Below are 124094 nucleotides of genomic sequence, written 5' to 3'. Positions count from 1 at the left end.
TATTCTTGTATCGAAGAATATAACGTAGGTGGGTGATTCTGCAACTATGTGCACTTCTATGTCCTCTGGGTTAATTTGAGGGATTAAAAAAAAAAAACTTTTATTCTTTATATGTTAAGTTCAAACTGCAATCACCAAGGATTTTTTTAACACCTCTCTATCAAGTATTTTAGCTACTTTCAGATGCATTTTATACCTCAATTGCCCTTGTCCCTGACTCAGACTTTTGAGCTTCTACTATGTTTTTCTATGAGAAAAAATGAATTAAACCTTATACAATGTATCCACTAGAGAGAGTCAATTAAATAAAAGCTATATCAATTTTTATTGTGAGTACGCCCATAATTCTTTTTAAACAAAATATACCTGTCCTTTGGTAGTGGTGTCATTTTCACCACTGAGGGCAAATTCCTCATTAATAATGGTTTTCAAGTATTTTACTTGTTTTTAGAATATGCCACATAAAACAGCACAGAGGTCACAGACATAGAAATAAATACAATACCAGGAACATCTGCAAAAATAATGGGAGAGATACTGGAAGAAAAAAGAGAAGGGGAGAAGTGAAATCTATCTCTGAGCTTACAAAGCGAGAAAAAAGAGGCAAGAGAAGGCAATGGAAATACAACCAATGGAATAGAAGACAGACTTTAAAGACCACAGTTGCAATGGAGACCTACCTATCAGGCAACACACCACCTCAGTCACCAGATGACTTGCAGCCAGAACATGAGGCCAACATACCTGCCCCTAACTTACCTACCCCTGATGCAAGTCCTGATACCACTTCCTCATCGTCTGCAACAAGAATGAGAAGTCGAATACTTACTGGAAGGAAAAAGGTTGGAAGAGGTCGCTCAAAAACATACAGAGATCTTTGCATGAAAAATGACAAACTTGATAAAGCTTTACGGAAAGCTGAGAAATTGTAATTTGCCGTTGTTTACCCGTGCGCTGTTCCTGTTTTGTTACCTGTCTGTTCCTGAATAAATGTTGACTCCCTGTACCTGCTTCTCATCTCCAACGTCGGTCATTACAAGATTCCCCAAAGACAAAACAGGAAATAAAGGGAACTCCGAAGAACTTGAGAAGTATTTTATTGTATCAAAATGCCATCATTGCTGAAAAGTTTTTTTAAAATGTGCAGTGCCAAGGACAAACAAGTGACTTCAAAATTGTTCAGAGGCAACATCCTGAGAAAGTATGGCCTGGTCAAAGCCGCAAACAGAGAATTTGGATTTTCAGCAAAAGCAATGAGGGCAAATCAATACAGGCCAACAAGTCTTCAATACTCCAGGAAAAAGCAGTGTAACCGAATTAGCATAGCCACAGAAGAGAATATCACTAGATGATATGAACGTGATGACAACAATCGAGCAATAAAAGGGAAAAAGGATACACTAATGAGGAACGAGAAAAAAAAGCAGAAGCGCATCTTGAATGGCACAATTCAGAACCTTTTATCAGAAGTTTAGGAGGGAATATTCAGAGATTGAAATGTCTACTATGAATTCTGCAAAACACGGCCTTTTTTGTTTTGTCAAGCCAGCAGTCCAGGATAGGGACACACCCTTTTGCAAATCCAACGCCAACCTCCAGATCATAGAGGACAAACTAAAATACCACAAACCTTATTGAGTCTTTGTGCTGTGAGAAAAACCAGAAGAGAGAGAGAAGAAAAACAAAGAGGGAAACATGGTGAAGTTCACTGTACAGTAAAATAAAATGTGTGTGTGTGTGGCACACTGCATATTCTACTGGAGGACTTCTCCAAAGGATTGAAAGAGAACTTGGGTCAACACGTGTACACCATTCGACACAAATACTCCAAACTGAGAGAATTAAAAGATAATCTGCGGAAAGAGATCATTGTGCATATTGCTTTGCAAGAGAACTACCTATGTAAATTCACCAGAGAAATCCTGGCAGTTCACTTTGGTGATTCTCATAAGCAGGTGACCCTCCACACCTGTGTTGGATATACCACAAAGGATACAGTTTCACTTTGCTCACTGAGCTCTTCTATGCAGATGACCCCTCTACTACAGTATCTGGGCCCATCTCTCAAAAACACTGGCCTACTTCCTTGAGCGCTCTGCCCATCGGCTACTTTTGGAATCTTACTTTGTCTTATGTTAATTACATGTTTAAAAATGGTTGTTGTTCAAAATGTAAGTAATAAAATATTTTTTTCATATTTTTTAACATAGATGTAATTTCCACCAAACCTGGTCATTTCCGTCACACCAATATTTTTGAGGTAAATTAGTATATAATTTACATTGATTGATTTGTTTTAGATAAGGAAATTATATGGTTGTTATTATAATCTCACAAAAAAGTTGGGTGGAAATATCTTATTTCTCATGATAAATGTTTTCAGTCGTCATGAAGGCAAGTTTATACATTCAGGCGTCGTGTTGAGTTATTAATATAAGGAAAACCTTAAAAATCACTTAAATTAATATTCAATGCACATTCATGTACACATGTATAAGAAATGTGTTATAAATGAATTGTACGATGATGTTTAATGCCTTGACAGAAATGACATTTGTCTATGGCTGTCTGAGAACAATTTGCAAAAATATATACACATACCTGAATAGTACGATCGCAGCCATTATCAGATATTGCTTCTAGACAAATCAAAGACAATTATAATACTTGTAAAATTGTGTTTCAATAAATTTAATTTATGAAAGCCTGCAACGCCAAAGTGCCCGAAGTTGCAGTTACCCAGGTAGGCCGTGAATGGCCTCACACGCCAGTACATTAGGTGGCAGTGTATGCACCTAAAAGTTGGGTGCGATCCACCAACCAAATCCCAAAGAAGAAGGAGGGCCGGTGTTACAAAACGTGAAGATTTAATTGAAAAACAATCTTTTTCCTGCTTCTTGGTTTCAATACGTAGGTTAAATATTGTAACTTTTGGCGGAGTCATGTATCGGCGACCATTGCAGTCCGCTGTGAGGAACATAATAAATACGTCAGCATCCAGAGTCACCTTCGGCAAGGTAATTTAAGGCTTGCTCACATGAAGGCTATAGCTAGCTAGCTTAGCTAACTGTCAAGTCGCAACATTTTCTGTATTGGTTGCCAAATAAGGTAACACCCGGGGTCAACCAAATTGTGCGCCCTTGTCGGGTTGGAACATGAATAATAGATCGTAGCCTTACTCTATTGAATGTTCTAAAAACATGAGCTAACGTTAGCCAATGTCAGCTAACATTACCGCCAACCCAGGTGAATTTGGGTGTCACTAACTTATTTCAATATTCTTCCTAAATTGTCCTCTATCTCCTTGCCTTTCTGTGTAAAACTTCTAGAAATGTACTTGATTACACACTATGACGTGTTAGGCTGCTTCATCTTTTTGCTGCAGTTGAGAACAGTCCGCAGTAACTAACTCTTATACCCTTCACAAAACCAGAGGCCAAGTCGGGGTTCTAAGATCACAACGACAGCAATACAAAATGTTATTGGTATACATGTAGCTTAGCTCTCGAGAATCAAATGTGTTGGAGTCAGAAAGGCAATCAGGTAGCCAGGGACGTCACTAGAGATTCATGTATTGGTGTCTGGGCATACTCCCCCAGGATTTATTTTAAAGCCCCCAAAACGTATTTTCATCATGTATTTTTAGAGTAACAACGGGTGTAAAATTGATCAAAATAAGGTTATTTTTCGTCAAGGTTGGCTAAAAGTATACCTGTCTCATAGTTTGTGTTAGACACTGATCTAATATGACTTAAATTCTATCCAAATAAGGAAATTAAAGTCCACTCTGTCCCCATCCATCCAACACCAACAAAAGGCACAAAAATGGCTGTACTATCTAGCCAAAATACTTTTTGGATGTTATTTTGAGGGAGAAATGTGAAGACATGCAGGTCATATTATACCATTAGAAAAAATCTTTATTTAAATTTGTTGCTCAAAATTAACCCAATAATTCAGACACGCATTTGATGGAGTATTGTACCTTTGCAGGAAATGGTCAAACTCCTTCATAACCTCCATACATTCAAGAAAGTTCCCTCTATTTGTGCTCTCACTAGATTCATCATTGGCACGGAAAGAGTCCTTGTATTCCTAACATTGAGGTGACTGCAACAACTCTCCTCAAATACTCCCTTCTCTCTGCAATATCACTAGCTTGGGCAGATATTAAAATCTGAGCAATGTTCCCATGACTGCTAGTTGCCTGGTAGCTTTGCCATGCCACAACACTGTCTCTGTGTGTTTGTGCCATTTCATGTTTACCGAAGATAAACAAAGCTTTTTTCCAATTTTTGCAGCCATTACTGACAAAATAATCAAATTTAATGTTTTTGCCAAAAACTCTACATGGAAAGCAGAAAGCTACGTTTTTGTGGACAGAGTACTTTACCCAATTTGTATTTCTCAAACCAGCAGTGCTGAAATGCCCTTTTCTGTGTACCAAAACTTTAGTGTGGGTAGCTATTCAGCTTCACTTGTCTGGGCCCAGTGTCTTTGTCACCTCAATTGCTCTCATTTCTGGAAGGAGTTGCTGCAGCGGCTTGATTACTTTCTTTCTCTGGATCTGTTTGTTGTCCCTGCCTCGCTGGATCTGTTTGTTGTTCCTCTTTCTCTGGGCATGCTTGCTCTCTCTCACTTATTGATCTCTGCCTTGCATAGAAGCCTCTCTTTCTGCATGACCCTTTAAGTAAGACATATGCTGTACAAATTTAACTGAAAGCTTAAACATCTACTTGCTTCTTTTTTTATCACTAACCTTCATCAGACATGCTCCCTCAGCCCTGTCAGCCTCCAGCTTCTTTCTCTCATTCTTGTCTGCTGTGTTTTGACATGTATTGTTATTAAACGTATATTTACAATAACTGAAGGCTTAATAGATGATTAATCAGTTTAAGTTTTAATTTGTTTGTTTGAACTGGTAAAATCTTAATTTCTCACCAGATTGGCCTTCGGCAGAGCTGGTGGCACTGCCTCTCGAAGAATTTCCGTATATCCATCTAACGTTAGTCGTTAGCTAGCCTACAGTTGAGAAATTGAGGATAATACAATCACATTGTGATCAACACTGTCACCTTTTCTACACATGACCTACTGATAATTGTTTTGCAATGGCCTACTGAATGAAAGCAATTGAGTATGAAAAGATATGTGCATGATGTTACGTCATTTGTCTCATTTATAGCCTGGCACAGATGGCAAAACTACATTAAATACAACGTTAACTAGATATCATCGCCACATAACTTATGTCGAATTTAAAAGACACCGTTAGCTAGCTCGCAGCGTCTGTTACACTAACTTACAGGCAGCCCCACATAAAAACATATTGGTTAACAAAGCTTTGATTATGACAAGTTTATAGTAGTGAATACTCTCTCTGGTCTAACTTACCACAAATTCGCATCGTAGCCTATCTGCATGAATCTGTCCTGTCAGAGCCTTTTCCTGTCAGTTTACTGTTAGCTAGCAGTCTCAAGCCACAGCAGTAGCTAACGTTAACCAAAATGTTAGATACAAGTAGACCTAACTGTCACTAGCGCATGCAGCAGCCTCTGCAGCAGCAGCCTCCCCTGAAGCCCCCCTAAAATAGGCCTAGCGACGTCCCTGCAGGTAGCTATGATAGTTAAGCAAAACTTAAAAGCTTTGTGAGAACAGTTAGCCTACCATGGACACATTTTTCTTTATAAAATGTATATAATTGCATGGTACATCCACTCCCAATATGTTGGTCAGAAGGCCTAACTGCATCCGACAGTACCTTTTTATTGGATTTTACCTAATGCCATATTTATTCTGTCATTCTTTTAGGCATTAGAGCAAGAGGCCTGTCTTGGAAGAGCTTTAATTGCTTGCCGGTTGTTAGCCGCAACCTCTCCGTCCCAGACACAATGCCGGACCCTTCACAGCACTTCACAGGTATGTGCTAACCACCATGACTCGCATCAAGGCTGGAACAACAACAAATGTGCCTTCACTGATCGTATTTTCAGTCTAGCCAAAGCCTAAGTTAGCCCAATATTGAACTAAAGGAGCCCAATGTAAGGTCCTTGGAATAAGGAGTAAGTCCCGTGTGGCTCAGTTGGTAGAGCATGGTGTTTGCAACGCCAGGGTTGTGGGTTTGATTCCCACGGGGGACCAGTACGGAAAAATGTTATGAAATGTTCACTACTGTAAGTCGCTCTGGATAAGAGCATCTGCTAAATGAGTAACATGTTCTGTTTTAAAAGACGAATTGGCTCTGGGAGGCAAAACGGCCAATACTCCATTAAAAACGTGAATCGATTCTCAATTGCGTTACTGTTCAAGAAACATAAATCCCTCTACTTGCATATCATAATCAATTATTTTGCAAAATACACACTACCTGTACACTGTTTTAACCAGGGATTGGAACTGGTTCGGGGAACCGAACTAATAAATACCTTTTTGAAAGAACAGAAACGGAACTAGGAACAAAAGTGATCCATACTATACTAAAACAGATGTTATTTTAAAAGCATGGGATCCGGTTAATGTTATTTTACGTTCCAGGCATTTTTGTTCTAGTCCCACAAAAAAAACGCAGTAAAGCACCTATGCAAAGCCCTCTCTGCCACTCAGAAACTTATTCTAGTGTCTGGCTGCAAGCTGAAATCTTTGCCAGTGTGTGTACGTGTTTAGTCTACCTGCCCCTCCTCCCTCCGAAGCATAGGCTACTGTACTGACATTACAAGTGTGATTCAGAAGATAGATTTTTTTTTTTATTAGCTAGAGAAGAATGGATGAACTTTTTCAATGCTAAACTCAGCAAAAAATGAAACGTCCCTTTTTCAGGACCCTGTCTTTCAAAGATAATTCGTAGAAATCCATAACTTCACAGATCTTCATTGTAAAGGGTTTAAACACTTTCCCATGCTTTATGGTTCAATGAACCATAAACAATTAATGAACATGCACCTGTGGAACGGACGCTAAGACACTAACAGCTTGCAGACGGTAGGAAATTAAGGTCACAGTTATGAAAACTTAGGACACTAAAGAGGCCTTTCTACTGACTCTGAAAAACACCAAAAGAAAGATGCCCAGGGTCCCTGCTCATCTGCCTGAACGTGCCTTAGACATGCTGCAAGGAGGCATGAGGACTGCAGATGTGGCCAGGGAAATAAATTCCAATGTCCTTATTGTGAGACGCCTAAGACAGCGCTACAGGGAGACAGGACGGACAGCTGATTGTCCTTGCAGTGGCAGACCACGGGTAACATCTGCGCAGGATCGGTACATCCGAACATCACACCTGCAGGACAGGTACAGGATGGCAACAACAACTGCCTGAGTTACACCAGGAACGCACAATCCCTCCATCAGTTCTGACTGTCCGCAATAGGCTGAGAGAGGCTGGACTGAGGGCTTGTAGGCCTGTTGTAAGGCAGGTCCTCACCAGACATCACCGGCAACAACGTTGCCTATATGCACAAACCCACCGTCGCTGGACCAGACAGGACTGGCAAAAAGTGCTCTTCACTGACGAGTCGCGGTTTTGTCTCTCACCAGGAGTGATGGTCGGATTCACGTTTATTGTCAAAGGAATGAGGGTTACACCGAGGCCTGTAATCTGGAGCGGGATCGATTTGGAGGTGGAGGGTTTGTCATGGTCTGGGGCGGTGTGTCACAGCATCATTGGACTGAGCTTGTTGTCATTGCAGGCAATCTCAACGCTGTGCATTACAGGGAAGACATCCTCCTCCCTCATGTGGTACCCATCCTGCAGGTTCATCCTGACATGACCCTCCAGCATGACAATGCCACCAATCATACTGCTCGTTCTGTGCGTGATTTCCTGCAAGACAGGAATGTCAGTGTTCTGCCATGGCCAGCGACGAGCCCAGATCTCAATCCCATTGAGCACATCTGGGACTTGTTGGATTGGAGGGTGAGGGCTAGAGCCATTCCCCCCAGAAATGTCCGGAAACTTGCAGGTGCCTTGGTGGAAGAGTGGGGTAACACATCTTACAGCAAGAACTGGCAAATCTGGTCCATGAGGAGGAGATGCACTGCAGTGCTTAGTATCTGGTGTGGCGGAAGGCATTGATGCTATGGACTGGCCCGCCCGTTCCCCAGACCTGAATCCAATTGAGCACATCTGGGACATCATGTCTCGCTCCATCCACCAACGCCACGTTGCACCACAGACTGTCCAGGAGTTGGTGGATGCTTTAGTCCAGGTCTGGGAGGAGATCCCTCAGGAGACCATCCGCCACCTCATCAGGAGCATGCCCAGGCGTTGTAGGGAAGTCATACAGGCACGTGGAGGCCACACACACTACTGAGCCTCATTTTGACTTGTTTTAAGGACATTACATCAAAGTTGGATCAGCCTGTAGTGTGGTTTTCCACTTTAATTTTGAGTGTGACTCCAAATCCAGACCTCCATGGGTTGATATATTGGATTTCCATTGATTATTTTTGTGTGATTTTGTTGTCAGCACATTCAACTATGTAAAGAAAAAAGTATTTAATAAGATTATTTCATTCATTCAGATCTAGGATGTGTTATTTTAGTGTTCCCTTTATTTTTTTGAGCAGTATTTACATATGTTACATTTGCTGAAAATAAATGCATTTGACAGTGAGGACTTTCTTTTTTTGCTGAGTTTATTAGCAGGTTGGAAAAAGTAGCCTATCACTGGTTAGCTGTTAATGCTTAGCCTACATGCTAAAATAACAAGCCATTATTGTTGCATGTTTGAAATTTTAAATGTGTTTCTGAGAAATATTTAATCGGATGCATTTTGAATTTACATGTTGCGGGTCCGTTACTGTATCACATTAAGACGGGCAGGTGCCGGATCAGTTCTTTTGATATTGCAGATTGTTGTGGTTTTGAAAACCGCTGATCCGCGCATCACTAGTCAGTGTCTGTAGTAGGCTTACTGGGCTACCTTTCAAGCTGATATCATGCGTCAAGGCTCTTCCCTCTCCATTCCCAGCTTTTTAATGTGAAAGAAACCCCACAGACGGCCATGGAAGAGGAGGTGGGGGCCTTCACCAAGCTCATCGAGGCCATGGGCTTCACAGGACCTCTCAAATACAACAAATGGGTAAGTGCCTCTAGCATTCACCAAACCACTCAAATGTCCATCCACTGCAGTTCTTCATACAGCATTACTGTAAGTCTCTCGCAAGTAACGTCTATGATTTATCAGCTCACGCTTTAATCTATATGTAGGATGTCATGTTCAATGATGTATTGAGGTTCAGTTGTGAAGGACAGCGTTTCAACCGACATCTACACACAAGATGCATCCAAAAGTATGTGTCCCGAAATGGGAGTTGTTGCAACTCTCTCGTTGTTTTAGACCTATCGTTAATTTAGTTCTGATTTTAAAAACAGTGATGTTTAACAAATGCCGGTGTCACATTGAATGCACACATTCCCATCTCTAAAGACAGGTCTTGCACTTAAATGTCCATCCTGGTTACAGGGGGATGAGGCTTATGAACCCCAGCAGGGGAGCATTAACGCTGTGGTGAACCAGGAATCTTCCCTGTGGACGAGCCAAGTACCTCCATGGGTTAGGGGTGACAATGCATTCTAAAACCACCCTCTCATGGGTTGGGCCCAGACCTGGGTTCAAATAGCCTACCATTTGAAATCATTATAAATACTTTAGCTGTGCTTGATTGAGCTTCCCTATTGCAATGGAACCGATAGAAAACGGCAAACCCCGCCCATCTGGGACTAAAGAAAACACTCAAAATATGTGAAAGGTTTCAAATAAAGCTAGGTCTGGTTCCTAATGTTGTTAACTCTGGGCTGGGCCCTAGATTTTAAATGGGTCCCTGAGATGTTTTTCTGGCCAGGTTACAAGGACAGAAAAGCGTATCTGACTAGGTATAGCCTAAGCAATTAGAGGTCGACCGATTATGATTTTTCAACGCTGATACCGATTTTATTGGAGGACCAAAAAATGGCGATACCGATTAATCGGCCGTTTTAAAAAAATATTTTTTATTATTTATTTATTTGTAATAATGACAATTACAACAATACTGAATGAACACTTATTTTAACTTAATATAATACATAAATACTATCAATTTAGCCTCAAATAAATAATGAAACATGTTCAATTTGGTTTAAATAATGCAAAAACAAAGTGTTGGAGAAGAAAGTAAAAGTGCAATATGTGCCATGTAAAAAAGCTAACGTTTAAGTTCCTTGCTCAGAACATATGAAAGCTGGTGTTTCCTTTTAACATGAGTCTTCAATATTCCCAGGTAAGAAGTTTTAGGTTGTAGTTATTATAGGACTATTTCTCTCTCTACGATTTGTATTTCATATACCTTTTGACTATTGGATGTTCTTACAGGCACTTTAGTATTGCCAGTGTAACAGTATAGCTTCCGTCCCTCTCCTAGCTCCTACCTGGGCTCGAACCAGGGACACATCGACAACAGCCACCCTCGAAGCAGCGTTACCCATGTAGAGCAAGGGAAACAACCACTCCCAAGTCTCGGAGCAAGTGACATTTGAAACGCTATTAGCGCGCACCCGGCTAACTAGCTAGCCTTTTCACATCGGTTACACAAGCCTAATCTCGGGGGTTGATAGGTTTGAAGTCATAAACAGCGCAAAGAATTGCGAAGAGCTGTTGGAAAACGCACGAAGGTGCTGTTTGAATGAATGCTTACGAGCCTGCTGCTGCTCAGTCGGACTGCTTTATCAAATATCAAATCATAGACTTAATTATAATATAATAACACACAGAAATACGAGCCTTTGGTCATTACTATGGTTGAATCCGGAAACTAGCATTTCGAAAACTAAACGTTTATTGTTTCAGTGAAATACAGAACCGTTCCGTATTTTATCTAACGGGTGGCATCCCTAAGTCTCTAAATATTCCTGTTACATTACACAACCTTCAATGTTATGTCATAATTATGTACAATTCTGGCAAATTATTTACAGCCTTTGTTAGGAATAAATGGAGTTCGCAGTGAGCCAGGCGGCCCAAACTGCTGTGTATATACCCTGACTGCTTGCACGGAACGCAAGAGAAGTGACACAACTCCCGTAGTTATAAGAAATTCATGTTAGCAGGCAATATTAACTAAACATGCAGGTTTAAAAATATATACTTGTGTATTGATTTTAAAGAAAGGCATTGATGTTTATGGTTAGGTACATTGGTGCAACGACAGTGCTTTTTTCGCAAATGCGCTTGTTAAATCATCACCCGTTTGTCGAAGTAGGCTGTGATTCGATGAGAAATTAACAGGCACCGCATCGATTATATGCAACGCAGGACACGTTAGATAAACTAGTAATATCATCAACCAAGTGTAGTTTGATCGTTTTTTATAAGGTAAGTTTAATGCTAGCTAGCAACTCACCTTGGCTTCTTGCTGCCCTCGCGTAACAGGTAGTCAGCCTGCCACGCAGGCTCCTCGTGGAGTGCAATGTAAGGCAGGTGGTTAGAGCGTTGGACTAGTAACCGGAAGGTTGCAAAAATGAATCCCCGAGGTGACGAGGTAAAAATCTGTTGTTCTGCCCCTGAACAAGGCAGTTAACCCCCGTTCCTAGCCGTCATTGAAAATAAGAATGTGTTCTTAATCTGACTTGCCTAGTTAAATAAAGGTGTGTTAAAAAAAAATATATTTTTTAAAAAGTCTTCAAATCGGTGGCCAGAAATACCGATTACCGATTGTTATGAACACTTGAAATCGACCCTAATTAATCGGCCATTCCGATTAATCGGTCGACCTCTGTTAGCAATATGGTAATAGCCCCACCTTGCCCTCTGAAGGTTTGTCATATTACACCTATCCAATCCACTCAGATTTCTACAAGTGTGTAGGGAGTATCAGAGGATGGTGTTTTAAAGTGGTAATCAACAGTTGAAACAAGAAGAAAGTGCCCTCCCCTCCCCTGTTCGGGGTGAAACACTGAGGGATGGGGCTGGAGAAATGTAAATTCATAGAACTATGGATACAGACTGACCTGCCATGATATGAACATTTATATTTTTAACCAGGGGCTGGAACCCAAGTTTATTTTTCAATCGTTTCATTCTGAACAGAAACACTTTTTTTGTGTGTTCCACTGTTCCGACCAGTGGAACAGCATCAACTCAACTCGCCGTGTTTGGAGGAGGAGGAATGCTGCCTATGACCCCAAGAACACCATCCCCACCGTCAAACATGGAGGTGGAAACATTATGCTTGCGGGTGTTTTTTTGCTAAGGGGACAGGACAACTTCACCGCATCAAAGGGACGATGGACGGGGCCATGTACCATCAAATCTTGGGTGAGAACCTCCTTCCCTCAGCCAGGGCATTGGGTCGTGGATGGGTATTCCAGCATGACAATGACCCAAATCACACGGCCAAGGCAACAAAGGAGTGGCTCAAGAAGAAGCACATTAAGGTCCTGGATTGGCCTAGCCAGTCTCCAGACCTTAATCCCATAGAAAATCTGTGGAGGGAGCTGAAGGTTCGAGTTGCCAAACGTCAGCCTCGAAACCTTAATGACTTGGAGAAGATCTGCAAAGAGGAGTGGGACAAAATCCCTCCTGAGATGTGTGCAAACCTGGTGGCCAACTACAAGAAACATCTGACCTCTGTGATTGCCAACAAGGGTTTTGCCACCAAGTACTAAGTCATGTTTTGCAGATGGGTCAAATACTTATTTCCCTCATTAAAATGCAAATAAATGTATACATTTTTTGACATGTGTTTTTCTGGATTTTTTTGTTGTTGTTATTCTGCCTCACTGTTCAAATAAACCTACCATTAAAATTATAGACCGATCATTTCTTTGTCAGTGGGCAAACGTACAAAATCAGCAGGGGATCAAATACTTTTTTCCCTCACTGTAGCTAACAAGCTTATTTGTTTAGAGCGGTACCAGAATTAAAAACACATCTTACCTTTTTGTAGTTAATAAATCCAACGTGAAATGTGATAACTAGGCCTATAGTATCGTTAACTAGCATTGAAAAAGTTAAACCGTTCCTCTCTAGCTAATAAAAAATCTCTCTCCCCATCTTCTGAATCATGATTGTAACGTCAGTTTAGTAGCCTAGGCTTAGGAGGGGCAGGTAGCCTATATATGCATACACGCTGGCAAAGATTTTCAGCTTGCAGGCAGACACTGAAATAAGTTTCTGATTGACAGTTATGCCTTTGCATAGACACATTGTTGCGTTTTTTTGTGGGTCTAGATAAAAATACAAGTGTTATACATCGGTTTAAAGACTAACTTCTTGTTAATCCAACCACGGTGTCAGATTTAAAAAATACTTTACGGCGAAAGCAAACCATGCGATTATCTGAGAACAGCGCCCAGCAGACAAATCATTACAAACAGTAACCAGCCAAGTAGACGAGTAACAAAAGTCAGAAATAGCGATAAAATTAATCACTTACCTTTGATCTTCATATGGTTGCACTCCGAAGACTCCATGTTACACAATAAATGTTCGTTTTGTTCGATAATGTCCCTCTTTATGTCCAAAAACCTCAGTTTTGTTGGTGCGTTTTGTTCAATAATCCATTAGAACAAAGCGCGGTCACAACAGACAGATGGAAAAATCTGTTCATAGAAACATGTCAAACGATGTTTAAAATCAGTCCTCAGGTTGTTTTTGTCATAAATAATCAATAATATTTCAACCGGACAAAAGCTTCGTCAATAGAAAACGAGAAACAAGAAAGGTACGCTCCCAGTCACGCGCTGGACTTATGTCTGGAAATTTCCACTGGTCTCTCATTGAAAGTGCTGTTTCTCCCTCATTTTTCAGAGTAAAAGCCTGAAAAAATGCCTAAAGACTGGCCACATGTAGAAGAAGCCAAGAGATCGTGAACTGGGTCTTAAGTCTTTGTATGGTGGATAGGCTTTCAATGGAAAAACAGGCATTTCAAAATAAAAGCACTTCCTGGATGGATTTTCCTCAGGTTTTCGCCTGCCATATCAGTTCTGTTATACTCACAGACATTATATTAACAGTTTTGGAAACTTTAGTGTTTTCTATCCAAATCTACCAATAATATGCATCTCCTAACTTCTGGGCCTGAGTAGCAGGCAGTTTACTTTGGGCATGCTTTTCATCCAAAATTCCAAATGCTGCCCCCTACCCTAGTGAGGTTAACTGGTACTCATACTTTTAAAATAACGGGTCTGTTCCAGAACAGTATGGCTCTTCGGTTCCAACCCTCGGTTTTAACAATGTTTTGAGGCTATATAGTGTTTATTTACATTGACTTTGTTTACAAACATTGGAGTAAAACAAGCTTATATTTTGGGTTCTCATGGAGTGTGACAGTTGAACTAAGCTCATGAGGCATTTATAACTTATATTCTTCAAGAATCAATGGGTATATATTATTCATTTATAAGTCTGAAAATGGATGTAGCAACTGCAGATTGCCCCTTTTAAGTCAGAGCTGTCATTTACCTCTTGTCTGCACTACTGCTCAATTTGCACATGGACTTTGTCACCACTGCTACAAGGTCTTAGAACAGCAGAAGGTAGCTTAATTTAGATCAGCTTGAAAAGCCTTCCTCTGAACCGTGTCTTACGGTTTAAGTTGGTATGCCTTTTGCATTTGACACCAAACCAACTCCAAACCATAGCCTGTGCTGTGAATGGGTAGCAGCAGAGTTCCTAAATGAACGTTGACTCGCGTGCACAGCAGCGGAGGCTGCGCTCAAAGAGGGCCTCCCATGCCAGCACCAAGCTTACCCAGAATGCCCGGACGGAGAGAGATTTACCCATGATTCACAATCCACTCTTCTTATGCCACCACCCACCTTGGGCCAAAGCCCTCTGCTTTTATTATGTGTGAACTTTGGTTTATATTTTGGAGAAGTTAAAAGGAAAGTGGAAAGTGTTAAGGTGTGGGATACTCTTTAGGTCTTTGTTGTCTTATCAACTTATTGCTACGGTCTGTTTTTGCAGAAAATCAAGATTGCTGCCTTGCGCATGTACACATGCTGTGTGGAGAGAATCAACTATGACGAATTTTTTGAAAGTAAGTATTTACCTGTATAGATTCAGATTCCTTCTATGTAGTTAATTCCTTCTATAGAGTTCATCACCTGAGGTAGCCTATTAGTCCAGCCAGATGCCAACAGGTCTTTTGTTGATAATTAATTGAACATAAGCAATTGATTTAATAAGTCATTGACAGGTTAGAAATCTATGACTGAGATGTAGTTGTGCTAGTCTTTGAGTACATTTCCATAGCTTTGAGAACAATGGCCGCGTGGACCTTACCAGTCCTATGGATGGAGGGAAGGGCTGCTTGGGCTTATCGACCCAAACTCCCAGAGTAACTTCACATCAACACGACACCCCAAGTGCCTAAAGGGACCCTTTCATCGGCATCCTGAAAGATTAATGTGACACTTTACAGGCTGGTTGGGCTGTTTTCTTTAGCGGGTGGGGGGATGGAATGTAAGCCGGTCTTGGCTGACACGCCCCTCTGATCTTTCCGTCCACAGAATGCTCCCTCCCCGACACGCTCAACTCCTGGTTCCTGGTGGCACAGCTCCATGTCTGGTGAGTACCTCTGTTACACCCCCTCTACAGGCCCTCCCAGGCCAGGTTTACTTAGCTTTTGCCACCCTCTGTTAAATTTGAAACACTTTTGGGAACTTCAAGTTCCCATGACGAATCTGTGACTGTGCCTTTATTTTCTACTTCGACCTCAATTCTGTGTTCTTTCAGTTTGGCTGTTTGTCTCCCATCTGCTATTCCTTTGAAGTCAAATCTAGACTTTCAATTGGTATTAAGATTTTGTATTTTCTGATAAAAGGATTTGACATAGGAGACATTCTAGGCATGAGCGCCAATGACGTCTAAATCAAATTGTATTGGTCACATACACGTATTTGGCAGATGTTATTGCAAGTGTAGCAAAATGCTTGTGTTCCTAGCTCCAACAGTGGAGTAGTATCTAACAATACACACATCTAAAAGAATGGAATTAAGAACTATATAAATATTAGGACGAGCAATGTTGCCGTGGCTTTGACTAAAATACAGTGAAATGAGTAAAGCAGTATATAAACATTATTAAAGAGACTAGTGTTCCATTATTTAAGTGGCCAGTGATTCCATGTATATGTATACGATCTACTACTGCAGTACATAGAAATGAAAGAACAAAAGTAATGGCAGGGGTTGTAACGGTAAATAGGATGGGGGGGGCAGGTCCCAATTCAAATCCCTTTAAGGTGCAGGGTGGTAGCCGGCTAGTGATGACTATTTTAACATTCTGATGGCCTTGAGATGGAAGCTGTTTTTCAGTCTTTCGGTCCCAGCTTTGATGCACCTGTACTGACCTCGCCTTCTGCATGATAGCGGGGTGAACAGGCCGTGGCTCAGGTGGTTGATCTTTTTGGCCTTCCTGTGACATCGGGTGCTGTAGGTGTCCTGCAGGGCAGGCAGTGTGCCCCCTGTGATGCATTGGGAGACCGCACCACCTCTGGAGAGCCCTGTGGTTGCGGGTGGTGCAGTTGCCGTGCCAGGCGGTAATACAGCACAACCGGGTGCTCTCAATTGTGCATCTGTAAATGTTTGTGAGGGTCTTAGGGGCCAAGCCAAATTTCTTCAGCCATCTGATGTTGAAGAGACGCTGTTGCGCCTTCTTCACCACACTGTCAGTGTGGACAATTTCAGATTGTCAGTGATGTGTACACTGAAGAACTTGAAGCTTTCCACCTACTCCACTGGGCAGACCGCACCACCGATGCGGATAGGGGCGTGCTCCCTCTGCTGTTTCCTGAAGTCCACGATCAGCACCTTCATTTTGTTGAGGGAGAGGTTCTTTTCCTGGTACCACTCCACCAGGGCCCTGACCAGCTCCCTGTCTATGTATAGAGTGCAGTGGTAAGGGCTTAATTGTTTAGGTATGTTTCTATTTGGATAAGAATTGTTTAGAGGTAAATCTTGCCATCTTGATTTTCCAAGAGAAAAATCTAACTGGGTGTCATCCATATACTCTTATTTTAGAATAACCTAACCTCACCACCCTTTTTGCATCTGTACTCTCAAGCCCCAGGTAGTTCAGGTTACATGCCTTGAGTTAACACATGCCTTGGTATTTGATCCAGGCCTGGGAAAGAAAGGTATGCATGCATGAGCTCATCAGAGTTGGGTGATAAATTGCGCTGCCATGAACCTCTTCATCAAACATGCCCACCACTCCTCTGACTTCCTGTCAAAGCTACTTTCCTGCCACTAATTCTGTTGACTTTGGCATGCGGGATGACATAAGCTCCAAAAGCCAGGCCTGGACTCAATCAAAACTGCTGTGCGCATATGAGGCTAAACAATCTTCACGCTATTAAAATGGTGTCATGATGTGGGAATAATGCACACGAATACAGATTCATACTCACACTGGTTTAGGTTATTTGCATTTGGATCCAAGAACCAGTGAGTGAAAATGTAGAACAACCACAGATTCAGTTCTATTGACTTAATCAGCTACCCGTTTCAGAAATTGCACAGTACTAGTCAGAATAAAGCCCATTAAGAAAAGGGTTGTGTGTGTGTGACCCCAACACAGCAGAATCAACATGAACCACTTAAAAGTAGCATTGTTACAATGACAAATTGTAACTTGATGCAAGCATGTGTGACTTGAACATAAATAAATCATGCGTTGATGTCAGAGGATTTCCTAGGTATGGTCATGACCAAAAAGTATGTGGACACCTGCTCATTCAAAAATCATGGGTATTAATATGGAGTTTGCTATAACAGCCTCCACTCTTCTTGGAAGGCTTTCCGCTAGGTGTTGGAACATTGCTGCGGGGACTTGCTTCCATTCAGCCACAAGCATTAGTGAGGTTGTGCGATTAGGCCTGGATCGCAGTCTGTTCCATTTCATCCAAAAGATGTTTGATTGAGGTCAGGGCTCTGTGCAGGCCAGTCAAGTTCTTCCATGCCAATCTCAACAAACCATTTCTGTATGGACCTCGCTTTGTGCAGGAAAGGGCCTTCCCCAAACTGTTGCAACCACAGAATCGTCTAGAATGTTATTATATGCTGTCGTGTTAAGATTTCCCTTCACTGGAACGAAGGGGCCTAGCCCGAACCATGAAAAACAGCCCAAGACCATTATTTCTCCTCCACCAAACTTTACAGTTGACACTATGCGTTGGGGGCAGGTAGCTTTCTCCTGGCATCCGCCAAACTCATTTGTCCGTCCGACTGCCAGATCGGGAAGTATGATTCATCACTCCAGAGAACACGTTCCAGTGTCCAATGGTGGCAAGCTTTACACCACCAGCCAACGCTTGGTATTGTGATCTTAGGCTTGTCAGCCATGGAAACCCATCTCATGAAGCTCCCGACTAATAGTTCTTATGCTGACTTTGCTTCTAGAAGCAGTTTGGAGCTCGGTAGTGAGTGTTGCAACTGAGGACAGACGATCTTTATGCGCTACGCACTTCGGCACTTGGCGGTCCCGTTCTGTGAGCTTGTGTGGCCTACCACTTCACGGCTGAGTTGACCGGGGCATTACTAGCAAGGGAGAAATTAATAGGGGAGACATTTGAGGAAGTGAGGTGGCATCCTATGATGGTGCCACGTTGAAAATCACTGAGCTCTTCTGTAAGGCCAATGTTTGTCTATGCCGATTGCATGGATGTGTGCTCAAGTTTTATACCCCTGTCAGCGACAGGTGTGGCTGAATTATCCAAATCCACTAATTTGAAGGGGGGTCCACATACTTTTGTGTATTTACAGTGCACTCAAAGTATTCAGACCCCTTGACTTTTTCCACATTTTGTTACGTTACAGCCTTATTCTAAAATGGATGAAATGTTGTTTTTTTTCCCCTCATCAATCTACACATAATACCCCGTAGTGACAAAGCAATAACAGGTTTTTAGACATTTTTGCAAAAGTATATAACATGTAACTGAAATATATCATACATGTGTATTCAGACCCTTTACTCAGTACTTTGTTGAAGCACCTTTGGCAGCGATTACAGCCTTGGGTATGACGCTACAAGCTTGGCACTCCTGTATTTGGGGACTTTCTCCCGTTCTTCTCTGCAGATCCACACAAGCTCTGTCATGTTGGATGGGGAACGTTGCTGCACAGCTATTTTCAGGTCTCTCCAGAGACGTTCGACCGGGTTCAAGTCCGGGCTCTGGCTGGGCTACTCAAGGACATGGGCTACTAAAATTTCCAAGAAACTGTCTTCGCTTTGTCATTATGTGATTGTTTGTAGATTGAGGAGGAATAAAATTGATTTAATACATTTTAGAATATGGCTGTAATGTAACAAAATGTGGAAAAGGGGAAGTTGTCTGAATACTTTCCGAATGCACTGTATAGTGTATCTCAAGTTGGGTATTGGCCCTTTAGGGTAAGAGGCTGTCCTTCCCTGTCAGATAAGGTGTTAACTCTGTTCTCCCCTGTAGGATGTGTCTGGTGAGGATTAGGCAAGAAGGCCGTGAGGGGAAGTACATGTGCCGCTACATCGTCCACTCAATGTGGGAGGACGTGGAGCAGAGGAGCAAGATCATGGGGGTAAGTCCCTCAAACTTCAACCTCATGTCTTTTCCAGTCTAAAACCTGGGACCGCATCTATCAAGCATCTGAAAGAAGTAGTGCTGGTCTAGGATTAGATTCCCTCTGCCAGTGTAATCTTTTTCATAATGACTTAAAAGCCAAAACTGATCCTATGATCAGACAGCTGATAATGGCTCAACTTAACCTTCTGATAGGATGGATGGAGTTTCTACCATTTTGCTTTCTCAATACCCATTCAGTAATTTCAGGTCAAGATTACATGACGTTTTTAGTAGCAGAGAAAAAAATCGGGATTTATTACATACTGAAAATCTCCATTGAATCAGTGTGCCCAAAAGGTACCACTGGGAGGACAGAGGGAAACTTCTGCGTATTGCTTTTAATATGTGCATCATGCATCTTGTAGAATACACTGACATCTGTTGCAATCACAAAGCATCCTGTATTATCTTTAGGCAGAGACAGGGAACTGCCAAAATAATGGGAACACTTGAGTAAATTAGGGATACTAAGTATATTAAAAGCAGGTGCTTCCACGCAGGTTGTGGTTCCTGAGGTAATCAACTTCCCATCATGCTTAGGTTAAAGTATAAAAATGCTGGGCAGGCCAAAATTATTTTGGCTACCATGGCTGTACCCCCATAGGATGACAACGCCCCCTTCCACAGGGGAATGAGTGGTCACTGAATGGTTTGATGAGCATGAAAACAATATGCAATGGCCTTCTGTCACCAGATCTCAACTCAATTATTGAACACTTATGAGTTTCTGTAGTGGCCCCTGAATGGTGTTGCATCCCTCCAATAGAGTTCCAGACACTTGTAGAATCTACATTGTGTTCGGAAAGTATTCAGACCCCTTGCCTTTTTCCACATTTTGTTACTTTACAGCCTTATTCTAAAAAAAAAAATTTTTCCCCTCATCAATCTAGACACTACCCCATAATGACAAAGTAAAAACAGGTTTTTAGACATTTTTGCAGAGTTATTAAAAGTAGAAACCTGAGATCACATTTACATAAGTATTCGGATCCTTTACGCAGTACTTAGTTGAAACGCCTTTGGCAGCGATTATAGCTTCGAGTCTTCTTGGGTATGATGCTACAAGCTTGGCACACCTGTATTGGGGGGAGTTTCTCCCATTCTTCTCTGCAGATCCTCTCAATCGCTGTCACGTTGGAAAGGGAGCTAGCTATTTTCAGGTCTCGAGGTGTACGATCGGGTTCAAGTCCGGCCTTTGGCTGGGCCACTGAAGGACATTGAGACTTGTCCCGAAGCCACTCCTGCGTTGTCTTGGCTGTGTGCTGAGGGTCGTTGTCCTGTTGGAAGGTGAACCTTCACCCCAGTCTGAGGTCCTGAGTGCTCTGGAGCAGGTTTTCATCAAGGATCTCTCTGTTCTTTGCGCCGTTCATCTTTCCCTCGATACTGACTAGTCTCCCAGTCCCTGTCGCTGAAAAACATCCCACAGCATGATGCTACCTCCACCATGCTTCAACTAAGGAGTGGTGCCAGGTTTCCTCAAGATGTGACGCTTGGCATTCAGGCTGAAGAGTTCAATCTTGGTTTCATCAGACCAGAGAATCTTGTTTCTCATAGTCTGAGAGTCCTTTAGGTGCCTTTTACTGAGGAGTGAGTTCTGTCTGGCCACTCTACCATGAAGGCCTGATTTGGTGGAGTGCTGCGGAGATGGTTGTCCTTCTGGAAGATTCTCCCATCTCCACAGAGGAACTCGGCAGCTCTGTCAGAGTGACCATCGGGTTATTGGTCACCTCCCTAATCAAGGCCGTTTTCCATCGATTGCTCAGTTTGACTGGGTGGTTCCAAACTTCTTCCATTTAAGAATGATGGAGGCCACTGTGTTCTTGGACCTTCAATGCTGCAGAATTGTTTTGGTGTCCTGCCCCAGATCTGTGCCTTGACACAATCCTGTCTCGGAGCTCTACGGATAATTCCTTCCTCCTCAAGGCTTGGTTTTTGCACTGTCATGCACTGTGGGACCTTACACAGACAGGTGTGTGTGCCTTTTCTAAATCATGTCCAATCCATTGAATTTCACCACAGGTTCACTCCAAGTTGTAGAAACATCTCAAGGACGATCAATGGAAACCAGATGTACCTGAACTCAATTTCGAGTCTCATAGCAAAGGGTCTGAATACTTATGTAAATAAGGTATTTCTGTTTTTTAACTGTTTTTGCTTTGTCATCCAATTGGTGAGATATTGTGTAGATTGATTAAATATTTTTCCTTCTTAATCTTAGAACAAGGCTGTAACTTAACAAAATGTGGAAAAAGTGAAAGTGTCTGAATACTTTCCAAATGCACTGTATGCCTAGGTGCATCAACTGTTCTGGCTCTATACCTTTTCTTCCTCTTTCTGCTGGTCCAGCCACTTTCTTTCACTCTAAATGTCAAGCTTCTGCCTCTAACCCTAGGAAACTACTTTCCACCTCCTCCCTCCCTCTCTGTGGATGACTTTGTGAACCACTTTGAAAAGGTTGAAATCTGCTCCTCATTCACTGCCTATTGAGGCCACTGGTCCCACTCACACAGAAAGACCCTACGCCTTGACCTCTTTCTCCCCTCTCTCTCCAGATTAAATCCTGCAACTAGTGAGGTCCGGCTGCCCGAGAATCTGCCCGCTCGATCCCATTCCCTTTTCCAGATCATCTCTGGAGACCTCTCATTCCTTATCAACTCATTACTGGCTGCATCCCCTCAAGAATCCAACACTCGACCCTTCTGAAGTCATAACTACAGACCCACTGCTGAGTGGCTTAGCAGTCTAAGGCACTGCATTGCAGTGCTTGAGGCTTAACTACAGACCTGGGTTCAATCCTGGCCGTGACCAGGAGACCCATGAAGCCGCACACAATTTGCCCAGTGTCGTCCAGGTTAGGGGAGGATTTGGCTGGACGAAATGTCCTTGTCCCATCGCACACTAGCGACTCATTGTGGCGGGCCCGGTGCCTGCAAGCTGACTTCGGTCGCCAGTTGGACGGTGTTTCCTCCGACACATTGGTGCGGCTGGCTTCCGGGTTAAGTGAGCAGTGTCTCAAGAAGCAGTGCAGCTTGGCAGGATCGTGTTTCTGAGGATGCATGGCTCTCAACATTCGCCTTTCCGAGTCCGTAGGGGAGTTGCAGCGATTAGACAAGACTAACTACCATTTGGATATCACGAAATTTGGGAGAAATGGCGCCGGAGATGGCACACCGTTTTACGGTCTCCTAACCAATTGTGCTATTATGTGTATTTTTTTTTAGAGGTATTTGAACATTATTTTGTACATAATGTTACTGCAACTGTATCTTACGGCAGAAAAGAGCTTCTATATATCAGGACAGCGATCACTCACCTCGGATTAGACGAAGATTGTTTCAACAACAACAACAGCAGCAAGCAGGACTCACACGATATTCTCCAAACTCCCCACAGGGCAGACATCCCAATTATTCGCAAAAGAAAGCGACGCAGAGGAAGAAGAGCCGGTTGCCTCGTCCGGACCCGCAGAAGGCAACTAGGAAAGCTGCCGTTACCGTCAATATTACTCGCCAACGTGCATTCATTGGACAATAAACTAGACGAGGTTCGATCACGAATATCCTACCAACGGGACATCAAAAACTGTAATATCCTGTGTTTCACGGAATCGTGGCTGAATGACGACATGGATATTCAGCTAGCGGGATACACGCTGCACCGGCAGGATAGAACGGCACATTCCGGTAAAACGAGGGGGGGGGGTGGTCTGTGCATATTTGTAAACAACAGCTGGTGCACGAAATCTAAGGAAGTCTCTAGATTTTGCTCGCCTGAAATAGAGTATATTGTGATAAATTGCAGACCACACTACTTGCCAAGAGTTCTCAGCTATACTTTTCGTGGCTGTTTATTTACCACCACAGACAGATGCCAGCACTAAGACCGCACTCAGTCAGCTGTATAAGGAAATAAGCAAACAGGAAACCACTCACCCAGAGGCAGCGCTCTTAGTGGCCGGAGACTTTAATGCAGGGAAACTTAAACCAGTTTTACCAAATCTCTATCAACATGTTAAATGTGCAACCAGAGGGAAAAAATTCTAGATCACCTGTACTCCACACACAGAGGCGTGTACAAAGCTCTCCCTTGCCCTCCATTTGGTAAATCCGACCACAACTCTATCCTCCTGATTCCTGCTTACAAGCAAAAATTAAAGCAGGAAGCACCAGTGAATCGGTCTTTAAAAAAATGGTCAGATGCTAAACTACAGGACTGTTTTGCTATCACAGACTGGAACATGTTCTGGGATTCTTCCAATGACATTGAGGAATACACCACATCAGTAACTGGCTTTATCAATAAGTGCATTGAGGACGTCGTCCCCACAGTGACTGTACATACATACCCCAACCAGAAGCCATGGATTACAGGCAACATTCGCACTGAGCTAAAGGGTAGAGCTGCAGCTTTCAAGGTGCGGGACTCTAACCCGGAAGCTTACAAGAAATCCCGCTATGCCCTGCAACGAACCATCAAACAGGCAAAGCGTCAATACAGGGATAAGATTGAATCATACTACACCGGCTCATCGGATGTGGCAGGGCTTGAAAACTATTACAGACTACAAAGGGAAGCACAGCCGCGAGCTGCCCAGTGACACGAGCCTACCAGATGAGCTAAATTACTTCTATGCTCGCTTCGAGGCAAGCAACACTGAGGCATGCATGAGAGCATCAGCTGTTCCGGACGACTGTGTGATCACGCTCTCCATAGCCGACGTGAGTAAGACCTTTAAACAGTTCAACGTTCACAAGGCTGCGGAGCCAAATGGATTACCATGACGTGTGCTCCGGGCATGTGCTGACCAACTGGCAGGTGTCTTCACTGACATTTTCAACATGTCCCTGATTGAGTCTGAAATACCAACATGTTTCAAGCAGACCACCATAGTCCCTGTGCCCAAGAACACAAAGGAAACCTTCCTAAATGACTACAGACCCGTAGCACTCATGTCCGTAGCCATGAAGTGCTTTGAAAGGCTGGTAATGGATCACATCAACACCATTATCCTAGAAACCCTAGACCCACTCCAATTTGCATACCGCCCAAACGGATCCACAGATGATGCAATCTCTATTGCACTCCACACTGCCCTTTCCCACCTGGACAAAAGGAACACCTATGTGAGAATGCTATTCATTGACTACAGCTCAGCATTCAATGCCATAGTACCCTCAAAGCTCATCACTAAGCTAAGGAACCTGGGACTAAACGCCTCTCTCTGCAACTGGATCCTGGACTTCCTGACGGGTCGCCCCCAGGTGGTGAGGGTAGGTAGTAACACATCTGCCACGCTGATCCTCAACACTGGAGCTCCCCAGGGGTGCGTGCTCAGTCCCCTCCTGTACTCCTTGTTCACCCACGACTGCATGGCCAGGCACGACTCCAACACCATCATTAAGTTTGCTGACGACACAACAGTGGTAGACCTGATCACCGACAACGAGACAGCCTATAGGGAGGAGGTCAGAGAACTGGCCGGGTGGTGCCAGAATAACAACCTATCCCTCAACGTAACCAAGACTAAGGAGATGATTGTGGACTACAGGAAAAGGAGCACCGAGCACGTCCGCATTCTCATCGACGGGGCTGTAGTGGAGCAGGTTGAGAGCTTCAAATTCCTTGGTGTCCACATCAACAACAAACTAAAATGGTCCAAACACACCAAGACAGTTGTGAAGAGGGCACGACAATGCCTATTCCCCCTCAGGATACTAAAAATATTTGGCATGGGTGCTGAGATCCTCAAAAGGTTCTATATCTGCAACATCGAGAGCATCCTGACCGGTTGCATCACTGCCTGGTATGGCAATTGCTCGGCCTTTGACCACAAGGCACTTCAAAGGGTAGTGCGTACGGCCCAGTACAAGGCAAGCGCATAGCAAGCAGTACCGGAGTGCCATGTCTAGGACAAAAAGGCTTCCCAACAGTTTTTACCCCTAAGCCATAAGACTCCTGAACAGGTAACCAAATGGTTACATGGACTATTTGCATTGTGTGAGGTAGTATGTACATGAATGTATAGTTAAAGTGACTATGCATATAAGATAAACAAGAGAGTAGCAGCAGCGTAAAAGAGGGGTTTTGCGCTGCTGCTACTCTCTGTTTATCTTATATGCATAGTCACTTTAACTATACATTCATGTACATACTACCTCAATTGGCCCGACCAACCAGTGCTCCCGCACATTGGCTAACCGGGCTATCTGCATTGTGGTCCACCACCCGCCAACCACTCTTTTTACGCTACTACTACTCTCTGTTCATCATATATGCATAGTCACTTTAACCATACCCATACATGTACATGTACCTCAATAAGCCTGACTAACCGGTGTCTGTATATAGCCTTGCTACTCTTATTTTCCAAATGTCTTTTTACTGTTTTATTTCTTTACTTAACTACACACACACACCTTTTTTCGCACTATTGGTTAGAGCCTATAAGTAAGCATTTCACTGAAAGGTCTACACCTGTTGTATTTGGCGCACGTGACAAACTTTGATTTGAAAGGTAATGCAAAAAAAACTACAGACCCTTTTTTTTCTTTACGAAATACTAGGGTGTGCTGACTTTTACCAACTCTCTCTCAGAATGATTTTCAACCGAACCGGTCAGGCTTCAAGACGGGTCACTCAACCGAGACTGCTGTCCTCTGTGTCACGGAGGCACTCTGTACTGCCAAAGCTGACTCTCTCTCTATCTCTGTTCTCATCCTCCTAGATGTATCCGCTGCCAATTAGATCCTTTTCTCCACCCTCTCAGGGCTGGGCGTCTCAAGCTTTGCACACTCTTGGATTGCATCCTACCTTGCAGGCTGCTCCTACCAGATGACGTGGAGAGGATCTGTGTCTGCAGCATGTACCCTCACTACTGGTGTCCCTCCGGGCTCAGTTCTAGGCCCTCTTCTCTCTCTCTACGCCAAGTCACTCGGCTCTGTCATGTCCTCACATGGTCTCTCCTATCATTGCTATGCGGATGACTCTCAACTACTTTTCTACTCCCCTCCCCCCCCTTTCTGACACCCAGGTGGCGACTCGCATCGCTCCGTCGTGCCTGCAGATATCTCGGCCCACCACCTCAAGCTCAACCTTGACAAGACTGAGCTGCTCTTCTTCCCAGAGAAAGCCTGCCCTCTCCATGACCTCTCCATCATGGTGACTACTCCAGTGTCCACTTCCCAGAGTGCAAAGAACATTGGCGTGACCCTGGACAACATCCTGGCATTCTCTGCAAACATCAAAGCAGTGACTTGCTCCTGAAGTTTCATACTCTACAACTGCTCCTATCGCACATAGGAAGCGGTGCAGGTCCTAATCCAGGCATTTGTCATCTCCTGCCTGGACTACTGCAACTTGCTGTTGACTGGGCTCCCCGCTTGTGTCATCAAACCCCTGCAACTTACCCAAAATGCTGCAGCCCGACTGGTGTTCAACCTTCCCAAATTCTCCCATGTCACCCCGCTCCTCCGCATACTCCACTGGCTTCCAGTTGAAGCTTGCATCCACTACAACACCATGGTACTTGCCTAAGGAGCAGTGAGAGGAACGTCCCCTCCCTACCTTCAGGCTATGCTCAAACCCTACACTCCAACCCGAGTACTGTTCTGTAATTTCTGGTCTCTCTTACCCATACAGGAGGGCAGCTCTTACTCAGCCCAGTCAAAGCCCCAATGGTGGAACCAGCTTCCTCCTGAAGCTATCTTCTGAAAACATCTAACCCCCCCCGGACTGACTTTACTGATAGCTAATTTAAAGCCAGCAGCACGCCACCCTGCATCCCACTGCTGGCTTACTTCAAGCTAAGCAGGGTTGGTCCTGGTCAGTCCCTGGATGGGAGACCAGATGCTGCTGGAAGTGGTGTTGGAGGGCCAGTAGGAGGCACCCTTTTCTTCTGGTCTAAAAACATACCCCAATGCCCCAGGGCAGTGATTGGGGACATTGCCCTGTGTAGGATGGGACGTTAAACGGGTGTTCTGACTCTCTGTGGTCACTAAAGATCTCATGTCACTTATCGTAAGAGTAGGGGTGTTAATCCCGGTGTCCTGGCTAAATTCCCAATCTGGCCTTCATACCATCTTGGCCACCTAATCATCCCCAGTTTACAGAAAAATATAAACGCAACATGTAAAGTGTTAGTCCCAAGTTTGACGAGCAAAACTAAAAGATCCCAGAAATGTTCCATAAGCAAAAGCGTTCTCTCATTGTGTGCACAAATTTGTTTACATCCCTGTTAGTGAGCATTTCTCGCTTGCCAAGATAATCCAGCCACCTGACAGGTGTGGTATATCAAGAAGCTGATTAAACAGCATTTTCATCCCCCCTCTCCCCTGTAACTATTCCCCAGGTTGTTGCTGTAAATGTGTTCTCAGTCAATTTACCTGGTAAAATAAGGCTTAAATAAAATAATTTGAGGAAAAATGTACTTACTATCTTAAGATGAATGCACTGTAAATTGCTCTGGATAAGATTGTCTGCTAAATTACTAAAATGTAATGTGGTGGCCCAATGCCATATTCAAGCACTTTGTGTTTCCTTTATTTTGGCAGTTACCTATACATGTGGCTGTCAGTCATGTCAACATGTACAGAGTTGGATGCTGGCCAACAATTTCACCAGCTATATGCACAGTAGGAAAGTCAAATGTCCTGTCCCCCACCGTCTATTCGTTGTAAGGAATGATTTGCCTGGTTATCAAGTCAAGATTCCCCCTTGGAGCTTTAAGTAATACTTTTCTATAACTTTCATGTTGAAGTCTTCAAAATTGATTTATGGTTGACTTGTAATAGAGAAAGATGTCTGACAAATGAAGACCTTCCTTGTAAAACAAATGTCAATGTCTCCATTTTCAAAGGCCATGCCCTCGTATATTTTTTACTGCGCTCACACTAATGTCTGAGGCCGCCTCGATCTTCGCCCATTTTCATGTTTTACTTGCCCATCCAGACAGCTTTTCCATGCGGTAACACCGCTCCTTCTGAGCAGACTGTAAATCAAGAAGGAAAGGTTTCAGCATTGGATTTTTATACGAAAAGCCTCACATTTTCAGGTGTCTGTCTAGGGAAAATGTATTCGGTCATTATCAGTATTATTTAGCCCAACTGAGGCGGCCTAGCTGCTGCCAGCTATTTGGAGTAATCCTCTGTGTGGGCCAGCTTTTACAGGGCGCTGATCCACTACTAAATAGTTGGAATCAGCTGATAGAGCCATCCCGAAACATGAAGCATCTTTGTGTGTCCTGTGTATAGGCCAACAATATTGTACATTGTAGTTCCATACCACGCCAGGAACACCTGAAGTCAAAGGTCGCTGCTCTCCATGCTCCGGTCACCCAAACATGCCTCGTTAAAGCCTGTTTTCCATGGAGGATTTGGGCATCCGTTGGCGTGACTTCATTCTCGACAGTGGTGGGGGAATGAGAACCCGAGCTGTAAAGATTGATAATGACTGCAGTAGCGGGGCCCTCGCTGTAAGCTCAGTCGTATACCTTCTCCCAAAGCTTAACCACTCCTGTGCCCTGGCAGCTCAAGCCTCACTTGGCACTGCCTCAACCTGGCCTCATTTTCCTGCTCCTCTACCCAACTGGCCTGAGGGCACCACCGGGGCAAGCCCATGTAACTCCAGAGGAGAGGGTTACTAAAATGAAGGGACCCCTTGTTCCCCACAGTGTTAACGTGGCACTGAGCAGATGGCTTTGCGAGTGCATATTCTGTCTTTACCTGGACAATGGAGCTACAGACCAGTACAAGGCTGACATATACGGGCTGTTTCATTAAATAGTACCCGCAAAACACCAGTCTCAACGTCAACAATGAAGAAGCGACTCCAGGATGCTGGCCTTCTAGGCAGAGTTTCTCTGTCCAGTGTCCTTTTGCCCATCTTAATCTTTTATTTTTATTGGCCAGTCTGAGGATATGGCTTTTTTTTGCAACTCTGCCTAGAAGGCCAGCATCCCGGAGTCGTCTCTTCACTGTTGACATTGAGACTGGTGTTTTGCGGGTACTATTTAATGAAGCTGCCAGTTGAGGACTTGTGAGGCGTCTGGTTCTCAAACTAGACATTCTAATGTACTTGTCCTCTTGCTCAGTTGTGCGCCAGGGCCTCCCACTCTTTCTATTCTGGCTAGTACCAGTTTGCACTATTCTGTGAAGGGAGTAGTACACAGCATTGTACGAGATCTTCAGTTTCTTGGCAATTTCTCGCATGGAATAGCCTTCATTTCTCAGAACAAGAATAGACGAGTTTCAGAAGAAGGTTAGATACGCAACTAGTCTAACGAAGGCCAGTTTTATTGCTTCTTTAATCAGGACAACAGTTTTCAGCTGTGCTAACATAATTGCAAAAGGGTTTTCTAATGATCAATTAGCCTTTTTAAAAGGATAAACTTGGATTGGCTAACACAACGTGCCATTGAAACACACGAGTGACGGTTGCTGATAATGGGCCTATGTAGCTATTTCATAGACAGTCTGCCGTTTCCAGCTACAATGGTCATTTACAACATTAACAAAGTCTACACTGTGTTTCTGATCAATTTGATGTTATTTTAATGGACAAAAAATGTCCATTAATGTCATTTTCTTTCAAAAACAAGGACATTTCTAAGTGACCCCAAACTTTTGAACGGGTGTGTGTGTTTAAGCTCCCGTCCCCGCAGGAGGCCTTTTGGTAGGCCGTCATTGTAAATAAGAATTTGTTCTTAACTGACTTGCCTAGTTAAATAAAAAAATCTGCAAATATAGTAGCTTAAGTTTCAGATTAGGCATAAGGAAGGTCGTTGGTGTATATAAACTCAGCAAAAAAAGAAACGTCCCTTTTTCAGGACCCTGTCTTTCAAAGATAATTCATAAAAATCAAATTCACTTCACAGATCTTCATTCTAAAGGGTTTAAACACTGTTTCCCATGCTTGTTCAATGAACCATAAACAATGAATGAACATGCACCTGTGGAACAGTCGCTAACACACTAACAGCTTAAAGACGGTAGGCAATTAAGGTCACAGTTATGAAAACTTAGGACACTAAAGAGGCCTTTCTACTGACTCTGGAAAAACACCAAAAGAAAGATGCCCAGGGTCCCTCATCAGTGTGAACGTGCCTTAGGCATGCTGCAAGGAGGCATGAGGACGGCAGATAGATAAATTACAATGTCCGTACTGGGAGATGCCTAAGACAGCGCTACAGGGAGACAGGACGGACAGATGATCGTCCTCGCAGTGGCAGACCACATCTAACAACACCTGCACAGGATTGGTACATCTGAACATCACACCTGCAGGACAGGTACAGGATGGCAACGACAACTGCCCGAGTTACACCAGGAACGCACAATCCCTCTGTCAGTGCTCAGACTGTCCGCGAGAGGCTGGACTGAGGGCTTGTAGGCCTGTTGTAAGGCAGGTCCTCACCAGACCGGCAACAATGTCGCCTATGGGCACAAACCCACTGTCGCTGGACCAGACAGTACTGGCAAAAAGTGCTCTTCACTGACGAGTCACAGTTTTGTCTCACGAGGGGGGATGGTCGGATTTTAGTTTATCGTCAAAGGAATGAGCGTTGCACCAAGGCCTGTACTCTGGCGCGTGATCGATTTGGAAGTGGAGGGTCCGTCATGGTCTGGGGCGGTGTGTCACAGCATCATCGGACTGAACTTGTTGTCATTGCAGGCAATCTCAACGCTGTGCGTTACAGGGAAGACATCCTCCTCCCTCATGTGGTACCCTTCCTGCAGGCTCATCCTGACATGACCCTCTAGCATGACAATGCCACCACGCACAAAACAAGCAGTATGGCTGATTTCCTGAAAGACAGGAATGTCAATGTTCTGCCATGGCCAGCAAAGAGCCCGGATCTCAATCCCATTGAGCACGTCTGGGACCTGTTGGATTGGAGGGTGAGGGCTAGGACCATTCCCCCCTGAAATGTCCGGGAACTTACAGGTTCCTTGGTGGAAGAGTGGGGTAACATCTCACAGCAAGAACTGGCAAATCTGGTGCAGTCCATGAGGAGGAGATGCACTGCAGTTCTTAATGCAGCTGGTGACCACACCAGATACTGACTGCTACTTTTGATTTTGACCCCCCCCCCCTTGTTCAGTGACACATTATTCCATTTCTGTTAGTCACATGTCTGTGGAACTTGTTCAGTTTATGTATCAGTTGTTGAGTCTTATGTTCATACAAATATTTAGGAACAAGTTTGCTGAAAATAAACGCAGTTGGCAGTGAGAGGACGTTTCTTTTTTTTGCTGAGTTTATTAAGTGAAGAAGTGGCCCAAGGCCGCTGCCCTGCAGTATTCCACAGTTTAAAGCATGAGGGGAAGAAAATGTGTAAACCCTTAAACTGATTTTTAATAAATGAGATCACTTTTTTTAAATGAATCCAAAAACACCAGAGATTGCAGCATGTATGTTACTGTGGAGAATTGCACAGAGCAGAGGTTAAGGGACTCATACTTGTCTTTTAGGCCTTGTAATTGTTCTAAGTAAGAGTTCTACTCCTGTCTTATCACACCTGCTCCAAATTGACCTATTTTCAATGCGTGTCTCATCACACCTGAAATGTGAAATTGGGCATGTTGAACCGGTAAAACTAGGTCCTCATCTATTGAGTTCTCAAACCGCTTCCAGGTTACCGTTTTTCAAGCTGCTGAGTTTGTATGGAAGATTCCTCGAGGCGACCTCTGATTTCATTCTTGTCATAGCCTACTGAGTTCTGTTTTACTCCCCTAGTCTATTACAATACATTCATTATCTAAACTCCCTGAGTATTATTAGTGTCCTTGGTGTACCTAATACAGTACTGTATGTAAGTATGAGTGCTGTACCTGTGTATTTATGTAAGGATAGTTTACTCCACCTGCTGGACACACTCAGTGAGTGGCCACAAAGATCCCCTACTCTCAACCTAGTCCAGCACTATAAACTGGCTCCAACAGCTCAAGGAAAAGGTTATTTATATTTCAGGAGGGGAAAGTGTGTGTGCGTGCGCTTGATGTGGAAAATGTGACCAAATTTGAGGAACTCAAGCAAAGCAGTAGCATTGGGACTGTTTACCCAAAATAGTGTTAATACCAACGTAGGTCCTTGCTCTGCAGCTGGCTAACCCATATCCCTCCTTCCCCTCCTCTCTTTCACCCATCTAGATTGATGCCATTCACCGGAAGGAAAGCATGAGGGCTATGACAGAGACTTTCTATGCTGCTATTTTTGGATATGATGAGGTAAGACCTGGCTTTGACCATTAGGGTTATCTTTGCCTCAGCTGTGGCAGATAGTATAAAACACAACACACACTGGAAATGATGACTGGGAATGGAAGGGCCCCAGAGACCAAGCCTGCTTGGGAACAGATCAGCAGCTAGCATGTCGTGGTGCTGTTCTAGGCCTGACTGGTGGAACGGTCCTGCAGGAGCCACTGTGTTCGGTCTGGTCCAGTCCTCAGTGCTATTTGACAACACAGTGAAGACGACAACCATGATTCACCTCTGTGTTGTTGCATTTGAAGGGAATCCTTTCGGACGATGGGGTGCTGGCAGCCGCCCTGTGGAGGAACATTTTCAACCGCCAGTGCGAGGACCCCAGGCAGCTGGAGCTCATGGTGGAGTACGTCCGTAAACAGGTGAGAAAGGAAGATGACCCTCCATATCACCACAGATGGGATACGAGGACCCTAGTCCTCAGTGGTTCCCCAAATAAAGAAAACCAATGTTTTTGGCCTCAGTTTTCAGCCTGCACCCAAAAAGAATCTGCCCTGACTTCAGGTTTTGAAAGACCTGAGGGACGTGGGGACCCCCAGACATTTCACAATTTTGTTGTAGCCCTGAACTAGCTCACCTAATTCACCTATTCAAGGGTTTGATGATTAGTTGACAAGTTAAATCAGGTGTGCTAGTTCTGGAATAGTTCAAATACATGGAATGGCTGGGATTCCTGAGGAAATATTTGAAAAGGGCACTCTAGAGAGCCTAGTTTATATTCATTTTAGTTATTTAAACTGAATGTTTAAATAACAAAAAATAAAGAAAACTAGGCTCTCCAGAGTGGAATTTGAAGACAATTGTTCACAAAAAAAGATTAACATTTCGTCATGTTAAAACTGACACTGGCATGTTCCACAGCTTATGCCAGGTTCGGCAATTTACCTGTCTAACGTCAGCTCGCTTGTGCTGAGGTGGGAGGGATGTAAATATAGGTGTGTCCTTAAAAACATGCACCAATATGCACAACTAAGGATATTTAAGACTGACCAAAAGCAGGTTTATGGGGAACGCGATTGGTTATGGCATTTTATTTTGACAGCAGAGAGGCACACAGTACTGTAGGCTTACATCACTAATGTCAACAGATATCCCAAATCTTTTTATTTACATTTGATATTATTTTGCACAGCTTCTGTGAAAAGTTTGGATTTATGTGCAATGCACATTTCATGAAGTGTGTCAGTGACTGTAGGAAGCCTGTTTCGGAACATCAAGTTATTTTAATATAAATGTTTTCTTTTTAATTTTGTCCGAAAATGCATCTTCCACTTTCCTCTGTTGGACCTAACTGTTAAATATCAGGAATTCCGTAACAAAATCACTACTGGCTATATCAACAGAGATTGTGAGATATTTTATTTATTTATTTATTTGGGAGCTGTTATGGTGAGTGGACATTCCCCCTTCAGCTCCTGTGAAAAGTTTGGATGTCCGTAAGCCACTCCATAGTCTACATTGTCTTAGGCCTAATATTATATGCTCACGGGCAGCAATTATTGTGGCTGTAACTGTATTTTGACACAGCCTATTTTAAAACAAGTTGTTTTATTAGAATTTACAGTAGGCTTATATCAGTGCAAAATTGTGAATGCTATGTTTCCATATTAAAGCCATGCAATGTTCAACATATTTAGTAAATATGGGATAGGCCTACATTTTATTTTGTTTCTGTAGGCTATTTAACAAACTAGTCTATAACGGACTAAGATTCTAATTGGAGCTGACGACAACGCAATCAGGGTTGGGTAGGTTACTTTCGAAATGTAATCCGTGACAGTTGCCATGGAAAAATATTGCGATACTGATATCTTCCCAGCCCTAGTTACTATACAAAAATATAAATGCAACATGTTGTGTTGGTCCCATGTTTCATCAACTGAAATAAAAGATCCCAGAAATTTTCCATACACACAAAAAACTTATTTCTGTCAGATTTTGTGCCGAAATTTGTTTACATCCCTGTTTGTGAGCATTTTTCCTTTGCCAAGATAATCCATCCACCTGACAGGTGTGGCATAGAAGAAGCTGATTAAACAGTGTGATCTTTACACAGGTGCACCTTGTGTTGGGGACAGTAAAAGGCCACTCTAAAATGTACAGTTTTGTCACACAACATCATTCCACAGATGTTTTGAGGGAGCATGCAATTGGAATGCTGACTGCAGGAATGTCCACCAGAGCTGTTGCCAGATAATTTGATGTTAATTTCTCTACCACAAGTCACCTCCAACCTCATTTTAGAGAATTTGGAAGTATGTCCAACTGGCCTCAACTGCAGATCATGTGTAACCACGCCAGCCCAGGACCTCCACACCCGGCTTCTTCACCTGCGGGATGGTCTGAGATGAGCCACCTGGACAGCTGATAACTGTGGGTTTGCACAACCAAAGAAGAACTGCTCAAACTGTCAGAAACCATCTCAGGGAACCTAATCTGCGTGCTCATCATCCTCACCAGGGTCTTGACCTGACTGCAGTTTGGCGTCGTAACCAGCTTCAGTGGGAAAATTCTCACCTTGGATGGCCATTGGCATGTTGGAGAAGTGTGCACTTCATGGATGAATCCTGGTTTCAACTGTACCGGCAGATGGCAGACAGCCATGGTGTCGTGTGGGCGAGCAGTTTGGTGTGCCCCATGGTGGTGGGGTTATGGTATGGGCAGGCATAAGCTACAGACAACGAACACAATTGCAATTTAATCAATGGCAAATTGAATGCACAGATACCGTGTTGAGATCCTGAGGCTCATTGTCATGCCATTCATCCACCACCATCATCACCTCCTGTTTCAGCATGATAATGCATGGCCCAAGGATCTGTACACAATTCCTGGAAGCTGAAAATGTCCCAGTTCTTCCATGACCTGCATTGATTATGTTTTGGATGCTCTGAATCAGCGTGTACAACAGCGTGTTCCAGTTCCCGCCAGTACCCAGAAACTTCGCACAGCCATTAGTGAGACAATATTCCACAGGCCACAATCAACCGCCTGATCAACTCTATGAGAAGGAGATGTATCGAGCTGCATGAGGCAAATAGTGGTCACACCCGACACTGGTTATTTTTTTATTTTTTTAAGGTGTCTGTGACCAACAGTCGTGAAATCCATAGATTAGGGCCTAATGAATTTATTTAAATTGACTGATTTTCCTTATTAACTGTAACTCAATAAAATCTTTGAAATTGTTGCATTTGTTTTTGTTCAGTGTCATTTATTTAACTATTATGGTAATGTCATTATCATTAGTAGGCTTAGTGTACAGTGGTTCCTCCTTTAAAAGTTGCAAGCTTATGCCATGGGATTTAGAGGTAATTTGTGGTTTAGTACGGTACCCTGTATCACCACTTCATTGCTCCAGACCAGCGCAAGGGGGAGTTAGTAGGACCCAAAAGCATAATCGGTGCTCTAACAATGAATGGGCTACATAAACCTAAATAGAAACTGATAATTGTGCACGACTTCAGTATTACTTACTAAAACTGTTACACTCAGGTTTTTATTTTGTTAGGATTATTATTATTTTGCTCTTACTGTAGGCCACTCTGACTGGTCACGTTGTACAGCGCCTGAGTGGCACAAAGGTCTAAGACACCATAGCAGTGCAAGATGTGTTGCTACAGATGCTGGTTCAATACCCATGCTGGCCTCGACTGGGAGACCCACGAGATGACAAGGTTTTTTTCCCTCTAAAAACAAATTAGTAACAATGTCTCACCCCATGTTCAAGAATGGGCTTTTTCTCGCTCATTTTACATTATTTGAAAACAAAATAATCTCAAATATTTAAGGGCATTGCACTAATAATGGCATTGACTAGGGAAATGTTCCCGCTGTTCTGTTCTTAGTGTCAGTCTGCAGGTTCAAACTAAAACAATGTAACAAATAATGGCATCTTTATGCTTTCATTAATAAAGTAATGATAAATAAACTATTTTGAAAGGCAGATGTTGATTTGGTAATGGATCCATAATGAATTACTATGGGAATAAATATCACTGAATTACAGAAATATCCTCCAATCCTCTATGTAATTATTGGCGGAGAGTCACGTCATATTTTTCGAAATACTGTAGGTCTACCGTAGGCGACATGAGTCTCACTGGTGTTGAGTAATGTGCTGTTACAAGTGGTGTAGGTCTTATTTAATTATAGAGCATATTGAAGTTAGAAGCAATAGGATTTGAAGCAAAAGCCTACAACTATTTTAGCACAGTTTTGCACTGCTCTGAGACAAGCATGGAGGCTGGTCTTGATAAATCAATGAGATTTTTATTTTCACTTAATCTCCGTTTGGGTATTGGTTAGACTAGAATAAAAAAATGTGGGTTCAGAAATGTTATGCTCTTTGTGTAATCTTTTATTTAACTAGGCAAGTCAGTTAAAAACAAATTCTAATTTACAAGGACAGCCTACTACTTCCTTCCCGTCGGGGAATTGAACACCGGTCTCCCGCGTGCCCTGCCCGCACGACATGGGGATTCTTTGGCTAAATAGCCCAGTGCTGTACTGCCGACCGTCATGTTGTACAGCGCCATATATTTTGTGTGTGTATATATATATATACATACATACATACATACACACACACACACACACACACACACACACACACACACACACACACACACACACACACACACACTCAGCAAAAAAAGAAACGTCCTCTCACTGTCAACTGCGTTTATTTTCAGCAAACTTAACATGTGTAAATATTTGTATGAACATGACAATACTCAACAACTGAGACATAAACTGAACAAGTTCCACAGACATTTGACTAATAGAAGTGGAATAATGTGTCACTGAACAAAGGGGGGGGGGGGTCAAAAGTAACAGTCAGTATCTGGTGTGGCCACCAACTGCATTAAGTACTGCAGTGCATCTCCTCCTCATGGACTGCACCAGATTTGCCAGTTCTTGCTGTGAGATGTTACCCCACTCATCCACCAAGGCACCTGCAAGTTCCCGGACATTTCTGGGGGGAATGGTCATAGCCCTCACCCTCCGATCCAACAGGTCTCAGACGTGCTCAATGGGATTGAGATCCGGGCTCTTCGCTGGCCATGGCAGAACATGGACATTCCTGTCTTTCAGGAAATCACACATAGAATGAGCAGTATGGCTGGTGGCATTGTCATGCTGGAGGGTCATGTCAGGATGAGCCTACAGGAAGGGTACCACATGAGGGAGGAGGATGTCTTCCCTGTAATGTACAGCGTTGAGATTGCCTGCACTGACAACAAGCTCAGTCCGATGATGCTGTGACACACTGCCCCAGACCATGACGGACCCTCCACCTCTAAAATCGATCTCGCTCCAGAGTACAGGCCAAGTCTATATTATGGCAAGAACAGCTCAAATAGTTTCTATCATTACTTTTAGACATGGTCAGTCAATCTGGAAAAAATGTAAAATGCAGTCGCAAAAACTATCAAGCGCTATGATGAAACTGGCTCTCATGAGGACTGCCACAGGAAAGAAAGACCCAGAGTCACATCTGCTGCAGAGGATAAGTTCAGTTACCAGCCTCAGAAATTGCAGCCCAAATAAATGCTTCACGGAGTTCAAGTAACGGACACATCTCAACATCAACTGTTAAGAGGAGATTGCGTGAATCAGGCCTTCATGGTCGAATTGCTGCAAAGAAACCACTACTAAAAGGACACCAATATGAAGAAGAGACTTGCTTGCGCTAGAAGAAACATGAGCAATGGACATTAGACCGGTGGAAATCTGTCCTTTGGTCTCATGAGTCCAAATTTGAGATTTTTGGTTCCAACCGCTGTTTCTTTATGAGACGCAGAGTAGGTGAACGGATAATCTCCGCATGTGTGGTTCCCACCATGAAGCATGGAGGACGGGGTGCTTTGCTGGTGACACTGTCTGATTTTATTTAGAATTCAAGGCACACTTAACCAGCATGGCTACCACAGCATTCTGCAGCGATACGCCATCCCATCTGGTTTGTGCTTAGTCCCACTATATAATTTGTTTCTCAACAGGACAATGACCCAAAACACACCTCCATGCTGTGTAAGGGCTATTTGACCAAGAAGGAGAGTGATGGAGTACTGCATCAGACGACCTGGCCTCAAATCACCCGACCTCAACCCAATTGAGATGGTTTGGGATGAGTTGGACCGTAGAGTGACGGAAAATCAGCCAACAAGTACTCAGCATATGTGGGAACTCCTTCAAGACTGTTGGGAAAGCATTCTAGGTGAAGCTGGTTGAGAGAATGCCAAGTGTGTGCAAAGGGTGGCTACTTTGAAGAATCTCAAATTTCTTGTTATTTCATAGTTTTGAAGTATTCAATATTATTCTACAATGTAGAAAATAGTAAAAATGAAGAAAAACCCTTGACTGGTACTATAGCTGATTTGGTTAAAACATATAGCATGTCTCTATATATGGAGAAAAAACATAATTAAAATGTTCAATCGATTGGTCGAGAGAACAGACAAGTCTCTGTCGACCAAGATGTATTTTTTTTGGTCAGGGGCATCCCTAGTGGCAACTTGGAGACACCATGTTAGACCTCGCTCAAACCTTTTTTCCTATCTTGCACCTACTCCAAAATGTCCAGTGTATTTTCAGATTTCGTTATTGACAAATGCTGTGGAAACTACAGTAAATATAAAATACAGTGGTGTAACATAAGTTAAAAAAAATACTTTGAAGTACTACTTAAATTGTGTTTTGGGGTATCTACAGTACTATTTATATTTTTGACAACTTTTAGCCCTCTACGTTCCTAAAGAAAATGAACTTTTTAATTCCCATACATTTTCCCTGGCACCCATTTTCCCTGACACATTTCGAATGCTGAAGGAGGACAGGGAAAATGTCCAATTCACGCACTTATCAAAGAACGCAGTCATCACTACTGCCTTTGATGCTTCATGATGTCTAAGTGTTGGAGTGTGCCCCTAGCTACCTGTGAATAAAACAAATCAGTGTTGCTTAAGATAAGGAATTTGTAATTATTTCTAGCATTTTTGATGCTTAAGTATATTTAAAATCCAATACTTTTACTCAAGTAGTATTTTACTGGGTGACTTTTACTTGTCATTTTCTTTTAAGATATCTTTATTTTACTTGGGTACTTTTTCCACCACTGGTAAAATGCACAAAATCAAGTCTGTTTGGATTCAAGTCTTGTCAGGTGAGCTTTTGTCCTCACCTTTTGATCTAACAATCTCCTAAATGTTCTCTTTCAATTGCTACTATGGTCATACATAATGCTTTTTATAGTTATTCTGTTAGAAACATTACATTTGACCATATCCATATAGGCCTATTTCTACGAGTGTAAAGGGTTAAAGGTGTCATATTTACAGTCAAACTAAATCAAGCATTTGACTGTTTCCTCAACCCAAGCCGGCATGGCGACAGTGAAACTGATGTTAGTACGAAAACATGTGAAAGTGGCGTTGGGAACATGTGACTGCGGTGACGGCCACTCCACTGGCACCCCCCCTTGGTCCTGTAGTCCTGAGTTATTGGTGTGTACGTTGTCTAGGGCCTGACCTACTCCTGCCTGCTTGCATTAAAGGTGTCCTCGCATCACTGCACACAGAGACAGGGCCCTGCCCTAGGGCCATGCCACAGGTTGCAGTTAGCTAGCTTACATTACAGGCACTGCCAGGAATTTATGAGACAAGGGGTGACTTTTCAAGAGGGGGAAAAAAAAGATACTGTTTCTCTGAGCTCGCAGGGATTTCAAGAGCGTAGTCGAGCTCTTGAAAGGTAGAGGAAATGAGAGACTGGGAGAAAAGGCATTGCAAAGAAAACAGGTTTGTTAATCAAGTGGGCCAGAGCTGTTAAATCACAGGTGCAGCACATAAAACCTGGCCATGCCTGATGACACACAAGAGGAGAGGTAATCGCAGGCCGTCGGCCCCTTCCCCAGCGACGAAGTCACGTACAGTGGTGGCTCACTGCACTGGCATTGCCACTGCATCGTTAGATACACTAGTTACTTTCATCAAATGCTCCTTCCATGAGCTCAAGACACTTAATTAAAGATGCAATATGTAACTTTTTGGGTGTAAGTTCTGTGTGTGTGCGATTTCTATACTTCCCATTTAAGTTTTATTTTTGCGTCTTTTACTTTCAGTTTGAAAATAAAATATTTCTGGTTATTGAAAAGGTATTTCATAGCGGTTTGGATGGGGGAAATTAGGTAAAATCATGAAGTCAGTGATCTTCAGGTCAGAAAGTCAGACCTCTAGAAAGAGGCCAGTGATTCCGAGTTGGATGACCCTACAAATGTACTTTTCCCAGTCAGAGCTCGTTAATGGCACGCTAATTACAGGAAATAGCTTACGGTTGTGAGTGTGACGAAATAAAAGCAGGGCATTCTACCTGAGAATGGTTGTACTTGGACTGTCTCGTTTGCCTATAGTTATCATCATTTGACTTTGGTGCAGGTCATGTTGTTCTTCACATTACCATCTCTGGTAAACACACACTATATCAAATAAAATCAAAGTTTATTTGTCACATGCACAGGATACAGAAGGTGTAAACGGTTCAGTGAAATGGTTACTTGCATAGTGGAGTCATTTTTTAGACATGTTGCTAGCTAGCTAAACAATTAGCCATAATACCAACTCATAACATTAGTACCATGCATGAATCTGTAGGTAGCTAAAGCTAACCAACTAGGTTCAATGTTAGCTAGCAATGCAAATGTATTCCTGAGATAGAAATAATATTACTACACAGATCATACACAACATTAGCTAGCTAGCTAACAGTATGCTTTAACTGGCACTGAAAACAATTTCTGACAAAATTCGAAACATATATCTGAAAATGTAGCTTGCTAAACTCTTACCCGTATACATGGATGAACGCTTCTCCCTCTGTCATATATGCCATAGTTGCCGTTAGTTTGAAGATGTAATCCGGAGACAGGTGTTTTATACAACAGCCTTCTGACTCTTTTCAACTCCCTCGGTTAAAAAATTATTCCGTGACAACATGCCGTTTCTTCCCCATCACTGTCATCAGAAGACTCTACAATGTCTGGTTCAGTTAAAATGTCAGGGATTTCCTCATCTGATTCATTTGCAGTGTCCGAGAGAGTCAGCATGGCACGATTGTCCTACAGAAAGTCATCATCACAACCTTTTTTCCCTCTGATCTTGACTTTGTCGATAACACGTAAAATTCAGGGCAGCAACATTGAGAGCAGTAGCAACACTTTTGCAGTTCTTCAAATCTTTCTAAAGCTGTGGTAGAAAGGATTATCGACATACTGAGCAGCTCATGTTATAGACTGACGCGTGGTACACCAATCTGAACTCATCTCTCTCAGCATGTCCAGCCCATCCATTATCTCAGCCAATCATGTCCAGCGGGAAGATTCATGCCATTTTTCGTGGCTAAAAGAACTAGGCTTGTAATTTAACAATTGTATTTACAGATGGCATACTAGTTTGTTATTAAGGCACATGAAAGTTCACATGTTCCGGAAGACATTTCTGCAAAAAAAAACATATTTTTGATTTAAATAATAAAATGCCTCTCCTGTGAAGTAGTGACGTGCGACATATGCCTAGCTTCTTGAAACGGGTCACAATTTACAGCACTTGAGTTTTCGTCCAACACAAAATACTATGTTGAGAAAAATACTTGTTTTGGTTCACCATTTCAACGTTCCACAAACTATCATTGACTATTCAGTACATAATAAAAATATGAAGCATCAGTTTGCCTCTGTAATGATGTCCTTGTGCCAGTCTTAATGGTGCTTTCTTTGTCTTGATCTGTGCTTGTTCCACACAGATGCAGTTTATCGATGCTCTGGACGGGGAGGACCTCCTGCTGACTGGGGAGGTCAATTGGCGCCCCCTTCTGGAGGATAATGCACAGAGCATCCTGAAGGTCCCCACGCCCACCTACAACGACGCTGGGCTCTAAGACGCCCACCCCCATCACCCTGCTCCACCTCCTTCTCTACCCATACTCCTCTGTGTCCAGAAACACTGTACTCTAGGCAGGATAGCCATGCAGGGACTCACACCTGATCTACACAACATACACCCTCTCTCTCCCTTCACCTCCCCTACCCACCCTCCAAAACAACCCCCTAACCAGTGTCCCATCAACCAACCAACTGACTGGCAGGGAATACCATCCACCGCCATTTCCTATAAGTTTTGAGAGTAAGAAGATGCCGGCTTGTTGCACTTCATTTAAAAAATGATACAGAAATCCTTTCTAGTTAACTATTTTTTTTTTCTGATGCCATAATATTTATAAGCGTTCTTTTATAGCCTTTGCGGTTACATGCCCCGCTGTCTAAGTTTTTCTGGTGCAGCGGTTCCGTCTTCCAGTGCTCTCAGAACGTTATGGGAAACATATACATGTTGCCTGGCGAGTCATCAATGTATAAAATGGGACTTTTGCCCTAATTGAAATAAGTCTCAAAGGAATCTTTGTTTTTCTTTTTGTTTGTATGAATCCTCCTTCAAAATAAATCTGTAAACCAGTAATGAAATGCCTGATGAATGTAGCCCAGTTTTGCATAACAGGTGTGCTAGTTGATACATGTTTGTCAGTTGCTCTCAGCCAATTGCTTTAGGTCTTTGACAATGAATGGAGCCTTCTCCATGGAAACGGTGGTGTTGGGTTTCCCTCTGACTGACAGATCGCTGTCTCGTTGGTCCACAAGGGGCTCTGGGAGAGGGAAAGAGTCTACTGGGGGCTGTGTGTGTGAGAACAGGTCTAAAAGGTGTTTAAGAAAGGGATGTTTTGTGCTCTGGTCTGGAGAAGAGACATAGATACAGACTCCTCTCAGGAATAACAGTTGTCCAATTGCAAATGAATTACAGAGGCCCCACCATGTGGCCCTTTTTTGTTAAATTCATCTGAAAGAATTTGAAATGGTACATATTTTCTGGGGCTGTATGTTTCCTTTTTTACACCTTTGGTTTGGAATGTGTGAGAGTGTCTGGCCATCCGTGTGGCTGTTCAGCTGACTGTCTGTGACTGTGAGGGAGGGAGTGGGCCCTTTTAGGTCCCACCTCCTGCATTTGTTTTAGGGCTTCTCTCAGTTCTCTCATTCAGTGAAATCACCCCATCCATTCAGTCTTTCACCTATGCTTTGAACACTCATATGGGAGATGTATGTCACATTTCCCATGAAAGTTTAGAAAACGCATTTAATGAAAGACAACAATCCAAAACTAGCGATGGGGGAATGAATAAACATGCTATTGGTCATTTTATGATGCTTGAAAGTGATATAAACAAAGATGGAGTCACCATTGTTCACTTAAGCCACAGGTCTATATAAAAAGGACTTTATATACGGTTGTTAGTGGTTAGTACTACATAGTCATATGATCCTGTTTGGTGTACCTTTCTAGGCCATGTCTACTTGCTCTGCGGGCAGCCAGGCGCTGACCTATGCTGCTAACAGAGAGAGATCATGTGCAGGTTTACAGCACGGTGGTTTTAGAGCAGTCATCAGGACAGCAGTAAAACTAACGCAGTCTTCCTGTGTGAAATTATCCTTCAGGTCTGTCACCTGGTGTTTACTTACTACACCATGACCCACACAGCCTGCTCACATGACCAGGCAGGCTTCAGTGTGCCACTTCTGTTGTTACGTCTTCCAGTACTGTGACCCTTTTGCGTTCAGATCATTGTCACCCCATTTCCTCTACTTATTTGTGTTCAGATCAGTCACCCCATTTCCTCTACTTGTTTGCGTTCAGATCACTGTCACCCCATTTCCTCTACTTGTTTGTGTTCAGATCGGTGCTCCACCTTTGGTACAAAGATTATTTTGTGATCTGAATAGTGCTGCGGTAATCTTATCAAAGATGACCTTTGAGTTTTCTTGACCTTGTGATTTCAACCAGGAAAAATTCAGGGCTCTAACCAACACCACTATATTTCCAGTTTGGGTGAAAGTTGAGGGAAGCCTTAGTGAATATTCCCAGTGAATTGTTGGATGAGAAAGTTATTCTCCTGTTGTGAAACAAACGTGGTATTTGCCCGTAGTTTAAGTAAAGTAGTCTCATCTATGTCTCAGAGATATACAGTGTAACGCCCAACCTTCCCCCAAACTATATTTAACAACCTACCCAAAATATTAAATCTCAAACAGACTTTAAACAGGAAATGGCAAACTCAAGTCGGCTTAGTCAGTGTTCCCATGGTACTAAACTGTAAATGTCCCGAGGCCCAGACCAGAGAGTGACAAACAGCGTCTTGGAAAAGGTTGACGTTAAGCTGTTGAGAGCAATGTTGTCAGGCTGCAATTTATTACCATGAGCTGGATGGAGGCCCTGGCACCGCAGCAGGGAGTCAACTGGTTCAAACACTGCACAGTTTTTTTCCTATTTGTTTTCTTCATGAGTGTCCTGGAGGAGCACTCACCCTCCTGCTGTGTTAAGGGAGTGTTTAGTGCATGCCTATGGGTGGAGGAGGTTTGACGTCACAAACCCAGTAGTATCACGGCTAAGCTCGCTTCAGGTGATATGCATAATCTCTAGGTGTAAGCAGTACTGTCAGTAACTTGAATGCAGAACTTGTTTCCTCCCTAAGGAGATAATGTGGTATGTTGATTTAGCTTAGCTCAGAAAACATGAGGGTTGTGGCCCACGTTGATTTCAGAGAAATTGTTTTAATTGGGATGTCATATAATCAATCAAAAATGACACTCCAAATTGCTCAGTGAAAATCTGAGATGGCCCTTCCAATTTGAATTTACTTATGCTCTCAATTTTGCAGGGATAAACATCTGTATGGCATTTCCATTGTATTAATAAAATTAGGTCATTTTAAGCATTTGTACTCTTAAGTCTCTACCCGGTACAGCCAGAAGAGGACTGGCCACCCATCGGAGCCTGGTTCCTCTAGGTTTTTTCCTAGGTTCCTGCCTTCTTGGGAGTTTTCCCCTACAGCAACCTTTCGGTTACTGGCTACCCCTTGGCTACCGGCCGCCCCTCTTTGTGACGACTGCTAATGAAAAAAAAGCTTTATAAAATGCGTTGGATTGATTTGCCGTAAATATATCATCGAGATATGTTAGGTTTGTACGGTGAGAGAGTTTGTACAGTGAGAGACAGAATAACAACAAAAAAATCCAGAAAAACGCATGTCAAAAAATGTTTAAATTATTAGCATTTTAATGAGGGAAATAAGTATTTGACCCCCTCTCAATCAGAAAGATTTCTGGCTCCCAGGTGTCTTTTTTATACAGGTAACGAGCTGAGATTAGGAGCACACTCTTAAAGGGAGTGCTCCTAATCTCAGCTTGTTACCTGTATAAAAGACACCTGTCCACAGAAGCAAGAAATCAGATTCCAAACTCTCCACCATGGCCAAGACCAAAGACCTCTCCAAGGATGTCAGGGACAAGATAGACCTACACAAGGCTGGAATGGGCTACAAGACCATCGCCAAGCAGCTTGGTGAGAAGGTGACAACAGTTGGTGCGATTATTCGCAAATGGAAGAAACACAAAAGAACTGTGAATCTCCCTCGGCCTGGGGCTCTATGCAAGATCTCACCTCGTGGAGTTGCAATGATCATGAGAACGGTGAGGAATCAGCCCAGCACTACGCGGGAGGATCTTGTCAATGATCTCAAGGCAGCTGGGACCATAGTCACCAAGAAAACAATTGGTAACACACTACGCCGTGAAGGACTGAAATCCTGCAGCGCCCGCAAGGTCCCCCTGCTCAAGAAAGCACATATACATGCCCGTCTGAAGTTTGCCAATGAACATCTGATTCTAAGGACAACTGGGTGAAAGTGTTGTGGTCAGATGAGACCAAAATGGAGCTCTTTGGCATCAACTCAACTCGCCGTGTTTGGAGGAGGAGGAATGCTGCCTATGACCCCAAGAACACCATCCCCACCGTCAAACATGGAGGTGGAAAGATTACGCTTTGGGGGTGTTTTTCTGCTAAGGGGAAAGGACAACTTCACCGCATCAAAGGGACGATGGACGGGGCCATGTACCGTCAAATCTTTGGTGAGAACCTCCTTCCCTCAGCCAGGGCATTGAAAATGGGCCGTGGATGGGTATTCCAGCATGACAATGACCCAAAACACACGGCCAAGGCAACAAAGGAGTGGCTCAAGAAGAAGCACATTAAGGTCCTGGAGTGGCCTAGCTAGTCTCCAGACCTTAATTCCATAGAGCATCTGTGGAGGGAGCTGAAGGTTCGAGTTGCTAAACGTCAGCCTCGAAACCTTAATGACTTGGAGAAGATCTGCAAAGAGGAGTGGGACAAAATCCCTCCTGAGATGTGTGCAAACCTGGTGGCCAACTACAAGAAACGTCTGACCTCTGTGATTGACAACAAGGGTTTTGCCACCAAGTACAAAGTCATGTTTTGCAGAGGGGTCAAATACTTATATTCCTCATTAAAATGCAAATCATTTTATAACATTTTTGACATGCGTTTTTCTGGATTTTTTTGTTATTCTGTCTCTCACTGTTCAAATAAACCTACCATTAAAATTATAGACTGATCATTTCTTTGTCAGTGGGCAAACGTACAAAATCAGCAGGGGATCAAATACTTTTTTCCCTCACTGTAACTTTGTACGTGAGGCTATCATGAAAAGGACTACAGAGTAAGCCAAGCACTTCTTAATTGTTGTGCTATATCCTTTCATTTAAGAACCCGAACCTCTATCTGCTACTGTCAATCTAACTACAATTTATTCAGCCAGTCTTTACAGGCAATTCCCAGGAGGTTAAACATGATCTAGGAGAACTGGATTAGCAGTGTGAGAGCAGCTAGCTTAGAAGGTTATCTGATGAAACGTTCCATGTTAGAGTACATTTTTTTTAGATCCAATACTTAGTCAAGACTACAGTAGGATTGTAGCATAACCTAGACCTGTCTTGTGAGCCCTAAACGCATGCACGTGGATGCAGCTTGGTTTGATAAATAGACAGGGAAATAAGTGCTACGTTTTTTTTTCGGACTGAATCAAGTTGGAATGTTTTCCCTAGCTGAGAGAAGAAGAAAAAATAAGAAAAAATGCTTAGGACTGACACATCTTACCGAATATGTATAGTATGCAAACCCTACAGCATGTGCTACAGTACCCTTATATGTTTGATGGTTTTATTAGCAAAAGTATTTCTCCACAGAGAATGAATTCATTAGGAGAGTGTAGGCCTTGTGTCATATGGGGCATCCTTGACTTGTATCAACTTTTGCTGAGCGGTTGCTGGGACAAGTTCATTTTAATCAAATCGAATTTTGCAAATTTGTACTTGCCCTCCCTGCAGGGCTGTGGCTGTCATTTCCATTTAGAATGTAACTCCTGTTATTTAAGCATTACTTCAGCACCTCTTAGCACCACCCTTCACAAACAATCAGATCAAAACCATTATTTGAGTTCTCCATCCTGAAACATCAGAAAAGCTAAGGAAGAAGGTGCCAAAGATGCCAGATGTCTGGGTAGTTCAACAATTCAATGGTAGTGCGCCGTCTTCCATTTTTTTGTATTTACTGGAATAATGGGTGGTGGCATATTACTATTGGTGGGATGTCAATGTATTATTATGATTACCATTTCACCTATTTGAAAGGTCCAATTGGTATTTCTGAGAATATATGTCCACTCAAACTCAGCAAGATAATCCTGCTGTGTATTATTGATTGTGATTTCAAAATGATCCGTTGAAAAGAAGTTGAGGTCCCATATCTAAAAAGGGAATATCTGTTTACTATTTTGCTGGTCCCAAAAGTGATTGGAGCAGCAAAGCAGTGAGCGAACATGATATTTTTCTGTTTATTGGACCTTCTTTTTGTCCAGCTCCTGTTATTATTGTGGATGTGCGTAAAACCCCCTCCATTCATTATTTCTATATCTGTTAAAATAATGTGCTATTCACAACACATGTGTTTGCTGTTGTATCACGATGAGCTGTGCCACCACTATGGGCAGCGGTGTAGCTTCCTCATTGTCTAAATATATTTTATATAACACCATTGATGAACACTATAGACACTGAAATTACAGCCTGAAGCTATTACATAAGTCAGTCAGGAACTCCTGTATCATTGCTTTTTGCACATTATGGAATACTTTATGTAGCTGTTTTCCTGGAGAATAATGTTAAGGTTCTCAACATGTTTCCCTTTGCTCCACCTGAGTTGAAAGAACCTGGTTAAACCTGATTTGTTAGTTTTGTAAAGAACAGACTGTAGTTGCAGTGGTAATAGTAGTGCAAACTGATGGCAAATCCTGTCTCGTGATAATGGGTGGCTAGAGAAAGAACACATCTAAGCTGTTTTGACAGCTTTAAGATTAGCAGATATGAATGTGATCAACAAGAATAACCCAACTTGTACTGTTAACACTTCAGTGACTGACGATTAGTTGATTCGGAGATAAGTTATTGTAGATAAGGGCTTGATGTCAGGCATTGCATGTATGATATCAACCAGGTATAATATTGCTTAACATGAAATAGTAACTACAACCATGGGTATTGATTACCTCTACACCCTGCGCATCACTTCATAATGGAGTACCCCATCCTGTGCCTTCAGTTACTAGTTTTGAGCTTTTGTGGGAAGAAAGTTTCCACCATGGGTGGGCCTACATCTGTCTTACCCCAGTAAGGATCTCTTCAGTGAATGTGATCAAAAGTATTAAACGCTGATCAGTTTAATTTTTAAATATCCTTCTTTTGAAATGGAACCTTACATTATGGAAAGTTCAATCATTATTTTTTTATTAATCAATTTGACCTGAAAGATAAAGGAAATACAAAGCAAAAGACAAAAATAAAATATCTGAGCCTTAGATGTGAAGATGTAGGCTACTTATTTCCTTCCTGTTGAGGACTTTTAATTCGAGTGTGGATGCTTTTTTTAAATATAATTTGCCTTGTGGCCTTTTATATGCAAGATGACATGTAAATTAAATTCTACAATGTCATGCACTCTTCCCTAGTTCGTATATTTACTATTCAGTCAGTGGCAGTGCAGCCATAGCCAAACTGGTATGATATGAGTGCCTGATCAAGCAAGCCTATTAGATCTAAATGCTTACATTGCTAGAAGGCCAAATACTAGATGTAACATAGTAAAGGTAAATCCGAGGCACTCAAATTAGTATGATATGTTATATTTGGTATGGTAATATAAGTCAAAAGTAGGGTGGGTGGAGCTCATCTTGGTCAACTTTAGCATTTTAGATAATTAGCATATTTTCAACTACTTAATACTTTTTACCTACTTTGCAACTACTTAGCATGTTGCCTAATCCTTCTCCTAACCTTAACCCTGTTAGCTAACCCTTCCCCTAACCTAACTTTAACCCTTTTAGCTAAAACATCCCCTAACCATAACCCTTTAACCTTACTCCTAACCGTAACCCTAACCCCTAGCCTAGCTAATGTTAGCCAGCTATCTAACGTTAGCCACCTAACTAGAATTCGTAATGTATCATACGTTTTGCAAATTTGTAACATATAATACGAATTGTAAATAGTAACATATCATACGAAATGAGTGATGGCATCCACAAATGAATACATCCAGAATAATATGAAATGCTCTGAGACCAGGTTGAAAATAGAGGTAAATTACTACCAGATAGGCTTGCCTTGTGGACCTGTTTGTCAAATTTAGGTGGACACACAACTCAGAAGCCATATCTTTGACACTGCTTGAGACCCATTTGCCTATTACATACAAAATTGGGTAGGCCTATAAACAATGTATAATAGGCCTACATTGCCTACTTATAACCTATGTAATAAAATAAAGGTGACATCAGGTATAGGTTTGTAACAGCGTACTAGGAGAAGTTGCAGCCATGCATTCGTTTGTTCTATGCAGACTACAAAAAAAACTAAAACAATGGAGTGCTAATCCTACATTGTCACTTAATAACTTTATCCCACTCACGGGGAGGGGTGGAATTGAGAGAGCTCTCAGCCGAATTGAGGTGGAACATTAGACTGTGTAGAGCCCTTAATCTAACGTAGCAGGCATAAAGGCCTCCCTGAAACGCAATACCACCAATGTTACATATATATACACTACCGTTCAAAAGTTTGGGGTCACTTAGAAATGTCCTTGTTTTTGAAAGAAAAGCAATTTTTTTGTCCGTGTAAAATAGCGTTTAAATTGATCAGAAATACAGTGTAGACATTGTTAATGTTGTAAAGGACTATTGTAGCTGGAAACAGCAGATTATTATTTTTTTTTTTTAATGGAATATCTACATAGGCGTACAGAGGCCCATTATCAGCAACCATCACTCGTGTTCCAATGGCACGTTGTGTTAGCTAATCCAAGTTTATCATTTTAAAAGGCTAATTGATCATTAGAAAACCCTTTTGCAAAAAAATAGTACCCGCAAAACACCAGTCTCAACGTCAACAGTGAAGAGGCGACTCTGAAAAAGCCATATCTCAGACTGGCCAATAAAAAGAAAAGATTAAGATGGGCAAAAGAACACAGACACTGGACAGAGGAATTCTGCCTAGAAGGCCAGCATCCCGGAGTCGCCTCTTCACTGTTGACATTGAGACTGGTGTTTTGCGGGTACTATTTTTTGCAAAAGGGTTTTCTAAAAGGGTCCCCCCCCCCCATCATCATCAATCTACACACAATACCCCATAATGACAAAGAAAAAACAGGTTTTCAGAATTTTGGGAGAAAGTATTAAAAATAATAAACTGACATCACATTTACATATGTGTTCAGACCCTGTACTCAGTACTTTCTTGAAGCACCTTTGGCAGCAATTACAGCCTCGAGTCTTCTTGGGTATGACCCTACAGAGCAGCTCACAGATCACTGCACCTGTACATAGCCCATCTATAAATAGCCCAAACTACCACCTCATCCCCTACTGTATTTATTTATTTTATTTATTTATCTTGCTCCTTTGCACCCCAGTATTTCTACTTTGCACATTCATCTACTGCAAATCGACCATTCCAGTGTTTTAATTGCTATATTGTATTTACTTTGCCACCATGGCCTATTTATTGCCCTACCTCCCTTCTCACCTCATTTGCTCACATTGTATATAGACTTGTTTTTCTACTGTATTATTGACTGTATGTAACTCTGTGTTGTTGTATGTGTCGAACTGCTTTGCTTTATCTTGGCCAGGTCGCAGTTGTAAATGAGAACTTGTTCTCAACTTGCCTACCTGGTTAAATAAAGGTGAAATTAAAATAAAATAAAATAAAAAGCTTGGCACACCTGTATTTGGGGAGTGTCTCACATTCTCCTCTGCAGATCCTCTCAAGCTCTGTCAGGTTGCTGCAGAGCTATTTTCAGGTCTCTCTAAAGATGTTAGATCGGGTTCAGGTCCGGGCTCTGGCTGGGCCACTCAAGGACATTGAGAGACTTGTCCCGAAGCCACTCCTGCATTGACTTGGCTGTGTGCTTAGGGTCATTGTCCTGTTGGAAGGTGAACCTTTGCCCTCAGTCTGAGGTCCTGACTGCTCTGGAGCAGGTTTTCATCAAGGACCTCTCTGTACTTGCTCCATTCATCTTTTCCTCGATCCTGACTAGTCTCCCAGTCCCTGCCGCTGAAAAACATCCCACAGCATGATGCTGCCACCACCATACTTCACTATAGGGATGGTGCCAGGTTCCCTACAGACGTGATGCTCAGCATTCAGGCTGAATAGTTCAATCTTGGTTTCATCAGACCAGATAATCTTGTTTCTCATGGTCTGAGAGTCTTTAGGTGCCTTTTGGCAAACTCCAAGTGGGCTGTCATGTGCCTTTTTACTGAGGAGTGGCTTCCGTCTGGTCACTCTACCATAAAGGCCTGATTGGTGGAGTGCTGCAGAAATGTTTTGATACCCTTCCCCAGATCTGTGCCTCGACACAATCCTGTCTACACACAATTCCTTCAAACTCATGGCTTGGTTTTTGCACTGACATGCACTGTCAACTGTGGGACCTGATATAGACAGTTGTGTGCCTTTCCAAATCATGTCCAATCAATTGAATTTACCACAGGTCGACTCCAAGTTGTAGAAACATCTCAAGGATGATCAATGGAAACAGGATGCACCTGAGCTCAATTTTGAGTCTCATAGTGTCTGAATAGTTATGTAAATAAGGTATTTTGTTTATATATATTTTTAAATAATTTTGCAAAAATGTCTGTAGATTGCTAAGGAATTATTATTATTTATTATTTAACAAAATGTGGAAAAAGTCCAGGGGTCTGAATACTTTCCAAATGCACTGTATGAAGGCTACCATAAAGAGACGCTGGGGATAGGTTTTCAATTTCATATCATGTGAGCGAGAGGTGGAGCCAGATGACGTTGGGGTGTATTCATTACACTGATTCTGTTGCAAAACTTTTCGTAAACGGAAGAAAACGGAAAAAGGACGAGACCTACCTGTATGTGTCCAATAGAAACTCTTGTTTTCGTTGCAAAACGCAACTTTTTGGACTAATGATTACACCCCGGTGAGCAAGAGGCGGTGTGCTTCTGAACAGACTATTAGACCAACAATACCAAAGCCCCCGCGGGAATAGCCTACAGTCGCTGTCATGATCGGCAACTAGAGAAGTCCAGTCCATTTCAGCGCAGGCCGTTTTCATAAAGAGACTACTAGTTTTTAGAGATTACATTTGCTATATGCCTGTAAGAGTACTGTAGTGCACGAGAGTACACCGCCATCTGTTACCTTAGTGCTGCGTAGGCACAATGATGAGCTCCGACGCGCTCCGGCCGACACAGAACTCCGGGCGCAAAGCGCTTGGTAAACTCGCCAACAGGTTAGAAGAAGTGAAGAACCCATGGCGACAAGGCTCGACGCTCGAACTCAGCCACAACGAGGCAGCCAGGTTGGCAACAGACGCTCTGTTGGAGTCTGGGGAGAAGGAATACAGACGAGTTCTGACAGAGGAAAGGGAATTAAATTTTCTCTCGCCGCTTGAGATTCATTATATTACGGAGAATGCAGCCAAGAACTGTAGCTCCGACAACAGCTCAAATGGCACTGAGGGGGACATTGGGGAGGGGGATACGGTGTCGGAGCTTACCTCGGGGACCTATTTCCCAATGATGTCCGACGAAGAGCCACCTATTCTGGAACTAGGGTGGCCAGAAAACCCCCAACGATACGGACCCTCAGAAACACAGATCTATTTCCAAAGGGACAAGACTCACAATGTGAAAGACCTCATTCGGTCATTAATTAATAAAGCAAAAAGGGTAAGTCATTGAATTTGTGTGTGTGTGTGTGTGTGTGTGTGTGTATATATATATATTTAAACACACACACAGTAACGGCCAATGGCTAATGTCCCCTAAAAGGCACTTGGGTTATTTTCCTACCTCTGTCCACTCCTGTGGCATGGCTATAGGCTTATTTTGCTTTAATACAAACAATTGAACTATTTGACATGTCTAAACATGCCCACGTACTGTATGTTTTACAATCTTATCTGGAAAAGCTGTGTGTTGTCGCTAAAACACACCTTAATTTACCTCCATTTATTTTAAAGGAAATGGGGGGACATACAAGCCTTTAAGGTTTCGTTTTGGAGCAAGAGGCCTCCCCATACAGTAGCCCATAGGCCTAGGCTATAATTTTCTTAGGGTCCTCAATGTTTCATACATTCATTTCAGCCTGTAATGTGTGTGTCATATTCATTTGAAGAAAAGGTAGCCTATTGCGATAGCAATACTTTTAACTACAGTATGTACCGAGGCATTCAGGCCTTCAACTCATGCCTAGTTATCTTGTGTTAGATAAAATTGTTAACACTTCCTTAGAATACCCTCTGCATAATGCATTATAATGCACATCATATGTGTCTTAATCATATATTACTACATTCATATAGCATTATGACCAATACTATATAATGCCTTACAAAGCAAAGCGTTATAATGCCATATATGTAAACCTCATTAAGAGAGCATTATATTGTGCTCATCAAGGGGTATATTCCTCTTTTTTCAATAGGCTAAAAAAGGGTATATTCCCATTCTCCTGCACACCCTCTAATACAGTGTTTCTCAAACCTCTCCTCAGGGACCCCCAGACGTTTCACAATTTTGTTGTAGCCCTGAACTAGCTCGCCTGTTTGACTTAGTCAAAGGCTTGATGATCAGTTGACAAGATGAATCAGGTGTGCTAGCTCTGGAATATATCAAATACATAGAACCGCTGGGGGTCCCCGGTGAGAGGTTTGAGAACCACTGCTTTAATACACCTAGCTGTCTTGCACACCAAACATGATTGCAGAATCACTCTTGACAAAATTTCCCAATGAGCATTTCATATAGGCATTATAACACTTAGCTTAACACTTAGCCTGCTTATAATGCTTTATGTAGATGTTAATGAGCAGCTAGAAGCACCTTTTGTTGTGCATTATGCATTGCTCATAAGGCTTATAAATGTGCTTAGACTGCATTATGGGAGTACATTCATAGGAAGTGTTAGCAAATTATTTCACCAGGTCAAATTCCTGGTACATGTAAATGTACTCGGTGATTCTGATTCTAAAATTGTATGATCGTTTTAATTATCGTTCATACTTGGCTGGTACAAAATACAGATGTGATAAACATAATTATTATTATAGGCCTATAGATAAAATTACCAAATAGAAAATAACAGAATTGCACCCTGTTGTCCGTCCATAAAATTACATTTTTGCATTTATCAACTTTTCCCTGTGTGTGCAGGTCATAGCTTTGGTCATGGACCTCTTCACAGACGTTGATCTGCTGTGTGACTTGATGGAGGCCTCGAACAAACGCAAGGTCCCTGTGTACATTCTCCTGGATGAGAAGAATCTCAACTACTTTGTTGACATGTGTGCAGCACTGGACATCCAGAACTCTCACCTGGGTGTAAGTATGGGATGTGGTGGGTGCATGGGTTGATGGATTGCTGAATAGAATGTACTATTTATACTCTGTGTATTTCGCTCCCTCTTTTCTCCCCCCCCTCTCTCTCGCTGTATTTCTGCTTCTGTCTTTCCCTCTTATTCTATGTGTGTGTGCACGCATGTGCATGCATTCATTATACAATGTGCAGTGGTACACTTTTTCAGTGTGAAAACGGAAGATGGGTTGATACCATTTATTACCTTCAAACATACATCATGATTAATTAGACATTGTTAATCTTATTGGTGTTATTATTTCCACAAAATTTGACATTTTCATTACCTTTCCAGAACATGAGAATCCGCAGTGTGTGTGGAGATACGTACTGCACTAAAAGTGGGAAGAAATTCACCGGGCAGGTCCAGGAAAAGTTTATGATTATAGACTGTGAGGAAGTCATTGCTGGGTCATACAGGTAAGGATTGTACTCATGTGTCTTGGGAAAATACATATCAATTATTTATCTATTCATTTGCAGTAAATCTAAAGCATAATAAGCGTGAACTGAGAATTCCTATATTGCACGGTATGCTGCTTCAGCTAAACTCTAGCCTTGCTCTGGACATTGTCTACCAACATTGGGTGGCACTCTGAATTATCTAGTAAGGTGACTCAGGCAAACATAGCTGTAATTTTAGTCATTAGGTAAACATCCCATTCCTAAGTGCTTTGTGCTCTCCCTCAGTTGAGCCTTGGTACCTTGTACCGGGATCCAGAAGCCAATTGGTCAAACTCTTTGGAGAGTGGATGGGATAGGTCCTCTAGGAGGAAGGTCACCTTGTGCAGCAAGTGTTTGTCGTGTCAGGCAAGGCTGGGTAGCTGTGATCCCATTAGATGGAGAGCAGACTTTGATGGTTGTCTATAAGCAGTTTTTACAGATAAATGGTTTAATAACGAAAACGTTATCACAACGGATTCAGGGGGACTCTATAGGCAAAAAAAGAATATGTTCCGCTATGTAATAGTTATAACAGCTAAATAACCACTGCATTAAGCTCTATCTTTGATGTCGATTAAATGTCTCCCAAAGCTAGTGGCCTACGGTGCTTTTATTTAAATGTTTGTATTTTTTTTTGGGGGGGGGGAGATCAGCTTTAATATTGCAGATAGATTGTAGCTTCCATTAATGTAATTGTCTGCATCATTTCCAGTCATATACTCATTCAAGGGTTTTTCTTTATTTGTATTATTTTCTACATTGTAGAATAATAGTGAAGACATCAAAAGTATGAAATAACACATATGGAATTATGTTGTAACCAAAAAAGTGTTAAACAAATCAAGATATATTTTATTTTAGATTCTTCAACGTAGCCACCCTTTGCCTTGATGACAGCTTTGCACACTCTTGGCATTCTCTCAAAAACAATTTGGTAACTACATGATTCCATATGTGTTATTTCGTACTTTTGATGTCTTTGCTATTATTCTACAATGTAGAAAATAATGAAAAATAAAGAAAAACCCTTGAATGAGTATGTGTGTCCAAACTTTTGACTGGTACTGTATATATTTAAAAATGTACATATATTTTTTTTATTTTCTCCTAACCATACCACCCCTCCCCTAATTGGAGTAAACAGTGCTTTTCTTGTACCATTGATAGAAGTGGAAGCATTTGAAACAAGCAAATAATACTTGACCATGATAGGAGTGGTTATAAAATTAGTCCCAGTAAGTGTGTCTTAACAATTGAAGAAGTGCATACATGTACTTATTAACTACACTGTATTGCTCTTGTCACTTAATCTCATGCAAAACATTCGTACACCCTCCATTTTGAAAAGCACTTGTATCAGTTGAACAAACGTGTTCTTGAGAGCCCTCGGGCGTTTTATGGGCTTGATGAAGACTAGAGGAAGGTGTGTAGAGGAAGTTGAGAAGAATGTGTACTTTTCTTCCTTGGCCTTACTTCCTTGTCTCACTTCACTTTATGGGGAATATGTAGCTTGTATGTTTAGATTTTGCCTTCATGTTCAGACAGGAAGATAGAAGTGTCAGCTGATGATGATTCATTACTGGGTAGGGAGCAGGTAGGACGGTCTACAAGGGTTTAACTTGTGGGTGAGTGTGCAAACAATGAGGTTTGTACGCATGTGCCAAGCCCTCAGTCAATGCAAAAGCATTTACCTGTAGAGTTTACTGGAAATATATCTGTAGTTCCATTTTATGTTTATCTTGAAATTCAAACAAAACACCTTATATTTGGAGGTGGTAGCTATTTTGACTATCAAGCACATCCGTATGACAGGCTTTACAACAATGAAAGGGAAATCAGTAGTACTTCAAACAAAAACAATTGCTCACATACAGAGGAACACTGAGATGCTATGTACCCAAGTTCTTCTTCTGGTTCAGTATTCAAATTTAATTCAAAGTTAGCCTGTTCATATTTGTTTGGTCTTGAAAACGTGCTTCCCCTATGAAACTGTTCATAACACAGGTATTATTATACAGGCATTACGTATTATGTGGTCATAGTGCATTCTAAGTAGGGACCTCACAATATATTATCACAATACTTAAGTGCCAATACGATATGTATTGCAATTCTCATGGTTCTCACGATTCTATATTTATCGCAATTCATTACTGAGATGTTATTGTGATTTGTCCCAAACATATTGCTCACTATATGTCTGCTGCGGAGAGACGCAATTTTTTTTTTGATCAGTCATGGAAATAAAACTATAACTTTAAGTATCAGCTGTCAGAGTAGCTTACAGATCATTGCACCTGTATATAGCCCATCTGTAAATAGCCCACCCAACTACCCCATCCCCATATTGTTATTTATTTATTTTTGCTCCTTTGCACCCCAGTATTTCTACTTGTACATTCATCTTCTGCACATCTATCACTCCAGTGTTTAATTACTAAATTGAAATTATTTTGCAACTCTGGCCTATTTATTTTCATACTTCATTTAAAGCACTGTATATAGACTTTTCTGTTGTGTTATTGACTGTATGTTTGTTTATTCCATGTGTAACTCTGTTGTTTGTGTCGTACTGCTTTGCTTTATCTTGGCCAGGTCGCAGTTGTAAATGAGAACTTGTTCTCTACTGGCCTACCTGGTTAAATAAAGGTGAAATAAAAAGAAAAAAGTGCAAAAAACATGTTAGCTCACTATTTAAAAAGAAGATGGAGAACAAGCTATAGGATGAAAAACACCAGAGTTTTGGTGCAGGTACAGCCGACTAACGCAAGCTAACCCTACCTAGCAAATAAATAAATACATATATTTTTTAAATCGATACTTGGAGTCAAAGTATCAATATAATATCATCCAAAATAATATTGCGATATGTAACCATCTCTTTTTTTCCCCATCACTAATTATAAGACTTGTCATAAGTATCTTTGAACTACTTATAATGTGTAAGTGTCATGTTATAATGAATCGGACCTGTCAGTCATTTTTGCCTGTTGGAAATTGCCACATAGAAAGACGACATTAAGTTGATTTATAAAACTTTATAAGGCCTCATACATGCTTAAAACAAATGTTTTATAACTATAAGCCCTAATTAAAGTGTTACCTAACTGTCATATTGCTTGCTGCATGTCGTCTAAAGCTGTTAAAAAGATATGTCTCACCAGAATTAGTTACCATTTGCACAGGATGTACTTATCTTTTTTTGAAGGTTTATAAATAGTGTGCAAACCATTTGTGAGTTTAAAAAGCTATGCACTACAGGTAATTTGTTTTTAAGTAGAACATTACTGGGTAGGGATGTATTTGCTGTATGGCATATTTAGCCCATTAAGTACTGTGTACATTTGTGTGTACATACTGTACAACTACTTGTTGTTGAAGATGTCATTGTTTTCGATCATGTTTCCTTTCCTGTAGTTTCAGCTGGCTCTCAGCGCAGGTCCACAGCAACATGGTGATGCACTTCTCTGGGCAGATCACTGACAGCTTCGACCGAGAATTCCGCTGCCTGTACGCTGACTCGCAGATCATTGACTGTTTCCATAACCCAGATGAGGAGGGTCTCCCTTACTACCCCTACCCTGTTACTGCGCCCAACATGGGGCTAGACTTCTTCCCCGAGAGGTCACGGGATAGGGTTCTGAGTTCAGAGAACTCCAGCAGCCAATCCAGTTGCAGCATGTCCAGCATCAAGGCAGCACCCGGCATGACCAATACGGTTTACAAGGTCACTCAAGGTCAAGACAAGAAAAAGACCAGCAACTCTCACCTGAGCCCTGAGAGGAGAGGAGGGGCACTAACTCCCTCCCTTCATAATCAGACTGCCGAAGACAGGAGAGGCTCCCCCAATGGGACCAATCACAGCCCAGTTACAGAGCACCCTTCCTCTGGGATCGGCCAATCGGTCGGGATAGAGTGGTCCAAGTCCATCCCCACAGAGTTCCGCCAACCAAACGTTGGCGGAACAACGTCCAAGTTTCAGGCTCTTGGTTTATACGATCAGAAGTCGAGCCTCTTCAACAGTAGCCCCAAGACACAGTCTCCAATGCCGGACAGCAAACTCTCTGCCAAGCAGAGGATTACCTCCAACTCCGTCATCAACAAGCTCACCGACCTCTTCCTCCCCCCAACTGAGAAGGACTTCCTCCCCCCAACTGAGAAGGACACCTACATCTTCAGGAGGTCTCCTCCTCACAGCACAGCCTTTGGGGGGCCAGACCTCTCCCAGACAGAGCCGGAGAGCGAGCAGACTCCCCCGCCACCGCCCGCCATGATAAACCGGAAGGACCACAAACGCATGACCTTAGGCCACAGCAAACTAGACCTGGTCAACCACTACAACAAGATGAAGTCCAAACAGGTGTACAGCAGGTTTGAGTTAAAGAATAACAACTGAGGCTCTGCTGAGAAAGTACTTTACCTCCCTTACCCCCATCGCACTGGACCTCCAGGAAGCAGAGCACACTCTTTTGCCTTTTGTAGAGAACATTATAGTGGAGTGGCATTTTGTACCTTAATGCCACTATAGGAGTTTAGAGGAGGGTACAGTACAGCCTCAATTAGCCTGTTTACACTGAGTTGTAGTGATAGCTTTTTAGCATTTGCATGTAGACATTGAAGCTGTGGCGGCCCTGCCAATAAGTGACATGACAAATCTTGCTTAGGGCCCTCCAAAAGGCTTGGGCCGGCCCTTCATTCAATGACTGTGTATTGTGTTCTTATTTCTGTGAGTGTCTTTCACTAGCCAGTATGGTTTTAATGATTAATACTGTATGAAATGAGTTGTAAATGGAGTTTTACTGTTTTTTAAGATGTGTTTTTACTTTTTATCACACCTACTCATTCCAGGGTTGTTCTTTATTTTTACTATTTTCTACATTGTAGAATAAAAATGAAGACATCGCTACAAGAGCATTGCAGATTTTGTGCGAATAAAATTAAACGTTTGAAAATACCGGGATGGCTCAAAGACGGGACCGGTATCAGTAGCCCTCAGATTTTGGTAGCCCTCAGACGGCCGTGCTCCCCGAGTCAGCAACGACATGGGGATTTTGTCTCCGATCTCAAAAACGTGTCTTGGATATCTAAATCGCACCACAATAATGTAGTGTACGCCCAGCTTTAAAGGTGCAATATGCAAAAATCTCTGCAATTTTCTGACTGTTAAACTGAAATTAGGCAAACTATTAGAATTGTATGTGACAAAACAAGCAATCCATAGTGTAGAGAATCACTGTACCATCTAAACCACTGTGAAATATATTTTCCATAACCAAATATATTGTATTTTCAGCACTTTGAAGCTGGTGAACTGGAAGTGTAGAAATGGCGCACATAGAGCAGATCTGCCGCTTCTTAGACTTGCTTTCAATGAGAATGACAGATCTATAACGCACCTTTCTATGTGAATTTGGTCGGGTCGCCCAAAAAGTTATATATTGCAGCTTAAAGAGATGAGTTTGCAAATGAAATGTGTGAACTATAGTTATAACTGTTACAAGGGCTAAGATTAACTGATTACAGTGTTACTAAAAATAACAATTTGCAATAAAGATGTTTTTGATTGGGGTTCTAATCTAATTCTGTGTATGCCACCAAATATAAATACTGACGATGTAGGGTGGTCCCAGCCCACAAAGTGACCCTTATCAACTGTATGCAAGGATTCCTCTATGTTGTCTTAGAAATCCTGCATTATTTCGCCAATCTCCATTCTGTCACACCTCAGGGTAGCAGAGGTTCTATTGTGATAACATCCTGTAGGTCTGATGTCTGAGTGGAAGTTAACTCAACAGTAATGCAATTGGTCAACCACTCAGATTTTGAATCCAACTAACTCAGATGCTTATAAAACAGTCTTAGATTCATTGTCTCTCTCTCTTCTTTGCTCCTGACCTGCGCTGTTGAGATACTCTCTCACTCCCATGAGCTATGGTCCATGGCTCCTTTGTTTTTCTCTCCCTATCTGATCGTCCCTAGAATAATGCCTTGCAATGCTTGTTAATGCTTTCTAACTTAAGCATAATGTAATCATTCATTTCACAATGTAATTAAATCTATTTGCCTTTGGCAGACAATTCTTATTCCTGTACATTTTTACATTTTAGTCAGTTAGCAGACACTCTTATCCAGAGCGACTTACATTGAGTGAATACATTTTTGTACTTTTTCATACTGATCCCACATGGGAATCAAACCCACAACTCTAGCATTGCAAGCGCCATGCTCCACCAACTGTGCCACACCAGAGGATCTGTAACTCAACTAGACTATCTTGCATATTGCTGAATCATCTTTATGGAGTCAGATAAACATTTTAACAGGCTTTGTTAATATATAAATTGCATAGTCTTATCACGGGTCACATGTGAGGTGTATATATAATATATACTTAGGCTATATGATAAATATTACCCCACTATGATGGTAATGACGATGACAGGATACTCTCAGGAAAACATTTATTGCTCACATATAGATTGTGCCCCACTTCTCTGCCCTTTTCTTAAAGTGTGCACTTGTACATTTCCCATCATCGATTTAACAATGTGCCACATAAAGGTCCACAATGGCCCTGGAGTTGGATAGGGTACCCTCTGATGCACCATTGACATGAGCCAGAAATAGAATTTGACCAAGCCGTGTGCCCTGACATATAATTACAGTATGTCCTTGTTACCCATGAATTTGCTGGCTTGCATACCAATTGGCGAGCTGTCCAGGAGTTACCCCATCACTACCAGTCAGGGGATTACTCTAGTTTTGGGGGAAGATGTGAAATCTTTGACCTGGTTCAGTGGTCCTTTGTAGGGCAGAATGGGTAACTATCTCTACTGGTCGTGTTTCAGACCTGACTGTCGTTCTTTAAGGTTTCACAACATCAATTAAATAAGTGGACCACTGTGACTGTACACCAACAGGTGTACATTTTGACCCCAAGGAGTAAAAATAAATCATATTTAAAAAAAAATATATACAGTTGAAGTCGGAAGTTTACATACACTTAGGTTGGCGTCATTAAAACTCGTTTTTCAACCACTCCACAAATTTCTTTCTTTCTACTTTAGTTTTGGCAAGTCGGTTAGGACATCTACTTTGTGCATGTGTAACCGATGTGAAATGGCTAGTTAGTTAGCGGTGGTGCGCACTAATAGCATTTCAATCGGTGACGTCGCTCGCTCTGAGACCTGAAGTGGTTGTTCCCCTTGCGTTGCAAGCGCGATGGGTAACGATGCTTCGTGGGTGTCAGTTGTTGATGTGTGCAGAGGGTCCCTGGTTTGAGCCCAGGTTGGGGCGAAGAGAGGGACGGAACCTACACTGTTACACATGACACAAGTACATTTTCCAGTTAGGATCACCACTTTATTTGAAGAATGTGAAATGTCAGAATAATAGTTGAGTGATTTATTTCAGCTTTTATCTCTGTCATCACATTCCCAGCGGGTCAGAAGTTTACATACACTCAATTAGTATTTGGTAGCATTGCCTTTACATTGTTTAACTTGGGTTAAACGTTTCGGGTAGCCTTCCACAAGCGTCCCACAATAAGTTGGGTGAATTTGGCCCATTCCTCCTGGCAGAGCTGGTGTAACGGAGTCAGGATTGTAGGCCTCCTTGCTCGCACACGTTTTTTTTCAGTTCTGCCCACAAATTTTCTATGGGATTGAGATCAGGCTTTGTGATGGCCAATCCAATACCTTGACTTTGTTGTCCTTAAGCCATTTTGCCACAACTTTGGAAGTTTGGCATTTGGAAATTGCTCCCAAGGATGAACCAGACTTGTGGAGGTCTCCAATTTTTTCTGAGGTCTTGGCTGATTTCTTTTGATTTTCCCATGATGTCAAGTAAAGAGGCACTGAGTTTGAAGGTAGGCCTTGAAATACATCCACATGTACACCTCCAATTGACTCAGATTATGTCTATTAGCCTATCAGAAGCTTCTAAAGCCATGACATAATTTTCTGGAATTTTCCAAGCTGTTTAAAGGCACAGTCAACTTAGCGTATGTAAACTTCTGACGCACTGGAATTGTGATACAGTGAATTATAAGTGAAATAATCTGTCTATACACAATTGTTGGAAAAATTACTTGTGTCATGCACAAAGTAGATGTCCTAACTGACTTGCCAAAACTACAGTTTGTTAACAAGAAATTTGTGGAGTGGTTGAAAACGAGTTTTAATGACTCCAAGCTAAGTGTATGTGAACTTCTGACTTCAACTGTATATGTATGTATGTATGTACATACATACATACATACATACATACATATATATACATATATATATACATACATACATACTATACATATATATACATATATATATGTATACATATATATATATATATATATATGTATACATATGTATATATATGTATGTATGTATGTATGTATGTATGTATGTATGTATATATATATATATATATATATATATATATATATATATATATATATATATATATATATATATATATATATATATACATATATATACATATACATATATATACATATAATATACATATGTATACATATACATATATATATATATATGTATATGTATACATATGTATATGTATATATGTATATATATATATGTATATATATATATATATATATATACTGCTCAAAAAAATAAAGGGAACACTTAAACAACACAATGTAACTCCAAGTCAATCACACTTCTGTGAAATCAAACTGTCCACTTAGGAAGCAACACTGATTGACAATAAATTTCACATGCTGTTGTGCAAATGGAATAGACAACAGGTGGAAATTATAGGCAATTAGCAAGACACCCCCAATAAAGGAGTGGTTCTGCAGGTGGGGACCACAGACCACTTCTCAGTTCCTATGCTTCCTGGCTGATGTTTTGGTCACTTTTGAATGCTGGCGGTGCTTTCACTCTAGTGGTAGCATGAGACGGAGTCTACAACCCACACAAGTGGCTCAGGTAGTGCAGCTCATCCAGGATGGCACATCAATGCGAGCTGTGGCAAGAAGGTTTGCTGTGTCTGTCAGCGTAGTGTCCAGAGCATGGAGGCGCTACCAGGAGACAGGCCAATACATCAGGAGACGTGGAGGAGGCCGTAGGAGGGCAACAACCCAGCAGCAGGACCGCTACCTCCGCCTTTGTGCAAGGAGGAGCAGGAGAAGCACTGCCAGAGCCCTGCAAAATGACCTCCAGCAGGCCACAAATGTGCATGTGTCTGCTCAAACGGTCAGAAACAGACTCCATGAGGGTGGTATGAGGGCCCGACGTCCACAGGTGGGGATTGTGCTTACAGCCCAACACCGTGCAGGACGTTTGGCATTTGCCAGAGAACACCAAGATTGGCAAATTCGCCACTGGCGCCCTGTGCTCTTCACAGATGAAAGCAGGTTCACACTGAGCACGTGACAGACGTGACAGAGTCTGGAGACGCCGTGGAGAACGTTCTGCTGCCTGCAACATCCTCCAGCATGACCGGTTTGGCGGTGGGTCAGTCATGGTGTGGGGTGGCATTTCTTTGGGGGGCCGCACAGCCCTCCATGTGCTCGCCAGAGGTAGCCTGACTGCCATTAGGTACCGAGATGAGATCCTCAGACCCCTTGTGAGACCATATGCTGGTGTGGTTGGCCCTGGGTTCCTCCTAATGCAAGACAATGCTAGACCTCATGTGGCTGGAGTGTGTCAGTAGTTCCTGCAAGAGGAAGGCTTTGATGCTATGGACTGGCCCGCCCGTTCCCCAGACCTGAATCCAATTGAGCACATCTGGGACATCATGTCTCGCTCCATCCACCAACGCATCGTTGCACCACAGACTGTCCAGGAGTTGGCGGATGCTTTAGTCCAGGTCTGGGAGGAGATCCCTCAGGAGACCATCTGCCACCTCATCAGGAGCATGCCCAGGCGTTGTAGGGAGGTCATACAGGGACGTGGAGGCCACACACACTACTGAGCCTCATTTTGACTTGTTTTAAGGACATTACATCAAAGTTGGATCAGCCTGTAGTGTGGTTTTCCACTTTAATTTTGAGTGTGACTCCAAATCCAGACCTCCATGGGTTGATAAATTGGATTTCCATTGATTATTTTTGTGTGATTTTGTTGTCAGCACATTCAACTATGTAAAGAAAAAAGTATTTAATAAGATTATTTCTTTCATTCAGATCTAGGATGTGTTGTTTAAGTGTTCCCTTTATTTTTTTGAGCTGTATATATGGACCCACCCCAGATTTGGCCCCTGGGGGCATTGCATCAACTATAACTCAAAAATGTAAATACATTTAGCTTCTAGTCAATGTTTCTTCACCAAGTCAAGAGTATCATCATTCAGATGCAATTTGAACATTGCGTTCAAAAGTTAGAGAAAAAACAAATCGGATGGCACTGGTGCCCATATCTACTAAATCATACCGGTAAGTCAGATTAGCTTAATCGCCAATTTCTCAGCCTCTGAGTGTCACAGAAACACAAAACTTTGAATAACAGACAAATGTTCATAAGTGGCTATGGTTGAAATTCATCTGTTCAAAACATAAAATATAACTATAAATGTCTGAACATTTTAAAATATATGCTTATTTTGGGGAATGTAAACCCTTGTGTAAAAAAGGTAAATAAAATAAAATAAGTGCTACTGTTTGACAGTGTATCTTTGCCGTTTCCAATTTTTGGGAAATGATGGGGTTGAAATATGTTGCCGCTGTTAGGGTTAAGGATGCAGGCAGGGGACTTCCTGGATAGTTACTGTTCTATTTTCTCCTCTATGCACTGAAATCTGTTGAATTTTACTTACCAGAACAGCCTTGTCCATCCTAATCTGGATTTGGGTGTCTTTGTCTCAACTGTGTAGGCCTGGGCTAACCATGGCTTTTGTTTGTTCAATACACAGGGTTAAGTAGGCTAATCTGTTGTAGTTATTCACCAAGATTCTGTTGACAATCAGAGAGGAAGATATAACATTGTTGTGTGTTTTTTTTCTTTCTTACGGAACATCTTGAAGGCAGCAATGAGCAATGACTACCCGGCAATTCTCTGGTTATAAATTCCTGACATTTGTCATACCTGCAGTTTAAGCCTAGTTTCAGTCAGCAGGCTTGTGGTTTCACTGTCTCCCAGCTGTAGAGTGTGACAGAGCCACAGCATGGGTTTTAGGAACACTATTCCACTCTGTACAAAACCAGTTCTGTTCCAGTTATGTTCTATCAGGTTGTGTTTTGATAATCAATTTCTTCTTTCAATCTCATCCATTTCAAAACTTATGCATTGCTGAGTGATGTCATTCACAATGCACGCACAGGAGGGTTCTTTTTTTTTTAGCCCAGTGGATCTAAAGTCTTACACCTCTAAGGTTTATTAAGCCTAAATGTTTCTAACTGTATATAGTCACCCATCTATAATTCAAATCGCAAAGATACTGTCAAGAGTAAAACCATTAGGGGTTAGATGCATCTTCTTTAGACCACCAACTGACTGTAAACAAAACAGTATTGTATAGCTTCTAATGTAGAGCTGTAAAATCAAGCTCAATCTGATATTTTAGAAGACTTAGTGAGCATGGGGAATACAAGTGTAAATGTATGGTTGAACGCTTTCATATCAGTAAATGGCAGACGCGTCATTGATTTGGCACATTTACACAGGAGAACGACAACACAATGCCCCATACACACTCTTTCAAGTGGGTGGTTTTAAGAGGAACTGAGGCACATGACTTATATCACTTTGTCAATATTGATCTGTGTCAGAGATAATAGAGCATGAATCACCCAAGTATTTTCAGTTCCTGATCTTTAACTCTGCTCATCAGAGAAGAGACACAGGGGAATGAGTCATACTGTAGTTAACCTACTGCTGCCACTGCTACCGAATCCATAGGCAAAGTTCATACTACCAACGTCCTTACTGGGAGATGACAGACGGTCTATTTATGTTGTTCTTTGGTTGTTTAGGGGTAATGAGTAAACTAGATATGTGGTGGTAGAGTAGGGGCCTGAGGGCACACAATATGTTGTGAAATTTGTTGTAAATGTATTGTAATGTTTTTCAAAATGTATAACTGCCTTAATTTTGCTGGACACCAGGAAGAGTAGGTGCTGCCTTGGCAGCAGCTAATCAGGATCCATATTAAATACAAATACATAATATATATATTTTTTTAAATGTATGATTAACTACACAGGCTTTTGAATGGACACAAATTTACATTTACATTTGACATTATTTTATGTGATATAGACAAACAAGCCTTAAACAGACGGTGTTGACATCTGAATGATAGGTGAACCTCCCATAATTAATTGAAATGGTTTACTGATAATATGCAACTAAACCTGTTAAGCACTTGCACGCTGGGGTGGCTACCATTTAGGAGCTTTGACGTCTTCGCACATTGTGTTTCACCTGAAAGGCTAATAGAGGAGGACTCTGTTCCTGTGTTGAACTTGAGCTAATGAAATTTGTGCAGACAAATACAACAAATATGAGTTGTAACACAACTGTTGTGTGATATGCGTTGTTTATACAGCCTGAGTGTCTTGGTTGTAGATAGTTGGTACAGTTTTACTTGATTGATCAGTTCTTCTAAGTATTCTTATTATTTACACTATTGTTCTTTGACAATGTGCATGTCTGACAAATGTTCCTTCTATATACTAAGGTACTTTTTCATTCATTCGATAGAATCCCAGTGCTCAGGATCATTTCTGTACTGCAAATCTTATCCAGATGATAGTGGTAGAGAGTGAAAGAGGTATGAGGCATTATCATCAAGATATGAGCCAACAGGCCTTTTTAAATGCAAATATTGGAATGCCATTTAATCATGTCCTCCTCAGCTCTCTTTTAGTTGTCTCTTGTTCAGCAGTGGATATGTGGATCCTAAGGCGAATGTCAGCATTCACATTTGATGAGCTGAGAATAACAACTTATCTTATTTAACCTTTATTTAAGTAGGCAAGTCATTTAAGAACAAATTCTTATTTTACAATGACGGCCTACCCCGGCCAAACCCTCCCCTAACCCAGACGACTCTGAGCCAATTGTGCGCCACCCTATGGGACTCCCGATCACCGCCGGTTGTGATACAGACGGGATCGAACCAAGGTCTGTAGTGACGCTTCTAGCACTAACATGCAGTGCCTTCGACCACTGCGCCACTCAGGAGCCCTTAAAACCTTGGCTCACACTTTACTTGAAGCACCTTTTAATTAAGTGCTATATTGCCATACGAACATATTCGTAACACCTTATAGATGCAGTTTTAGAGCATTATTAATCTGTGATATATTCACAATACAACAAAGCCTCTTCGGCCTTATTGCTTTAGTACAGTGTTACAGTGCTCTATTACTGCATCTATAAGATGTAGGCAATATAACACTAGGTAAAAAGCAGTGGCATGTATTCATGGATACCAAGGGAAGCCAGGCTTCCCACAAAAATTGACCAAGGAAAAAACATATAAAATAATGTGTCTTTCATCTCTCTGTGTTCAAATTAGTGGATTCGGCTATTTCAGCCACACCTGTTGCTGCCACACCTGTATAAAATTGAGCACACCGCCATGCAATCTCCATAGACAAACATTGGCAGTAGAATGGCCTCAATGAAGAGCTCAGTAACTTTCAAGGTGGCGCCATCCATAGGATGCCACCTTTCCAACAATTCAGTTCATAAAATTTCTGCCCTGCTAGAGCTACCCCGGTCAACTGTAAGTGCTGTTATTGTGAAGTGGAAATGTCTAGGAGCAACAACGGCTCATCCGCGAAGTGGTAGGCTACACAAGCTCACAGAACGTGACAGCCGAGTGCTGAAACGCGTAGCGTGTAAAAACCGTCTGTCCTCGGCTGCAACACTCCCTACTGAGTTCCAAACTGCCTCTGGAAGCAACGTCAGCACAATAACTGTTTGTCGGGAGATTCATGAAATGGGTTTCCATGGCCGAGCAGCCGCACACAAGCCAAAGATTACCATGCAAAATGCCAAACGTTGGCTGGAGTGGTGTAAAGCTTGCTGCCATTGGACTCTGGAGCAGTGGAAACGCGTTCTCTGGAGTGATAAATCACTCTTCACCATCTGGCAGTCTGACGGATGACTCTGGGTTTGGTGGATGACAGGAGAACGTTACCTTTCTGAATGGATAGTGCCAATTGTAAAGTTTGGTGGAGGAGGATTAATGGTCTGGGGCTGTTTTTCATGAGTCCCTTCGTTCCAGTGAAGGGAAATCTTAACACTACAGCATATAATGCCATTCTAGACAATTCTGTGCTTACAACTTTGTGGCAACAGTTTCAGCATGACAATGCCCCCGTCGAGATCGGTGTGGAAGAACTTGACTTGCCTGCACAGAGCCCTGACATCAACCCCATCGAACACCTTTGGGATGAATTGGAACGCCGACTGTAAGCCAGGCGTAATTGCCCAACATCAGTGCCCGACCTAATGCTCTTGTAGCTGAATGGAAGCAAGTGCCTGCAGCAATGTTCCAACATCTAGTCGAAAGCCTTCCCAAAAGTGTGGAGGCTGTTATAGCAGCAAAGCCTTCCCAAAAGAGTGGAGGCTGTTATAGCAGCAAAGTGTGGACCAACTCCATATTAATGCACATCATTTTTGAATGAGATGTTTGACAAGCAGGTGTCCACATACTTTTGGTCATGAATTGCATTTCATGGAGAAAGCATTTGAGCATGCGAAACAGCACCCCTCTGTTTCTATATGTGTAGGCCATCTATCTGATGCTGTCTGGTCATAAAGAGTATAACATTGTTGCCGCCCGTAGCATTGCATTCAAGGGAAGCCAGGGGAGCATTTGGCCTCTCTTGATAAAAAAAAAACATAAAATAATAGCTGATCAGCGTTGAGCTAAACTGAGTGAGTTCAACTGTGAATGGTCTTATTGCACAAAAAGAAAAATGTCAAGGGATGCCAGTTTGGATTTGGCTTCACTCCGATAACATCGTTTCAAGAGAAATACGTAATTGACAAAAACAACTTGAATTGTTGCATCTTGTTGTGTTGTTTCTCTCCGGTGGCTAAAATTGGCCTTTTCCTAAATTAGCAATGGATGGAGATGGGGATTTGGACTTATGGTTTTACTTAATTCTCCTTACTGGCCAATGATTATAACAGCGATTCTGATCCAACCATAAATTCATACATGGACTGCGAGGATGGAAGTTCAATAGTTATGTAGCTAGATGTAGAAGGCTAATGTTGCCATGAAAGGAAGTTAATTAAGCTAGCGAGCAAGAATTTTAGCCAGGTAGCCTAGGACAACAAAAAATAAAAGCCTGTACTGTATGTCAGAGTCATAGACCGTTTCGTCAACATGAAAGAGAGGAGGATGGCATTGGCATTTCTCTACAAGTAGGGTGAGTCAACATGTTTTTCTACTTGCATGCACGCACACACACACACAAACACATCAGAACCATGGACAACCACATAATATTTAGCTTACATTGATTGGATTAAATTGTTTTTGATATATTTTAGTTGTCACTGTATTAGACTAAGCACAGGGGATTTGATGATGTTGAAATGGTGCTGTAATAGTGGAGGCAGCTCCTGTTTTCTTTGTGACTTGAGGTAACTCTCTGTGGTTCTAAATCAATAGTTGTTCAGTAGTCTGAAAATGTCTGAAACATGAACTTGCTTGACCATGTTGAAGATCATGTAACTGTTTGTTACATACAATATACTTTGTGGACTTCAATGGACAGAGATTGCTCTCTGGTTTTGTGATGAAACAAAGGTGTGGTTTAATTTATTCTGCCACTGTCTTCTTGTTGTCTCGACCTTAGGCCTATATACTAACAGGCATATGAACTAGGCAAGGCATATGAACAAATAGATTATAAAGCAAACAATTGTCACGTCCTGACCAGTAATAGGGGTTATTTGTTATTATAGTTTGGTCAGGATGTGGCAGGGGGTGTTTGTTTCATGTGGTTTGGGCTATGTATTTAGGTAGAGGGGTATATGTTTTATATGGTTCGGGGTGTGTGTATGTAGAGGGGTGTTGGAGTTATGTGTTCCGGGGTTTTTGGTTTATGTTCTTGTTTTGTATTCTAGGGTTTCTATGTTGTGTATTTCTTTGTTGGCCTGGTGTGGCTCTCAATCAGGAACAGCTGTACATCGTTGTTTCTGATTGAGAGTCATACTTAGGGAGCCTGTTTTCCACCTGTCCCTTTGTGGGAGATTGTTATTGCGCTGCTGTGTATAGCCTGTGAAACTGTCGTACTGTCGTACTTTGTTTATTGTTTTTTCGTGTTCACCTATAAATAAAATAATGATGAGCACGCAACCCGTTGCGCCTTGGTCTTTAACCTACGAAATCCGTGACAACAATACAATTATCACAACACAGGTTGTAATATGGCTTTTTTTCTGGCTGGCTTCCCCAGTGATTTTACCCACGTACCGCTACTGGTAAAAAGGTGCTTCAAGTAAAGTGTAACCCAACATTGTTATTTCCTCTATTTGAACTGTAGTTGTATAGAGGTTGCACAGAAAATGTGTTCACTTGTAGCAACTTCTAGAGGCCTCAGTACAAAAACATCTTTGCACTTTAGAAGATTCTGTCCAGATGTTGTTTTGTTTTATTTCACCTTTATTTAACCAGGTAGGCTAGTTGAGAACAAGTTCTCATTTGCAACTGCGACCTGGCCAAGATAAAGTGTAGCAATTCGGCACATACAACAACACAGTGTTACACATGGAATAAACAAAACATACAGTCAATAATACAGTAGAACAAAATAAAACAAAAAGTCTATATACAGTGAGTGCAAATGAGGTAAGTTAAGGCAATAAATAGGCCATGGTGGCGAAGTAATTACAATATAGCAATTAAACACTGGAATGGTAGATGTGCAAGTAGAGATACTGTGGTGCAAAGGAGCAAGATAAATAAATAAATACAGTATGGGGATGAGGTAGGTAGATAGATGGGCTGTTTACAGATGGGCTATGTACAGGTGCAGTGATCTGTGAGCTGCTCTGACAGCTGGTGCTTTAAGCTAGTGAGGGAGATATAAGTCTCCAGCTTCAGAGATTTTTGCAGTTCGTTCCAGTCATTGGCAGCAGAGAACTGGAAGGAAAGGCGGCCAAAGGAGGAGTTGGCTTTGGGGGTGACCAGTGAGATATACCTGCTGGAGCGCATGCTACGAGTGGGTGCTGCTATGGTGACCAGTGAGCTTTACAAGGCTTTACCTAGCAGAGAGGCTTTACCTAGCAGAGACGTGTAGATAACATGTAGCCAGTGGGTTTGGCGACGAGTATGAAGCGAGTGCCAACCAACGAGAGCGTACAGGTCGCAATGGTGGGTAGTGTACGGGGTTTTGGTGACAAAATGGATGGCACTGTGATAGACTGCATCCAGTTTGTTGAGTAGAGTGTTGGAGGCTATTTTATAGATGACATCACCGAAGTCGAGGATCGGTAGGATGGTCAGTTTTACGAGGGTGTGTTTGGCAGCATGAGTGAAGGATGCTTTGTTGCGATATAGGAAGCCGATTCTAGATTTAATTTTGGATCGGAGATGCCTAATGTGAGTCTGGAAGGAGAGCTTACAGTCTAACCAGACACCCAGGTATTTGTAGTTGTCCACGTATTCTAAGTCAGAGCCATCCAGAGTAGTGATGCTGGACGGGCGAGCAGGTGCTGGCAGTGATTGATTGAATAGCATGCATTTAGTTTTACTTGCATTTAAGAGCAGCTGGAGGCCACAGAAGGAGAGTTGTATGGCATTGAAGCTCGTCTGGAGGTTAGTTAACACAGTACTTAAAGAGGGGCCAGAAGTATACAGAATGGTGTCGTCTGCGTAGAGGTGGATCAGAGAATCACCAGCAGCAAGAGCAACATCATTGATGTATACAGCGAAGAGAGTCGGCCTGAGATTTGAACCCTGTGGCACACCCATAGAGACTGCCAGAGGTCCGGACAACAGGCCCTCCAATTTGACACACTGAACTCTATCAGAGAAGTAGTTGGTAAACCAGGCGAGGCAATCATTTGAGAAACCAAGGCTGTCGAGTCTGCCAATAAGAATGTGGTGATTGACAGAGTCGAAAGCCTTGGCCAGGTCGATGAATAGGGCTGCACAGTAATGTCTCTTATCGATGGCGGTTATGATGTCGTTTAGGACCTTGAGCATGGCTGAGGTGTACCCATGACCAGCTCTGAAACCAGATTGCATAGCGGAGAAGGTACGGTGGGATTCGAAATGGTCGATAATCTGTTTGTTAACTTGGCTTTCGAAGACCTTAGAAAGGCAGGGTAGGATAGATATAGGTAGCTTTCCAATCTTTGGGAATCTCAGACGATACGAAAGAGAGGTTGAACAGGCTAGTAATAGGGGTTGCAACAATTTCGGCAGATAATTTTAGAAAGAGAGGGTCCAGATTGTCTAGCCCGGCGGATTTGTATGGGTCCAGATTTTGCAGCTCTTTCAGAACATCAGCAATGTCAATGTGAGATATGGGGATTGAGGTATTATCAGAAACTCAAGTTTCAGGTTGAGGTGGTTTGGAAAGCATCCCAGTGGCATGAAGATATCTAGAGTGCTGCAGACAATAAAGGGACATGCCCTCTGCAAAGTATAAACATTAAGGTGGCTTAATTCAAAGTCATCCTTGTGTAAATGTGAGCGTTTGGTATACAGTTGTTCTGAGTGTGAGTGGCTATATGCTTACATGTGAACATATAGCCCACATGGTTATACAGTAGATTAACCTAATAGAGCTGTCAATTAGAGGATGTGGTAACATTCAAGTTACCTTTAAGGTTGAAAACTCCAATAGATGCTATTGTAGCCATCATGAATGTTTATTAAATGTAATGGTTTTGTTTATGAACCGGAATACTGTCAACGATGGAAGTTACTGTTTTCATCTTTACATATTGCACCACCTCATCTTATGTATCGGGCATGACGTATTCTCCTTAAATATTTTACTTTACTGTAATACATTTGTTAGATACTGTATATTTGCTATACTGAACACTTAAACTTACTTCTGATAGCACTGTGGGAAAAGCTTTCAGCAAGCACAGAGAACTATTTTTGGCCTGACAGCAGTGACCTCCTGTGGTGTAATGTGTGAAAGAAGGTTTTATGGATGGAAGTATTCATGGGAAATGGAGTCATTTACAGGTCAGTGTTACAAGCACTGGGATATGTAGCTCATGAAATGAGTGGGGTTTGACATGGGGGGGATAAATAGGGTGACAGGATGATGTTGGGCGTTGCATAGCCTTGAGGGGTGGGCCAGTATAGAACACTGTTCGGGTCTTTACGTGTCAAACATTTACACATCAAATAATACTCTTTGATATGTCAAATAACACTTCAAATAAGCTTTTTAATTTGACGCGCCAATTAACAAAATTATATTATAGAATGTTTTATGCTCTAAATTTGCATTCGCAAGCCAAGCGTCACCACTACGGTCAGTAGCACTGTCAAAGCTGGATTTTTTAAATAAAAAGGCTGCAAACGGCCCCGACAATGTGTTTACAATACCGTGCTGGTAATATGCCACCATTTGTTCGACCGAACAATACACATAAAAATATAGAACACACTGTGCATTTACTGATGGTGTTTAATTAGGTTTTCTGGACATAACGGGCATCCCACAGGGATCGTTTCTCGGTCAAATTATTTTATCTATGTACATCTACAATAGTGGTTTATCTGCAAAAAAAATATATATATATATACTTTTATCTGTATGCAGGTGACACTGTGATGTATGCTATTGCTCCCACAGATGACCAGGCTCTGTCAAAGATTCAATCTGCCTTTATTGTCCTGCAGAAATACTTTGTTGACTGAAATTGGTACTTAATGCAGATTGGATACTTTGGATGGTGCCCTCAATGACTGTGTCCCTGCTTATAAATATCTGGGCATCTGGATTGAGAGCTTCTATCTTTCCAAAACATGTGAATGACTGAATTGTGGCATTTAACATTGAGGTAAACCTCTAGACCTCAGATTGTCCCTCTCAGGCACCAGGCCCCAGGACTTCGCGTGCCGAACTTGCCCGTGCGCCTGGGCCTCGGGTCCCTGGGCAACAGGAGTTGCCACTGATCCCCGCCTAAAAGGTGAATGATTTCCTCGAACCAAACATGTCTGAGCCGACAGGGAGCCACAAGAATCAATGATAAACCCTCTTGGTACACCTTCTCCAACATGGGCTGAATCAGAACCCCTGCCACAAATGCATAAAGGAGCGTCCGAGGCCACTGGTGCGCCAGAGCAACCATTCCCAACTAGGCTATCGGGTCCTTAATTGAGAAAAATATGTGTGTTTTCTTGCGATGTGTAAAGATCTACGTTGGCCCTGCCGAACCTCTCCCATATCTGGGCAACCACCCAGGGGTGTAGTCTCCACTCCTGAGGACGAGGGCCCCCGTTGCATAGTAGATTTGCACCCAAGTTGAGACAACCAGGAACATGCGTAGACTGAAGTGAGAGCAACTGCTCACTGCTACACAGCAACAGGGAGTGAGCCAAGGTGAGAAGGGGAGGGACCGAATCCCCCCTGCCTGTAGATGTATGACACCGTTGTCGGATCTGACTGGCACATGCTGGTCCGACAAACACGGGAGGAGGTGCCTGAGCATTAAGTACACCGTCACAAGTTCCAGGTAATTGATATGCCGAGCAAATCAAATTCCATTTTATTTGTCACATGCGCTGAATACAACAGGAATACAACAGAACTTACAGTGAAATGCTTACTTACAAGCCCTTAACCAACAATGCAGTTTTAAGTGTTAAGTAAAAAAAAAATTGGTGAGTAAAAAATAAAATTAATTAAAGAGCAGCAGTAAAATAACAATAGCGAGGCTATATACAGGGGGTACCGGTATAGAGTCAATGTGCGGGGGCACTGGTTAGTCAAGGTAATTGAAGTAATATGTGCATGTAGGTAGAGTTAAAGTGACTATGAATAGATAATAAACCAAGAGTAGCAGCAGCATAAAAGAGGGGAGGGGGTGGCAATGCAAATAGTCTGGGTAGCCATTTGAATAGCTGTTCAGGAGTCTTACGGCTTTGGGGTAGTAGCTGTTAAGAAACATTTTGGACCTAGACTTGGCGCTCTTGCACCGCTTGCCGTGCGGTAGCAGAGAAAACAGTCTATGACTAGGGTGGTTGGAGTCTTTCATAATTTTTAAGGCCTTCCTCTGACACCACCTGGTATAGAGGTCCTGGATGGCAGGAAGCTTGGCCCCAGTGATGTACTGGGCTGTACGCACTACTCTCTGTAGTGCCTTGCAGCCAAGCAGTTGCCATACCAGGCAGTGATGCAACCCGTCAGGATGCTCTCAATGGTGCAGCTGTAGAACCTTTTGAGGATCTGAGGACCCATGCCAAATCTTTTCAGTCTCCTGAGGGGGGAATAGGTTTTGTCGTGCCATCTTCACGATTGTCTTGGTGTGCTTGGACCATGTTAGTTTGTTGGGAATGTGGACACCAAGGAACTTGAATCTTTATCACTAAGCTAAGGTCCCTGAGACTAAACACCTCCCTCTGCAACTGGATCCTGGACTTCCTGACAGTCATTAGTGAACAGAGAGTACAGGAGGGGACTGAGCATGCACCCCTGAGGGGCCCCCGTGTTGAGGATCAGCATGGCGGATGTGTTGTTACCTACCCTTCCCACCTGGGGGGCGGCCCGTCAGGAAGTCCAGGATCCAGTTGCAGATGGACGTGTTTAGTCCCAGGGACCTTAGATCGTGATGAGCTTTGAGGGCACTATGGTGTTGAATGCTGTTGTGTCTTTGGCATCATTAAAGTGTAGACTGTTATTTTATCAAATCACTTCTCTAATTATTATTACGTGATCATGTAAATGTAAACTAATCATGTAAATGTAATTAACTAGGAAGTCGGGGCACCAAGGAAAATCTTCAGATTACAGTTATACATTTCCTAATATAACTACCGTACTTTCAGGACTATTGAGCGCACCTGAATATAAGCCGCACCCACTGAATTTAATTTTTGTATTTATTTTGAACATAAATAAGCCGCACATGTCTATAAGCCGCAGGTGCCTACCGGTACATTGAAACAAATTAACTTTACACAGGCTTTAACGAAACACGGCTTGTAACAAAAATAAATAGGCTTTAACGAAACACGGCTTGTAACAAAAATAAATAGGCTTTAACAAAACACGGCTTGTAACAAAAAATAAAAAATTAGCAGTAAGCTTTAGTTGTCTTTTTGCACTGAGTCAATTCCTCACGCTGCTGTTTCCAACGTCTTATTATCGACTCATTAAGACCAAGCTCGCGTGCAGCAGCTCTATTTCCTTTTCCAACAGCCAGATCAATCGCCTTCAACTTGAAAGCTGCATCATATGCATTTCTCCGTGTCTTTGCCATGATGAGGGTGACAAAATGACTACCGTAATCAGAATGATGGGAAGTTTGAGAGCGCTCGATTTAATCTAAACAGTAAACAAAAAAGTTGTTTGACCTTAACTCAATTTCATTGGTCTAATGAAAGCTTCATGCCGCCAAAAAACTGAGCACATCACAGAATTTCTTTATTTATTTGAAAGCGGGAAAAATCCATATATTAGCCGCGTCATTGTTTAAGCCGCGAGGTTCAAAGCGTGGGAAAAAAGTTGCGGCTTATAATCCGGAAATTACGGTATTCAGATATTTTAATATCTGATCAATTAGTTTTCTTATTAATTAATTATTCTTTACCTCACGTTAGTCTCATTCCAAACCTCATAAATTGTTGGTTATCTGCACAGACCCAGCCTTTACTATGAATCATCCACACACCAATTGTCTTAATCATTTATTTACTAAATAACTAAATAATCACAGAAATGCATAAACAAACAACAGTTATGGTTGCAAGGAAATGATAGGGAAGGTTCCCTAGTGGACAAAGGGAAGTGGGTGTGGACTGAGAACAGCGGGAAAGACAAACAAGGAATCACTACACAGTTGATAATTATATTTGAACACTCACTCATTCGGGAAAAACTGCAATCAATATATATTTACGCTCAGTGTGTCATCGTGATCTCTGTTGGAATTGTCCGTCTGTCTGTTGGAGAGTTTGTCGGAGCGTCTCTCTCTGCTCCCCTGGAGATCAAAGTCTTTCGTGGTTAGAACATCATTTGACATAATTTCTAGCTGCAGACTAGTTAACTTCTATGGGCTAGGTGGGACGCTTGCCCCACCTACTCAACAGCCAGTGTAATCCCGTGGCGCGTTATTCAAATACCTTAGAAATGCTATTGCTTCAATTTCTCAAACATATGACTATTTTACACCATTTTAAAGACAAGACTCTCGGTAATCTAACCACACTGTCCGATTTTAAAAAGGCTTTACAACGAAAGCAAAACATTAGATTATGTCAGCAGAGTACCCAGCCAGAAATAATCAGACACCCATTTTTCAAGCTAGCATATAATGTCACATAAACCCAAACCACAGCTAAATGCAGCACTAACCTTTGATGATCTTCATCAGATGACAATCGTAGGACATTATGTTATACAATACATGAATGTTTTGCTCAATCAAGTTCATATTTATATCAAAAAACAGCTTTTTACATTAGCATGTGACTAGCATGTGACTAGCATTCCCACCGAACACTGCCGGTGAATTTACTAAATTACTCACGATAAACGTTCACAAAAAACATAACAATTATTTTAAGAATTATAGATACAGAACTCCTCTATGCACTCTATGTCCGATTTTAAAATAGCTTTTCGGTGAAAGCACATTTTGCAATATTCTCAGTAGATAGCCCGGCATCACAGGGCTAGCTATTTAGACACCCAGCAAGTTTAGCACTCACCAAAGTCAGATTTACTACAGGACTTCTACTTCAATAACAAATGTTGGTTTTGTCCCAAATAATCCATAGTTATATCCAAATAGCGGCGTTTTGTTCGTGCATGCAAGACACTATCCGAAAGGGTAAATAAGAGTGACGAGCATGGCGCATTTCGTGACAAAAAATGTCTAAATATTCCATTACCGTACTTTGAAGCATGTCAACCGCTGTTTAAAATACATTTTTATGCCATTTTTCTCATAAAAAAGCGATAATATTCCGACCGGGAAAGCCTGTATACGTACAAAGAGAGAGAAAATAAATACATCTCGTGCCCTCGTGCACGAGCGTGAGTCTCAGAGTACTCTGACCAGCCACTATCCAAACGCGATAATGTGTTTCAGCCAGAGGCTGCCTCGATATCATTCAGCTTTTTCCCGGGTTCTGAGAGCCTATGGAAGCCGTAGGAAGTGTCACGTTACGGCAAAGATCCTCAGTCTTCAATAAAAAGAGCCAAGATGAACAACAACTTGTCAGAGAGGGCGCTTCCTGTTTGGAATCTTCTCAGGTTTTTGCCTGCCATACTCACAGACACCATTCAAACAGTTTTAGAAACTTTAGGGTGTTTTCTATCCAAAGCCAATAATTATATGCATATTCTAGTTACTGGGCAGGAGTAGTAACCAGATTAAATCGGGTACGTTTTTTATCCGGCCGTGTCAATACGGACCCCTAGCCCTAACAGGTTAACTAGGCAAGTCAGTTAAGAACACATTCTTTTTTTCAATGATGGCCTACGAACAGTGCCTTGTTCAGTGGCAGAACGACAGATTTTTACCTTGTCAGCTCGGGGATTCGATCCTGCAACCTTTCAGTTTCAAGTCCAACGCTCTAACCACTTGGCTACCTGCCGCCCCATTTAGGCAGGTTACCTTAGTATTCTTGGGCACAGGGACTATGGTGGTCTGCTTGAAACATGTTGGTATTACAGACTCAGTCAGGGAGAGGTTGAAAATGTCAGTGAAGACACTTGCCAGTTGGTCAGCGCATGCTCTGAGTACATGTCCTGGTAATCCGTCTGGCCCTGCGGCCTTGTGAGTGTTGACCTGTTTAAAGGTCTTAAACACATCGGCTGCGGAGTGCGTGATCACACAGTCGTCGGGAACAGCTGATGCTCTCATGCATGTTTCAGTGTTACTTGCCTTGAAGCGAGCATAGAAGTAATTTAGCTCGTCTGGTAGGCTCGTGTCCTTGGCCAGCTCTCGGCTGTGCTTCCCTTTGTAGTCTGTAATAGTTTGCAAGCCATGCCACACCCGATGAGCATCAGAGCCGGTTTAGTACGATTCGATCTTAGTCCTGTATTGACGCTTTGCCTGTTTGATGGTTCGTCGGAGGGCATAGTGGAATTTCTTATAAGTTTCCGGGTTAGAGTCCCACTCCTTGAAAGCAGCAGCTCTACTCTTTAGCTCAGTACGGATGTTGCCTGTAATCCATGGCTTCTGGTTGACGTATGTCTGTACAGTCACTGTCGGGGACGACGCCATCAATGCATTTATTGATGAAGCCAGTGACTGATGTGGTGTACTCCTCAATGCCATGTGAAGAATCCCGGGACATATTCCAGTCTGTGCTAGCAAAACAGTCCTGTAGCTTAGCATCTGCTTCATTTGACCACTTTTTTATTGACCGAGTCACTGGTGCTTCCTACTTTAATTTTTGCTTGTTAGCAGGAATCAGGAGGATATAATTATGGTCAGATTTGCCAAATGGAGGGCGAGGAGGAGCTTTGTACGCGTCTGTGGAGTAAAGGTGGTCTAGAGTTTTTTTTCCTTCTGGTTGCACATTTAACATGCTGGTAGAAATTAGGTAAAACTGATTTAAGTTTCCCAGAGTTAAAGTCCCCGGCCACTAGGAGCGCCCCTTCTGGATGAGCGTTTTCCTGTTTGCTTACGGCCGTATACAGCTCATTGAGTGCGGTCTTAGTGCCAGCATCGGTTTCTGGTGGTAAATAGACAGCTACCGAAGATTATAGATGAAAAACTCTCTAGGTAGATAGTGTGGTCTACAGCTTATCATGAGATACTCTAACTCAGGCGAGCAAAACTTTGAGACTTCCTTAGATATTGTGCACCAGCTGTTGTCTACAAATATACATAGACCGCCACTCTTTGTCTTACCAGAGGCTGCTGTTCTATCCTGCCGATACAGTGTATAACCTGCCAGCTGTATGTTATTCATGTCGTCGTTCAGCCACGACTCGGTGAATCATAAGATATTAAAAATGTTTATGTCCCGTTGGTAGAATATACGTCCCTTTATTATCCAGTGATTGTACGTTGGCCAATAGTACCGATGGCAAAGACAGATTCGCCACTTGTCGCCGGATCCTCAGAAGGCACCCCATTCTCCTTCCGTGAAACCTCAGTCTCTTTCTCCTGAGAATGAGAAGGATGAGGGCCTGATTGGGTGTCTGGAGTAAATCCCTCTCGTCCAACTCATTAAAGAAAAATTATTCGTCCAGTTCAAGGTGAGTAATTGCTGTTCTGATGTCCAGAAGCTCTTTTTGGTCATAAGAGATGGTAACAACAACATTATGTACAAAATAAGTTACAAATGTGAAAAAACAAACAAAATAGCACACTTGGTTAAGAGCCCATAAAACAACAGCCATCCCCACCGGCGCCATCCTTAGAGTTATTAATGTGACTTTAGTTGTTCTACAAACGTTGGGCTATATGTTTCGATTTTTTTATACATTGTAAGGCTGCATGATAGGACTCTAATGTGTCTGTCTTCACTTGTAGCCTGTGCGGAAAAAAACAATCACGTGATTGAGAGCAATGTGAGTGAGAGGTGATTAGGAGCACGCTGGAGAAGGTCACAACGGCCACTGGCTGCAAAAGACATGGATTTTGTTAGGGTGCATTACGGCCACACAAAGGGGATGCCATCGTTAAATTCTACGTGTGCTTGTCAAATTGTGAATGAGAGTGTGTACCGCCTGCGCAAAAAACAAAGCATAGCTCATGCCTTTCAAGTGAATTTGTTTTTTAATTATATATATTTTTTTCTCCCAACGTTTGTAGAACAACTAAAGTTACATTAATATCTCTAAATTAAGCATATTCAGTTTTGTTCAATTGTATTCTTCATACCATAAAATAATGCCACGGGATTCTAAGCAAATCTTGTCCGCTAAATGAACTAGTGTAGCCCACAACCATTTGGCATAGTGAAGAGGGTTAAACCAAGGCCTCGTAACTTTTAAAGGGTTAATACATTGTGTTATGATAAACTGTAAGGTCTCCTCTTCAGGAGATCTCTGTGTGTGTGTTAACCTGTTTTGAGTGTTGTGCCCTTCAGACACTATCAGAAGACGGAAACCGTCTACAGTACATACTCCTCCTGTCTGGGCCCAACCTGGCTATCTGAGGTTCTGAGAAATGCGACTGGTTTTCTGAGAAGACAAGGCTACCGCAGGCCTGATGAAAATAACCACCTGTCAGAAGATGCTTGGACGAGTTCACCTTGTTATGACTCTATACTTGTGATGAAAGGTCAAGTTGCGGTCAAACCCACTTCTGAGCTTTTAATTGCTGATGAGATGGTTGCTGCTGTCAGGGGGAGGTTAGATTTATTAAAATGTTGTTGCCAGGGAAACTCATGCAAGGAGGACTGGGAGACGCTTTATGAGTTACAGGATGTCTTAGACATTTTGCAGAACCTGGGGAGAGCTATTATGTACTGTACTCTGCACCAACTTCTGCCTACAATTGTATTACTAAAGGAGTATTTTAAAACTTAAACAAAGACTCTGTGTTTCCTTTCCATTACTAAGGTATGTTTGATAGTTATATAGACCTGATAATTTGTTGAAGAAATTTACCAACAATAGCCAGATCAGGACCTAACATAAGGACAACTCAGAGGATGCTATTCTGTTCTTCTGAAAGAGACTATATTTTCTTCATATCATGCTTCTTTAGACCTGTCCAAAATAAATAATGGATTTATTGTGATGGTGTAGGCTATATAACATGGATTAATTAGAGTTTTTAAAATGTAGATGCAAAGGTCTACATCAGTGGCTTGTAGGCTATGTGTGGAGATAGGAGAGATGCTAAATGTGTTTGTTAATTAACGTTCAATTTACCGTGAGACCGACAGTTATTTGCTTGACAATCTCCGGCTGATGAAGTTTCGTGACCACCACAGTCCTAGTCCTAATCATTTCAGGGAACTGAACTGGCTTCCAGTTGATCTCCGGTTGGTGCAGATCAAAATGTTGATGGTTTTAAAATTATACATGAACTGGCCCCAGTTACTTGTCTCATAGCCATCGCACCAGAGCCAGGGTTGCCAATATCAGACCACTGCACTATAGGAGCATGGCTGGAAAAAGCTATTTTCTTAAGACTGGTGCAGAGGAATGGAATGGTGTTCCAAACAATATTAAATCCTTCACTACGCTAGGTAGTTTTAAGATAAACCTTAAGAAATGGTTTATGGGCAAAATGCTTTAAAACGGCAAAGGCTTAAAGAAAGTATGATTGTATTGAATGAACGTTACATGGTAATCAAATCACATCTTATTGGTCACTTACACATTTTTAGAAGATATTATTGCGGATGTTGCAAAATGTTTTTGTTCCTAGCTCCAACAGTGCAGTAGTATATAACAATTCACAACAATACACACAAATCTAAAAGTAAAATAATGGAATTAAGAAACATATAAATATTAAGTTGCATTGACTAAAATATAGTAGAATACAGTATATACATGTGAAATTAGTAAAACAGTATGTAAACATTATTAAAGTGACTAGTGTTCCATTATTAAAGGGACCAGTGATACCATGTCTATGTACATAGTGCAGCAGCCTCTAAAGTGCAGGGTTGAGTAACCGGGTGGTAGCCGGCTAGTGATGGCTATTTAACGGTCTGATGGCCTTGAGATAGACACTGGAAAAACAGCTTCTCAGTCCCAGCTGTGATGCACCTGTACTGACATCGCCTTGTATTTGTATATGTTCTGGATGATTCCTGATTCTACCTGGAGAAGCTTCCATTAAAGAACACCCTCTGTGTTCTGTTAGACAGGTAACTCTTAATCCACAATAGAACAGGGAGTGTAAAGCCATAACATACCTTTTTCCAGCAGCAGACTATGATTGATAATGTCAAGAGCTGCATTGGTCTAACAAAACAGCTCCCACAATCTTTTTATCATCAATTTCTCTCAGCCAAACATCAGTAATTTGTGTGGTTGTTGATTGTCCTTCCCAATAAGCGTGCTGAAAGCCTGTTTACTGTGTAATAGCATTGTATCTGGTCAAAATACCATTTTTTCCAAAACTTTACTAAGGGTTGGTAACAGGCTGATTGGTCAGTTACTTGAGCCAGTAAAGGTGGCTTTACCATTCATAGGTAGCGGAATGACTTTTTCTTCCTTCCAGGCCTGAGGGCACACACTTTCTAGTAGGCTTAAATTGAAGATATGGCAAATAGGAGTGGCTATATCATCCGCTATTATCCTCAGTCATTTTCCATCCAAGCTGTCAGACCCCGGTGGCTTGTCATTGTTGATAGACAACAATAATTTTTTCACCTCTTCCACACTCACTTTACAGAATTCTAAATTACAATTATTGTCTTTCAAAATGTGCTAAGATATACTTGGATGTGTAGTGTCAGCATTTGTTGCTGGCATGTCATGCCTACATTTGCTAACCTTGCCAATGAAATAATCATTAAAGTAGTTGTCAATATCAGTGGGTTTTGTAATGAATGAGCCATCAGATTCAATGAATGATGGAACAGTTTGCCTTTTTTCCCAACATTTCATTGAAGGTGCTCTAAAGCTTTTACTATCATTCTTTCTGTCATTCATCTTTGTTACATAGTGTAGTTTCTTCTTCTTTTCATTCACTTTAGTCACATGATTGCTCAATTTGCAGCCAGGTTTATTTGCCATTCCTTTTCCTCATCCCTCTCAACCATAACATTTTTCAATTCCTCATCAATCTGTCAATTAGTCATTTTCTTAATGGGTGCATGCTTATTAGTAACTGGGATAAGCAATTTCATAAATGTGTCCAGTGCAACGTCCGTTTTCTCCTTTACACTACGGACCAACAACTATTCTTTACATCAACAACATAGGAATCACTACAAAACTTATTGTATGACCTCTTATACACTATATTAGACCAAGCCTTTGGAACTTTGGTTTTCCTAGATATGGCTATTATATTGTGATCACTACATCCTATTGATTTGGATACTGCTTTCAAGGAAATTTCTGCAGCATTATTAAAGATGTGATCAATACATGTTAATGATTTCATTCCTGTGCTATTTGTAAATACCCTGGTAGGTTGACTGATAACCTGAACCAGGTTGCAGGCACTGGTTACAGTTTGAAGCTTTTTCTTGAGTGGGCAGCTTGATGAAAGCCAGTTAATATTTAAATCACCGAGAAAATATACCTCTCTGTTGATATCACATACATTATAAAAAATGTCACACATGCTGGCCTTCTAGGCAGAGTTCCTCTGTCCAGTGTCTGTATTCTTTTGCCCATCTTAATCTTTTCTTTTTATTGGCCAGTCTGAGATATGGCTTTTTCTTTGCAACTCTGCCTAGAAGGCCAGCATCCCGTAGTCGCCTCTTCACTGTTGACGCTGAGACTGGTGTTTTGCGGGTACTATTTCATGAAACTGGCAGTTGAGGACTTGTGAGGCGTCTGGTTCTCAAACTAGGCACTCTAATGTACTTGTCCTCTTGCTCAGTTGTGTACCGGGGCCTCCCACTCCCCTTTCTATTCTGGTTAGAGACAGTTTGCGCTGTTCTGTGAAAGGAGTAGTACACCACGTTGTATGAGATCTTCAGTTTCTTGGCAATTTCTTGCATGGAATAGCCTTCATTTCTCAGAACAAGAATAGACTGACAAGTTTCAGAAGAAGGTTATTTGTTTCTGCCCATTTTGAGCCTGTAATCGAACCCACAAATATTGATGCTCCAGATACTCAACTAGTCTAAAGAAGGCCAGTTTTATTGCTTCTTTAATCAGAACAACAGTTTCAGCTGTGCTAACATAATTGCAAAAGGGTTTTCTAATGATCAATTTGCCTTTTAAAGTTATATACTTGGATTAGCTAACACAACGTGCCATTGGAACACAGGAGTGATGGTTGCTGATAATTGGCCTCTGTACGCCTATGTAAATATTCCATAAAAAATCAGCCGTTTCCAACTAAAATAGTCATTTACAACATTAACGATGTCTCCACTCTATTTCTGATCAATTTGATGTTATTTTAATGGACAAAAATGTGCTTTTCTTTCAAAAACAAAGACATTTCTAAGTGAACCCAAACTTTTGAACAGTAGTGTATGTTAACATGGGCTATTTTTAGCACTTTTCTGGGGTGCTTGCTTGTTTCCATTGCTTTACTGGGAAGCTTAGCGGAAGTAGATATTCTCATGTTATTTATGTTAGTGCAGGGTGAGTTGCACACAGTGGACTTCCTACTAGGGCACACCGCCTCAGTGCTAACACCATAAATCTGGTTCATAGACACATGATTGCATACAATAGCTGTCGGATCAGGGCAGTTAGAGGGACATAAATTAGGTTACTTATATTGTGTCTACCAATGTCCCTGGTATAATGTACATTTGCTAAATCATTAAGATGACTCAGCGACACAATGGTAGGGATTAACTGAGAAGGGCTTAGTTCATTGATAAATTATTGTTTCAACACAACCTTATAATGCTGTGAAAGGATCCAGGAACCCAAATTATTTGGGTGGATCCCATCCTCCATATAAAATGTGTTTTGTTTCCGAAAGGTATCCAAATTGTCAACAAAAGTAGCCATTTGTGAAGAGAAAGAATCCTGCTAAAGCGTTCAATGCCACGATTCAAAGTGGCCACAGGGACAGATATGATCGGTATTTTAATAGTGTCTACCAGTTTCAACTGGTCAGCGCTGCCCTTCATAATGTCATTAAAACCCACATGGACTATGATAGAATCAATGTCCATGTCCTGGCGTAGTACATTCGGGAGCAAGTTAGTAATGTAATTTACTCGAGCTCCAGGATAGGACATTGTTTTTGCACCAGGAACAGTCATATTTCTTACCATGGAGCTGCCCACAATCAGACCTCTGACAGATGGAGAAGCCCCGCTCAATCTAGAGCAGGGACGGAAGGTTGCCGACGTTGACTTCGAAATCGTAGGGGAAGGAGTAGGAGTAGGCTCAGCGGCCGCAGACACAGGTACCCCCAGCGACGAAGGTGCAGGAAGATTAGGCTCTAGAGATCATCTGGGACTAACTTCGTTAGCTTGATGGCTAACGTTAGCAGCTTACCTAGTTTAACGGCTCTTTCAAGCAGACTTTAACCTGTCAGTTAGGCAGGATTACGGGACAAGAAATAGCATTCTTAGCTGTTAAAAGCTAACCGCGTCACGGAATCACTGCAAAAACAAGTTAGGTATTTATGTTAAACAAAGATTGGTAATGTTTTAGTTAAAAACAAATCAAGTGTTTCCAGTATACAGTGTTCAGCTGCCCATTCTGATGATGTCAGATATTAATCAGTCTTTTCCCTGTGCCTTCTGGATGATAGCGGGGTGAACAGGCCTTGGCTCGGCTAGTTGATGTCCTTGGTAATCTTTTTGGCCTTCCTGTGACATCGGGTGATGCAGGTGTTCTGGAGGGCAGGTAGTGTGCCCCCAGTGATGCGTTGGGCAGATCGCACCAGCCTCTGGAGAGCCCTGCGATTGTGGGTGGTGCAGTTGCCGTACCAGGTGGTAATACAGCCCGACAGATGCTCAATTGTGCATCTGTAAGTTTGTGAGGGTCTCAGGGGCCAAGCCGAATTTCTTCAGCCTCCTGAGGTTGAAGATGCGCTGTTGCGCCTTCTTCACCACACTGTCTGTGTGGGTGGACCATTTCAGATTGTCAGTGATGTGTACACCGAGGAACTTGAAGCTTTTCACCTTCTCCACTGCAGTTCCGTTGATGTGTGCTTAGGGCAGTGGCGGTCACAAAATGTAATCAGCCGGTGATGGTCAAGGAAATAACTGCCGGTCTCACGGTAATTGACCGTTAATTAACATGAACACATATAGCATCTGCTGGCTTCAATACATAGCCTACAAGCCACTGATGCAGACCTTTAGAACATCTACATTTTAAAAAGTAATAAATCCATGTAATATAGCCTACTCCTTCACAATAAATCCATAAATTATTTTAGACGGGTCTAAAGAAACATGATAGGAAGAAAATGTAGTCTATTTCAGAAGAACAGAATAGCATACTCTGAATTATCCTTATGTTAAATTATGCCATATTGCTGTGGGCTCCATAAATGTATTTAGCAGACAAGATTTGCCTATAATTCCGTGCCATTATTTTATAGTATAAAGAATACAATTTAACAAAGCTGAATAAAATAGAAAGGATATTTTCTCCAAACGATTTGAGGGAGTACGCACATGCGGCTATTCTGTGCGAGTGGTTAACAAAGAAATAGCTACTACAATGCTTAATTTAAAGTTATTAATGTAACTTTAGTTGTTCTAAAAACGTTGGGCTATATGTTTTGATTTTTAATACATTGTAAGGCTGCATGATGCGACTAATGATCATTTGAAAAAAGTCGCTTGAAAAGCATGAGCTCTGCGCAGGCTGTACACACTTCATCAGTCTCTCATTCACAATTTGACAAGCACTTTGTAATGCCTCGAATTTCCTGAAGGCATCCCCTTTGTGTGGCTGCAATGCCCCCTAAAAAAATCCATACCTTTTGCAGCCAGGGGCTAAATATTATAATTATAATTCCCTTCTCCCTGAGTGCTGTGTGCTCCGAAGCACCTCTCACTCAGATGGCTCAGCATTATGTGATCGGGTATTTCTCACAGGCTAGAAGTGAAGACTGACACATCGGGGGTGCAACTGTGCGCATCCTTATCCAATTCTGAGGTGCATATTGAAGATATTGGAAGAACTGTCCACATTTCCTTTTCGTCAACAAGATGAGTAGGCCTAATGAACAGCAAAAGCACTAACCTATGTCAATCTACCATCCCCCAATGCTAGAAATAAATATCCCAAACATCATCTGGGACAGTTGTGGGATGTGATAGATCCCAAATGAATACAACCACTAGCATCAAAAATACTTTTATGCAATGAGGCTGACACAACAGATCAGAACATTTAGCTTAAAATGTTGATAAACTATTAGGCTATTTCTTCACATTATAAGTACAGCAATGCGCACACGGCAGTAGGCTATAAGCGTGAATGTTCCATTTGCGGGAAAACAACATAATGAAAAGTAACCACAAATGTGATTATGCATGTAATACTTTTATTATGAGAGTGCATTTTTATGGTGAAAATTATCTTCCCAAAACTTGAAACTCACGCGCTGCTTATGTGTCCCAGTTAGGCTCTACACCCCTTGTAAAGCTGATTAATTTGCTTAATTTTAAGTTATTTGGACACTTTAACTGTGATACAAAGCTTATCAAAACACGCCTTTCCCGTGGTTCATTTTTATGCCGACCAGGTAGGCTATGCTTCTATTGTAAAGAGAAGCAATGTGCTTAATATTAGGAAAGTTGATAAATAAATATAGTAGGCCTAGCCTATAGAAAGCTGATGGGATACTCCTCTTTTTAATAGAGGCCATCATTCTGTTTTCTCACGCAATTGCATAGCATATAGAAAAGCTACGCAACATGAGCTCATGGGCTCTCATGAAGTGCTTGATTAGATTTTTGTTGACATTTGCATTGATATCTGAGTGATTAGAGGGACAATAGAGTGCTGAGTATCAGGCAGTTAGCACGTTTGGTTGGCTACTAATGACCATCAGCAGCATCAGAGCTTGGAGAAGCCTAATTACCATGACTAATTGGTCACATGGAATTTGACTGCCTTCATGACTCGTGACCTTAAGTATGCTCCCTCGGCTGTCTCCGGAAGTCTACGATCAGCTCCTTCGTTTTGTTGATGTTGAGTGAAAGGTTATTTTCCTGGCACCACTCCGCCAGGGCCCTCACCTTCACCCTGTAGGCTCTATTCATTGTTGGTAATCAGGCCTACTACTGTTGTGTCGTCTGCAAACTTGATGATTGAGTTGGAGGCGTGCATGGCCACGCAGTCATTGGTGAACAGGGAGTACAGGAGGGGGCTGAGCATGCACCCTTGTGGCACCCCTGTGTTGAGGATCAACGTAGAGGAGGAGTTGTTTCCTACCTTCACCACCTGGGGGCAGCCCGTCAGGAAGTCCATGACCCTGTTACACAGGGCGGGGTTCAGACACAGGGCTCCGAGCTTAATCATGAGCTTGGAGGGTACTAGGGTGTTGAAGGCTGAGCTATAGTCAATGAACAGCATTCTTACATAGGTATTCCTCTTGTCCAGATGGGATAGGGCAGTGTGCAGTGGGATTGCATCGTCTGTGGATCTATTGGGGCGGTATGCAAATTGAAGTGGGTCTAGGGTGTCAGGTAAGGTGCAGGTGATATGATCCTTATCTAGCCTCTCAAAGCACTTCATGATGACAGAAGTGAGTGCTACGGAGCGATAGTCATTCAGTTCAGTTACCTTTGCTTTCTTGGGTACAGGAACAATGGTGGACATCTTGAAGCAAGTGGGGACAGCAGACTTGGATATGGAGAGATTGAATATGTCTGTAAACACTCCAGACAGCTGGTCTGCCATGCTCTGAGGACGTGGCGAGGGATGCCGTGTGGGCCGGCAGCCTTGCGAGGGTTAACATGCTTAAATGTCTTACTCACTTCGGCCACAGAGAACGAGAGCACACAGTCCTTAGGAGCGGGCCGCGTCGGTTACACTGCGTTATCCTCAAAGCGGGCGAAGAAGGTGTTTAGCTTGTCCGGAAGCAAGACCTTGGGAGCAAGACGTCAGTAATCTATTTTATTCCTTTTACAATTTCCTCCCTATTGATGAGATTAAGTTTGCTTTCATGTTAAATGTTGTATATATTTTGTTTTCATGTATTTTTACAAGGACCACAATGGAAATATGTTTTTTTACTTTCTTGTCTTCCACAATGATTTTAATGGCATTTTACTGGGTGGTTGTATTGTGTTTTAAAATGGTAAATAAATAAAGTCATGACTTCAGTGATCTTCAGGTCAGAAAGTCAGAGCTCTGGGGAGAGGCCCGAGTTTCCGACTTGGAATTCCGACTTGGATAACCGTTCAAAACTATTTTTTTTCAGTCGAAACAAATTTTCAGAGTTTCCAGTTGTCTTGAACTTACTGAAGTCGGGAGATTTCCGAGTTCCCAGTCGTTCTGAATACGGCATTGAAGGGCCAAACACATGGCTTGCGTCGGGTGTTGGGGGTTTACGTCATGACGTTGACGAGGAAGTGAACACGTGTGAGGAAAAATAAGAAGTCTACAAACCTTGAGTAGGCGAAATTATTATTATTTGCATAGCTAATCCGATATGTCAAACAGATCTGGTAAACATTCAAACATAGCTCACATAACTATAGTCTGTATGGGAACCAGCAAGTGGTCTTGGATTTTCTTGAAAATGTGTTCAGTTAACGTTACTCAACTTGTAAATTTGAGGCAATTTCCACTCCTCTAGCTAGATTGCTAACGTTAGCCATATGCATTGCGTCTTAATTTATTTCAATTATGGGGTGGTAGTTGTCATGTGTTTGTAGCTGTTGTATAATCTTTGGATACTCTACAGTACATAGTATAATCAGCTAACTGAGATGAGAGAGTTAATTTAGGAGGTTAACTAAATTAGGAGCCTGCAGATTGCACAGAACAAAGCAGCATGGATTGTTTTAAGGTGGAGATATGGTTCTTCTGTTGCAGTCATGCGCAATGTTCTTGGTTGGTCATTAATCGACAAGATAATTGAAAAAAACATGCTTATTTTATTTCATAATATACATCATTTAAAACGGCCAAGTTCTATTCACAATGGTATACAGTTGGTAAGAGACAGACATTCCGTAAATACTAGGAATAGATTGTCCACCATCTATGCGTTATCCAGACATAAAAGAGAAATGGGCAAAATAACATTTCAATTTAGAGCAATAAAGAAATTGAATAAATTAACTGAGCAAACCAGAAACCTTTCAATATATAAATTCAAACATTATTTTAAAACGATTTAAATATAATACATAGAAATGTTGTGGGACTATAGTAGATGAGGAATCAATATTTTTTAGATTTAGTATTTATTGGGTCATTATGTTAGTATATTATGTATGTTTGTAATCATGTGTTATATGTGAAAATGTGTTCGTATTATAAATTGTATTTTAATGTTTAAGGACTCTTGGAAGATTAGTCCAAATGGGGACTAAAAGAGATCCAAATCAAATCAACTGCGTAGTTAGGCTTGGCTAGAAGTAACTAATTGATAGTCAGCTAACGGTAGCTAGGTAGGAATTGTGTAATATTGACGGGTATTTTATTTTGTTTCAGGAAAGTTCTTCCTCAACTGTGAACTTCAACATGGCTGTCAGGGCATCTTTCGAGAAGAACCCCGAAATAGGCTGCTTCGCCAAATTAACAAACACATATTGCCTAGTTGCAATTGGTGGGTCAGAGAACTTCTATAGGTAAGATATGCGGCATCTTTTCTAGACGTTGCTTGCTAGCTAACATTAGCTGATCAGATCGAAACACCAGCGGCATAGCTAACTAGCTTGAGATGGTACATTTATTTTCAACCAACCTTGACGAGCCTAACCTAATTTTTGAATAGAAAAGCAACAGTATTTGTATTTATTAGGAATCCCCATTAGCTACTTTTCCTGGGGTCCAAACATATTAAAGCACTTACATAACATATATATATTTTTAAATGTAACCTTTATTTAACTAGGCAAGTCAGTTAAGAACAAATTCTTATTTACAAAGACGGCTTACCGGGGAACAGTGGGTTAACTGCCTCGTTCAGGGGCAGAAGGACAGATTTTATATCGCTCATCCATATATTTATATGTATATATTCTTATTCTATCCCTTTACTTATATTTGTGTGTTAGATATTACTGCACTGTCGCAACTAGAAGCACAAGCATTTCACTACACTCGCAATAACATCTGCTAACCATGTGTATGTGACCAATAAAATTTGATTTGAGTTGGGTGTCATTCAAAGCACACTTAATTTCTGAGTCACGCTCATGAAGCAGCACTTTGCGGTGGACACTGTCTTGATCAAGAGGACAGAGCATAAGAGTAAATTCCATAACAAATGGACAAGTAAAATTGTATTGAAAGCTTACATACAGTATTGTCAGCTTTCTCCAGGGAATGTTGTTATAAATGAGCATAGAGTACCACAGTATGAGTCACAATACCCTAGTGGTCAATCAGGGAAATGGTTCCAATTGTCAAGGCAAAGGTAAGAATTTCTGTATGAAATATCTAATGTTAGTTAAAGGTAAAAGTGAACTTGTCCGAGAGAGATTTACATGGTTATCAAAACGTCACGCCAGGGTAAGCCTATACGAAACACAGCCCTTATTTTAAGTTTCTAAAATCTCGTATGGGGAAAAAAACGAATGGTGAAAAATTATTTGAACCATTTCCCTGTTTGACCGCTAGGTTTTATGAGTATTGACACCTCCACTGTGGGGCTCTATTGCTGTCATAGTAACATGAAATCTATGATTACAGTGTCTTTGAAGGCGAGTTGTCAGAAACCATCCCAGTTGTACATGCCTCAATAGCAGGATGTCGGATAATTGGAAGAATGTGTGTGGGTGAGTATAGCTCTGTAGCAGATTAACATTGAAGGTCAAACAGCTAGGCTTTGTGCAAGTGCACAAAGAAACACAAAGCAATGTCATCAGTTCAACAGGAGAGTAGAATACTTAATTATGCTTTATGTAAGACCAATACTGCGCTTTCTGTTTTCTGAAAATAATTTGGATAATTGACTGTCACAATGAATGTGCTAAACTTTAAACAATTTTGCACTTAGCCCAGCTAACCGTGCTCAACTACTTCCACACTAAATTTGCTATTCAGGGAATCGTCATGGACTCCTGGTGCCCAACAACACTACTGACCAGGAGCTGCAGCACATTAGGAATTGTCTTCCAGGCACGGTGAAGATCCAGAGGGTCGAGGAGCGGCTCTCAGCACTGGGGAATGTCATAGCCTGTAATGACTATGTGGCCCTGGTGCATCCTGATCTGGACAGGGTGAGAAAAAACAACTCTTGCCTCATACCTCTTATGTTTGTCACGCATGATTGCAGTGCTGCCATCTCTCACGCATTGGGCGTGAGGGAAAACTTTCAACTGTGCCTCCAAATCGCTTTGAAATGGAAGCATATTGCGCCTTCAATTCTATATCATAAGCGTTGTAACCTCGGAAGCTTCACCCAGGAGATCCACCACACTGAACCGCGGCAGATTGAAGCTTGTGATTTTGTTAAGGGCCTGGGACCAAAGCGATTGGATGCGCGTTCGTAAAGAAACATCCCTCAAGATTAGAGTGGCGAAGGCAGCCACGGCAGACTGGACAGGCACGTTTGCTCTCCGGCTGAAAAAAGTTAATGACCTCAATTGTCAAAAGAGCAGCACAGGAAACTTGTAGCACTGTTTTGCAAACATAATTGTCAACAAATGAATTTTCTGTCACTTCTGTCGCAGAATGCTTCCTTTTGACAGCATGTGATAATATAGCCTGGTACTAGTCATGCAATCCTCCACTTGCATGAGCCTAGATCCATAGGCTACATTATTCACCATTGGCAATTTAGCACTAGGTTCATTAGGCTGTAACATCAAAGAAGGCAGCATTCAACAGGACATTTAGTAGGGTGACCTGATTTGTCGAACTGTATTATGAACATTATTTTGCACAATCGGATTGTGAACCCAAATGTCTAACTGATTCTAGTGGGGGGACAATACACTGAAAGATAATTTAGGTTGGGTGTAGGGGCAGATTTTGGCTGGCATCTTGTCTTAAGGAGATGTATCTGTTTTTTTTCTCTCACAATAGCTAATATAAGTCGTAACAATTCCCATCCCCCACAATGGGCCAAAATATAGACTAATTAGTGTTCTAATCTCAGCAAGAACACTAGTGTTAGTCTTCCCTGTGGCTCAGTTGGTAGAGCATGGTGTTTGCCATGCCAGCATGGTGTGTGCAACGCCAGGGTTGTGGGTTCGATTCCCACAGGGGGGCCAGTACAAAAAAAATGCATGAAATGAAATGTATGCATTTACTACTGTAAGTTGCTCTCGATAAGAGCGTCTGCTAAATGACTAAAATGTAAATGTTATTCCTCATACTTATTATTGAACTTTTTACCATTTTTGCCCATGTAATTAGGCTATTTGAAATCTGATATGCCAATTTGTGTCTTTAATTTTAGATTTTTATTCAATGAGATTATTTTTATAAGCCTTTATGGACAGTGTTGAGTGTAGGCTAAGTCAGTGGTTCCCAAACTGGGGCGCGCTACTAATAATTACAGTATAAATTGCGTTTAAAAAGGAAACCCTGATACATTTTAAACTTTGTTTGACAAGTGGTCATGAAATTACCTTTTAAATTATGTATAATTTAACCAACTTTGAAAACTACAGCTAGCTACAACAATTGTTTAAAAATCGCCTATGAGAGATTGTAATGGCATCTTTTTGTAAGCACTAACTCCGCCATGGTTAGTTGGACAAAGCCTTTAGAGAAAATTGAGTGCTGTTTTTGGATAAACGCCGAAAATAAGGTCTGTGTTGAACACAGGCTTAGGAGATTTTGCCATTCATTTTTCCCATAGGGATGGCTGAATGAACAAGAGGTAACTACATTTCCGGGTTTTATGACTACAAGCTGTTGAGCTCTCTTGTGCCATTGTCATTAGAATGTTGGAAGCTTACCCATAGAATTCAATGTAATGGAGCAGCTATGTTTTTGGATTGTAACTGGTGATAGAGGTACCAAATTGCATACAGAGATGGAACAGGGTTTTATAAAGATTTGTAAATACATTTGTAAATACAGGATCATAGAATTCACACATTAACCCCACAGAAGCCTTTTTCCGGTAGGGTCGCCAAACAACTCAATGTGGTCTTATTGGAAAATTTCGCATTACCATACCTGTGTGAAATGTAATTGTAGTATGCCCAGAAATATCTTAAAATGTTCATACTGATGTAGAATACTCAACCAAATGAGCCAGATGTATAAATATGTTAAATTATTCACCAGAATTTTAAGAATTTGCCGGAAAAGCTGTCCGGATTGCTGATTTCTGAAGATCCTGTCAATTGCACAATAAGGGCGATTGGTTATATTATATATATATTGGTTATATTATATATATATTGGTTATATTATATGTGAGTTGGTTATTATATATAATTTGAAAGGTAATTTCATGACCTTTCAGACCCATTTGTTCAACCAGGTTTAAAATGTATCAGGGTTTCCCTTTAAAAGCAATTTATACAGGTAATTCTGATATGTATACTGGAAGTCAAAGTTCTGTTGACCTGAACATTACGAAAATGTGTATGATTTCCAATGATTTATGTTTAAAGGGTGAGCAACAATTTGTTGTATATTGACATTGTTTGTCTTTTTAATTTTTTAATTTTTATATTATTTACCCCTTTTTCTCCCCAATTACGTGGTATCCAATTGGTAGTAGTTACTGTCTTGTCTCATCGCTGCAACTCCCGTACGGACTCGGGAGAGGCGAAGGTCGAGAGCCATGCATCCTCCGAAACACAACCCAACCAAGCCGCACTGCTTCTTGACACAATACACATCCAACCCGGAAGCCAGCTGCACCAATGTGTTGGAGGAAACACCATACACCTAGCGACCTGGTCAGCGTGCACTGCGCCCGGCCCGCCACAGGAGTCGCTAGTGCGCGATGAGACAAGGATATACCTGCCGGCCAAACCCTCCCTAACCCGGACGATGCTGGGCCAATTGTGCGTCGCCCCATGAGCCTCCCAGTTGGGCTCGAACCCAGAATCTCTGGTTGCACAGCTAGCACTGCGATGCAGTGCCTTAGACCACTGCGCCACCCGGGAGGCGACATTGTTTGTCATTGGGAAAGTTTATGGGATGGAGAGATGAAATAAAGAGTGATTAAACACAGAAAGCTACCATTGATGCACTTCTGTCAGACATTTTCCAACTCCAGGGACATAGACCCCTCCCTCCCGGCTAATTGACTATAGGTCATAAAATGCGAATAGGCTATATTGAAATGCCCATTGCCTCAAATATCCTGCATTTTAGTATTGTGCACAAGCTGCTATGCAGAAATGGTAGGCATAAATGCAAAATATCTTGCCTATGTAGAGTAAGATGATGGTTTACTTACCTCAATTTCGACTTCGACCCATCTGCCCTGGGCTCTCTGTAATTACGACCCAATTTTCAGTCACTTGATAATAAGATGGGTGACCTCCGATCGTGGATTTGCTACCAACGGGACTCTCGAAACTGCAATATTCTCTGCTTTTATGAAACATGGCTCTCGGACAAGATACACCCCATGGCTATCCAACTTGATGGATGCTTTATTCACCGTGTGGACAGGACAGTGGAGTTAGGGAAATCAAGGGGGAGGAGTTCATCAACAACTGATGTGCTGACTTGAGCGCGGTGGAAGAGCCGACACCTTGTTCACCAATTTGGAATACATGTTCAAATGCCGACCCTTCTCCTTCCCGAGGGAGTTTTCAGCTGTTATCTTGACTGTTGTATACATTCCACCTCCGGACAAGAAAAATAATAAGCTGGCACTTAAAACCTCTTACATCTAGATGTTCCACTAGCGGAACGCCTCGCCAATATCCAATGATAGGGCGTGGGGCGAATTACAAACTCCTCAAAAATCCAAAAGCGTCCATTTTTCAAACATATGACTATTTTACACCATTTTAAAGACAAGACTCTCCTTTATCTAACCACATTGTCCGATTTCAAAAAGGCTTTACAACGAAAGCAAAACATTAGATTATGTCAGGAGAGTACCCAGCCAGAAATAATCAGACACCCATTTTTCAAGCTAGCATATAATGTCACAAAAACCAAAACCACAGCTAAATGCAGCACTAACCTTTGATGATCTTCATCAGATGACACTCCTAGGACATTATGTTATACAATACATGCATGTTTTGTTCAATCAAGTTCATATTTATATCAAAAACCAGCTTTTTACATTAGCATGTGACGTTCAGAACTAGCATACCCACCGAAAACTTCCGGTGAATTTACTAAATTACTCACGATAAACGTTCACAAAAAACATTAATTATTTTAAGAATTATAGATACAGAACTCCTTTATGCAATCGCGGTGTCCGATTTTTAGAATAGCTTTTCAGTGAAAGCACATTTTGCAATATTCTGAGTAGATAGCCCGGCCATCACAGGCTAGCTATTTTGACACCCACCAAGTTTGGCACTCACCAAACTCAGATTTACTATAAGAAAAATTGGATTACCTTTGCTGTTCTTCGTCAGAATGCACTCCCAGGACTTCTACTTTACACCCAATGTTGTTTTGGTTCCAAATAATCCATAGTTATATCCAAATAGCGCCGTTTTGTCCTTGCGTTCAGGACACTATCCGAAGGGTGACGCGCCGACGCGTATCGTGACAAAAAGATTCAAAATATTCCATTACCGTACTTCGAAGCATGTCAAATGCTGTTTAAAATACATTTTTATCAGATTTTTCTCGTAAAGTAGCGATAATATTCCGACCGGGAGACGTTGTTTTCGTTCAAAGACTGAAAGAAGAAAATGGTGTCTTCACGCGCACCCGTGTCATTGTTCTCAGATCGACCGCTATCCAAATCCCTTACTGTTTTTCGCCCAGGGACTGCAGAGTCATCATTCCCCGTTCTGGCGCCTTCTGAGAGCCTATGGGAGCCTTAGAAAATGTCACGTTACAGCAGAGATCCTCTGTTTTCGATAAAGAGGCTATAGAAGGCCAAGAAATGGTCAGAGAGGGCACTTCCTGTGTAGAATCTTCTCAGGTTTTGGCCTGCCATATGAGTTCTGTTATACTCACAGACACCATTCAAACAGTTTTAGAAACTTTAGGGTGTTTTCTATCCAAGTCAAACAATTATATGCATATTCTAGTTTCTGGGCAGGAGTAATAACCAGATTAAATTGGGTACGTTTTTTTATCCGGCCGTGAAAATACTGCCCCCTATCCTAAACAGGTTAACGAACTGTATGAGGCTATAAACAAGCAGGAGAACTTACATCCAGAGGCCGCGTTTCTGGTTGCCGGCGATCTTTAAAAAAAAAAAATTGTCATTAAGACACGTGATGTCCAACTTCCATCAACACGTCTCCCTCGGCACTAGGGGAAATAAAGTCCTAGATCACTGTTATTCTACCGTCAAGCAAGCATACAAGGCCCTACCTCGTCCCCTATTCGGCAAATTAGATCATGACTCTGTACTCATGGTTCCTGTTTACAAGCAGACGTTCAAACAGGAAGTACCCTAGACCAGGGTTTCCAAAACTCGGTCCTCGGGACCCCAAGGGGTGCACGTTTTTGTTTTTTTGCACTAGCACTACATAGCTGATTTTGTGCACAATTGTTTACATCCCTGTTAGTGAGCGTTTCTCCTTTTCCCTTGATAATCCATCCACCTGACAGGTGTGGCATATCAAGAAGCTGATTAAAACAGCATGGTCATTACACAGGTGTACCTTGTGCTGTGGACAATAAAAGCTGCTTACAAATGCGCAGCTTTGTCACAATACAATGCCACAGATGTCTCAAGTTTTGCGGGAGCATGCAATTGGAATGCTGACTGCAGGAATGTCCACCAGAGCTCTTGATAGAGAATTGAATGTTCATTTCTCTACCATAAGCCACCTCCAACATCGTTTTAGAGAATTTGGCAGTACGTCCAACCGGCCTCAACCGTAGACCATGTGTAACCACGCCAGCCCAGGACCACCACCTTCACCTGCGATATCGTCTGAGACCAGCCAACCAGACAGCTGATGAAACTGGGGGTTTGCACAACCAAATAATTTCTGCGCAAACTGTCAGAAGCCATCTTAGGGAAGCTCATCTGCGTGCTTGCCGTTCCTCACCAGGGTCTTGACCTGACTGCAGTTCGGGGTCATAACCGACTTCAGTGGGCAAATGCTTACCTTCGATGGCCACTGGCATGCTGGAGAAGTGTACTCTTCATGGATGAACCCTGGTTTCAACTGTACTGGGCAGATGGCAGACAGCGTGTGTGGGCGAGCGGTTTCTGACGTCAACGTTGTGAACCATGTGCCCCGTGGTGGTGCGGTTATTGTATGGGCAGGCATAAGCCACGGACAATGAACACTATTGGCATTTATCGATGGATATTTGAATGCACAGAGATACCTTGACGATCCTGAGACTCATTGTCGTGCCATTCATCCGCCGCCATCGCCTCATGTTTCAGCGTGATAATGCACAGCCCCATGTCGCAAGGATCTGTACACAATTTGTGGATGCTGAAAATCTCCCAGTTCTTCCATATGCCTGCATACACACGCATATTACCCTTTGAGCATTTTTGGGATGCTCTGGATCGACGTGTACAGCGTGTTCCAGTTCCCGCCAATATCCAGCAACTTCGCACAGCCATTGAAGAGGAGTGGGACAGCAGGCCACAATCAACAGCCTGATCAACCATGCAAAGATGTATCACACCAGATACTGACTGGTTTTCTGCTCCACGCCCCTAGCTTTGTTGTTTTTGATTAGTTGTATTTTTTTAAAATAATTTTACCCCCTTTTTTTCTCCCCAATTTTGTGATTACGATCTTGTCTCATCGCTGCAACTCCCCAACGGGCTCGGTAGAGGTGAAGGTCAAGGCATGCGTCCTCCGAAACATGACCCGCCAAGCCGCGCTTCTTAACAAGCCCTTGCTTAACCCGGAAGCCAGCTGCACCATTCAACTGACGACTGTAATCATCCTGCAAGCGCACTGGCCCACAACAAGGAGTCACTAGAGCGCGATGAGCCAAGTAAAGCCACCCCGGCCAAACCCTCCCCTAACACGGATGACGCTGGGCCAATTTTGCAACTCGCTGTCGGACTCCCGGTAACCACACAGCCTGGGATCGAACCCCAGGCTGTAGTAATGCCGCGACATTGCGATGCATTACCTTAGACCGTGCCTTAGTCCATAGATAAGGGCGTAATGCATTTCAATTGACTGATTTCCTTACATTATTTTTTTCATGCCCATCCCTAGTATGTTGTCTGATGTAGGGGATGTTAACACACGTCCCATGTTTGTTTAGGAGACCGAGGAGATCCTGGCGGACAGTCTGAAGGTGGAGGTGTTCCGTCAGACAGTAGCAGAGCAAGTTCTAGTGGGGAGCTACTGTGCCTTCAGCAATCAGGGGGGACTGGTACACCCCAAAACCTCCATAGAAGACCAGGATGAGCTCTCCTCCCTACTCCAAGTGCCTCTGGTGGTGAGCGGTAGTTGTCATAGTGGTGCTTATGCTCATTTCTACATTGTCCCTAGCCCCGACTGCAAGGCTCATGTAGATCTGAATCAATCTGATACATATAAGCAATGTGGTAATAGATGTACCTTGCCCTCTGATAGGCTAAGTGGAAATTTCTCCATATTGTTTACATTTTTGTTTTTGGATCTACTTATGTGCCCAAGGGGGCACATTGCATCAAGTTGTTGCTGAGTTTTTGAGTTGTTGCCAAATCTCCCCCTCTCTGGCACTCCACAGGCTGGAACAGTGAACCGTGGTAGCGAGGTCATCGCCGCAGGGATGGTGGTAAATGACTGGTGTGCCTTCACTGGGCTGGACACCACCAGCACAGAGCTGTCCGTCATCGAGAGTGTGTTCAGACTGAGCGAGGCGCAGCCCAGTGCCATTGCTACCACGATGAGAGACTCTCTAATTGACAGGTGAGTGATCACTTCTGACACCATGAGAAACTCACAAATTTTAGGCATCATCTAGAGGTTGCTTCATTTCCTTTTTCCACTTAAAAAATCTATGTATGACCGGAAAGGCAGGGTTAAGATTGAGCCCGAGAAACAGGCATAGCCACTCCATCCTTTTGTAATGCAAAGTCGTCTTATGTCACAGCGCGTGGCTTTTAGTTTTTGAGGCAGCATTTGGCCCTTGGGGCTGTATGTTTGAGGCCCCTGCTTTCATCCGTTTAGAGATCCGACTTTCATAAAACCATGAGCAATTTGCTCACGTTCAGCTGTGTTCAACACTAGACTGAATCTATTTTCTGACTAGGCTATTAAAGTTGCCATACAGCCTCCTTTTCACCTCTTTTATCATGTGATTTACCTGACAATGAGGGCGTTCGACTTGTTAGGCTAATGCAGCCAACTAAACGAAAGTATATGAGTGAAGTCGGGTGAGGTGCATCTGCGACAACTTAGTCGGCCACTGTTGTGTTTTTCAAACGGCAAAGCTCAGATCAACACGGCAGTGTCAAAGTAGTGCCATTGTTTCTAAAAGTTTAATTATATAAAAGTATATAGCTCTAACGTCCATACCACAGACTAACAAACTGAAATCATATGTGCGTATCCTACATTGTAAAATTTCTATATTCATTGTATACATGAATTGCGGCAAAGTTGGTTCCTGTTTCAGTCACATCTTTGGTCACGTTCGTGTGGGTCAAACAAAAACACCCTAATGATTGGTTGACAATAGAGCCTCCCACAATGCAGGCGATGGTTGCACTTTGAAGTTGTTGAGGAGCTGCAGAAACCTGCGGTCAACTTCATGACCTTTGATCACATTAACATTTTCTGATATCAAAATGGGGTTGTAGGCCAAACATTTTTGGGTTGCGGCTGACATAACAAATCACCTTTGTTGGTTTTTGGGAATGTATTTTTAGAATGCACAGAAGTCTCAGAAAAACGATTGATCTTTTTTTACACTTAAAGTTCTGTCACCGTTTTTAGCACTATTAAATCATATTAAAATTATTCATATAACCAGACATACTCACAGGCGGACCGTGGTACAGATCCGGACCCAAAACAGGGTCAATGCAGGTCCCTATTTATATATATTTCTTTTTGGAACTGTCGGGCTTTCATCTTACTGCTGTTGACAGTTGTAATAGTAGAATGCACAAGGTGCAATTTGTTAGTGCGTGGGAAATTTTTATTTTATTTAACCTTTTATTTAACTAGGCAAGTCAGTTAAGAACAAATTCTTATTGACAATGACAGCCTAGAAACAGTGGGTTAGCTGCCTTGTTCAGGGGCAGAACGACAGATTTTTACCTTGTCAGCTCGGGGATTCGATCTAGCAACCTTTACTAGTCCAACGCTCTAACCACTAGGCTACCTGCAGCCCCAGTTTCTCTATCCATTCACTGAAAGACCTTGAGAGATCTATCAGAAATATCCAGTTGATTAACTACTAATCCATGTTACCTAGCTAAACTTTGTAGTTATCATGGCCAGATTACGTGTCCAGTGGCCGACATTTGATTTTGTTGAGTCACTCGTATCATATGAACACACAAGACATGACAAAATGTGTAGAATCTCAGGAAATTAGCTTTAAAATGGCACAATGTTCTCTCTGCCAACAAGGGTGAGGGTTGCGATGTGGGGGTTTGTTACTACACCGATAAATTACAATATCCATCCAGACCTTTGCCACCTAGGAAATTTGTTGTGACCGGACCTTCTGAAATAGTAGTTGAGTATCCCCGATATACACCCTCGGGAAGAATTACACATTTTGTGACCAGTAAGCACATAGATCCGATACTTTTCCTGTTTTTATAAATTCATAGGATGTTTAGAAATTACGTGGAGTCTGGAATTTGTGAAAATTCTATACTGAACAAAAATATAAACGCAACATGTAAAATGTTGGTTTCATGAGCTGAAATAAAAGATCACAGAAATGTTCCATATGCTTCAGAAAGTGTATTTCTCTAAAAATGTGCACAAATTTGTTTACGTCCCTGTTAGTGAGCATTTCTCATTTTCCAAGATAATCCATCCACCTGACAGGTATGGCATATCAAGAAGCTGATTAAACAGCATTATCATTACACAGGTGCACCTTGTGCTGGGGACAATAAAAGGCCACTCTAAAATGTGCAGTTTTGTCACGCAACACAATGCTACAGATGTCTCAAGTTTTGAGGGAGCGTGCAATTGGCATGCTGACTGCAGGAATGTCCACCAGAGCTATTTCCAGAGAAGTGAATGTTCATTTCTCTACCATAAGCTGCCTCCAACCTTGTTTTATAGAATTTGGCAGTATTTCCAACTGGCCTCAACCACAGACCACGTGTATGGCGTCGTGTGGGTGAGTGGTTTGCTGATGTCAACGTTGTGAACAGAGTGCCCCATGGTGGCGGTGGGGTTATGGTATGGGCAGGCATAAGCTACGGACAATGAACACTATTGCATTTTATCGATTGCAATTTGAATGCACAGAGATACCGTGACAATCCTGATGCCCATTGTCACGCCATTCATCTGCCGCCATCACCTCATGTTTCAGCATGGTAATGCATGGCCCCATGGCGCAAGGATCTGTACACAATTCCTGGAAGCTGAAAAATGTCCCAGTTCTTCCATGGCCTGCATACTCAAGACATGTCACCCATTGAGCATGTTTGGGATGCTCTGGATTGACAGCGTATTCCAGTTCCCGACAATATCTAGCAACTTCGCCCAGCCATTGAAGAGGTGTGGGACAACATTCCACAGGCCACAATCAACAGCCTGATCAAATCTATGTGGAGATGTCGCGCTGCATGAGGCAAATGGTGGTCACACCAGATAGTCACTGTGAAACGTGAATTTGGACCAATCCCTGACAACCCATTCATCAAAACGTAGCTACGAGGCTTTACTTTGTAACCTGCTGTTTTTTTTCATGTCTCTGAAAAATCTGAATGATTCCAGTCAAAAGATGGCCGATGGCCGTGAAACACCCTCAGGACTTTCCCATACTTCTTGGCGATAGTGTCACATCAGTCTTACTGATGAGGAATACCCTTCGCAGAGAGCAAATATGAAGACTGTGGGTTTGACAAAAAGGGCTGTCCCACAGATTTTAACGTTATTTGCGCAGCACTTACTTTACATTTGGGCTCATATTGCATAAATATCATACCAGTATTAGAATTTTTAGAAATGGGAAACAACTGTCACTTATTATTTATGTATTTTGACGACCACATTGACATTTAGTGAAAACGGATTTGTTAACTGCTGTTTTTTGGGGGGGTTTTCTCACATAGCTTCCATTGTTTGTCGTGTCACCTAATATTCTCTTTTACAGAAAGTGATTTGATCAATTGATAGGGGCAGGCACACATTGTATAAGATTACTTCCCAATCAAAGTCCAATTTCTTTGGCTCCTTCTAAAGAAGGTCGTAGCTCAGCTTCTAAATGTCATGGAGACAAATCAAAGATATTCCCATGTTCATCAGTCTTGTCTTCCCCTGGCATTTTACAGGTTTTTTTCTAGCATAACGTATTTATGCATTGTTTTAGATCGGTATAAACATTCTTTTTTAATTTTTTTACCCCTCAAATCAAGGAAGGACCCTCCCCCACGAAACGTTGGCGCCCCCTAGGTTGGGAACTCCTGAGCTAAAGTCTTAGTCATGTACTGCATAGCAAGACTGATTGTGTTGATTCCCAATCACTGTTTTTTTCATCTGTTTTTGTCCAAAATATTGAGTAAATGAAACTGGAACGGTGCATTGTCTGAATGGCTGGAAGCAGCAGAAAATGTACCAGCTGTGATGTACAACCTGATAGCAATATTTATTTGACTACCTAGCGATTTATTGGTGAATTTTATTAATCATACAGTGACTGCATCCATATAATTCTGCTAACAATGCCTTACTATGCGCGTAATGGATTTTTTTGTTGTCAAATAGAACCTAGTTTTAAACCTCAAGTTGGTTTTGAAGCCTAAATGGCAAATGTTATATTTTTGACAGATTATTAGACATTTATCGGTTTGTTTCATTTCTGCACAGTAGGTCAAAGTGTCAGTTACTCTTGTGTCTATACAATACTGTATTTATACTTGGGATATCATTTTTCAATGGGAAGTTCTAAAATAACGTTAAGATGCTGGAGACTTTCAGACATTCAATTACCAGTGCAGATAAAATGCTATGCTGCTGCAGCACCATTTCTAATATAACATTATTTCTCTTTCAGCCTCACATAAGATGCCATTCCGCCTTGAATGAAAGGTTCGAGTCATCCCTGAAAATCTGTTGCAGAACACTTGCTGTCATTTGATATGGTTAACACCTTCCACGTTTAGCATTGGAAATTTGTATAGTATGTCAATGCTAGACTTCATAATTTCTTAGAGATGCTCCGGTACTAGGAAATTATTTCTTAAACCTCCTGCTTTGGGCTGGATGTGTCAATGTGTAGATCATGCATAATATATGACAATAATTACTTTCTTACCTCAATTAGCCATGTCATCCGTAGTTTGAAAGCGACTCTTCTTGAAGGTGTGCTGCGCCATTTTCCTTACATTTTCCCCCATATGGGCCAGCACCCTAGCAATTCGAGTTCTAGCCAATGATCATCAGCCCCTCTCATTTAAGTGACAGCAAGCAAGAGGCTTGTCCAGCTTTATCCAATGAGGTTGCAGGGCGGGCCCAACGGCTCAGTAGACACAGCAGAGAGCGGGAGAGACCGCAATGACGTGGTACATACAGTGCATTACTTACAGCCTTATTCTAAAATGGATCAAATCGTTTTTTCCCCTCATCAATCCACACACAATACCCCATAATGACAAAGAGAAAACAGGTTTTTAGACATTTTTGCTCATTTATTAAAAATAAACTGAAATATCACATTTACATAAGTATTCAGATCTTTTACTCAGTACTTTGTTGAAGCACTTTTTGGGTATGACGCTACAAGCTTTGCACACCTGTATTTTGGGAGTTTCTCCCATTCTCCTCTGCAGATCCTCTCAAGATCTGTCAGGTTGGATGGGGAATGTTGCCGCACAGCTATTTTCAGGTCTCCAGAGATGTTCAAGTCCTGCCTCTGACTGGGACATTCAGAGACTTTTCCCGAAGCAACTCCTTTGTTGTCTTGGCTGTGTGCTCAGGGCCGTTGTCCTGTAGGAAGGTGAACCTTCGCCCCAGTCTGAGGTCCTGAGCGCTCTGGAGCAGGTTTTCATCAAGGATCTCTCAGTAATTTGCTCTGTTCATCATTCCCTCGATCCTGACTAGTCACCCAGACCATGGCGCTGAAAAACATCCCCACAGCATGATGCTACCACCACCATACTTCACTAGGGATGGTGCCAGGTTTCCTCCAGATGTGACTCTTGGCATTCAGGCCAAAGAGTTCAATCTTGGTTTCATCAGACCTGAGAATCTTGTTTCTCTCTTTGTTCTTGGGCACCTTCAATGCTGCAGACATTTTTTGGTACCCTTCCCCAGATTTGTCTCGACACAATCCTGTCTCAGAGCTGTACGGACAATTCCTTCAACCTGATGGCTTGGTTTTTGCTCTGACATGCACTGTCAACTGTGGGACCTTATAGACAGGTGTGCCTTTCCAAATCATGTCCAATCCATAGAATTTACCACAGGTATTTGTATTTTTCATCAAGGACTCAAATGATATTTTCTAGATTTTCTTTTACATTTCTTTAAACCTGTTTTCTCTTTGTCATTGTGGGGTATTGTGTGTAGATTGATGAGGGGGGAATACTATTTAATCCATTTTAGATTAAGGCTATAAAGTTAACAAAATGTGGAAAAAGTCAAGGATCAGAACTTTCTGAATGCACTGTATGTGACGTAGTACGCAATTTTCAGGGACTACTTTTGGCTACTTTCATAACTACTGGCTAAAAAGTATACAAAAGTACCGGAACATCTCTAACTTTGTACAATTACCATGTTTGGTTATTTAAATGTTTTGAGATTTTTCTGTAAAACAGTATCATAAAATTTGAATGCCAGGTTTTCATTCGTCATTTTTAACAGTTTTGAAACTGGTGTTAAGGGGCTTTCCTTGCTGTGGGAAACTAGAGAAATGTTCCCAATGTGAAATGGAAAATGTACATTAAGTCTGTCTGCCAATTCCATGACAGTTAAAGCCTTGCATGGCAAACACGTGGTTGATATGTGAGGACATTCCCTGCTGATTTTTTGCAATATACAAAAAATGGATTACCCTGTAAGACCATGATGTATTTGTGTCACAATCTGTTGCTTATCGTCAAATGATCTTTGATTTTCTTACCTTGACCTTGAATGAGACTTTAAGACATTTATTTTAGGGCCGTTTTGAATCGGTAGCGCCGAATATCAGCGTTATAGCATGATTGAATTTTAAAGGTAATTTTTCCATGTTCGTGGAGACTGCATACGTCAGCTCTATTGGAAATCGCGCTATAGCGCTGAACTTCAGTGATATGGTTTGATAAAGGTAGTTTTTTTTTAACTCTCCCCTGTCCACCTACATGGGTATTTGGTGCCCTCTGCTGACAACTTACATTGAAAACACATGACTTTCTTTAGAGTTTTTTTAGACCCACTCCCAGTACAGTGACATCTCATTTAATTTGTACATTATATAATGCACTATACAGTATACAGTGGAGGAAAAAAGTATTTGATCCCCTGCTGTTTTTGTACGTTTGCCCACTTACAAAGAAATGATCAGTCTATAATGTTAATGGTAGGTTTATATGAACAGTGAGAGACAGAATAACAACCAAAAAATCCAGAAAAACGCATGTCATAAATTGATTTGCATTTTAATGAGGGAAATAAGTATTTGACCCCTCTGCAAAACATGACTTAGTACTTGGTGGCAAAACCCTTGTTGGCAATCACAGACGTCAGACGTTTCTTGTAGTTGGCCACCAGGTTTGCACACACCTCTTTGCAGATCTTCTCCAAGTCATTAAGGTTTCGAGGCTGACGTTTGGCAACTCGAACCTTCAGCTCCCTCCACAGATTTTCTATGGGATTAAGGTCTGGAGACTGGCTAGGCCACTCCAGGACCTTAATGTGCTTCTTCTTGAGCCACTCCTTTGTTGCCTTGGCCGTGTGTTTTGGGTCATTGTCATGCTGGAATACCCATCCACGACCCATTTTCAATGCCCTGGCTGAGGGAAGGAGGTTCTCACCCAAGATTTGACAGTACATTGCCCCGTCAAATGATGCGGTGAAGTTGTCCTGTCCCCTTAGCAGAAAAACACCCCCAAAGCATAATGTTTCCACCTCCATGTTTGACGGTGGAGATGGTGTTCTTGGGGTCATAGGCAGCATTCCTCCTCCAAACACGGCGAGTTGAGTTGATGCCAAAGAGCTCCATTTTGGTCTCATCTGACCACAACACTTTCACCAGTTGTCCTCTGAATCATTCAGATGTTCATTGGCAAACTTCTGACGGGCATGTATAAGTATTCTTGAGCAGGGGGACCTTGCGGGTGCTGCAGGATTTCAGTCCTTCACGGCGTAGTGTGTTACCAATTGTTTTCTTGGTGACTATGGTCCCAGCTGCCTTGAGATCATTGACAAGATCCTCCCGTGTAGTTCTGGGCTGAGTCCTCACCGTTCTCATGATCATTGCAACTCCACGAGGTGAGATCTTGCATGAAGCCCCAGGCCGAGGGATATTGACAGTTCTTTTGTTTGTTCCATTTGCGAATAATCGCACCAAATGTTGTCACCTCACCAAGCTGCTTGGCGATGGTCTTGTAGCCCATTCCAGCCTTGTGTAGGTCTACAATCTTGTCCCTGACATCCTTGGAGAGCTCTTTGGTCTTGGCCATGGTGGAGAGTTTGGAATCTGATTGATTGCTTCTGTAGACAGGTGTCTTTTATACAGGTAACAAGCTGCGGTTAGGAGCACTCCCTTTAAGAGTGTGCTCCTAATCTCAGCTCGTTACCTGTATAAAAGACACCTGGGAGCCAGAAATCTTTCTGATTGAGAGGGGGTCAAATACTTATTTCCCTCATTAAAATGCAAATCAATTTATAACATCTTTGACATGCATTTTTCTTGATATTTTTTGTTATTCTGTCTCTCACTGTTCAAATAAACCTACCATTAAAAATATAGACTGATCATTTCTTTGTCAGTGGGCAAACATACAAAATCAGCAGGGGATCAAATACTTTTTCCCCCCACTGTATACCTTCTTTACTATATGCATGCAGCACATTCCTTAACACTAAGCTATTAGCAGTAATTTGTGAGTATATGTCATGTACTAGGAATGCACCAATATGCATTACTTTGAAAAAGCTCTTTAGACCCACTCCTAGTACTGCAACAGTTTGGAGTGAATAACATGTTAATTTTTGCATTATATTTTTTTATTTGGATGAAGTCAAAGTTGAGACAAAAGTATTTTTCAGATAAGCCCTGTATAACACAATACACATCAATATACACATCCAAATACACAAAAAGCTAAATATAATCAATCATAAAACACATTCTTCTTCAGCTGTCTGAAATGCCCTAAATCCTGGATGGGCATCTGCGATCAATTTCCAAACAAACAAAAATGTTGGGGGTTGGGACTCTGTCGGGGTTCAAAACTGCAAATGTTTCTCTCCGCCCCATGGCAACGTGTAGAATTGCAGCAAACTCGCTTTAAAATGCAACATTTTCTCTATGCCCTATGGCAAAATATGTACAATTACAGGAAATGTACTCTAAAACGTCTTTCACAGCCCTCCATGTGCTCGCCAGAGGTAGCCTGACTGCCATTAGGTACCGAGATGAGATTCTCAGACCCCTTGTGAGACCATATGCTGGTGCGGTTGGCCCTGGGTTCCTCCTAATGCAAGACAATGCTAGACCTCATGTGGCTGGAGTGTGTCAGCAGTTCCTGCAAGAGGAAGGCATTGATGCTATGGACTGGCCCGCCCGTTTCCCAGACCTGAACCCAATTGAGCACATCTGGGACATCATGTCTCGCTCCATCCACCAACGCCACGTTGCACCACAGACTGTCCAGGAGTTGGTGGATGCTTTAGTCCAGGTCTGGGAGGAGATCCCTCAGGAGACCATCCGCCACCTCATCAGGAGCATGCCCAGGCGTTGTAGGGAGGTCATACAGGCACGTGGAGGCCACACACACTACTGAGCCTCATTTTGACTTGTTTTAAGGACATTACATCAAAGTTGGATCAGCCTGTAGTGTGGTTTTCCACTTTAATTTTGAATGTGACTCCAAATCCAGACCTCCATGGGTTGATAAATTGGATTTCCATTGATTATTTTTGTGATTTTGTTGTCAGCACATTCAACTATGTAAAGAAAAAAGTATTTAATAAGATTATTTCATTCACTCAGATCTAGGATGTGTTATTTTAGTGTTCCCTTTATTTTTTTGAGCAGTGTACATGACCAATATTGAAAACTCAATGCCCCTTTGCTAAAAAATATTTTCGGATATAAAATTAAAGTGGATAAAAACAAAATAATGTTAATAGCAAAAAGATGAATAACTCACGATCTACTGCAATCTTTTTAGTGGACCACAAAAAATAAATATTCTTAAGAAGTGACAAACAAATATATAAAGATAACTTTATTCCATTACTCAACAACATGAAAGCATATCTAATTAAATGGAATAATCTTCCCATAAATCTTAGAGGTAGAATAACTTCTAGAATGGCATGGCTGACAGTTTTGCATTTATTTTCGGTAATACCAATTTATTTTTTTAACTTGTTATGGATAGGGGGCAGTATTTTCACGGCCGGATAAAAAAACGTACCGATTTAATCTGATTATTACTCCTGCCCAGAAACTAGAATATGCATATAATTATTAGCTTTGGATAGAAAACACTCCAAAGTTTCTAAAACTGTTTGAATGGTGTCTGTGAGTATAACAGAACTCATTTGGCAGGCCAAAACCTGAGAAGATTCCTTACAGGAAGTGCCCTCTCTGACCATTTCTTGGCCTTCTACACTCTCTTTATTGAAAACTGAGGATCTCTGCTGTAACGTGACACTTCCTACGGCTCCTATAGGCTCTCAGAAGGCGGCAAAACATTGAATGATGACTTTGCAGGCCATGGCTGAAAAACAGTAGCGCATTCGATCAGAGAACAATGAGACTGGGGGTGCGTGCACAAGCCGACACCATGTTTTTATTTTTTCGTCTTTGAACGAAAACAGGGTTTCCCGGTCGGAATATTATTGCTTTTTTTACGAGAAAGATCGCATAAAAATTGATTTTAAACAGCGGTTGACATGCTTCGATGTACGGTAATGGAATATTTCGCGTCGGGCGTCACCCTTCGTCACCCTTCGGATAGTTTCTTGAACGCACAACAAAACGCCGCTATTTGGATATAACTATGGATTATTTGGAACCAAACCAACATTTGTTATTGAAGTAGAAGTCCTGGGAGTGCATTCTGACGAAGAACAGCAAAGGTAATCCAATCTTTCTTATAGTAAATCTGAGTTTGGTGAGGGCCAAACTTGGTGGGTGTCAAAATAGCTAGCCTGTGATGGCGAGCTATCTACTCAGAATATTGCAAAATGTGCTTTCACCGAAAAGCTATTTTAAAATCGGACATAGCGATTGCATAAAGGAGTTCTGTATCTATAATTCTTAAAATAATTGTTGTGTTTTTTGTGAACGTTTATCGTGAGTAATTTAGTAAATTCACCGGAAGTTTCGGTGGGTATGCTAGTTCTGAACGTCACATGCTAATGTAAAAAGCTGTTTTTTGATATAAATATGAACTTGATTGAACAAAACATGCATGTATTGTATAACATAATGTCCTAGGAGTGTCATCTGATGAAGATCATCAAAGGTTAGTGCTGCATTTAGCTGTGGTTTTGTTTTTTGTGACATTATATGCTAGCTTGAAAAATGGGTGTCTGATTATTTCTGGCTGGGTACTCTGCTGACATAATCTGTTTTGCTTTCGCTGTAAAGCCTTTTTGAAATCGGACAGTGTGGTTAGATAAAGGAGAGTCTTGTCTTTAAAATGGTGTAAAATAGTCATATGTTTGAAAAATTGAAGTTTTCGGATATTCGAGGACTTTGTATATATTGAAGATGCGCCTGCTCATCCCCAGAATATTTTTGTGTCTATTTTCAAGGGACAAAGCTAAGAACCCTATAACAATATGGGGTAAAAATGAAACGTATTCTACAAGAGTCAATATCACTCCCTACAAACAGTGCCTTATGAAACCATAAATGACTTGGTAATAGGAAATAAATGTACGGTGCATTTGGAAAGAATCCAGACCCCTTAACTTTTTCAACATTTACTTACAGCCATATTCTAAAATGGATTAAATAAAACATTTTCCTCAATCTACACACAATACCCCATAATACCCCATAATGACAAAGGGAAAACGGGTTTTTAAAAATGTTTGCAAATGTATTAAAAATAAGCAACAGATTTACATAAGCATTCAGACCCTTTGCTATGAGACTTGAAATTGAGATCAGGTGCATCCTGTTTCCATTTATCATCCTTGATGTTTCTACAACTTGGAGTCCACCTGTGGTAAAAGCAATTGATTGGACATGATTTGGAAAGGCACACACCTGTCTATATAAGGTCCCACAGTTGACAGTGTATGTCAGAGCAAAAACCAAGCCATGAGGTAGAAGGAATTGTCCTTAGAGCTCCAAGACAGGATTGTGTTGAGGCACAGATCTGGGGAAGGGTTACCAACAAATTTCTGCAGCATTGAAGGTCCCCAAGAACACAGTGGCCTCCATTCTTAAATGGAAGATGTTTGGAACCACCAAGACTCTTCCAAACTGAGCAATCGGGGGAGAAGAGCCTTGGTCTGAGAGGTGACCAAGAACCCGATGGTCACTCTGATAGAGCTCCAGCAAAACGGCAGTCATGCCTTAAGTGTAAAACTAATGACTCAATAATCCATGCTTTGGGAATGCTATAAAGTCATAAAGTTATGGGTGGAGCTAGAAAGTTGTCTGTCAATGTAAACGTACTTTTAATCCATCTGTCTGCATATTTCAAGACATGGCATATGGGAGTGTAGTGAGATACCCAATGGGCTGGACGATCCTCATTCAAAAAACGTATACTAAAAACTTGGCGTGAGAAATGTTTTATGCTGTATATAAAAATCCTGGTACATTTTTAACAATTGTTTTTTTTTTTAATTTAACAAGGCAAGTCAGTTAAAGAACAAATTCTTATTTACAATGACGGCTAAAATTCTGCTTCAGCCAATTACAAATGTTGACATAGATGGATGTGAACAAACACTTTTCCATCAGACCGTCCTTAACAAAGTCAAGCACTCTTATCATCCTACAGATGGCAGTATTACAGTAACAAGTTTATTGCGAGTCCGGACTTAAACCTACGTTGGTGAACATCCACACGAGAGGAAAGTTTTTGTTTATCGTTCTACAGTACACCTATTCAGTTCAGTGGCGACCCGTCATTCAGGGCAGGTGGGGCAGAGCCCCACTTGTTTTGAGCCCCACATTTTGGGGGCTTGCTTGTTTTGCATGTTATTTTGGCATTAATACGTGTCACATATCAGTTTGGAAACAATATATATATCATTGAGTTGATAAAGCTGCATTTTTTTCGTTTTCTTGTGTAAGGCAGCTCCAAAATGCGGGTGTTTCTGCCTAGCTCAGTGCTTTCTGTGGTGGTGGGGCAAGCCAGCAGAAAATATGGAGCAATGCACCGTGATTGGCTCAGTGTTCTGTCACTCATGGGGACACTACGTCACCACCAAGTCTAAGGTTAGAGCTCTAAAATTCTAGCCCCTTGGGTGCTGTCATGGAGTTACATTAGAAGTTCCCCTCCAAGAAGGCTCAAGGTTTTTGGCCACAGATAAAATGACGACAAATCACGTTATATCTACAGTAGCTTTGATTGGACTGATCATGTCAACATCATACTTTCAAAATCTTAGCTAGCATTCATCATGAATCAAGTTGACAATCTACTGGCAAATCCTTTTTAATCCTTGTCATATGAAGAGAAACAATGAAGAGAAATTATAGATAAAATGTATCGGTGCTCATCGGCCAAACACTCCACAAGTTGGAAATCACAAATTCAACGAGTGGTTTGGAAGGAATCATTGGCTAATATTGCAAATCATTAGCCTGCTATTTAGTGGAGTGGCTGTGTGGTCCCAAATCTAAGATTAAGGTTCTCTTTTCCTAGTTTAAAATTATAAACATTCCACATTGGCGATGCTGTCAATGAAGAATCATTTGTGGCGCGCTCAAAACAACTTAACTCGGAATTACAAAATCTGACTTTGGTGAGTTCAAGACAACTGGGAACTCAGAAAAACGAGCTACGACTGGGAAAATACGTTTTGAACTTTCATCCAACTCGGAATTGGAACTCGGGCCACTTTCTACAGTTATGACCTGAAGATCACTGACGTCATCATGATTCAACTTTTTTTTTTCTTCCCCAGTTGTTTTGAAAGCACCATAAATCGAAAGAATGCCAGACTGATGACAAAGTTTGATGACATTTGCCCACGAAGGACCACGGCGCCACCTTCCTGTTCAAGTGAGCACAGCACAACAAGGTGAGTCCAAACATGTCATATATGCTGCTGCATAAATGATGTAATATACCAGGGAGATATGTATACTGTAGCTAAGAAAGTAATACTATTTTCACCTCTTCATTTCACCTACTGTTCTGACTTGGTGGTTCACATGTAGCCTATAACCTGTTAAGAAATGTAGTCATCGAATATTGTAAGAGCTTTCATTGTCTGCTTATATGCCCCCTTTATTTATCCTACGTTTCTGATTTGCTGTACAGGGAGAACTGCCAATGTTCTGAATTCTGTTGCTGTACATTTCAAATATGCTGAACTAATAGTTATATTCACTACGTCCATCCTTGCTCGCTCATTAATGTCTTAATCGAAATTACGGATTGCCCCTTATTCACTTGTCATCCCCTTATGCCATAGTTTGTACATCTCAATTGTCAGTAGAAACCACATTTGTTTAAGCAGGTCAACCCCTTATCTCCGCTCACTGGTCACCATAGCAGCACCCACCTGTAGCACGCGCTCCAGCAGGTATATCTCTCTGGTCACCCCCAAAGCCAATTCCTCCTTTGGCCGTCTCTCCTTCCAGTTCTCTGCTGCCAATGACTGGAACGAACTACAAAAATCTCTGAAACTGGAAACACTTATCTCCCTCACTAGCTTTAAGCACCAGCTGTCAGAGCAGCTATCAGATCACTGCACCTGTACATAGCCCATCTATAATTTAGCCCAAACAACTACCGCTTCCCCTACTGTATTTATTTATTTTGCTCCTTTGCACCCCATTATTTATATTTCTACTTTGCACTTTCTTCTACTACAAATCTACCATTCCAGTGTTTTACTTGCTATATTGTATTTACTTTGCCACCATGGCCTTTTTTGCCTTTACCTCCCTTATCTCACCTCATTTGCTCACATTGTATATAGACTTATTTTTCTACTGTATTATTGACTGTATGTTTGTTTTACTCCATGTGTAACTCTGTGTTGTTATATGTTGTCGAACTGCTTTGCTTTATCTTGGCCAGGTCGCAATTGTAAATGAGAACTTGTTCTCAACTTGCCTACCTGGTTAAATAAAGGTTAAATAAATAAATATCAGCTATATTTTTTTAAAAGGCAGTAAATGAAGCTGAATGAACTGTTTCACTGCCAGACAAGGCTCTGCTGATAACCAGGTGTAGCAGTGGTATAGTGCAATTAATGTATTGTTTGTTTAGTGTTATGTAGTGGCTTTTATTTTTTGCCCCACCAAGATTTACATACTAAAATTGCCACTGCACCTGTAAGGCCACCAGGGTCTGACAATCTAGATGGAAAAATACTTAGGATAATAGCAGATGATATTGCTACTCCTGTTTTCCACATCTTCAATTTAAGCCTACTAGAGAGCATATGCCCTCAGGCTAGATTGTAAACTGTGGTCAAAATATATTGATGCAGTAGTGGCTAAGTTGGGGAGAAGTTGGTCTATAATAAAGCGATACGCTGCCGCCTTAAAAACACTATCAACAAGGCAGGTCCTACAGGCCCTAGTTTTGTCGCACCTTGACTACTGTTCAGTCATGTGGTCGGGTGCCTCAAAAAAGGACTTAGGAAAATTGCAATTGGCTCAGAACAGGGCAGCACGGCTGGCCCTTGGATGTACACAGAGAGCAAATATTAATAATATGCATGTTCATCTCTCCTGGCTGAAAGTGGAGGAGAGATTGAATTCGTCACTACTTTTATTTATGAGAGGTATTGACATGTTGAATGCACCGCGCTGTCTGTCTAAACGACTAGCACACAGCTCGGACACCCATGCATGCCCCACAAGACATGCCACAAGAGGTCTCTTCACAGTCCAAGTCCAGAATAGACTATGGGAGGCATACAGTACTACATGGAGCCATGACTACATGGAACTCTATTCCACATCAAGTAACTGATGCCAGCAGTAAAATTAGATTTAAAGAAACATAAAAAAAGATCGCCTTATGGAACAGCGGGGACAGTGAAGCAACACAAACATTGGCACAGACACACACACACACTTAAGATAACATACTCACTATACACACGCTATACATACACATGGATTTAGGAATGTAGATATGTGGTAGTGGTGGAGTTGGGGCCTGAGGGCACACAGCGTGTTGTGAAATCTGTGAATGTATTGTAATGTTTTAAGATTGTATAAACTGCCTTAATTTTGCTGGACCCCAGGAAGAGTAGCTGCTGCTTTGGCAGCAACTAATGGGGATCCATAATAAATACAAAAATACAAATACTGATCAATGCATCCTGCATGCATCCTGCACGCTATTAATAAGGTGGTAACACACAACCATTCAATGCTTTCAGGGTGTGTTCATTGTTATAGTGACAACTGCAAAAAAATATTTCAAACAATTAAAAAGAATATAAAAATGTATTTAAATGTAGAAATTCAACAGCAAATGCTATTTGGCCTGCACATCTTTTACAGCATGGCATTGCTTGCCTCGTTGCTCAAGTGGTATGCAAGTGATATCCAATTTTCTAATGGTTGTCAATTCCTTTGGATCTTCTTTTTCACTGTGCTCATCTCTGTCTGTCCTGTGCAACTATTTACAATGCATCAGTGCAACAATTATAATAACCAGCCAAAGTGATCACACCAACAGCACTTTCAACTTTCCCAGACAGTTAATTTGGTGTATGCTGTAGGCCTGTTGTACATACATACATACATACATACAGCAAGTAGCTAGAGCAAGGCCTAGTATAAAATATATAAAAATAAATGTCCTATAGCTTTTCCTGGGATTTCACGAGAAGATTGTGCACCGGAACAGCTGGAAGAGAGACGCTGGAGATGTGTAGCCGAAGTAAGAAGCTAAATATTAGCATATATTATGCATATATTAGGCCATTCATTAGCTCAATATTAGGGCTATAAATACAGTGCCTTCAGAAAAAATTCATACACTTTGACTTATTCCACATTTTGTTGTTACAGCCTGAATTCAAAATGGATTAAATAGATTTTTGTAAAAAAAAAATATATATATATGTTTTATTAATAAACCAATTAGGTACATTTGGGCAGTCTTAATACATTTTGAACAGAAATGCAATGGTTCTGTCTAAAACTTTACACATACACTGCTTCCATTTAGTGGCCAAAATCTAAATTGTGCCTAACCCGGAATATTACGTTTTGAGCTTTCTCTTGCATTTCAAAGATGATGGACCATTATCTTTTACCAGATCGAATGTGTTATTCTCCTTCATTAATTTCACATTTCCACAAACTTCAAAGTGTTTCCTTTCAAATAGTATCAAGAATATGCATATCCTTGCTTCAGGTCCTGAGCTACAGGCAGTTAGATTTGGGCATGTCATTTTAGGCAAACATTTTAAAAAAGGGTCCAATCCTTATAAAAGGTTTTAAGGACATATAAATTGTGTGCCATATAAATTGCAAAATAGTTGGGAGATTTGATGTACCGATTCCATGGCACATAGAATTGAACAAACACTTTTCCATAAGATCGTTTATGAATTGACACGCAAAATGACGCCGGATTCAGAACTTTGAATTTTTCAAATTAAATTATTACCGTATACAAAATTCTTGCATAGAATGTTATATGGGGATACAATCTTCCCAGCTCTGCAGATTTTGCTGCAAGGAGGCAGAGTCATTAGAGCATTTATTTTAGTACTGTCCATATGTAGCTCGTTTTTGGTCACAGGTCCAGGAATGGCTGAAGAATTGCAACATTTACCAAGAGCAAATGCTGCAGATAGCAATACTGGGTGATTTTGAAAAGTCAGTCAATCGATCAATAATATAACAATAATTTTACCAAAAATGTTTATTTGATTTACAATCTGTAGAAACTATGAGGTTCAGTACTTTTGTGAAGCATCACAGCACAGTTGAAAAATATATGGCAAATCGAAATCCAATACGGATGGTGTTAAGAGATAGATGGGAGAGATAGAATGGAGCTGAAGGGTGGGACTAATAACAAATGTAAAACATGTAATATGTAAATAGGTTCAGAACTTTTGTGAAATAGCACAAAAGTTCTGATAGAAATCAAACTGGATGGACATCAGAAAGAGGAAGGCCAGGACTAAAAACAAACAAAATATAACTATTGGAAAATAGATTGTGTCCCTAAAATGTATATAGTATGTAGAAGCCCAAGTGTTATTGTTTATTAATTTACTCCAATTGGGGGAGTTGTGGTAGGGTTTGCGGGGAATAATAAAAGGTATATTCAAAAAAAAAGTGTATGTATGAATGTTTATATATTTATGTGTGTGTATATTTTATATATATATACATACACACAGTGAGCACCAAAATTCATTGGACAGTGACAATTTTTTTGTTATTTTGGTTCTGTACTCTAGCACAATGAGGGCGACGTGCAGACTGTCAGCTTTAATTTGAGGGTATTGTCATACATATTGGTTGAACCGTTTAGAAATGACAGCACCTTTTGTACATGGTCCCCCCATTTTAAGGTACTACAAGTATTTGTTGAATTGGCTTCACAGATGTGTGTCGTTAGGCAGGTGTATTCATTTGTGTCGTTAGTGAATGCAGGAGAGCTGTTGATGAATAGTATTGATTCTAGACTTTGCTATTGCCTTTGGAGGTTGTTGTTGGGGTGTGACAACATGAGGAAGACGGCAGTGTCGATGCAAATGAAGCTGTCCGTCATAAGGCTCAGAAATGAAAATCAATCAATCAGGAACATTGCAAAAACCCTGGGCATGCCCAAGTCAACAGTTTGGTTCATCATTAACAAGAAAAAAAACAACTGGTGAACTCAATGTCAAAAGACCCGGTAGACTGAGGAAGACCACTGTAGTAGATGACCAGAGAATACTCTCTTTGGTGAAGAACCCCCCCCCGACAACAGCCCAACAGATCAAAACACTCTCCTGGATGCAGGTGTAGATGTGTCAAAGTCTACCATACGTAGAAGACTACACCAGCAGGACTACAGAGGGTACACTACAAGATGCAAACCACTGATAAGCCTGAAGAACAGAAAGGCAAGATTACAATTTGCTAAAAAGCACCTAGAGCCCCAAGAGTTCTGGAAAAAAGTATTGTGGACAGATGAGACAAAGATTAACATGTACCAGAGTGGTGGAAAGAGGAAAGTGTGGAGAAAAAAAAGACATGCCCACGATCCAAAGCATACCACCTCATCCGTGAAACATGGTGGAGGAGGTGTTATGGCTTGGGCCTGTATGGCTGCCACATCGATGATGTGACTGCAGACAGAAGTAGAACAATGAATTTTGAAGTCTACAGAAATATTTTATCTGCTCAGATAAAACCAAATGCCTCAACTCATTGAACGGCACCTCATCATGCAACAAGACAATGACCCTAAACATACACTGCGTGCACAATTATTAGGCAAGTGAGTATTCGGATCTTATTATTTCTATTCACATTTTCAAACTCAAAACCATATAAACTTGAATGATTATTGGATTTAATTCAGGTGATATGTATTTGTGTAATGAGGGAGGGTGTGGCGTAAGTGAATAACACCCTATATCAAGGTGTGCATAATTATTAGGCAGCCTCATTACCTCAGGTAAAATGGGCCAAAAAAGAGATTTAACTGACACTGAAAAGCCAAAAATGTAAAATGCCTTTCAGACGGATGCGACACTCTTTAAATAGCTAAACTATTGAGGCGTGACCACCGGACAATCAAACGTTTTGTTGCGAATAGTCAACTGGGGCGCAAAAAACGCATGGGGAAGAAAAGGCGCAAAATTAACTGCAAAAGACTTGAGAAGAATTAAACGACAAACTAACAGGAACCCATTATCCTCCAGTGCCACCGTATTCCAGAACTGCAACCTACCTGGAGTGTTCAAAAGTACAAGGTGTTAAGTGCTCAGAGACATGGCCAAGAAGACTGAAACAAGACCACCACTGAATAAGATTCACAAGTTGAAGCGTCAAGATTGGGCAAAGAAATACCTGAAGACAGATTTTTCAAAGGTTTTATGGACAGATGAAATGAAAGTGACTCTTGATGGACCAAATGGATGGGCCCGTGGCTGGATCAGTAATGGACACGGGGCACCGCTTTGAGTCAGGTGCCAGCAAGGTGAAGGAGGGGTACTGGTATGGGCTGCTATCATTGAGGATGAGGTAGTTGGACCTTTTCGGGTTGAAGATGGACTGAAACTCAACTCCCAAACCTACTGCCAGTTTCTGGAAGATTCTTTCGTCAAACGGTGGTACAGGAAGATGTCCTCAGCATTCTAGAAGGCCATGATCTTTATGCAAGACAATGCTCCATCACATGCATCCAAGTACTCCACTGCTTGGCTAGCCAGCAAGGGCCTCAAAGATGCCTGAATAATGACCTGGCCCCCTTCCTCACCTGACTTAAATCCTATTGAGAACTTGTGGGCCCTTCTCAAACGTGAGATTTACAGTGAGGGAAGACAATACACCTCTTTGAACAGCATTTGGGAGGCTGTGGTTGCTGCTTCAGCGAAAATTGATTGTGAACAGATCAAGAAACTGACAGACTCCATGGATGGAAGGCTCATGGCAGTTCTTGAAAATAAGGGTGGCTATTCTGGTCACTGAATATTTTTGAAAGGCCAAAAATGTTATATAATTGTCATTTTGTGTTACTTATCTTTTACACTTACTCTGAAAATTGAGAATCAACAAGTGAGTTGAGAGAAATTATTTTTGTAATTTAGTTGCCTAATAATTGTGCACACTTATATATTTCCCTGAGAAAGACACAACTGACTTTTCCTTTGTTAAACATTCAGGTTTGAGGTTCAATAACATTATGGATTGACTGAGAGCATTGTGTTTGTTAAAAAATGAAATGAATCCCGAGGAATACAATTTTCCTAACAATTGTGCACGCAGTGTACTGCTAGAGCAACGAAGGGGTTTTTGATGGTCAAAAAGTGCAAAATCCTTAACTGGCTGAGTCAATCACCGGATCTGAATCCAATTGAACATGCATTTTACATGCTGAAGAGGAGACTGAAGGCAATCAGTCCCCAAAACAAGCAGGAACTGAAGATGGCTGCAGTACAGGCCTGGCAGAGCATCACCAGGAAAGATACCCAGCATCTGGTGATGTCGATGCATCGCAGACTTCAAGCAGTCATTGCATGCAAAGGATATGCGACCAAATATTAACAATGATGACTTTATTCTACATTATGTTAAACTGTCCAATGTTTTTTGATGCCCCAAAATAGGGGGGACTATGTACAAAAGCTAATATAATTTCTAAACGGTGCATCCGATATGTATGAAAATAACCTCAAATTAAAGCTGACAGTCTGCACTTCACCCTCATTGTCATTGTCATCCTTTCAAACTCAAAGTCCTAGAGTACAGAACCAAAATAACCAAAAAAGGTCACTGTCCAATGAATTATGGTGCTCACTGTATATATATATATACAC

At 41.7% G+C, this 124094-nt stretch overlaps 3 protein-coding genes across 4 annotated transcripts; all 3 read left to right on the top strand.

The window, feature by feature from the left end:
• Positions 1 to 2777: 2777 nt before the first annotated feature.
• Positions 2778 to 43352, top strand: uqcc1 (ubiquinol-cytochrome c reductase complex assembly factor 1). Its single transcript, XM_014165899.2, has 9 exons — positions 2778 to 3017; positions 5812 to 5919; positions 8970 to 9080; positions 14946 to 15018; positions 15491 to 15548; positions 19433 to 19541; positions 32731 to 32808; positions 33093 to 33206; positions 42643 to 43352. The coding sequence occupies exons 1-9, from the start codon at positions 2790 to 2792 to the stop codon at positions 42775 to 42777; spliced, it is 1014 nt and encodes a 337-aa protein (XP_014021374.2). The 5' UTR covers positions 2778 to 2789; the 3' UTR covers positions 42778 to 43352.
• Positions 43353 to 53238: 9886 nt separating this feature from the next.
• On the top strand, positions 53239 to 61754 carry fam83c (family with sequence similarity 83 member C). Its single transcript, XM_014165898.2, has 4 exons — positions 53239 to 54055; positions 55541 to 55708; positions 56038 to 56162; positions 59604 to 61754. The coding sequence occupies exons 1-4, from the start codon at positions 53546 to 53548 to the stop codon at positions 60580 to 60582; spliced, it is 1782 nt and encodes a 593-aa protein (XP_014021373.1). The 5' UTR covers positions 53239 to 53545; the 3' UTR covers positions 60583 to 61754.
• A 30544-nt stretch (positions 61755 to 92298) lies between these two features.
• On the top strand, positions 92299 to 107618 carry LOC106582645 (eukaryotic translation initiation factor 6). Of its 2 annotated transcripts, none has more exons than XM_014165896.2 (7): positions 92299 to 92477; positions 93526 to 93662; positions 94729 to 94814; positions 95083 to 95258; positions 102358 to 102534; positions 102808 to 102989; positions 107275 to 107618. In XM_014165896.2, the coding sequence occupies exons 2-7, from the start codon at positions 93556 to 93558 to the stop codon at positions 107282 to 107284; spliced, it is 738 nt and encodes a 245-aa protein (XP_014021371.2). In that variant the 5' UTR covers positions 92299 to 92477; positions 93526 to 93555; the 3' UTR covers positions 107285 to 107618. The 2 variants fall into 2 exon arrangements, with proteins under 2 accessions (XP_014021371.2, XP_014021372.2); XM_014165897.2 differs by having other exon boundaries at positions 92445 to 92531.
• The last annotated feature ends 16476 nt before the right edge of the window (positions 107619 to 124094 follow it).

This window comes from Salmo salar, chromosome ssa22 (assembly GCF_905237065.1).
Source record: "Salmo salar chromosome ssa22, Ssal_v3.1, whole genome shotgun sequence".
Taxonomy (NCBI): Eukaryota; Metazoa; Chordata; class Actinopteri; order Salmoniformes; family Salmonidae; genus Salmo; species Salmo salar.
Note: the sequence above shows the minus strand (reverse complement) of the source record. Positions and strands in the feature narration are given on the sequence as shown.

Excerpts from the sequence above, each read along its gene's own strand:
- uqcc1 (XM_014165899.2), top strand. The coding sequence starts at position 2,790 with ATGCACCTAAAAGTTGGGTGCGATCCACCAACCAAATCCCAAAGAAGA. Across the intron at positions 9,081-14,945 it reads CTCTCAAATACAACAAATGG|AAAATCAAGATTGCTGCCTT; the intron begins GTAAGTGCCTCT and ends CTGTTTTTGCAG. Across the intron at positions 15,019-15,490 it reads CTATGACGAATTTTTTGAAA|AATGCTCCCTCCCCGACACG; the intron begins GTAAGTATTTAC and ends TTCCGTCCACAG.
- fam83c (XM_014165898.2), top strand. The coding sequence starts at position 53,546 with ATGATGAGCTCCGACGCGCTCCGGCCGACACAGAACTCCGGGCGCAAA. Across the intron at positions 55,709-56,037 it reads TCCAGAACTCTCACCTGGGT|AACATGAGAATCCGCAGTGT; the intron begins GTAAGTATGGGA and ends TTACCTTTCCAG. Across the intron at positions 56,163-59,603 it reads GTCATTGCTGGGTCATACAG|TTTCAGCTGGCTCTCAGCGC; the intron begins GTAAGGATTGTA and ends CCTTTCCTGTAG.
- LOC106582645 (XM_014165896.2), top strand. The coding sequence starts at position 93,556 with ATGGCTGTCAGGGCATCTTTCGAGAAGAACCCCGAAATAGGCTGCTTC. Across the intron at positions 93,663-94,728 it reads GGGTCAGAGAACTTCTATAG|TGTCTTTGAAGGCGAGTTGT; the intron begins GTAAGATATGCG and ends CTATGATTACAG. Across the intron at positions 94,815-95,082 it reads AATTGGAAGAATGTGTGTGG|GGAATCGTCATGGACTCCTG; the intron begins GTGAGTATAGCT and ends TTTGCTATTCAG.